The sequence below is a fragment of the Archocentrus centrarchus genome, chromosome 18 (genome assembly GCF_007364275.1).
Source record: "Archocentrus centrarchus isolate MPI-CPG fArcCen1 chromosome 18, fArcCen1, whole genome shotgun sequence".
Lineage (NCBI taxonomy): Eukaryota > Metazoa > Chordata > Actinopteri > Cichliformes > Cichlidae > Archocentrus > Archocentrus centrarchus.
Window position 1 is genome coordinate 6,765,324 of NC_044363.1, and position 144,179 is coordinate 6,909,502.

At 40.2% G+C, this 144,179-nt stretch overlaps 6 protein-coding genes, 1 long non-coding RNA gene and 4 other non-coding genes across 12 annotated transcripts; 3 read left to right on the plus strand and 8 right to left on the minus strand.

Annotated features, from left to right (window-relative positions):
* The first annotated feature begins 5,733 nt into the window (after window positions 1-5,733).
* LOC115796631 (protein FAM111A-like) lies at window positions 5,734-25,952 on the plus strand. Its single transcript, XM_030752994.1, has 4 exons — window positions 5,734-5,796; window positions 5,886-5,945; window positions 24,014-24,656; window positions 24,723-25,952. The coding sequence occupies exons 1-4, from the start codon at window positions 5,734-5,736 to the stop codon at window positions 25,859-25,861; spliced, it is 1,905 nt and encodes a 634-aa protein (XP_030608854.1). The 3' UTR covers window positions 25,862-25,952.
* A 2,987-nt stretch (window positions 25,953-28,939) lies between these two features.
* On the plus strand, window positions 28,940-31,175 carry LOC115796754 (uncharacterized). The gene is made up of 3 exons (XM_030753175.1): window positions 28,940-29,076; window positions 29,634-29,769; window positions 29,995-31,175. The coding sequence occupies exons 1-3, from the start codon at window positions 28,940-28,942 to the stop codon at window positions 30,745-30,747; spliced, it is 1,026 nt and encodes a 341-aa protein (XP_030609035.1). The 3' UTR covers window positions 30,748-31,175.
* Window positions 31,176-31,222: 47 nt separating this feature from the next.
* On the minus strand, window positions 31,223-33,958 carry LOC115796753 (uncharacterized). The gene is made up of 4 exons (XM_030753174.1): window positions 33,757-33,958; window positions 32,794-32,988; window positions 32,629-32,705; window positions 31,223-32,329 (listed from the first exon to the last, which is right to left on the minus strand). Exons 1-4 carry the CDS (start codon window positions 33,784-33,786, stop codon window positions 31,348-31,350), a joined length of 1,284 nt encoding a protein of 427 aa, XP_030609034.1. The 5' UTR covers window positions 33,787-33,958; the 3' UTR covers window positions 31,223-31,347.
* An 8,803-nt stretch (window positions 33,959-42,761) lies between these two features.
* Window positions 42,762-49,234, minus strand: LOC115797467 (protein FAM111A-like). Its single transcript, XM_030754048.1, has 4 exons — window positions 49,149-49,234; window positions 48,099-48,161; window positions 45,822-45,875; window positions 42,762-45,733 (listed from the first exon to the last, which is right to left on the minus strand). The coding sequence occupies exons 2-4, from the start codon at window positions 48,126-48,128 to the stop codon at window positions 43,970-43,972; spliced, it is 1,848 nt and encodes a 615-aa protein (XP_030609908.1). The 5' UTR covers window positions 48,129-48,161; window positions 49,149-49,234; the 3' UTR covers window positions 42,762-43,969.
* Window positions 49,235-49,823: 589 nt separating this feature from the next.
* Window positions 49,824-61,700, minus strand: rnf175 (ring finger protein 175). Its single transcript, XM_030754137.1, has 9 exons — window positions 61,572-61,700; window positions 61,190-61,227; window positions 60,910-61,051; window positions 59,258-59,412; window positions 57,098-57,205; window positions 54,398-54,518; window positions 53,987-54,120; window positions 53,040-53,141; window positions 49,824-52,763 (listed from the first exon to the last, which is right to left on the minus strand). Exons 1-9 carry the CDS (start codon window positions 61,590-61,592, stop codon window positions 52,643-52,645), a joined length of 942 nt encoding a protein of 313 aa, XP_030609997.1. The 5' UTR covers window positions 61,593-61,700; the 3' UTR covers window positions 49,824-52,642.
* Window positions 61,701-62,432: 732 nt separating this feature from the next.
* On the minus strand, window positions 62,433-67,973 carry LOC115797161 (uncharacterized). 2 transcript variants are annotated; one of them, XR_004021391.1, is made up of 8 exons: window positions 67,878-67,973; window positions 66,456-66,520; window positions 66,142-66,248; window positions 65,892-65,962; window positions 65,616-65,686; window positions 63,219-63,289; window positions 62,943-63,010; window positions 62,433-62,736 (listed from the first exon to the last, which is right to left on the minus strand). It is a non-coding gene; the product is annotated as an uncharacterized LOC115797161 (long non-coding RNA). The 2 variants fall into 2 exon arrangements; XR_004021392.1 differs by lacking the exon at window positions 62,943-63,010.
* LOC115797636 (small nucleolar RNA SNORD14) lies at window positions 62,809-62,901 on the minus strand. Its single transcript, XR_004021446.1, has one exon. It is a non-coding gene; the product is annotated as a small nucleolar RNA SNORD14 (small nucleolar RNA).
* On the minus strand, window positions 63,361-63,454 carry LOC115797633 (small nucleolar RNA SNORD14). Its single transcript, XR_004021444.1, has one exon. It is a non-coding gene; the product is annotated as a small nucleolar RNA SNORD14 (small nucleolar RNA).
* LOC115797632 (small nucleolar RNA SNORD14) lies at window positions 65,755-65,848 on the minus strand. The gene has a single exon (XR_004021443.1). It is a non-coding gene; the product is annotated as a small nucleolar RNA SNORD14 (small nucleolar RNA).
* On the minus strand, window positions 66,324-66,417 carry LOC115797634 (small nucleolar RNA SNORD14). Its single transcript, XR_004021445.1, has one exon. It is a non-coding gene; the product is annotated as a small nucleolar RNA SNORD14 (small nucleolar RNA).
* Window positions 67,974-70,170: 2,197 nt separating the features above from the next.
* LOC115797160 (tripartite motif-containing protein 2-like) lies at window positions 70,171-90,890 on the plus strand. The gene is made up of 15 exons (XM_030753657.1): window positions 70,171-70,357; window positions 73,448-73,529; window positions 78,951-79,626; window positions 80,880-81,028; window positions 82,409-82,589; window positions 82,767-83,026; window positions 83,116-83,254; window positions 83,339-83,524; window positions 83,928-84,123; window positions 85,085-85,188; window positions 85,275-85,442; window positions 85,557-85,725; window positions 86,643-86,713; window positions 86,817-86,957; window positions 87,049-90,890. Exons 3-15 carry the CDS (start codon window positions 79,528-79,530, stop codon window positions 87,199-87,201), a joined length of 2,016 nt encoding a protein of 671 aa, XP_030609517.1. The 5' UTR covers window positions 70,171-70,357; window positions 73,448-73,529; window positions 78,951-79,527; the 3' UTR covers window positions 87,202-90,890.
* The last annotated feature ends 53,289 nt before the right edge of the window (window positions 90,891-144,179 follow it).

Here is a 144,179-nt window from a genome sequence, read left to right on the forward strand (position 1 = left end):
TCAGTCGTGTCAGAAAAATGTATTTGTATGTGCATTTTTGTTTCGTATTTTAAATTATTATTTAATCAGGGTGGTCCTGGTGGCAGCAGCAGAGCGAGCATGCAGCAAGAGGGAACTGCACCCTCTCAGGTGAGGTCTTATGTTGGTGTGAAAGGAGTTGATTGAAAAATAAATACAGCTGTAGGTTTATGAGATTCTTTACATTATATAAAATCCAGTGCAAAACACCAAACGCTATAACATCAGTAAAAAAAACGTATACACAAAACCTGGCGGTTTCTTTCTGATAAATGGGAGTTTTTCCTTCCCACTGTTGCCAAATGTTTGCTCATCGGGGTCGTTTTGACTGTAGGGTTTTCCCTGTAACTCTTGTTACAGGGACACTGTCATTGAAAACTGAAACTGTGTGCGCTTCATAAAGGTTGATAATAATGATTGATAAAAAATGCACACAGGATCTGCTTAATATGACTGATCCTGTGTGCAACCCAAAACTTGCAATGAAATATAGGCATGCAAGGAGGATTCAGCATTTCATACACTTTTGTAATCAGGATGCTAAATTAGTGTCTTCAGCAAATAGCCCTGCATGGAACCTGTGAAACCTCAGAAAAACCTTCAGGAAATTTGTATCATAATTTAATACCACTGGCATGCCTTCTGTACGTACTCTTTAATCCATCGATGCCCAAAGAGATCTGCAAGGAATTGAACTTGCATCGTTTGATGTACAAATCTCCCTTTTCAAAAAGTCCAGTTGGTAAAGCTGGCTTGCCTTTTAGCAAGAGAATGTGATTTGGTGTCAAGGACTCAAGATCATTAGGCTCATCTGAGATTTATGTAATGGGACGATCATTCAATATGGCTTCCACCTCACACAGAAAGGTTTGTAATCCTTCATCATCCACCCTTTGTCGATGAAGTACAAAGCTCAGCACCTTCCTGACCATGCAGATAAGCCTTACCCAGATACCACTACGATGTGATGCAGCAGGAGTGTTGAAGCTCCATTTCACTTCAGACTGAAGTAGTACATTTTGAATCCTTCTGTGGTTCAAGACTGATAGAGCTTCTCTTAACTCACGTTCTGCTCCTACAAAGTTTGTTCCATTATCAGATTTAATATGAGACACTTAGCCTCTACTCGCGATAAATCTTTGCAGTACATGAATGCAAGAACTGGTATCCAGTGAATCTGCCATCTTTTGGTTACCAAGCTTTCCTCTATACCATCTACAAATAACACAAGAGGAAATTATTTTTCTGGCAGCAGCATTGGCTCTAATAATCCAGTAACGTTGGCAAAGTCGCAACAGCAAGCGATTTCTTCCACAGTGTCCTAATTGCTCATGAATGTGGCATAAAATCAGAGTGGAAACATGCTGATCTTTATGAAGAATCACTGGGCGTTTCTTATCATCAAGCATGGCTGCTTTATTAAGCCTTCCTCCAACTCTCAAAAATCCATTTACCATTACTGGATCAAGTTTATAAAGATGACTGCCTTTCTTTACTCCTTTTCCTTGTTTCAAAGTAGATATTTCATCCCCAAACCTTTAATTTTGGCAATACTTAATAATGCAGTTTCGCTATCTAAGGATAAACACTAACCATCCAGTGTGGCCCTAAAAGTTTTCATCTTCCTTTGAGTTTCACTCTTTTGTTGAGTTATATCCAGTCCACTACTGGAGACAGAATTCTTTATTTCTCTTCTCTTCTTACTCAAAAACTGGAGAAACTTTTGTATCTGCAGAAAGCAAAAAGCTGCCATCTTAAGCCTTTTCCATAATGAAAAATTGGTTATGAGCTGGTCTGTTGCATTCTGTGAAATTTTAATGACCACTGTATTCACTGCAGTTTCCTTTTTAACCTCTGGGTCATCACTGCTGATAAATGCCAGACAGAGGGCCCTTTGCTCTGCAAGATGACGAGACGATTATTAGGCATTGTAACATCATCCTCTCCGAAAGGTAATCTCAAACAGTACTGTCTGTTGAAGAGTTCAACTGAACCATTCACGATTTTCATAAATTCAAGGTCTACTCTGGGCATTTCAAGTTTTTCCTCTGATGATTTCTCATTGAAGTCATGAATGTATTGCTTCACCAGTAGTTCCTCTATGTAAGCAATGGATATTCGGTTAGCTGTAATAGTGGGGCAGCTGCTCCCCAATTCATTGCATCCTCTTAGTGGTCCATGAATAATCCAGCCCAATAAAGTTTTAATAGCATAAGGTCCTTCACCCTTGCTATGTACCACCTCCCATGGTTACATTACCTTTGAAACATTAGTTCCAATTAAGAGCTCAACCTCAGCATCAATCACCGGAATTTCTACAGAGCTTAAATGTGGCCATGCATTTACTTCTTCCTATCGTGGGATGTTATCATGAGTCACAGGCATCTTACACTGTGTGTACACATCAGACAACTCAAAGTAAATGTCACTATTAAGTGCAGCTACTTCCAGTCCTGAAATGATGTAACTATCTGCAGATTTTTCTCAACTCATTGTTCTCATCAGAATTTTGGCATGTCTACCCTTTACTTGAACTCTCTCATGAGTCGCTCAGTGCAAAATGTAGCTGTATTTCCAGGATCCAAAAATACATAGGTCTTTAAAACTGTATTCAGAGCATGAGCTTTAGGTTTGCCTTGTTGTAAACCAGTTTCTTTGGAGTGTACTTCCATTGCCACTGCAGCATTGTCTTCTCCTATAGGTTGATGGTTGTGGTGAGGCCTTAAGTTCTTAACTTGCATTTCCATTGACACTGCAGCTTTACTGCCTCCTGCAGATGAATGCTCAAACTGCTGCCTTGAGCTTTGTGGAACAGATTCAGCAGCATCGGAACTGAGAAGAGGCTTACGTCTTGCATTTTCCAAATATGAATTCATACCATCTGAATAAGCTCTTGAACTCAGTACATCAGAACCTCTGTACTTAAGCACACTCATTTTTGCAGTTTGAGCAGCAATTTGACTTTGCAACTGGAGTAATTCCTTCCTTTTTCTTATTTGTTCCTCTTGAGCCTCCAGTTCATGTTTTTCTTTAAGAACAGCTGCCTTTGCAACAAGAGCAGCCATTTCAGCCTCTGCTTTAATGCATGCTGATGAGATTGATGATTTCAAAGACCCGTTACTGCAATGACCAGCTGACAAGCATGTTTTACCACCAACATTAGAAATGCTGTCATCAAGTCCAATACTGTCAATACCAGTGGATATACTTGGCAAAACAATAGCCACAGCACCACATTCATTATCATCCTTATTGTCATCATTACCATCTTCTTTGCACTGGTCTTTGACAGATAGCCACTTTTCCATTTTCTGTATCATCTCTTTATTACTGTGCATTTAAACATCAAACTATTCATTTTTTTTTTCAACATTTCATCCTCTGGTATTAATTGTTTCAGTGACTCATGCAATTTCTCTGTTTATGCACTCAGCTTTAAAAATGTCATATTTAAGCCGCACCTCAGACACCTTTTGGCTTGAAAGCATTAGTTGATGAATTTCCTTTGTTAACTTGTAAAGTTTCTTTATCATAAAGTTTCTTTACTTTTGATGTGACATTATTTTTGTTTCCAGTGCTTTAATTGTAAGTTTGGCTGGCCTTTTGCGGAGTTCATTATCCACTTCACTGTGAACAACAGATGCATCTCTTTTGACTTCACTCATTTTAATAACAAATTACTGCCAACTTTATTTAAAGTTGTGACAGGATTTACCAATATCCTTACTGTGAGAAGGCCAATCTGGCCAGTCTGAAAAAGGTTCATGTAATAACCCCCCACCCCCATCCACAGAGGATTTGCAAACTGGTTCTAAAAGCCACAGACCTGTTTGACCAGATACTATCAAGCTTAGTTTGACTGACTGATTTTAATAACAATGTTAGCCTTTTTTTTCAGCTGTCGTTTTGTTCCCACATCTAGCCTGTGACATGCAAAATAAAAAGCCCACTAAAGCGCTGAGTCTCATATGTTTCTTAGTGACTGGTTGATAGAACGTTTTCAGGTGAAAACGGGAGGTGCTGGCACATGCGCACTATGTATTGCAAGTCCTATACATACACCATCAACTTGCAGCCAGTGTTGCAAGTCCGCTTATTATAAGCGACTTTGGGCTTGTTTTTTTCTAGAGTCGCTTGAAAATCTCGTGAGTCGCGGTTCTTTGGGCTTGTTTTTGAACGTAGAGTTGCTTATTTGGACTTGACTTTCTTTCCGAGTGAAACTCCTTGAATATCTCTCGGCGCCCTATAATAAAGCAAAAGACGAGTGGTAGGTAGTTTGTCCCTTCCAAGCCCCCGTTTCCTGTTTGTCGCTCCTGCACAAGTTGACCGGGCGCAGACTCAAACAAACACTCATAACAGCCCAGAGTGAGGAGGCAGCGCAAGAATGAGCTCCAGTAAGCGAGGAAAATATAGAAAAATATATAACAAAGAGTGTGAGAAAGAGAGCACACTTAGAGAATGGATCCGAGCTCAGATGGGAGAGTGGTGCTAAAAGTGGGTTTGCACTATATGCAATGCATAGGGGCGCCGCACAAGAGGGCTGCGCCAAAACGATGCGGCAAAATTATTTCTCTAGTCGCATTTTCTGTATTTAACAGCTGTGCATATGAAATGATCAGTAACAGAGGAACGGCGCTGATTAGGCACCCCTGTGCTCCTTCACCTCCCCTCCTCCTGCCCCCCTCCCCCCTGAAAGTAGCTACGGTCCTAATGGGAGACGTACCAAAGGCATTCCCCAGGTTTTGCAAGTGTGAAATATGTGCTAACCATGCTGATTTAGTTCAGCATGCTAATACAGAGAAGCGCACACACACACAAAACTGTGCACCCTTCTCTTCATGGGTTTTACTGCTCCAAAACACAATGAAACAAAACAAAGAACTATACTACTATAGAGCTATACTGTTTAAAATCGGCCTCAGTTTTACGCAGTGTTGTGGGTTGCCAGTTGGGCTTCTTTTGGGCTTGTTTTCATAGAGCTGGTTGCTTGTTTCTGTCGCGAGATCTGGCAACACTGCTTGCAGCCCGGCAGTGGGAACTAAGTGGCAGGTGAACTGCGGCTGGTTTGATCGCGGCTCTGGATTGACCGCTCTCTTGACCGCGGTCGTTTTCAACGTTTTGCGTTTCCGTATAAACGGCGATCGTTTATCAAACGTTTCTGTCTAAACGCGCTTCCTTTCCATTCATCCACCTGCTTATCCTTTTTCGAAAACGAAAACGAAAAAACTAAACCAGTGGTCACTGATCTACCTCCATTCTCGCATTTTCTATCTTTCTGCTTCTTTCTAGAAGCCAGCAGCTCTCCATCTCAGTGGTTATTTGGAAAACAGGTGAGTAAAAATTGTGCGTGTATAAAGGTGCTTTTGTAAAAGAAAACTGAAAACAAAGAAGTTATTTACTGAAGCTGCAATCAGTCTTGTCTGAATACATATATTGACACGTCACATTCAAGACACTTCTGAGAAACTGGGTGGGGTGAGCCTGTGTTCATGGAAACTCGGCTGTTCCTGCTCTGCCTTTCCAGCAAACACAGACTCATTCAGGCACCTGTTAGAGGATCAGTGACACTGTCCTGGAGATCTAATCTATTCTAATATAAAATGCTGTGAATCCAAAAGTTGCATCTCGCAGTAGCAGTCTATGAAATCAAACTACTGAAGCAGCGTATCAAACACACCACACGCTCTAACTTTATGTTTATGATGTCAGGAAAAAATGGCTCCCAAAAAACAGCAAAAGACAACGGAGGACATCGGGCCCTATCTTGAGAAGAAAAATGTAAGTAACAACCTGGTTAATACTTGAGTGTTCATGTGTCATCATTTGTCATCTGGGTGGTTTCATTTGTATGTGCGTCTTTTTATCAGGACAGTCCTGGTAGCAGCAGCAGAGGGAGCTCACTGCCAGAGGGAGCTTCAACCTCTCAGGTGAGGTTTCATGGCAGTGTGAAATGAACTGATTGAAAAATACATATAACTTTTTAATATAATATGTAGTCCAGTACAAGAATAACACTCACTATGTCATAATTCCTTAGTAATAAACATAAACCTTTTGTTTTGCGGTGTTAAGTTGTACTCAGGAGAGGAGCTCAGTTGCAGATGAGGAGGAAACAGATTCTTAAAATAAGGGAACTTTACAAAACTTAATCGCAGTCACACCAAAGCATCTTTGAAACTCGAGTGGAGCGTCTGAACAGAAACCTCAAATGAATTCCTAAAAAACTGGCATAGAAGGAACTGTTACAGTCTTCTGGGCATTGAGGGTACATGCAGGGTCACCAGGTATATATCACAGAGAAGGAGAGGTGTGTTAGCATCTGTAGTCAAGTTAAGGAAAATCAAGTAGATAAGATAATGTATACAGAACCACAAAGTACAAAATACCGAAGCTTTGAACTTAGCTAAGAAGTGGGTCTGTAGTACAGACTGAACACTTTGGGCCAGCCTTCCTCCTGGCTGCTGTTTATATTTACCAAAGAGGTGCAACTTTGCAACTGAAAAACAAACATTCTTTTTGCAGCTGGCTTTTTTCATATGTATTTGAAGACGTTTCCTTTCTAGGCATGTAATTTTTGGTGGAAATGAGTCACACAAATGTGATTTACAAAGATCTGTGTCTGGCAATTTACATCAACTTGCACTCTATGTAAGGCAAAAAAAAATCTTATTTTTTCAGGATGAGCTTGTAAATAAGTTGATAGTGCTAAACCACATGTGTCAGACTCAGGGAAGTGGTGGCCATCGGGAGGTTCGTGACGTTTCCCGAACGGCTGGTCATTTCCAGGCCGAACCAGCCGGTGATCAGAATTTTTTTTTTTACCAAATTAACCGCAGCAGCGCTCGCGGCCACAGGTGCAGACAGTGATGGTTGGTCGTGAACATATTAAAAGAAAATGGCTTACGTACTGTGAGAAAGAAAACTCACTGTACTGCACAGTATGTTTGGCATTTGCAAAGCCATCAGGAAATGACAGTGCATTTGTTAAAGGTTTAATGAAAGCATGGAAGCATGTACATCAAAGAATTGAAGAACATGAAAGAAACCAAGTACATCGAGATAGTGCAGAAGCATATTTTGTGAAGGCCAACCAAGCAGACATAGCAAGTCTTCTAGGAAGAAAACAAATGTCACTTCATCGTGAACAGGTCAGAAAAAAACGTCAAGTCATGGGCCGTATCATAGATGTGATAAAATTCATTGGAAAGTGTGGCTGCATACACTTGGGAAAAGTGTATGCAGCCATGAAGATTTAATCATGGAAACTTCTTGGAAATTATCCTGCTGTTAAGCAAATTTGATGTTTCTCTTCAAGAGTATGTTAGTGAGTGTATAAAGAAAAGCAAAAGTCTAAATGAAACTGGGACTAAAGTGAGAGGATCCCTCATTACACTGCTCTCTAAAGCATCTGTCAACAAAATAATTAACATCATTAGCCACTTGATTAAAGAGAACATTTGAAGGGAGGTAAGAGACGCAGAAATGTTTTCTGTGCAGATAGATAGCACACAGGATGTTACCGCCACAGACCAGTGTGCTGTTGTCCTCAGGTATGTGACTGACACAGTCCATGAGAAGCTCATCAGTGTTGCTTCATGTGAGTCATCAACAGGAGAGTATTTTGTTTAACTTCTTAAGGAAACTCTGACAAGGGCTAATATTGATATCTGGTACTGTGTTGGTAACTTGACAGATGGAGCAGCAAACATGCAAGGCCAGTACAAGGAGTTCTCCACTCTGCTGTCATCAGAGGCCCCTAACCAAGTGCACATTTTGTGCTCTGCACATGTGCTCAATTTCGTTCTGGGAGACACCACTGGTGTTGTGATAGAGAGTGCTTCCCTTTTCTCCATTGTGAATGACATTTCTAGGGCTGCATAAAACGATTATTTTAGTAATCAAGTATTCTATCAATTATTCCATCGATTAATCGGATAAGAAATACTTTTTTTATTAACAGTTTATCTGCATATTTTAACTTCCGTACTGCAGTTTTTCACTGTGTGAACAAACAGCAGTGGATGGAGCAGCTACAAAGTTCTCTTTTCTTCACCTTCTTCACACTTGCAGATCAGGTGCTTGATGAAGGACCTCCAGCTGTTTCACAGTAAAGATTTTTAATGGTGGTTACTAAAAGAAAAAGCTGCTGTTTTGGACGCTGGAAAAACGTTTCCTTTTGCACTACTTGAGCTCACCGTCTCTGTAACAGCTTCGGCTCTTTGCGCTTGCGCAGTTAAAACCGCTGCCTGCTATGAGTGTTTTGAAAAACTAGTGGCTGCGGGAGCCATGGCGCATGTGTGAGTAATGTTGTAATGCTTTGTATTCACAAGCATTCTCGAAAATACGTTTCTACTGCAGGTCTATATATAGTCACTAATAAGGGATTAAAGTATAAAAAATATTTTGACGGAGCCCCTCGGTCCTGGGGGGCGGGCCTTCCGGTACCGAACCATCGCTAGTACTAATGGCCCGCGCTCGCTAGTCAGCGATAGTTGCCACCCGTCCCGTAAAGAACGGAACCCCGTATGTTACGGAGCCGTATTCCACAGAGTCCCGTAACATACGGGGTTTTTTATTTTACGAGACAGATGGCAACTCTAGCGATGATCCACTCTGTGTTAAAGAAAATCCATCGCAGCGACGGAGAGCTTTTTAGAATCTGTGTGTGTGCGTGCGTGATTCACACTCCAGTCCAGTAGGTGGCGGTAATGCAGTTCTATGTTGGTTTGCCAGCCACCAATAAACCCACAAAAAAGAGTTTAAACGAAGCATCGATAATTTTTTAGAATCGAGTTAATCGATGAATTGTTGCAGCCCTAGACATTTCCATATTTATTAAGGACTCCTACAAGCAAATGAATACGTGTCAAAAAGGGAGTGATGACAGGTGTCACAGACAGCTGGCCCCCATTGGTAAGACAAGGTGGTGGGCCAAGGACCAAGCCCTGAGTAAGATATTTGGCTGTTTTGGTCACCCAGACAATGCCTTGTTTGGTGATTTGATCATCACGTTGGAAAGGATAGTGGAAGATTTGTCAATGAAAGTACAGTGGGTATGGAAAGTATTCCCTTTAAATTGTTCACTCTTTGTTTCATTGCAGCCATTTGCTAAAATCAAAAAGTTAATTTTATTTCTCATTAATGTACACTCAGCACCCCATCTTGACAGAAAAAAACAGAAATGTAGAAATTTTTGAAATGTATTAAAAAAGAAAAACTGAAATATCACATGGTCATAAGTATTGAGACCCTTTGCTGTGATGCTCATATTTAACTCACATGCTGTCCATTTCTTCTGATCCTCCTTGAGATGGTTCTACTCCTTCATTGGAGTCCAGCTGTGTCTAATTAAACTGATTGGACTTGATTAGGAAAGGCACACACCTGTCCATATAAAACCAGCATATAATGTAAAGAAAAACTCAACGATTTTTCCTCCACACCTGTCGGATGTACCTGAGAATTTGCGCCGGCTGCCCAGCGCTCCGCTCCCCAACAAACGACAGAGGAGACGCGGAAAGCGGGGAGGTGTTGCGGTGCTGGCCAAAACTTACCTGAGACTCCTAGGTTTGTCTGTTCTTTACACTCTGGATGGTGGTCTTTGCCGCCTCAAGGCTGCTGGGCTGCCTGTGGATTTCGGGCGTCGTTGGATCAGGCCGATTGTCCCACCTGTCATCCTGGAGACTCACCGTCCTTCGTCTTGGCGCCGGATGCGGGATCGTGGAGGCGGCGTAAACCATGCCAACCTTCGCCTGTTGGAGCAGGTCCCGGCCTCAGCTAACAAGGATCTGGACATCCGAATGGCCCTACTAAATGCTAGATCGTTAGCCAACAAAACTTTCCTTCTGAATGACTATTTCATCGCACAGGAGTTGGATTTTATGTTTGTGACTGAGACGTGGCTTCATGCTGGTGAGTCTGCACCTTTTTCCGAACTTTTACCTCCCAGCTGTTCTTTCTTCAGCTCCCCGCGGATTTCTGGAAAAGGTGGAGGACTTGCTTCAATATTTAAATGCAGTTTTCGCTGTCGTCAGGTCTCAGCAGACCTGTACGCCAGCTTTGAACTGCAGCTGTTGGAGATAAACTCTTCCCCTTCGGTGCTCTGCGCGGTGATTTACCGACCACCGAAGTGCACGAAGGACTTCATCGGTGAGTTTGCTGACTTGCTGACGGGTCTCATACTAAAATATGACCATCTTTTAATTGTTGGTGATTTTAATATTCATGTGTGTTGTGAGAGTGGTCCACTGGTTAAAGAATTTGCCTCGCTTATTGACTCTTTTAACCTAACACAACTCGTGTGTGGTCCCACTCATGAAAAAGGTCACACACTGGATCTGGTGTTGTCTTACGGACTTAGAGTCTGCATCACAGAGATACGTGACTGTGGTATATCGGACCATTTTCCTGTTTTATTTACAGCAGCGGTCCCCAGCGCTGGGATAAATCAAGTATCCTCTGCACGTCGTGTGCGCTTGGTTAACTCTTCATGCGCTGCAGATTTTGCAACTGCTTTTAAAAACTCTGACAAGCAATTTGGACTTTTGCTTGAGCCTGAATACCGAGGACTTCACTAACTCTTTTATATCTGCTTGCACTGCTGTACTGGACTGTATTGCCCCTTTTACAACCAAACGCACCAAACCTTCCTCCCAGCCGTGGCTGGATGAGACAACCCGTGCTCTCAGACGCGAGTGCAGACGCGCTGAGAGAAGGTGGAAAAAGGATAAGCTCCATGTCTCCTTAGAGATCCTGCGTAACTGTTTATTGAAATACCAGAAAGCAGTAAAATATGCAAAGTCTGCTTATTTCTCTAACATTGTTTCAAGTAACAGTCACAGGCCTCATTTTCTTTTTAGTGTTTTTAATTCACTCGCTGATCCTCGCTGTAATGTGAACCAAGCGAAGGTCTGTCCTGCACTGTGCGAAAACTTTAAGAAATTTTTTGTGGAAAAAATTTCTGCCCTCAGGCCTTCATCACCTCAGGCTGAAACAGACTCATCTGCACCTCCTCCCAGCAGAGCTGTCTTTGAGCAGTTTGAGCCTGTAAGACTCTCCACACTAAAGGAGGTGATTCAAAATATGAGACCTGTAAACTCTCCCACAGACTGTGTTCCATCTCGCCTTTTTAGAGAGGCTTTTGATTCAGTGGGACCAACTATCCTCGCTCTAATTAACAGTTCTCTTGCATCTGGTTGTGTTCCAGCTGCCTTTAAACATGCAGTTGTACAGCCTCTAATCAAGAAGAAGAACCTTGACCCTGATGTTCTTTCGAACTACAGACCAATTTCTAAATTACCATTTTTATCCAAGGTCCTTGAAAAAGTTGTTTTTAAGCAACTTCAAGCATTTTTAAGTGGACATGGAATGTGGGAAAAGTTTCAGTCAGGTTTTAGATTGCATCACAGCACAGAGACGGCTCTTTTAAGAGTTTTTAACGATTTGCTTTTAACTGTTGACTCTGGTAGCCCCGCAGTTTTAGTACTTCTAGATCTGTCAGCTGCCTTTGACACTGTGGACCACGAGATCCTTCTGTCCCGCCTAGAACATGAAATTGGCATTAAAGGCACGGTTCTGACTTGGTTCAGATCATATCTTACTGACAGGAGTTTCTCTGTCCATCTAGGAAACTGTTTTTCTACCGCAGCAAAGCTTTCTTGTGGAGTGCCTCAGGGGTCCATTCTGGGTCCAATTCTTTTCTCATTGTATATGTTGCCTCTAGGGTCAATTTTTAGGAAACACAATATTTCTTTTCACTGTTTTGCTGATGACATCCAGGTGTATATGCCCATCAAACTGAACAGCAGAGATCCGTGGGAACCCCTGCTGAACTGTCTAAGTGACATTAAGTCCTGGATGAGAAACAATTTCCTAAATCTTAATGAAAGCAAAACCGAGGTCATATGCTTTGGCAAATTTGACCCCTCAAGCAACTCCTCTGGCACTCCGAGTCATTTGCCTCCACACTGTCGTGATGCTGTAAAAAATCTGGGTGTCATTTTAGATAGCAATTTTAAAATGGAGAAGCAAATAAGTGCTGTTACTAAAATCAGTTTTTACCAACTTAGAGTCATTGCCAAGGTAAAATCTTATCTCCCGCAGCAGGACCTGGAAAAAGTTATTCATGCTTTTATTACTTCCCGCCTGGACTACTGTAATTCCCTGTATTTTGGCATAGATCAATCATTTGTGCGCCGCCTGCAGGTAGTCCAGAATGCGGCAGCTCGTCTTTTAACTGGTATAAAAAAGCATGAACACATTACCCCAGTCCTGTCATCCCTTCACTGGCTCCCTGTCCATTTAAGAATCAATTTTAAGATTTTATTGCTTACTTTTAAAGCCTTAAACGGACTGGCACCTTTGTATCTGTCTGAGCTGCTTCACAGTCACACCCCTGTAAGAGCTTTGAGGTCATCTAACCAGCTGCTCTTACAGAGGCCTAAAACCAGACTAAAACAGAGAGGTGATCGAGCTTTTGCAGCAGCAGCACCAAAGCTATGGAATGATCTACCTCTCCATATCCGCACAGCTCAGACGATACACACATTCAAATCTTTATTAAAAACACATTTTTTTTTCCTCGGCATTTGACTACAGTACTACCTCCTTTTAGACGATTGCTTCATGGTATTTTATGGTATTTGTTTTAAATGTTTTTAGTTGTTTTATGTTATTTGTCTTTTAATGTTTTTCTTTTATTTATTTATTTATTTATTTATGTATATATATATATATATATATATATATTTTTTTTTTTTTTAGTATAGTCCTTGGGGTTATAGTTCTTGTACAGCACTTTGGACAACGTCGTTGTTTTAAATGTGCTTTATAAATAAACGTGACTTGACTTGACTTGACTTCACAGCTCACAGTGCATGTCAGAGCAAATGAGAAACATGAAGTCGAAACAACTGCCCAAGGAGCTCAGGGATTGTGGAATTGTGGCAAGGCACAGATCTGACCAAGGTTACAAAAGGATTTCTGCAGCACTCAAGGTTCCTAAGAGCACAGTGGCCTCCATAATCCTTAAATGGAAGAAGTTTGGGACGACCAGAACTCTTCCTAGACCTGACCGTCCAGCCAAACTGAGCAATCGTGGGAGAAGAGCCTTGGTGAAAGAGGTAAAAAAGAACCCAAAGATCACTGTGGCTGAGCTCCAGAGATGCAGTAGGGAGATGGGAGAAAGTTCCACAAAGTCAACTATCACTGCAGCCCTCCACCAGTCGGGGCTTTATGTCAGAGTGGCCTGACGGAAGCCTCTCCTCAGTGCAAGACATGTAAAAACACATGAAGGACTCCCAGACTATGAGAACTAAGATTCTCTGGTCTGATGAGATGAAGATTGAACTTTTTGGTGTTAATTCTAAGCGGTATGTGTGGAGAACACCATGCACTGCTCATCACCTGCCCAATACAATCCCAACAGTGAAACATGGTGGTGGCAGCATCATGCTATGGGGGTGTTTTTCAGCTGCAGGGACAGGACGACTGGTTACAATTGAAGGAAAGATGAATGCGGCCAAGTACAGAGATATCCTGGAAGAAAACCTCTTCCAGAGTGCTCAGGACCTCAGACTGGGCCAAAGGTTCACTTTCTAACAAGACAATGACCCTAAGCACACAGCAAAAATAACAAAGGAGTGGCTTCAGAACAACTCTGTGACCATTCTTGACTGGCCCAGCCAGAGCCCTGACCTAAACCCATTTGAGCATCTCTGGAGAGACCTGAAAATGGCTGTCCACCAACGTTCACCATCCAACCTGACGGAACTGGAAAAGATCTGCAAGGAAGAATGGCAGAGGATCCCCAAATCCAGGTGTGGAAAACTTGTTGCATCATTCCCAAGAAGACTCATGGCTGTACTAGCTCAAAAGGGTGCTTCTACTCAATACTGAGCAAAGGGTCTGAATACTTATGACCATGTGATATTTCAGTTTTTCTTTTTTAATAAATTTGCAAAAATTCCTACATTTCTGTTTTTTTTCTGTCATGATGGGGTGCTGAGTGTACATTAATGAGAAATAAAATGAACTTTTTTGATTTTAGCAAAAGGCTGCAATGAAACAAAGAGTGAAAAATTTAAATGGGTCTGAATACTTTCTGTACCCACTGTACATGTCAGAGCAAAAGCTAAGGGCTATATTGAATCCCTACTAAAACATGAGACTACGCTTACAGCACAGATATTTGTGTGGATCTTTGAGATCACTTCACCCCTCTCCAGATATCTCCAGAATAGCAACATGGACCAAATCACTGCTCATCAGCTTGTAAGGGGGGGCCTTAGACAGCCTAAAAACATGCACCAGGGACATGGATGGTGTCACTCAAGCAGCAAATGTATTTGCTGAGTGGAGAAACAAGAAGCTGAAGGACAGCGGATCGAAAGAGGTGGTTCACGTGGCTCTACCTGAAAAAAGATTAGAAAGCGGCAAACCAGTCCAGGTGAAGTAGCAGAGGATCAGTACAGGGTAAACGTGCACAACATTATTTTGGACACGTCAATGAAAGCATTCAGACTGGCTTTTTAGCAAATGAAGCCCTTTATTATAATTTTGCATGCCTTGATCCAAGAAACTTTGGTGCAATAAGAGATAGGGGGGTTCCATCTGAATCACTCCAACAGCTCAGTAAGTGCCTCCTTAGGTTTGATGACAGAGCCACACCTGGAAGGCTGAAGGCTATGTTCTGTAGTCTTGCCAACCACTGGGAGAGACTTAAGTTGACCCATTTGGAGTCATACACAGTTGTGACTGCAGAAGAGACAGAAAATGTAGAAGACATAGAGCCAACAAACACCAGTTGCATCTCCTGTAAAAACTGTGCAGTTTGTGTTTATCACATATTCTCCAAAGTCACATTGGACTAGCCTAAGTTCTTGCTAACCCTATCTTTATGTTAAGTGGCCTGTGAGAGTACTTTCTCTACACTCAAGTTTGTGAAAAAACAGACTGAAGACCACACTGACACAGGATCATCTTGAAGCATTTACGCTAATATTGACAGAGAAAGAGACCCTCGTGACTTTAGACAACGATGCAGTCATAGACAGAGTTGCAGTTATGACGGTCTCCTTTTGTTGGGGGTTTCATAACACTTATACTACAAACCCCACAATGCATTGCAACAGCTGCCCCAGGCCAAGACCTGTGCACTAACTAACAGTGGAAAAAAACATCAGTCAGCACTTTTTACAGTGACATATAGTTGCAGTTGCAGTCTTACACGCCTCTCTGCAGCTTCTCTCCTCCTGCCATCCCCCCAAAACCTCATCCCCATAGAGACGGTGCCTGCTCCCAGACCATGCATCCATTTAGAGATGACAAAAAATTGTAACTTCAGATCTTGGCTGAGAATTATCACATATCTATTTATTTTCTTCCCTTCAGTGTCACAGTGATACTCACCTGTGCACCCCATCAGTGATTAGGCACAGCAAACAGAGGAAAAAGGATTCATCACTAATATTTTGATAATTTGTTTTACGTCAAGTTGTCATAAACTGTTTTGGCAATATGCTTATAAATAAAAATCAGAAATTGAGGAAACATTATGGAAACGTCATCTGGCTGCGTAGATCATCTTTTTCCTAGTCCAAAAATGACTCCTCTCCCTATGACTGAACACATTTATCTGAACCTGTGCCTCTAGAGGCCTGTACTGTGAAACAGAATTTGAAGCGTGCAAAGTTCAGGATTAACTCTAAGTTTTCAGGGTCACAAAAGTGGTTCACTTCCCGTTGAGGTTCATCACCATTCATCATTTGTGATAATATATTGCCTTCGATCTTATGCACATGAATTCACTGGTGTTGGATTTAGTGATTAAATTACAAACTACAAAAGCGGGATTAATTCCACAGTTTTATAAACAGCATGGAGATGATGACTTGGCATCAACCTGTAAAAAATCAGAATGTACTATTAAAAGGAAAGAATGGAGAAGAGGAATTTTTACTATGACTCACAACTTCTCATTCCTGTATGCTGCATTATGCATTGTATTGAAACTGTTCATATCTGTCCTTGTAACATGGTTATTTTTTTTCAGAATAAATCAGAATCTGTGAACATGGCTGCAAAAAGAATCAAAGCTGAGGTACGTGGCTAATAGATACTGTATATACTTTTACCAGAATCTGATCAGATGCTTGACAAATTTGTGACAGCTGCCACTGGTCAGTGCGTTATAAGAAGTATTAGCAGTAATATACATACACACATTCATACATAAAATAAAGATAAAAATAAATAAAATACACGTACAAGGATATATAGTACAAGAATATATACGTATGTATGGTGAGCTGGTGAGTTATTGTGTTACCACGGCTAAACTATATCATGTTTTTGTACTAAATGTAGTTTCTGATGGGTTTTTCTTTTTGTTTTTCTGAAGAATCAGAATCAGAATCAGAATCAGAAGGTTTTTATTGCCATATGGGTGAACAGGTTCACAGCATTAGGAAATTGCTGCGGTACTTCGTGCTTACAGAAAAAAAAAAAACAAAAAAAAAACAAAAAACAAAAAACAAAAAAAAAACAAAAAAAACAAAAAAAAAACAAAAAACAAATAAGTATAAAAACTATAAGACAATATACAAGTATACAAATTGCAAATATACAGAGATATTAGAGCTTACAAAATATACAGTGCAGAGACTAATTAAAAGATAGAAGAATGTAGACTATATTCCACTAATATGTACATCAGTGCAGTCAGACAGGTGCATAGACATAGGGTCATCAGCGTTTGTGGAGGGTGGTGGTAACAGTCTTAGGGTAATTGTTCATGAGTCCAACAGCAGAGGGGAAGAAACTGTTCTTATGGCGGGAGGTTCTGGTCCGTATGGACCGTAGCCTCCTGCCTGAGGGGAGAGGGTCAAAAAGTCTGTGCCCAGGGTGAGAGTGGTCGGCTGTGATCCGACCTGCACGCCCCAGTGTCCTGGAGGTGTACAGGTCCTGGAGAGATGGGAGGTTACAGCCAATCACCTTCTCAGCAGAGTGCACAACGCGCTGTAGTCTCTGTTTGTCCCTAGTGGTGGCTCCAGCGTACCACACAGTGATGGAGGAGGTAAGGATGGACTCAATGATGGCAGTATAGAACTGCACCATGGTCCTTGCTGGCAAGTTGAATTTCTTCAACTGCCGCAGGAAGTACATCCTCTGCTGGGCCTTTTTGATGACAGAGGTGATGGTGGGCTCCCACTTGAGGTCCCGGGTGATGGTAGTTCCCAGGAAGCGAAAAGAGTCCACTGTGGTGATGGGGGTGTCAGTCAGGATGATGGAGGGTAGAGGGGCTGTGTGCTTCCTAAAGTCCACTATAATCTCCACTGTCTTCTGGGCGTTCAGTACCAGGTTATTGTGGCTGCACCAGGACACCAGACGTTTGACCTCCATCCTGTAGGCCGACTCGTCCCCGTCTGAGATGAGTCCGATGAGAGTCATGTCGTCTGCAAACTTAATAAGCTTGACAGACTGGTGGTCAGAGGTGCAGCAGTTGGTATACAGGGAGAAGAGCAGAGGAGAGAGGACACAGCCCTGAGGAGTGCCAGTGCTGATGGTCCGGGAGTCTGAGACATTCTTCCCCAGCCTCACGTGCTGCTTCCTGTTCATCAGGAAGTCAATGATCCACCTGCAGATGGGATCTGGCACATTCATCTGGGACAGCTTGTCTTGGAGGAGATCAGGGATGATGGTGTTGAAGGCAGAGCTGAAGTCCACAAACAGGATCCTGGCGTAGGTTCCCTGGGAGTCCAGATGCTGTAGGATGAAGTGCAGAGTCAGGTTGATGGCGTCGTCCACAGACCTGTTGGCTCTGTAGGCAAACTGCAGGGGGTCCAGAAGGGGGGCTGTGAGGGACTTGAGGTGGGACAGCACCAGACGCTCAAATGACTTCATGACCACAGAAGTCAGTGCCACAGGTCTGTAGTCATTTAGTCCAGTGATCCTTGGCTTCTTGGGGACAGGAACAATGGTAGCGGTTTTAAAGCAGACAGGCACGTGGCAAGCCTCCAGTGAGGAGTTGAAGATGTTCGTGAACAATGGGGCAAGCTCGTTAGCACAGTGTCTCAGTGTGGACAAATTCTAGTCACACGAGTGCTTCACTTTCTGAAAAGCCAGTGCTCATGTTAGCAGTGAAATTATGACAAATATAACCAAACAATGAGCCCAGTAGCTCACTTACAAAGTAGCAGCTGATGGTAAAAGGGTTAGTTAGTTAGTCTGCATAAGTTTGTTTCATGTGGTGATGAAGTTCCTGCAGAGGGAATGGGACTGAATGTCTGGGATTTCTCCATCATTTCTTCCTTCACTTTGGCCCTCTCCAGTCTACATGTTTCTGTCTCTGCTAGATGTTTTTTTTTAATCTGGTGGGGACCAAATGTATCCCTCCACCCTGTGATCATTGCAACTTGACATAGTCTGTGGTGCAAGCAAAAACATTTCTCTATCAAATGAAACTGTATTAAAATCTTATGCTTTTCAGTAATAACAAACACATTACATACTCTCCCTAATAATACCATTATACTGAAATGCATTATATCAGTTGTATTGGCCCAGTTCATTTGTATGTGCATCCTTCTGCAGCAGGACAGTCCTGGTGGCAGCAGCAGAGTGAACACAGAGCCAGAGGCAGCTAAAGCCTCTCAGGTGAGCTCCTGGACCATTCCATGTAACAATCAAAGAAATATGAAAAATGTTTTAACCTGATACCCTCAGCAAAATCACCTTTCTTTCTTTGTAAGTTTTTTTTGTCCTTTTAGTCTCTTTAAGTCATACACATTTTTGTTTTTATACTATGGATATTTTCTGAGGTACAGATCCTCACATTTGAAACAGAACTGCCTCCATTGATTGACTGAACATTACAATCCAGCAATACTCAACTTCTTTACTGCTACTGAGCATGATATTTAGAAGTGTACATAAATATATGACTCCTCAGAATTTTTTATTTTTTTTGGGGGGGGGGGGGATTTTTTTTCAATTTTAGCCTTTTTTTCAGAGATCTCGGAGTGGCTTCCCTCTCACAGCAAACTTTAGCAAAAATCTTAGTTATCACTACTTTGTAATTAATATTTAGAGGAAATTGGAAATGCCTGGGTACCCTGTGAGGGTCTAATTCATCAGTAATGATTCTAACCCTATGCCATCAGACTATTCTTTTTTTTTTTTTTTTTAATAAATTGTTCTACAAGGTTTTGACAGTTGCAGGATCAAAATACAATCATTGTAACACACAATTAGATTTTTTTTGTCCAAAAGTGCAATTTTTTGCTATGTTGGGAAGTCAGACTGGACAGAGTACAAGAGAGTACAAGAGACAAAAGACCAAAGTAAAACAGAAAGTAACAGATAACAGACTTGTACATGCAAACTTGACAGATAAAAAGACAAACACGGACACAAGACTAAAGGAACAGAATGGAATAACAACTAACCAACTAGAGCAGGCTGGGAACTAAAGCTACAGAAAACAGCAAAAGCGACATAACCAGAGGTAGCAAAAGTACTGACATTCTGTACTTAAGTAGAAGTACAAGTACTTGTGTTAAAAAATATTTTGGTAAAAGTCAAAGTACTGGTTCAACTTCTTTACTTAAGTAAAAGTAAAAACGTACAGGCTCTAAAATGTACTCAAAGTAAGAAAGTAAAAGTAGTTCTTTGGAGGACGTTTCTACCAACTATTTTTGTGTAAAGCTAACTGAACCTCTTTATATATATTACACGAGAATAGAAAAGTTATTCCAATCTAAATTTTAATTCTAATGAATGCACTCAGCTTGAAACTGTTCTGTAGGACACAAACTGTGAAAGGGAATTTAAACACAGCTCTGTTCTCTGTGTCCTCCATAGTAGAGGGTGGCTGTGCCTCCACCTAAACACCAACATGAGGATACTCAGGGGTTACAGTGGGATTCAGAAGGTGGAGGAACCCTAAGATCAGCTGTAGTGGCTCTGCATGGGGAGAAGAATCACAGCTTTCTATTGTGAGCTCCAGTAAATGATGTTGGTGTGCAGGCTGTGATCAGCTGACCTGCTGCTCTGAGGTTTACTGCTCTGTGTGGATGAAGTGAACTCACAAAGATGTAACCCAGTATTTCACAGCTATCTGAGCTGATCTCCATCCCCTACACTGACAGCATACAGGCTGTAGAAATGTTGGATTCAGTGAATGAATCTCAGCATCAGCAGCTTTGATTCAAACTCATCTCTGCTGCACTGATGTAACGTGTAACTCTGACCATGAACACAGCCTCTGTGCACCAACACCGAGCTTCACTGTAAATACAGTACAGCAAGCTGACCTGTTTATCATGCACTAAACTGCAGTATTTTCATACAATCTTTGAATTACACAAAGTCAGCATACTTGAGTTTATTTTCCAGTCCTTACCTTTAATTCTAGCCTCTCTTCTTCCTCTCCTGTCCTCTTTCTCCATCTCTGAGTGAACTTCTCTCTCTTTGCTCTCCCTGAAATACAGCAGCTCTTCTTTTAGCTAGCAGACACACTGTGTGACAAACTGCACACACTTTGTGTGTTTGCTGATATTTGTTGAGCATTTAGAAACGTTGCATTTACCTGCCACACGTTACTTCCTTCATGCTCGCTCCTCTTCAGTAGCGCTAGCCAAGCTGTTTATGTCCCGCGAGCACAACTTACGGACTCGGTCCAGCCCACTGTAATCCCTGATTATAGCGCTATAAATGATACATTATTTATATGGGTTTGCGTATTTAATCCCTTTGTACGCGATAAGCCCCGGGGATGGAGGATACGCCAGTACGATTGTCTCTTATGTGTTATTATCGTTTGATGTTTGACGGCGCACTGACCGGAAATGCAAACTTCTCTCAGATGTGTTAAAAAGTAACGAGTTTGTTTTGAAAATGTAAGAAGTAGAAAGTACAAATACTTGTGTAAAAATGTAGGGAGTAAAAGTAAAAAGTAGTCAGAAAAATAAATACTCAAGTAAAGTACAGATACCTGAAAAATCTGCTTAAGTACAGTAACGAAGTATTTGTACTTCGTTACTTCCCACCTCTGGACATAACCTAATGGGGAGATTAACCAGGCAGAACTAAAGAAGGAACCAAACAACCAGTGGGAGAGGATACAGAGGGACAAGACAGAGAAACTAAGAACAGAGATGAGACTAGGTTAGACTGGACACAAAGCTGTCAAGCTCTGTGAAAACCTGGACACAAGTGCAGACCATGGTGGTAAAGTTATACAACTCTCCATTGTAAAGCACAGCAGTCTTTAAGGCAGAATTTGTTTGCAACTGTGAAAACGCTGCTTTTTTTTAAAATGGAGGCACTGTCACATGTGCACTGTGGTTCTGGCACCTATATCCACACCGCCAACTTGTGGCCTGGCAATAGGAACTGCAGTGTTTTCAGTGCCATGCGTTTCTGTGTAAACAGAGATCATTTCTGAAATATTTCTGTGTGAACATGCTACTTTTTGGAAACAAAAAGGGCAAAACAACACTGCTTCCACTGGAAATACTCACGTGTAAGTGGGGCCTGAGGCAACAGTCACCACTTGTCTCTCTCTTGTGCTTCTGCAAGTAAGTCAAGTCAAGTCAAATTTATTTCTAAAGCACTTTTTTTTACAGAAACACCTGAGTCAGTAATAGTTAGGAGGTCGTTCAGTAGTTTTAAAAGAGCGGTTTCAGTGCTGTGGTGAATTTTAAATCCAGATTGGTATACTTCAGTAATATTGTTTAGATCTAAAAAAGTCTGGAGCTGAAGAAAAACAATTTTTTTTCCAGGACCTTATAGCAGAAAGGTAGTTTGGAGATTGGTCTGAAATTGGATAAGATTGTAGGGTTGAGATTTGTTTTTTTAAGGACAGGTTCCACTACAGCATGTTTAAAGTTAGCAGGGATGTGACCAGAAATTAGACTACTGTTTATAATAGACAAAACGCTTGTTCCCACAGTATGAAAGACATTTTTTAGTAGTTGAGATGGAACAATATCTAGGGGCAGCTCGTGGGATTCAAGTGGCAAACTATGTAGTTCAATAAAGAGAGGGAAACGGGCTCGAAGTGGTCAAAAATGGCAGAAGTAGATGGGTGAACAAATGAGTCAATGACAGGGGGGATGATATTAGACCTGATATTAGCAACCCTGTCAACAAAGAATCTCAGGAAATTTTCACACATCTCTGTAGACACTACAGAGATGTGTGAATCCTCCTGATGCTCCCTCGCATCAGGAGGATTGAGAGTAGACTTAATAACTTTAAATAAAATATGTGGTCTGTGGTAGTTATTAGACACCATCTCAGAGAAGTATTTTGTTTTTGCTGATTTTACAGCTGTTTGATAGTTTTTCAGGGAATTTTTGAGTGCAATGAAAGACACCTGGAGCTTATCTTTTTTCCATTTTCGTTCAGTGAGCTTCCAGTCTCACCCTCAGTATTTGCTGCTCGTACGCTGAAGAGGGGAGACAACAGTTAAGTTGCCAAGAACACAATAATCCAAGCAATGAGATGGTTTCGAGGAGCCAAGCTTGAGTTACTGCTTGCAGTGCAACAATCTGGTGTTGATTTGCAAGAAGCTCCAGTCTCTTATAGTCAGGCTCTTTATCAGCACAATAGCAAACAGGTGAGAAATTAGGTGCAGGACCACGGGTGCTTGACTAACGGGGCAGAGACCTTTCAAGTACTCCACCTCTGGAACACAAAGCAGAATCTCCATGCACACATACACATTCACACAGACAAAAGAGAAAACAGAGAACAGGAGATGGAGAGAAAAATGGCAGGCTGGCCAGGAGGACCCTGACAAAAGGAACTGACACCATATAATGGGGAACACAGGGGAAGCATGATAAATAAATGAGGGATAGAAAACTTCCAATCAACAACAGAACCTGGATAAATAAGACTAGAAGGGCCTACGAATATAAATACCCAACAAAGAGAAAAATTGATCAAGATACTAAGAACAACGAACTAAGCAGTGACATACACATCACACATAAGAGACCAAACACAAAGACGAGGACTAAACCAGGCATGAGGGAGTCAGGAATACATAGAGACTCAGAGAATACAATTTAAACTGAAACCATGAACAGAACTAGATGAGAGCCCAGAACCTAAGGATATAAAGAAACAAACCAGGAAATATTATAATAAGACAAGCTCAAAAAACCCCTGCTCGACCAGGCTTTCTGTCCAAAAGCTGTCAAGGCAAACCTTTCCTATGTTTACTGCCTGATATGCAAAGCAGTGTCATCACAAAAATGTGATTTGTCAGTTGCAGTGTCTCGGAGCAACACTGATTATGATCTCAACACCAACACAATGATGTCATTTTGATCATGTGGTGTTTTTTTGTGCTCAGTGTGAGTAGTGAGTCTACATAGTAGACTGACATGAAACAGTGAGGTGGTTCAGTAGTTAATGTTTTTCAAGAAGGTCCTGGGTTCAAATCCAACCCCAAGCCCCTGTGTGGAGTTTGGATGTATCCCCCATGCAAACATGCTACTTTGGTTCTCATGTCATTTGTTGACCTGTCTTGACCTCTTACTGGCTTAAAGGAGGAGTTGGTACCCTGGTGCTGACTGGCAGGTGCCAACTGCTCCACATATTCATAATAAGTCAAACATCGATCAACAAAGAATATAGTCTCTGTTATCTTGCATGTGTATGAATGTCGTTTGTTGATGTCCACTGTCCAGAGACATCAGATTATGCAATAACTATGAATTCAGCTTCACTGAGATTCAAATTATTTTGAATTAAAAGAAAAAAAAAATCGGTCAGATCTTTAAACATTAAATGTAATTTAAAAAAAAAACTTTGTAGATTCTGACACTCAGTCCAGTGAAAGAAAAAAAAACCCAAACAAATGAACAAAAAAAAACAAGAATGATAATGGCTTGAAAAAGATTATACATAAAATACATTACATTTAGTTTTTGATACAATGACATCATCTGACCTCTAATTTTCCATCTCTGATTTCTTGCAGGATCCACATAAACATCGGTTTATGGTGGAATTCAGTCCAGGTGATAACTACACCATTAACTGTGATCAACCTCGCACAGTGCTGGAAGCCATAACAGCACTAACTGCATATAAGACGAAGATTAAATGTAAAGATAACAACGTTATCATTAAGATGGGTGCAGGAGATAATGAATCTGTTGTTGCAACACATTTTCCTTGTTCTTGTCTTGGAGATGATGAGGTTCTGACCATATCATGTACAAAAAAAGTGGTAGAAAACGCTAAAGATATTGAAGAAGTACTTCCAAAAGCTTACTATTCTGTCTTCTACATTGAAACAAAGGGAGGGAAAAACCTCACATCAGCACATTTTTTCAAAAACAACAAAGTGGAGAAATTCAAATATGTCTGTGTTTATGGAAAGATAGGGATAACTGTGGAGGAGGCTCTGAAAAGAGATGGTCGCTTCATTGATGACCTCAGGGACTTCGAGCTGATCAACAACATAAATAACTCTAAGACTGAGTGCAAAGACAGGATTGATGATCATGTTGTTGGCAATCAGAAATTCAAGATATGTCGTTCACGTCAAAATGAAACTGAAACAAAAAATGTAACTCAAAAAGCCAACCTTAAGCAACAGAAACAGCAGAAACCTCCAAATGCAAATAATTCCCAAACCACAAGTGAAAATCAGCAGAGCCACCATGACGAGGAGAATCCCCCACATGCATCAACTAATTCACAGCACAAGACAGAAACAAGCTCAGTTTTAGCTGTAGCACAGCAGAAGGGGATCAATGTGAAAAATGCAATGAACAGTGATAACAGAGACGAGATTTATAAAATCCTGCGTAAGCAGTTTCCAGAGCTGAAACAGTGGATGGAGAGTAGATTCTCTGGTAGTTCTTACAAGGATGCACTGAAGCTGAGGAAGGAAAACTTTGGAAAGATCCAACAATCTTTTAGTGAAGTTCACAGAGTGAAGAAGCTGCTAGAACTGGGCAAGTCAGTTTGCAAAATCTGTGTTAAGGCTGTTTCTACGGGAACCGGCTTTGTGCTGTTTGACACTTTCATTCTGACAAACGCACATTTGTTTACTGGTTATTTTGAAGGAAAGAAGCTGCAGCAGGATATAGAAGTGTATGCTATATTTGACTACGAGGAGCAGGAGCCAGAGCCAGAAACAGAAATATTCTCCTTTAGAGCAGAGAATAGATTCATTGACTTTGATGCTGAGCTAGATTATGCAGTTCTGGAGCTCAACCCTGAAGGCTCTCAACCAAACCAGCAAACAGAAGCAAAGAACATAACGGTACCAACAGGGTTGCTCAGCAAGTTTGGTCCACTGCCTCCCAATGGTGAGGCCTGTATCATTGGACACCCAGCAGGGGGAGTGAAACAAATGGATCCTACATGTATCATTGAGACAAAGAATAGAGGGTCAGCTATTGATGAACATTTACTTCAGTACAAAGAGCCTTTAATTATTCAGCTTATCAGTGATTTAATCCGAAAACAAGGTATTGAAAATATACTGATTGGTGGGAGTAAAGCAGGAGTCAGCACCTACCACACTTTCATGTATCACGGTGCCTCTGGTTCTCCTGTGTTTGATGGTCTTGGCAAAGTTTTTGGTTTGCACACAGCAGGATATGTCTATGGATTTACAAAAGCTCGAGAGAGTGTGATTGAGTATGCCCATCCTTTGATTGTAATATTTGAAAAATTTGTGAGTAATTTGAAGGACAGTGGAAATGAGGAGCTGTTAAAAAGAGTTCAGGAGGCAGCTGAGGGAAATGAATTGCTGACAGAGGTGCTCGAGAGAGAGCAGGAAGGGGAGCAGCCAATGGACATCAGTGAATGACAATAGAAGATCCTCCAGAGGCAAAACAATTATGACTTGCTATTAACTCTGCAGGTGCTAAAATCACATTATTTCACACGGTCTTGAAAAAAATGACATTTTTGAACATACTGTAATTTCAAATGATGGAAAGTTTCCATTCTTTCATAAAGACTGTATATATTTAGTTTAATATTTAGCTTTTTTTAATTTAATATAATAATTTTTGGATTGCTAAAGTACATTTGGATACATTTTATTTGTTCATGATTTATTTTAATGTTGGAAAACAATGATAAGGGTTTTTTTTTTTTCTTTGTTTTTTTGTTGTTTGTATTTGCTTGGGTTTATTTTGACAAATAATCACAGAACAGGAAGCTGAATTTTACTCTGAAGTTTGGGGCTGTAAATAAGCAGACTGTTGGGAAATATTTTTATCACCCAATGCTGACATTTAAAGTTATTATTCCTACTTCTGTAACTAAACTGCTTTCTACACTGTAATAAATGCATATTGTGTGTCTAAAAGTAGTAGGAAGATTTGAGGCCTGAATTGCTCTGCTGTGGCCAAGCAGGCACTCTCAGACCATCCTCAGAGCATACTCATCTTCTGCTCTAGCCCTGTGATGAACCTGTTGCTCATTCAAATTCATGCTTAGGGGTCTCAGCTCATAAAACTGCCCTTTTTGGGTTCATGTATAGGACACCAGTCATCCTGTTTGCCCATTTTTCGATTTATACTGGTAATAGGGATAAATCTGTCCAGTGGACCTAGCCATAGGCTACCTTGCCTATGTAGCACAGCCAAAGATTTTGGAAATGCAAATCAAGAAACAAGTCTAGGGGCAAATTGGGCCCCACTTTCTCCCTCATATCTGGTCTGTGTAAGTGTGGGCAGTTGTAAATCCTTCTCCAAGAGTACCGTAGGATGGCCACAAGGAGGTTGTTTCTGACATTTATTGTGATGAATTTTTCTTACTGTCTTGTTGATGTATTAAAGATGCTCCGGGATGTTTGTGCCTTTTCAGATAACGTCAGTAGAATTAATGACAGTTTCTAATGTATGCTTACAAAGTGCAGACTCAGCACAAATCTTAGACAAAGAATGGGGAAAGAGTATAAATACCACGGTTAGAAGAGGAGAGAAGAGAAGATGCAGCCACTGTCTTTGTCCGTGTTGTCCGTTTTTCCAGCAACTACTAAGGCACAACCTCCCGGGAGGGCTTCTTGCTTTTACTTTTTGCTTTTTGTCCTTTGTTTTTTGTGTTTGTATACTTCTAAGTACTAGTAACTTTTTGCAACAGAGCTTGCTCATCGCCATGGATCATTTGGACAGTTTGATTTTATTTAGACTCATACTTAATCCCTGCACGGGCTCTCCTCGGTCGGAGGGAGTGATGAGGAAGCTGGGGCATGATCAACAGGTTCTTTCTTCCTTTCTGTTTCTCTGTGTGTGTAACTCAGTCTTCATATGCTACTGTCTGTCTTTTTAACTATTTGTGTGCTACTAAGATGTCTAATAAACAGCGTCCATCAGAACCTGCTCAACCCTGTGATTTGTTGGTAACTATGGTTTTAATTGGGTTTTAATTTGCTGTCAAAAAGGAACATGGAGACCCCTAAAATGTATCCTACAAGACAGTGATTCATTGACTATTATGTGCTGTTGTGAGTCTTTTAATCTTAAAATGTTTCCTACCATGTATTTGTCAGTCTACTTTTACACTTCCAAAAAGAATTCCCTGCTTGGCGTGGTGAGAATAATGGGAAATTTTGAAAAAATAAATTTGGGTTAAGGGACATTTTCTACTAATGTTTATTTAGCAGATGTATATAATGAACTTTTTTGTTGCTTCTCTTATTATAACAACAGTATTTGAAGAATTCAGATGCAAAACCCTCTATATCCACCAGGACTAGGGATGTGCACAACTTGTCGACTAGCCCTTTAATCTTTGCTATTGTCACTAGTCAGTACCAGATGTACTAGTCGGTTAAACTAATTGTTAACATTTTAATTGGTATGCAGCCATCTGCCACCAGATAATAGCAGCCCGGACATCGTTATAGAATAATGCCATAACTCTGTTAATCTTAACCTGATATTTTTATTAGGTCTATATTGTTAGTTATTTTTGTAGTTTTACAATGTGTCATGCAGTGTAGCGAGCAGGGTGGACCCAAAAGCAGAATGCCAAAACAAGCCTGAATATAGATGATGGTTTATTTGAAGAAAATCCAAAATAAACACAAAACCAGGAGCATCTGTGCAAAAACTTAACAGAGTAACCAGAACAAAACCACACCTCCATGAGGGAGGACGCGACAAAGAAATGCAGACAATAAATACACAGGGAATGATTAGCGATAAATGACACAGCTGGAGAGAACAGGTGGACAAAATCATACTAATGAAAAAACAGGAAACAAAACTCAGCACAACACACAGGGAACACAGGACTGTCAAACTAAAACCGGAAGTAAACAAGACACAAACGCTGACTAAACACAACATGAGGAATAGAATGGGCTAGTTGCACTAGGGCTTGTGACGTACTTCCATTTCGAAACTATGCTGCTGCATCGTTTCCGGTATGTTTGTTTTAATGCTTGTTAGCTGTTGTTGTCTGGTAATTCAGCATGAGTGTACGCAGAAAAGTATTTAAAACGGTACATTTTCAAAGACAGGAGAAGAAATACTCCGAACATTGCTGTGTCCCACTTTGTTCGGCTTCGTCCAAATTTAACGGTGTTTTAAGTTTCCATAGTTTTCCGACTCAGTCCGACTTGAGAAAACGATGGCTGATAAACATACGCCGGGATGATTTCACTCTTACCGCTCACACTAAGGTCTGTAGCAGACACTTTGCCACTGATCAGCTCATAGAGCCAACGACCCCTGATGGTCGAAGAAGACTGATTAAAGGTGCTGTAACAACGCTTTTTGAGTGGAATGGCTTTAAAGTTGAGCCACTGCGGCGTAGTGTTTGGGAGAGAACAGAGCGACCCACTGAACTTGTCCATCTTGAGGAGCAGGAAGAGCAGGGTCTCTCAAATGATCATGACTACTGCTCAGTCCCTGAACCGTCTGCACTGGACATGTCTGCATCAGCTGCAGAAGACCTGTGTAAAGAGGTAGAGGATCTGAGGAAGGAAATACAGGAGCTGCGTGTCCAGCGTGAGTTTGGATTACAGCGGTTTGCTGGCTCCGACACCGACATCAGATTCTATACCAGGTACACCTAAGTTCTGTTCAAGCTAACTGTTTCAAATATACAAATTTCAGCATCACTTAAATCAGTGATTCTCAATCTGTGGGATGCAAACGACCTGGGAGAAAAGTAATGTTAAGTTGAACATAAGATTAATTTTCATGGCATAACTGGGAAATCCCATCAGTATACGGCAGCAGGTACGTTAGCATAGCGGCTAGCGCTATTTTCCACCGTCTTTTGTTTACATAGAGCAGCAATGTCGTTTCGACCTGCAAAGTGGGACATGATGGAAAAGGTTTGAGAACCACTGAGTTAAATTAAAGTGTTTCCTGTCATAATAAAAACACTGTATCTAGACACACACACATATATATCTCATGTAGATGCATTAGTATTTAAGCAATATCCTAACGCTATAGATACAATACAGAACCAAATAGCTTCTTAAACATACTATCTGAAAGTTAAATAGCATACAATTTGAGACACTGGTTTAGTTGTCAAAGCTGACATCATTTTGCTCAGTGTGTGGAGCATTAATTAATGATTGAAATTATGTTTTTCTTTTTTGTGAATAGATTTCCAAGCTATGACCATTTGATGGCATTTTGGTTTTTGATTGAGCCTTGCATTTATAAAATGGTCAGGGTCTCAAGAGCCAAATCAGCTGCCAAGAGGAATGAAGAAGTGGTGACACCTGCACGTTCATCAACAGTAAGTTATGCTGGTACTCAGATCTATGCATTTATATAGGTCTACATCCTAAAGGACTCAGCCTCCCTTACATACACCTGTGTGCTACAGTCCCCCACTGTTTACCCCATGGTATGGTATACATAACCATTAGAAAACATTCAGCCAAAAAAAAAAAAAAAAAAAGCATAATCTTACTAGTTTGTAGCATAAGAAGTAACATTTTCTTTTATTTTAACCTCCCAGAGGCAGCTGCTCCAGCCAATCGATGAGTTCTTTCTTTTTCTCGTCTTCCTGTCGGTTGGTTTGAAGGAGAGGGACCTGGCACATCGATTCAACATACACCAGTCCACAGTGAGCCGTATTATTGCAACATGGACAAGTTTTCTTGCCACTGCACTGGGGTCTCAATGCATCTGGCTTACGCGTGCAGAAGTGCAGGCTTACCTCCCTGAGGAATTTAAAGATTTCCCAGACACCCAGGTCATCCTAGACTGTACAGAGCTGAGATGCCAAACACCATCCTCACCACTACTCCAAAGTGAAATGTACTCCTCATACAAATCCCACTGCACTATGAAAGCCCTGGTTGGCATAGCTCCACATGGTGCAGTGACATTCATCTCTGATCTGTATGGTGGTTCGATTAGTGATAAGGAGCTATTCAAGCAATCAGGCATCGCTGAGAAGTTGACCGAAGACATGGCAGTGATGGTTGATAAGGGCTTTCTAATCAGTGACTGCTGTAAGTGCAAAGTGTACTGTCCACCTTTCCTGTCTAAGCAGAAGCAGATGCCAGCATACCAGGTTAAGGAGACACAGGCCATAGCCAGACTGAGAGTACATGTGGAGCGAGTCATTAGGAGGATAAAACAGAACAAACGTTTTGATGGCATCATCACCTTATCACATGTCTACAACATCAACCAGCTGTTTGCAGTGGCATGTATGCTTTCAAATTACCAGAATACAGCTTTAGTTAAAAAATGGGTTAAGTGAGCCACAAGACACCAGAATGCAATGCAAGGAGCTTATTGTCACCATCCTAAAATTAATTTTATTTTTGCCTAAATCATCAAATTTTTAATATTTGGTTCAGTTTTGTTTTTTGAAAAAAGTTACTTAGGCTATTATTTTAGGAGGGTGACTTTATGGAAATTGGCCTGCAGCTGAAGCCCCTACAGTCAGCTGACAAAATCTGATTACAGAACTTATACTTGGATGTTGATAGTTGAGTTCTAGTTATTGATAGTTCTAATTTTTTGCAGATGTTGAATATTAATACTATATTATGCTACTGTGTTTCTATACATGTTCCAGATTATTTAAAATCTTGTTAGTCTTTTTTTTTTACATCAAACATTTGTCATTTTCTTCACTTGTGTAAGTTTAACTACATCAGTATGGGGTTGTTTGTCTTGAATATAATACAAACTCAGTATCTTAATGTGTTTTAAAAACTCAATCAGTGCCATTTCTAAAATAATTTATTTCACACAAACGTAAACTGTTGAAACAAATTCATAAAATGTTTAAATTGCAAATAAAATGTAACTGTTACACAAGCAAACCTGAAGAATCCTTTTTACCCTTATGTGTTCAGTGTTCATTTTTCAGACACAGGTATCTTGGCATATATGTGTAGAAAAAAAAATGGTCAGCTTTTTCTCTGATTGCTCTTTGCACCTCTGCATCTGTGTATATTCTCTCCACAAGGTAGTCCTCCTGTGCCCACACAACAAAGTCACACCACTGCATCCCGCTGATGAGCAGTTGTCCTTGTACCTGCCAGTAATATGCATGGCTCTTCTTTAGTGCAGGAGAACCAGAGTCTATTTGTACATATTTGCAGTCAATGAAGTTTTGTACATTTGGGCATTTGAACTCAACAAGACCAAACTGGGGGTATTCATTGGGGTCAAATACAACACCATCAGGAGATGCAGCAAGCCAGGGGGCAGTGGGGTGAATGACTAGACCACAGGGTGAGTAGTTTACATTCATTAGCCTACTGTACTCAGTTGCTATTGCTGGCTCCATCTCAGCACCTCTCCTCATGTCTGCTGTTTGCCTTGTTCCCTTCATGATGCGTTCAGCAAGTGACTCTGCAGAGCTCTGGCCTCTGACATGACACACTTCGCGAAACCTAGATGCAGTCACTCTGGGCCTGCGGAGAAGATGCCACTCAGAGCTGGAACTTTGCTCACGTGTAGCTGCTTCTATTTTCTGAACCATTTCCAGAGTTACAGACAAGCTCTTGAGATGTAGGAGCTCCTCTTCTGAGCACACAAACGCACAGTCTAATGGCAAGATGTCGTAACCCTCCAGAGGCAAGTGTGGTGTTGGTGGTGCATCATGGTGTAGTGTGATGTACCGGGATTTCAAAACTGGCTGCTGATATGATAGAACACTGCCCTCCTGCACCAGGCCAAAGGCACTTTCCACAAGGGGCTTATCAGGTCTCATGTTCATCGTGGTCACAAGGGGCCTGTCCTCAATTTTAAATTTTGCATATGCCTCTGTTATTCTGAACATGCAGTGATCTGGTAATGGACCCACCATGCCTCTGTAGAATCCACTCCTAAAGGAAAAACATAATGATAACAATACAAGGGACAAAGTTATTATATTGAAGTAAAAATAAAAAAACTGAAACAGTGCATATATTTGAGACTGGGATGTATGTCTAGATATGTGAATCTCTGAATAACTGTAATAATAATCAGCTGCCTTCTCATATGTAGTGTGCTAAACAACACATATGTAAATCAATGCATATTCTGAACTTATAGAAACTTGCTTCTGGCATATTGTATATGCATGAACAAATACACATATGCATTTGACACATGGGAAACAAAATTTCATAAATCTACTTACCGTACTCCAGTCTGGACCATCCTATTTGGTACCGGCTTAGTGAAGACCATAGAGTTGATGGGTCCTGGCTTCACACCCTAACATAAGACATATTTACTATGGATGGTTCTACTGTCTATATGTAAACATGGACTAATACAAAAACTTTAATGTCATTTAAATTACCATTGTGCGTGGCTTGTGCCATTGCTGTTCAGATTCGGTGCAGCTATGGACAGGAGGGACAACAGGAACTCTGAGTTCTGAGTAGTGCGCTGTTTGGAAGAGCAGTGCCACTGGGTGATTGCACATAACAGTGCCTGCCACACAGGAGCACTGGCTGGATGTCAGCGCCACTGGTGATGAATCCAGAAGCTTAATCTAAGAACAAGAAAGAAAATTAGAAATGTAACATCACTTTCTGGAAAAAGAGCCAGCAAGGAGCATGGTTCAGTGTTATGGTTACTGACCCATGCTCATAAAACAGGCATACCCTCCTGAATGCTTAGTGTTGCCTTCTCTCCCTACTGAAAAAAAATCTGATTAACCATCCTTGATAACTGAAATAGCTTTGCTGTATAGTATTAACTTAATGTAAATTTGTTTCTGATCACCCAAACACACATTGATCAAATGATCTGACCAGTCAAATTATGTGTGATAAAGCAGGGAGATAAAACATTCAAGTTGGTGGGCCTTTAATAATGAACTGAACTGAACCCCATTGAACGGGGTGAACAACATTACACTGCTTCCTGCCTACACTTAATCTGTGTGGTGCCTCACTCTTCCTCATTGACCTGTAGCACCAGGCTCTCACGCTGACCTCGCCTGACAACCTGTCTTTATTGGACACTGAATAAAGTCACACATGCAAGTCCCGTTAGTGTTTCTGCATTACTCACGTTAGTACTTAAGCACATGGCACACAGTAAGATTAGCATTAAATAGCTAACTATTTAACAATAATATAATAGCTAATAGCAAGAGTGACATTAGTTAACAAAACTCCGTCTATAGTTTAGTATAAGACAAAACATTAAGAATGCATGTTGCGAGGTTATGTCGAAAATTACTATTGAATGAACCACATAAAACCTTAGCTAACGTTAGCAAACGTTACTTTGCGGTTCATTGTTGTTTTCTTACCTTCATAGTTGTGTATATATGATGCAGCATATAATTTAAATCCTTTATCCAGTTTGCTGGCTGGGGCTTTCATTGTCCTGCAAATCCGATGAACATCAGTGACATTTAATGTTGGGAGCTCTTGCAAGCATCGGGTGTAGAACGTCGCAATTTTTAACCGGAAGCGGTGGAGCCGCGTCGCGCCGAACACGGAAGCGATTGTGCAACAGGCCCATAGACAAGAGACCAGGAACCAGGGGTGGACAGTAACGAAGTACAAATGCTTTGTTACTGTACTTAAGTAGATTTTTCAGGTATCTGTACTTTACTTGAGTATTTATTTTTCTGACAACTTTTTACTTTTACTCCCTACATTTTTACACAAGTATCTGTACTTTCTACTTCTTACATTTTCAAAACAAGCTCGTTACTTTAGGTTTAATGCGTCTGAGGAACGTTTGCTTTTCCGGTCAGTACGGGAGCCGACTTTTAATTGGGAGCGGTTTTTTTTTTTTTTGGAAGTCGCAACAACAGGGTGGGAAGGAGGGAACAGACACCCCACACAGTAGAGGGAGAGGCTCCTGCAACGCCCGCTCGGAGACCGGAAAGAGCCAGAGGAAGTTGCGCTTTACATAGAGGCTGCACGCTGGAACGGTGAGGAAAATAAATGACAGAAAACGTAGAGGACAAAAGAAAGTGTGTGCAGTTTGTCACACAGTGTGTCTGCTAGCTAAAAGAACAGCTGCTGTATTTTAAGGGAGAGCAAAGAATGAGCGATAACTTCACTCAGATGGAGGAAGATGTAAGAAAGAGGTAAAAACGTCCTCCAAGGAGCTACTTTTACTTTCTTACTTTGAGTAGATTTCAGAGCCTGTACTTTTTTACTTTTGAGTACAGAAGTTGAACCAGTACTTCAACTTTTACCAGAGTAGTTTTCATAGGCGTAGGAACCAGGGGGGACGTGCCCCCCCCCCCCCCCCATATTGTAGACAGGTGCATTTGTCCTACCCAAAAATTACACAGCGGAGGAGAAAAATTTTTAACTCGCGTGCTTTTATTTTGAAGGCGCAACATAGCGTCATGCCACTGCGCTCCCCCCGCCCCCCTCTGAACGGCTCCGAGTGTTTTGGAGCCGGAGACAGCGGCAGGAGTCAGAAACTCTTTGAATGAGGTAAAACAGTCTGTCGGGAATGTTACCATCAATATGGCTGTTTGTCAGTTTACTTTCATACATAGGATAAAGTTTACTTACTGGACAAGAAGTCAATTTGCAATGAATTTCAAATGAAAGTTGGAAAAATCATTTTGGCTCTTCTGCTTAGGCCAATGTTTTTAACCTTTTTTTTTGGCTAAATGCAGGGCTGTAAAGAGGCACACAGCTTGTCTATTAAATGTGAGAGTTATCACTTTTATTTATTTCTTTTGGTTATTATTTTTATTGATATTTATTTTGATTTATTAGATTAGAGTTTCAAACTGCATAGGCATATTTTAATAGCTGTTTTTTAATTTAAGGTTGCATGAAACGTTTTCGACAGTTTCTTGTATGTAATATTGCCGCGCGCCTTGAGCTTTAGGGCTCTCAGCAGGAGGCTTTGGCCAGAACAATAAACTGTAGGGAAACTGCCGTGGACTCTCTGTGTCAGTGCTCCCTCAGCTCCCCCCTCTCCTCAGGTCTAGGGCAGGCTCTCATATGTAAAGGAGGTTTCTGTGAGTCATACAAATGCAAATCAAGTACTCACCAGGGGTCACCAGTACTCACCAGTGGTCTACCCCTCCCAAGTTGTAACCAACATATTTTTATTTCTACAGCAAAAAATTTCAAACAAGACTAATCTCACAAGAAATCATTCTAATTTATAAATTTGAATTATCTAGTTGGAAATATATTTTTGGAAGTTTTCAGCTTTTGTCCCTTTTTCCAATAATGCTGTGAGCTTCTGTCTGTGAGCTTCTGTCTGTGAGCCTTTGTCATGGAGTTTTTTGTGAACCCTGAACTTTAGTGGACTGAGAGAGATAAACAAAGGCTATAACTTGATTTTGGTGACACTACAAGCATTATTTTCATTGAAAAGCATACTCAGTTTTCAGTCTAATTCACTGTAACAAAAAGTCTGTCACACCATCATCCTCTCCTGTGCAGTGGCTTCCCTGCTAGCATTGAACATTCAGACAACATCCCATGAACGCTGCCATAAACGTTCAGTGAATGTTCACATGCATTAATGACATTAAAGACTACCAAGGCAGATGGAATAAGAAAACATATAAACTTTTATTTTACTATACATGGATGTACATAAGAGATATCAGCAAAACCTTCATGAGAAAAATGTAAATGTAAAAGGTAAAAAAAAAATAAAAATAAGGAAAATTTTAATGCAACAGTCACCTTCTCAGTTGTCCTGCTTAAACAGACAGTGGATGTGTGAACAACACATCTTCCAGCTCATAGGGGGTCATTTTGACTGTTGGGTTTTCTCTGTATTATTGTAGGGTCTTTGGCCACAATACAAAGTGCCTTGAGGCGACTGTTTGTTGTGATTTGCTGCTATATAAATAAAATTGAATTCACTTGAAATGAAATGAATTGAAATCCGTGTGGCAGCTTCCTCGCCTGTGATTGGACAATACAGATCACGTGCGGGATCACGCTGAAGGTCTGTAGGACCAATCAGTGCCTTCATTCTCTTCCGTTCAAACTGAATGGCGGTTTTTGTCTACGCTGCTTTCCCGGTACGACAATGGAGGACGTCGTCTATATTTCAACACCCCAGAAGCTCCCGGTGAAAGCGGGCCTCTCTACCGGCCAGCCTCAACCAGCCCCACTGCAGACGAGAAGACGCTGCTGGCTGCAATGAGTGGGTTATCTCCTCAGTTACTCAAGTTTGTACGAGCGCGACTGAAAGACAACATGGCGTCTATTGTGTAGAGACTCGATGCTCTAACAAAGACTCACCTACAGAAGGACTCAAGAGGAAAAGACGGCTGCACGATCCGAAAACTGCGGTGAGACTTGGTCGTTTCTAAAACAAAAATACTAAGAGTGGAGGAATGGTCACAGTAAGCTGACAGACGTATTGTGATTTGGTTTCTTATTTTTATTTCATCTCATAGGAAGCAGTTCGCGGCCTGCACAACTCTGAATCCAATAAAAGCCGGTATGATCCTCTGCAGAGGTAAGAATCAGAAACAAAGCAGCAGTATTCAATGTGTGGAGGAGAGAAGAACTTAAAATGTTTTTACTCTTATTTATTTTCATGTTTTTTTCCACAGACTGTTCGCCTCACAACGCGAGTGGGTTTCTAATGCGTGGACAGTGATATAATTGTGTGTAAGTGTCTATTGGTGTTGTATGTTTGTGTGTGTGTTTTTTTGCCTGAATATTGTTTATGTATGCACTGTGTTTACACTGTGTTTATTTACAATGTACAAAAGTGTTTTTCAGCTTCTTGAAAAACCTACAGACGGTTCGCCGCAGCTTCCGCTATAGTCAGCCTCACGGTCCGGAAAAGGCGGCAGCCATTAAAAATCCTGCTCGGTGTCGTGCAAGAAGGAAGCCGCTAAGACGTATTGGATTGTTTTGTTGGTCTGCTGTATTTGTGTAGTTAGCTTGGAAATGCAGTTTTATTTTTGGAAAATATTACTTATTGTTTTTTTAACTTTCTATAAAATCTGGCTTCTTTTGAACAACCCAAAATGTATATAAAAAGCAGTGGCGGCCGTGCATTTCACACCTAGGCCTTCAGTAGTGATCCACCTGAATCACTCCACCCTCAATAACTATTTTATGGCTATAAAAACATCTTTTTATGCAGAAATGCAGTAGAAAGAGCTGTTGCTTTGCAGATTGAGAGCTCATGTAGCCAGAATAAAAGCATTTACCGAAGAAACAAACCCAAGCTGCACAAGTCTGCTTTTACTGCCGCTACAGCTGCGACACATATAAAAATGCATTGATAACAACCTCATAAAATTATTATTAAGAGAGAAACATTTTAGTCATCGTGACCCCGAAATGAAAGTTCCTGCTTGCCCCCCCCAAAAAAAGCCAATCTAACAGTCTCTTTAAGATTTCCCTATTATTCTTCACCTTTATGTCGTGGAGCTCCGCTTCCCTGCGCACTTGCTCGCTCAGCTGATCCGCTCTGGTGTCCCCGAATGTTTTGCTTGTAAGTGTCCGGCAGTGCTTTGGTGTCTCGTTGCTGCCTCGGTTAGGCAAGTCAAATTTACAAACCCAGTGTGGCTCCAAACACCATGTCGATCAGTGGCAAACAACACGCACTCCCAGCAATACAATTTGCAGTGTTCCTCGGGGCCTGTGAGCCAGTGGTACCGCTCGTAATTAGTGGACTGAAAGTGGTGGACACATCCTTTTCCCGGTTGTGACAGGCTTGCTAGCTTCGGAGTTGCCCGACCTTTCTTAATGATGTCCAGCTTTTCTTGAAAAGTCCATCTTGAAAATGGCTTTGACAATAAATCTGCAACCAAATCCATTTCTTCTCCTCCTTCAGCCATTGTGGGTTGACAAACAGCTATAAAATCAACACAACTATATTTTTGCTTGTGCAGCTGGCTACAGATGCAGTTTGCTAGCTCTGGCTAGTACACTGACTATCCAATCAAAGTGTATGAATATGCTGACATGACCGTACGGCTGCTAGAGGGCCTCGGTGTTGCCAACTCATAATCTGATTGGTTGATCAAACTGTTTGATCGACGATATTTTTGTGCTACAGGGCCCGCAGAACTGATTATGAAGGCCTCCAGGCAGATTTCTTTGACCCTGGCAACAAATGATGGCTGAAATGTGATTGGTTAAATGCTTTAATATGAAAATACACGTCTGGAAACAGCGCGACCACAGGAAAAGCTGTGAAAGGAACCGTACAAACCATTTGGAATAATTTAACAAGTATTGATGGACAAGATATAATTAACACCAGTCTGTGATTCAGATATTTTTTAGGCCAGCAGAGAAGGCCTTGCAGGCCCTGACGGCCCACCACTGCACTGCATCACCTTTTTAATAAAAAGGTGATGCAGTGCAGGTGAAAATAATTAACATTGAATGTTTATAGTTTTAGCAGCTGTAACATTTGGGACCTAAAGATAAAAAATGTATAATCAGTTTAAAGGTGCCTCAAGGGTTAATGACCAAAATCACTGAAGTACTTTTATCAGTGTTAAATGTTTTCAAAGTACTTGTTCATTTGTCTTTTATTCACAGGATGCAGGAGTTGGTACTTTGTCACATAACCATTGTTTTTGGTGACAAAGATGGGCTGATTAATTTTTTTTTTTTGCATTCAGGGTCTTATCTGCTATGTGTACATTCAAAGTCAAGAGACTCAAACTTTAAGTGTAGTTTCCTTATTTTTCACAATATTTCATATAGTTTCATAATGACTTAATGTGTGCTCTGTGTCAACAGCTGCTGGAGGCGAGGACGAGTGTCCTGGCAGTGAAGGAGGTTGCCTTCTGGGACGGTGTCACCACTGACCTCATGTTGGATGAGGAGGATGGCGTCTCAGAGGGCGTGTCGGGCTGGATTAAGACCCCCAAGCTTCCCCAGCCAGGAGCTCAGTGACCTCTGAGCCAAACTGCAAGACAGACTAGAAGCTCACCCTAAATACAACACTGTGCACCATAAGGGGCTCGACACACGGGGAGCGACGTCGCTCGCTCTCCATTCATTTCCTATGGAGCTTGTGCGATGAGGCGACAATCGCTTGCCCTCCTCCAGCTAAGCGACCGGCGACATTCGTGCATGTGAAATTTCGAGCTCGTACACGTAGACGTGCACACGCGACCAGGCGACGCGACACAACAAAGTTGGAAAATGTTCTACTTTTGTCGCTGTCGCGTGGCACTAAACCAATCAGCAAGAGTTTCATTGACTGACCAATGAGCGAAGAGTATGCTACACACTGCAGTCTGCAACCACTTTCAGCAGGAAGGAAAGCATCGTTTTAGCTGTGTTTGACTTTCCTATATTATATGACACTTCACGCAGTGATTATCGAGTTAAACATAAAAGGCAGCCATATGAGAACGTGTTGGTGCAAGACTAACGTTAAACAGACGGATAGAGAGGACTTTTGTGCTAATATAGGATGAACGCGAGGTTGTCTTTTTCTTTTGTAGCGGAGCCTTAACAGCAAGATTTCTGTCAGTTCCAATAAAATCTTCAGACTCCTCATCTTTATTGCCGTGTCTGACATGGACTGCTTTGAAAATGTCTAAATCCCTCCAGTTTCATAACCAATCACATTTCTTGGAGACGAGTGACGTAAGAGCGCGATTCGCAAAGCTGCCGTCGCTATCGCGTCCCGTGTGTTCGGTTTCACCCCAGTGGCGATGCGACCCATTCGTCGCTGTCGTTTGTCGCTCCCCGTGTGTCGAGCCCATAAGTGTTTGTATGCTGGACCATGCTCTGAGAGAAAGCCACCACCACATGGCCCAGAAGTAGCAAAGCATTATATGTCATAATGTTTTTGTTTTCTTTATATATATAGATTATATGATGTGTGTGTGTGTATGTGCATATTGCTTTATAAATAAAACAAAAAAAAAAATTCAAACTTGTGCCTCACAATTTGTTTCTCTTAATTGAATTCCTTTTAGTTGAGGTTATTAGCATGGCATGAATACAACATAACATACAAGGTATATCACAGAAATAATAATTAAAAATAATTTTTATTACTGGGTTATTATTTATTAGGGAGGGGCTTACCCAGGCCTGTCTTTATGAAGGCCAATGGGGGGACAGATCTACCAACCAATCACATGTGAATACTGAACTGTGATGTCATTTTTATCATCCAATGACTGAGAAGCCACGTGGGTCTCTTGCCGCTGCTTCGGCTTGAGGCGCTGCTATTCATATGTAAAGTGGAGTCGTTAACACCTCGCGCCTGCCGGCTCCCCCCGTACCTCTACCCCCCGCTGATTCTAGTGGTACGTAAACGACCATATCCGTCTCAGGCGAACGAATATGCGCTGCCCCGTATGCTGACGAAAGCTGACGATAACTAGGTGCGCCCGCGTCAGTATACGGGGACGGATATGCTTCTTTTCGTGCAGTGGTTGATATTAAAAAGTGAATAATTTGTTCATTACATTATCTGTGAGGATTCTTTAATTTCAGAACGTTGTTTAATTAAACAAGTTGATTTTTTATTTTTTTTGTAAAACTCCATTATCCTCACCACACCACGGAGGCCATTCTTTTTGAAATACATTGTAAGAAGCATTTTAAGACTGAAAGAATCACAACAGCTCACAGCAGTCTTTGGAGAATGAAAAATTAAGCAGATTTACAACATCTTTTTGGCTCGAATTACAATTCCCACTCAATGTAGAAGCAACATTCATCTCATGTTGTTGTTATGCCAACTTCATCTTAATTTCTATTGTTCAATAACCACGCACACACACAAGAACAAGAAACTATTTGATATATCTACTGTCCACTTATTTACAACTAAAAACATCAGAGTGAAAGCTTCCTGTTGTGTAATGACTTGTCAAAAATAAAACCAAGTATAAAAAAACTGTGATCACTGTTTTCCAACATTAAAATAAAACATGAAAAAAAAGTATTCTAATCTACTTTAGCAATACATAAAATCAAGGTAAATGAAACTTAATGGATGCAGTCTTTATGAAAAAATGGAAATTTTCAATCTTTTTAAACAACAGTATGTACAAAAATGTTTTTCAGACTTTGTGGCAGCTTCAGGTTTAGACTCACAGAAGGGAGGAAACTCAAGAGACTTAATGGTGTTGAATGGTGTTGAATGCACTTGACTTCTCAAGTGCATTCAACACCATTCAGCCTGCTCTTCTGGGTGATAAGTTGACAGCGATGCAGGTAGATGTCCCCCTTGTGTCCTGGATTGTTGACTACCTGACTGGCAGACCACAGTATGTACGGCTGCAGCACTGTGTGTCTGACAGAGTAGTTAGCAACACTGGAGCCCCACAAGGGACTGTCCTCTCTCCCTTCCTCTTCACCCTCTACACCACAGACTTCAGCTACTGCTCAGAGACCTGCCATCTTCAAAAGTTTTCTGATGACTCTGCAATAGTTGGATGTATCAGCAGGGGTGATGAGGATGAGTACAGGAGGACAGTGAAGGACTTTGTCACATGGTGCAAGCGGAACCATCTAGAGCTCAACGTGACAAAGACAAAGGAACTGGTGGTGGACTTGAGGAAAGACAAGGCACCGGTGGCCCCTATGTCCATCGGGGGGGTCAGTGTGGACACCGTTGAGGACTACAAATATCTGGGAGTACACATTGACAACAAACTGGACTGGGCTAAGAACACTGATGCCCTATACAGGAAGGGCCAAAGTCGCCTCTATTTTCTGAGACGCCTGAGGTCCTTCAACATCTGCCGGACTATGCTCAGGATCTTCTATGAGTCTGTGGTGGCGAGTGCCATCCTCTATGCTGTTGCATGCTGGGGCAGCAGACTGAGGGTGGCAGACGCCAACAGACTCAATAAACTGATCCACAAAGCCAGTGATGTGGTGGGAGTGGAGCTGGATTCGCTTATGGCAGTGTCGGAGAGGAGGATGCTGTCTAAGCTGCAGGCCATTATGAACAATGGCTCCCACCCACTCTACAACACAGTGATGGGACACAGGAGCACATTCAGTGCAAGACTCATCCCACCAAAATGCACCACAGAGCGCCACAGGAGGTCATTTCTACCTGTGGTCATCAGACTCTATAACTCCTCCCTTAATAGGTGACATTGTGGTTCATCAGTGTCATTCATTTATCAGTATTCAATTGTACATAAAATTGTTTAAATTTCCATATACACTGTACATACACTATATACATTGTACATTGTACATACACTTATACATTGTACAAAAAAGGACTGTGCATATATATATAATGACATCTATTTAAAATTTTTGCACTCACAATTTTCATATGTGTATAGATTTAGATGTGTATATAGTCAAAATATCTCTTTAGTCTTTATACTTTTATGCCTTTAGTGTATGTTATTGTGTTTTAGGTTTACTCGTTTAAATGAAACGGTTGCAGCTGTAACAGTAGTAATTTCCCTTTGGGATCAATAAAGTATTCTGACTGACTGACTAATACAATGCTCCAGGTAGCACTATTGGGGAATTTTTTTATCACCTTTACTGTCACTATTTTTATATTATGTAATAAAAAGTGTAGTAGTAAAACACACACTGAATTAATGAACACTGTATGCTTCTAGATTACTGGGGTGAAGGTAAGGCCTGTTATATCTGATGCTCATATGTGATTGTGGCCTTGGTGAGACACAGGAACATCTCTGTTTCACATGACTCTCGTAACCTCGCGCTGTATTTCAGGAAGTCTTATGACAGGTACACTCCAAAAATGGAGTTCCGCACACCTGCCTGTGTTTGTGTAACATAGATAAGCAGAGATTTTAATAGAAGATCCTTCATCATGACACCTGTCTGAGCTGTTGTAAACCACTGAGATACCCTGCTGATGTTTGTTTCTTTAGCCCACGTGGAACAAGAGTTGGCAGAGCCTCAACAGGTGATTGGTTGGGGTTCAAGTTTCATGGGTTGAGACTTTTTTGTAAATTAGGATGGGTCAAAGGCAAGTGGGCAGTTATCATGTTAAAGATATAAATGTTTGTCACTCTGTTAGTTTTTCTCTTTCTTGTCCTCTCTTTTTTCCTTTTCCTGTTATCTGGATCTTTTTCTGTCTCTGTGTTTCTCTCCTCTCTGTATCTCAGTCTTAGCTATGCTGCTGTCCATATCTTGGTTTTTGTCTGTGTTGTGTGTAACTAATATGTCTAATAAACAGCCTGCACCAGAACCTGCTCATCCCAGTGATTTTTTGGAAACCTTGGATTTAATTGGGTTTGAATTTTCGGCCATAAGGAACACAAATACCCCTAAAAAATATCACAGACACCATAACCAGAAATTATGATAAGTCAAATTCAATTTTCAAATAAAAGAAAGTCAGTAACAATAAATTGTTAATCCTTGAGAATATTACAACACAGCGATATTGTGAGGTTGTACAGACTCACAATATCACTGTGTTGTGGCAGTTCAACAAAAAAAAAAAAGGGTTTCTGTAATTTCTAGTTACTGTGATCACCCTGTCACATGGAGTATAATGATTTTAACACCTGCAAAGTAAACAGCAAGCCATAATTATTTTGCCTCTGGGCAAAGGACCTTCTATTCTGATTCACTGACCTCCATTGGCTGCTCATCTTCCTGCTCTCTCTTGAGCACCTTTGTCAGAAACTCATTTCCCTGAGCTGCCTCCTCAACTCTTTTCAACAGCTTCTCATTTCCACTTGTCTTCAGATTACTCACGAACTTTTCAAATATTATCATCAGAGGATGGGCATACTCGATCACACTCTGTACAGCTTTTGTAAATCTATAGTTAAATCCTGCAGTGTGCAAACCAAAAACTCTGCCAAGTCCATCAAACACAGGAGAGCCAGAGGCACCGTGATACATGCAAGTGTCGTAGGTCACTACTCCTGCATTACTCCCACCAATCAGTATATTTTTAATACCTTGCTTTGTGATGAAATCACTGATAGATTGGATAATTAAAGGCTTTTTGTACTGACGTAAATGTTCATCAATAGCCTGCCCTCTCTTCTCTGTCTCAATGATCCATGTAGGATCCATTTGTTTCACTCCCCCTGCTGGGTGTCCAATGATGCAGGCCTCACCATTGGGAGGCAGTGGACCAAACTTGCTGAGCAGCCCTGGTGGTACCTGTACTTTCTTTGCTTTTCTTTGTTGGTTTGGCTTTGAGCCTGCAGGGTTGAGCTTCAGAACTGCATAATCTAGCTCAGCATCAAAGTCAATGAATCTATTCTCTGCAGTAAAAAAATAGAAATTTGTTTTTGGCAGAGGCTCCTCATAGTTAAATATAGCAAACACTTCAACATCCTGCTGCAGCTCCTTTCCTTCAACATAACCTTTAAACAAATGTGCGTTTGTCAGGATGAAAGTGTCAAACAGCACAAAGCCGGTTCCCATAAAATCATCATTAACACTGATTTTGCAAACTGACTTGCCCAGTTCTAGCAGCTTCCTGACTCTGTGAACTTCACTAAAAGACTTTTGGATCTTTCCAAAGTTTTCCTTCGTCAATGCTTCCTGGTAAGAATCACCAGGGAATCTATTCTCCATCCATTTTTTCAGATCTGGAAACTGCCCACGCAGTAGTTCATAAATCTCTTCTGTGTTATCGCCGCTCTCTGTTTTTTTCACTAATGTTTTCACACTGAGTCCCTCCTGCTCTGCTAAAGCTAAAACCTCTGACCGTGATCTTCTTTTACGTTTCCTTTGGGATTTCTTTGATGGGCTTTCCTGCTGTTTTTCATTGTTTTCTTTTATATTCTTTGGAAGGCGCATCTTGTAATCTCTCAGGTGAAGGTTGTCGACTCTTTGTGTGTGTACAGTAAGGCGTTTTGGATCCCGATTGTCGGACAGCTCAAAGTAGCCGAGGTCATCAATGAAGCGACCGTCTCTTTTCACTGCCTCATCCACAGTCATCCCCTTCTCCCCATAAACACAGACACGCTTGAACTTCTTTACATCACTGTTTTTAAAAAGCTCCTTTCTTTTAGTGTGCAGCCCCCCAACTGTGTCTATGTAGAAGACAGAATAGTGATCCTTTGGATGAATTATTTTGAAATCTTGGACTTTAACTTCCACCTTTTCTTCTTTACACAATATGATCAGACACTCGCCATTCTTGATACAAGAACAAGGAAAGTGTGTTGCAACACTTGACTCCTTGTCTGCTTTACCCAGCTGAATCATAATATTCTCATCTGAACACTTAATCTTCTCATTGCATTTCTCATTTGATTTAATGGCCTTGAGCACTGTGCAGGGCTGACTACAGAGAATGGTGTATTCGTTACGGCTAGCTTGATTGAATTTCACTGTGAATTCATGTGAGTGTCGGCCCTGGAGGAAAGCAGAGTGAGAAAGTTAGAAGTAGTGGTGCTAAATAAGCAAAGTATTTTGTTGATGTAATGTAACACAGTATACTCACAGTCAAATCCACATCACTCTCCTCCTTCACACTAACTGGAGTTGGCATAGCACCCTGCAAAAATGATCAATATTAATATATACAAATAAATATTAAATTATCGATCCATCCATCCATTCATTCTCTTCTCTTATCTGGGGCCGGTTCATGGGGTCAGCACCCTAAGCAGAGAAGCCCAGGCTTCCCTCTCCCCAGCCACCTCCAACAGTTCATCTGGTGGGACCCCAAGGCATTCCCAGGTCAGCTGAGAGATATAATCTCTCCAGTGTGTCCTGGGTCTATCACGGGGCCTCCTCCTCGGGGGACGTGCCTGAACACCTCACTCAGGAAGTGGTCAGTAGGCATCCTAATCAGATGCCTGAGCCACCTCAACTGGCTCCTCTCAATGTGGAGGAGCAGCGGATCTACTCTGAGCCACTCCCAAATGGCCGCGCTCCTCACCTTATCTCTAAGGGAGAGGCCAGCCACCTTTTGAAGGAAACTCATTTCTGCCGCTTGTTTTCACGATGTTATTCTTTCGGTCACTACCCAAAGCTCGTGACCATAGGTGAGGGTAGGAACGTAGATCGATCGGTAAATCGAGAGCTTCACTTTTACACTAAGCTCCCTCTTCACCACGACAGACCAGTGCAGCATCCGCATAACTGCAGAAGCAGCCCCGTTCTGTCTGTCGATCTCTCGCTCCCTTCTCCCGTCACTTGTGAACAAGACCCCGAGATACTTGAACTCCTCCACTTGGGGCAGGAACTTGTCCCTGAGCCGGAGAGGGCACTCCACCCTTTTCTGGCTGAGGACCATGGCCTCAGACTTAGAGGAGCTGATTCTCATGCCGGCCGCTTCACACTCGGCTGCAAACCGTTCCACTGAGAGCTGGAGGCCACCCCCTGATGAAGCCAACAGGACCGCATCATCTGCAAAGAGCAGAGATGAGACTCTGAGGAGACCAAGGAAGAAGCCCTCTGCCACCTGACTACGCCTAGAAATTCTGTCCATAAAAATTATGAACAGAATCGGTGACAAAGGGCAGCCCTGATGGAGTCCAACACCCACAGGAAACGAATCCGACTTATTACCGGCTATACGGACCAAGCTCTCACTGTGGTTGTACAAAGACTGAATGGCCCGCAACAATGAGCCAGACACCCCATACTCCCGCAGGACCTCCCAAAGGATATCCCGAGGGACACGGTCGAATGCCTTCTCCAAGTCCACAAAACACATGTAGACTGGTTGTGCAAACTCCCACGCACGCTCGAATATCCTTGAGAGGATAAAAAGCTGGTCCACCATTCCACGACCAGGACGAAAACCGCATTGTTCCTCCTGAATCCGAGGTTTGACAAACGGACGCACCCTCCTTTCCAGAACCCTGGCATAGACCTTACCGGGGAGGCTGAGGAGTGTGATCCCCCGAAAGTTTGAGCACACCCACCGGTCTCCCTTCTTAAAGATCCAGCCAAACCAGTGGCACTGCCCCAGATCTTCACGTGACGTTGCAGAGGCGTGTCAACCAAGACAGCCCTACAACATCCAGAACCTTCAGGAACTCAGGGTGAATCTCGTCCACCCCAGGGGCCCTGCCACCAAGCAGTTGTTTAACCACCTCAATGACCTCACCCCCGGTGATGGGCAAGTCATCCCCCTCATCGCCAGACTCTGCTTCCACTACAGAAGGCATGCCAGTGGTATTAAATTATGATACAAATTTCCTGAAGGTTTTTCTGAGGTTTCACAGGTTCCATGCAGGGCTATTTGCTGAAGACACTAATTTAGCATCCTGATTACAAAAGTGTATGAAATACTGAATCCTCTTTTTCATTACAAGTTTTGGGTTGCACACAGGGTCAGTCATATCAAGCAGATCCTGTGTGCATTTTTTTTCAATCATTATTATCAACCTTTATGAAGCGCACACATTTTCAGTTTTCATTGACAGTGTCAGAATGGTAATTAGGTTCAATTCAATTTTATTTATATAGCGCCAAATCACAGCAGTCACCTCAAGGCACTTTATATTGTAAGGTAAAGACCCCACAAGAGTTACAGGGAAAACCCTACAGTCAAAACGACCCCGATGAGCAAACATTTGGCAACAGTGGGAAGGAAAAACTCCCTTTTAACAGGAAGAAACCTCCAGGTTTTGTGTATACGTTTTTTTTACTGATGTTATAGCGTTTGGTGTTTTGCACTGGATTTTATATAATGTAAAGAATCTCATAAACCTACAGCTGTATTTATTTTTCAATCAACTCCTTTCACACCAACATAAGACCTCACCTGAGAGGGTGCAGTTCCCTCTTGCTGCATGCTCGCTCTGCTGCTGCTGCCACCAGGACCACCCTGATTAAATAATAATTTAAAATACAAAACAAAAATGCACATACAAATACATTTTTCTGACACGACTGATTGATATCATGATTAGAAACTGTGAAGCATGAGCACTGTATTATTAGCCAAGCCTTTACGTACAGTTTGCCTTGAAAAAAAGTCTCTGCTGTCCCCCTCCCCCAGCGTTTACTTCTTTGGTTTGCAAGGGATTTACTCCTGACATCAGGAACATAAAGGCAGAGTATGTAATGTCTTTGTTCTTATGAGGGGAAACAGAATTGAGGCCCTCTAACAGTTTCATCCCCCAGAAAACACACTTTGGCACGAAGAACCCAGCAGGCTGTTTTTCACTCAAATCCTCCAAGACAAAAAAAAAAAAAGTATTTTAGTGTTTGCTCATAAGTCACTACCGCAGAATAGGCCTTTTTTTGGTTCTGAAAAAGTTCTTACTGGAAACTGAAACTTAGAAACATGACACCTAATTTTTTCTTGTGTTTGGCTTGAATTTATTTTGTAACAAGTGAGTTGTGGCAGCCCATCTTCGTGAGGTTATTTAATCAAATCTGGGATTACCAATGTGAAAAAATAATGATCAGGACACTGGTATCAATGATTTTGTTATTATTAAATAAGACAGCCTGTGCTAATAACTGAAACTCATGACTTCATCCAGGAAATAAATTTCTTAACTCCAGCAGTATCTAGTCATGCAGATGGATTTGGTTTAGAGGGTTTTTTTGAAATGAGCACCCCCCCCCCCCCGGGTGTAACAGGCATGAATCTGTTCTTACACCATTAACAAAAAGCAGTACTTGAATTTCTGTGGCTTATTTCGGATTAACAAATTATCTAAAACATGTTTCTATATAATTAAGCTATCTTTCAAAACTATAATTATGAAAGAAAAAGAACCCATCCTGACCCTACGTGCCCCTCAAACCTTGAGATCTGTTAGAATCAGGATGCCGCGCCTTTCAGAAATTAAAGTTACTTTACCTGTTACAGATGAAAGAAGTTGATTAAATGGCAACAAGTTGAATCCTAAAGAGAAACACTCTTCAGTTCCTCCTCATGGCCCTGAGCAAACAACCTTAAGCTTACATGAGAGCAAAGATTGAACAATGAGTACTTCAGCGATCATAAACCAATAAATGGCGCTTCCTGAGAACGAGTGGCCTTATTCCCAGCAATGCAAGTCTGACTGTTTTGTTGGCTCCCCTCAGCTGTTTTCCATTTGGGCGAGTAGTGAGCAAGAAGTCAGTCTTTCACAAGAGATGGGAGTGATTAAAAACTGGAAAAATGTGATGCGGTGGAGCTTTTTTTTTTTTTTTTTTAAAGAGGCTGCATGCATATATGACATATTTTTGGACTATTTCTAAGCTCACACTATTTAGTGTTGCTCACTGTTGACAGTGGCACTGGGGAACCTGGGAGAAACAGGGAAGGTCTATTTTATTTTTACATTACCAATAAAAAAAAAAAAAAATTTAAAACATGGAAAAAACCAACACATTTACCAGAAAAGGAACAATCTGCCTTAAAATGAACCTTTTGACATATTTCACATTTCAGTGAGTGCACTCACACATGCAACATAACTGACATCATGAAAACACCTGGAAACCATTTATGAAGCCAGCGCCATAAACTTAAGCACCTTTTTATTGTTTTATTTATTTAATACAAAGTAATCAGCAGCAGTTCTGAGAGCAGCTTGATTTGGCAAAGGAAAACTTTCTTCCTGATGCACAAACTGTTAAATGTTTACAGATTATTACTGTAATACAACAAAGACAGTTTTTAACATGAGGGGCCCAGTCCTAAACTGTTCCTTACACATTCCTTTGGCTTTGGAGGTTCCTGCTTGTGCCAAACATGTGAACAAGCCCTGAGGCTGTACAGTCTCTGGCACAGCATTCATACACATCTGCACTAAATGAAAGCACAATCTGTCTTCATTGCTTGTTGCAAATGCAAACCATCTTATTGATTTTACATTTTCTTCCCATGCAGAATTGACTGGTTGTTCTTAAACAGCTCAAACTTGTAAGTGTGTGGAGTTTCCTGTTTTCCACGGCTGCTTGGTAAGCATCAAAAAACTCCAAATGTATGGAGTGAATGTGGGCAGGTAACGGATTAGCACTGGGCCTTTCAATGATCCTTGAAAAGCTGTTCTCCTCATCATGGAGGTTTGGCTGCAGTTAGGCTACCAAAACTCACTCCTAAACACAAATGTGACATGTTGACACCGACTGCTACATTAAGCTGACTTTTTAGCATCAACTTCAGCTTCATATAACTTAAAACATTAAAATGAATTCTTTGCAACAAACGAAGGAGTACATTAAATGTAAACAATTTTGTGTGTACCACAACAATTACGACCGTACTGGGTAACACTGTAATAACTAAAAGGCAACTGAACTTTAATGTTTATGATAATGTTTACTAAATACTTAAAAACTGGTTTGAAAACCAATCTGTGGACATTATCTGAGTCACTGATGTTTAAAAAAATATCAAGAAAGTATGAAGTAATTATTGTTTAAGTAATAACTTTGTAACAGTACTTGGAGCATGACAGATAGCAGGCAAAGTAACGTGGGGCGGGGGGCTGGCTTTAGAGCTGTTGGCCTGTGTTCATGCAGCATCACTCAGTCCATGTTTGAATCCCTGAGCTGAGCGTTTTTCATTTTGTTATCATGGTGCTTTCAAACACACTCCTAAACACAAATATGACATGTTGACACCAACTGCTACATTAGGTTGACTTTTTAGCATCAACTTCAGCTTCATATAACTTAAAACATTAGACATAAAAATAAAACGAGCAAGGAGTGAATCTGACTGAGAAGCTGAGGGCTATCGAGCTGCGGTGGGCTGAATTCATTGATGCTCCTAAACACATTTTACAGTTCGCACTAAAGTCTACAAAATGCATGTGAACCATCCGCGCTGCCAGTGCTAACAAAAACACTTTCAGGTGCCACAAGCTGGGCAACACAGTGGTTAACACTACTGCCTCACAGTTACAATGACCTTGGCCTTTCTGTGTCAAGTTCACATGTTCTCCCCCACAGTCCAAAGACATGCAGTTACTGGGGTTAGCTTAACTGGTCACTCTAAATTGCCCATAAGTGTGAATGGTTGTCTGTCCCTCTCTGTTTTGCCGACCTGTACAGGGTGTACCCTGCCTCTCGCCCTGTGTCAGCTGGGATAGGCTCCAGCCCCCCCCCACGACGTTCAACAGGCCAAGCGAAAAAGATCATTTAATGTGAAAATACTGACTCCAAGAAAGAAAAGTTTGTTTTACAGGTGAAAAACAAATGGAAACACCATCACTGCCCCAAACTGGCCAAAAGCTGCTTGCTATTCAACTTATGCACCATACTTGTTTACCGGTCTCAGGTGGTTATGTTGAACCTGCACCTTCAAGGCTTTGATTAAACGGCAGTATTTGAAGCTTCGGGAATGAAGACGAGCTCTGGTAAACAAATAGATAATAAACAGTAGTTTGTCTGTGCCGCAGCAAATCCTGCTGGACCACATCCTCATCTTTCATGGTCCTGATGATTATTATATGGACATGGTTTAGTTTTCCTTTATTTTTACATAGGGACAACTATGTTAAATAATCCAGGCAACACACCACAGCATTTATAGCCTAAGTTAGTTTGCAATGCCCGTCTGTAGTTGCAGAAAAGAGATCCTGTTCTTCAGATTTTCAGCTGCATAAAAAAATGGCAACTTTGAAAAACGCTCGTTATGATTCAGTTATTGTAAGTCTAAAGCTTTGTGACCTGTTCAAACTTTGAATGCCGTTTCTATGATAAATGCCCGAGAGCTGCAGCGTAGACTTGGGCTTCACAATGCAACATAAAATGCAACATTTTATGAATTTTGTGAAACAACAAATTATCACCAAGTCATACCACACTATTCCTGATCAAGATGAGCATTTAAACAATCAACATTACAAATGGTACACAACGTGCCTCTGTGCCATCTGCACACACAATTACTATTATTATTCACGGTGTCTAAGTGTTACCCAAAGCAGTCCTTTTTTATAAAACAATGTGCAAAGAGCAATGATCCAAACCCAGATTAAGTCTAACGAGGAGCAAAAACACTTTAATAAAACCAGAAGGGAGGAGTGTGCAAATAAAACACTAAATGTAGTAAAGCTCAACAGAAACCGCACGCATGACAGCAACATTTCCAGAATACAAACTAGACTCATCCTCCTAAATACTGGATCTGCGCTCCAATAGTTTTGTCCAGGTTTTGGGGTCGCCTTGAGACTCTGATCGCCTGAGATCACTCTGCAGGAAACCGTGCAGCAATCCCAGTCCGAGAGCACGAAACAAAAGACACTGAAAGCAGCCTGAAACGGCTCCTCATAGTGCCTACTGTGACAGTTTGCTACCACACGTGTCCCGAGCATTACTCAGCTCCAGGCATACTGTACGGCAGTGTCCCTCGAGGCTCTACTCGAGGCCCAGGGAGAAATTAATGCCATGAACAATGCCGATGATGATGGGTTGCCAAGCGACCAAGTATCTGAGCCAATCGAGCAACTGGCCGTACAGGACGTGTGTCTTCTCCCAGCTGCAATTTGAGGAATTATGGACAAAAATCATGTTTTTTCTAGACAAATTTTGGGGTACAATGTACTATACAGAACAGTGGCCTCTAAAAAGTAAAAGCATGTGATGTCAAACATTGTCGTCAATGTTAACACAACAGTTGGTGCTGACTTGAAAATAAGGTTCTTTAAAAATATGAATAAGTTGCTACTTGTGAATTTGTCCATTAATCGAGGTTCTCTTTTTTTTAATTTGATCATCTTTAATTATTAACTGATCAGGAACAGCAAAAGGATACGGGTTGTTCATCATCCTCTTCAAGTCAACCTTCTCATTGCAGTACGGACATGTCTGCTTCTTACCCACGATGCACCAGCCACGGATGCAGAACTCGTGGAATCTGTAGGTTCAGGAGCAAGTTAAGGCAGAAAGATCAACTTGTTTACTGAAGATCATCATCATCATCATCAACTCCTTCTTGGTAACTAAAGCCTCGTTCAACCTGGATTCACCTGCTGGAGTCCCTCCATCCTGAGGGACTCCTAATTGGAGTCACTGTACCTGCCCTCCTAAGAGTGTGTGTTTGTGTTGTTATCTTTTTAAAGCATTTATCAAATATTAATAGCTGTGGTGTTAACAGGCCATCCAAGAATTTTATGCTTCAAGTTAGCTAGCATTAGTGTCAACACTCTACCCTCTGATCATCATCATCTTCTTCAGTTCAAAAAGATTATGGGGACCTCCAAGTCATACTGTTGCTCATGTGACCCAACAATTCACACGATGACATGGTGGGCTAACATCTCTCTGGACCACCTCCAAGGTAACAACCATACTGCTGGTTAAATACCCAGGACGTCCCATCAGCTGTTAGAACTGAAGAAGCCTTTCGGAGGAGAGGTGAAACATCTTCAAGAACCCTAAAGGAAGTCCAGTTTCCTTCAACTCGAGCACTTAAGACGACCACGACCTGAACGACTGAGAGTCTACCCAGGCATACTTCAGGGTCTCTTCTCTCCGTTAGGAACCTTCCTAAGAAAAACCTGACTGTTTAACCACAATCCTGCTCACCTTTAGTGCCAAAAAAAACACGCAACATGACTGCAGTCAAAATGCCTTATTGAGGCTCCAAATGTCAGGAAACAAAATCAGAATGGGTGACATCACAGTCCACTGACTTAAAATGAAATGCTCATTATAAAGATAAAAAGCCTTTGAGCTGTAGGACTCAGAGCTTTAGGATACATGTGTCCACAGGAGAGCTGGTAGGTGTCCTCTATAAATCCTTCCTCCTCCACGTTCACCAGGATTCTCTGACCGCACACCGCACAGATATCGTTGGTTAGGCTCCTGCTGGGCATGCCGCCCTTGTTGTAGTACTGAAAACACACAAATGCAACAGCAGTTGTTACAGTTACAGCTTTTAAAGGATTTTTTATAGCTAGATATACAAACAGTAGTGGAGATTCTGTAGAAATTTTTCAATTATTTACAAAACCATTTGATTGTGTTAGTGTTAGAGGCTAATACTATGTGTACTGTATACATGCACGATTTATTTTAATTGCGCTTTAAAACACTGTTAGGTTTATTCATTCACAAACTAGCTGAAAGCTGCTACCTTGAGCTAAGGGGGGGAAGAAAAAAAAGTTTTACCCCGATTGTAGAAGCCATGTAGTCCGAGCAGATTTCAGCGAAGTCTCTGCCCATGACACCGTAGTAAAGCCCGTAAAACAGCATGATCACACCAACGTCCATCGAGTCCTCTGCCTTGATTCTTAAATAAAGAGAGAAAATGGAAATAACACCGTCAGTACAGCTCATTTTAACTGGAACTGAGAGCTGTTTAAACAGACTTAAGTAACTACCACTTAGTATTCAAAAAGGCACTACATTATACTGCTTATGCAGACATTCTCTATTGGACATTTAAAAAAACTACAAAATGTTAAAGGTGAAAGGTCAGCTATCTGGCAGCTAAATCACCTATAACCTGTTTAAGGTGCTAAGACCACAGTGTAATCAAATCGACCGTATCTGAAACACCTGAACACTTAAGAGTTCAACTTTTTTTCTTTTTTTTGCATTTTTGGCCACAGCGGCTTTTTGTGACAGTCAAGAGAGACAGGAAATGGGGGAAAGATACAGGAGAAGACATACGGGCAAATTGGCGACGGGCCAGGATGCGAACCCGAGGCGCCCGCACCGCAATGCGGCATGTGTATGTGGTCGCCAGCTTCACCACTAAGCCACCCAGGCGCCCTCAGAGTTCAACTTTAATTTAATGAAACCATGCAAAAATTTACTGTCATACTATGAATATTTTCTGGGACAGGCCATCAAAGTACATGGAGTGAAGATTTTGTGGTATTTAATTTGTTTTTTTCCTGCACTTTTAAGTTCTCATAACACAAGTACAGGAGGAACTGCTGGACTCACACATTTAAGACCTGATTTAAAAAAAAAAAACCCAAAAAAAACATCAACTTTATAGTCAGTCGTTTTTCTATAACCATCTGCATGATGTGACGCATCATAGATGCAATGAACTCCACCAATTGAACGGCTAAGATGTAGAAGAACAGAAACAAGCCGTCATAGCCTCGATGTTTAGATCTGTTTTCTTATCATCAAATAGTGCATTTTGGGTAATCTTTGAAGTATCATATCAGCATGTGTGATAGGTGGCTGATCATAAAGCATTCCTTATAAAATGTACGAAATATTTTGCCTCACCTAATTTAAGTCTACACATTTTTTCTTTGACATTTTTATTCATTTTGTACGCAAAATGTAAATTAAAACCCACAAAAATTGCCACAGTCTCCTTTTCACCTTCACTTTGACACCAAGCTCATCGCCTGATTCTTCTGGGGCAAAATCATTTTTCTAATATGGTCGTATTTTAAAACTAGTGAATGTAGCTGTGAAGAGGACAGACAATACTGGTGTTTACCTGCCTGTTCAGCTTGTGATAAATTTATTAGCCCCTGTGACACCTGTGTTCAGTTTATTGTCTTCATCTATTGGCTCATAATCTGCATGCTTGAAACTGATTTTTCAATGTGACCCTGAACTAAACCTTTTCAATATTTACAGTGGCAGAAGTTTTCTTAGTTTTTTTTTTAATAGCTCTTTTTAAAGCATTTTAACTCTGCAGTTTAACCCTCATTAAAGCAGAGTAAAGACCATCAAAGGTCAGATATACAACCCTTTAGCTCCATCTAGGGTTCACTGCTACACTTGACTGGCACTGGCAGCTTTCTGCAATGTTTAGTTCCCAATGTTTCAATTACATGTTATTAAGTTTTACTTCTTCTGGCATCTGTAATGTAGATTTTTTTTAAATTGCTGCTTGCAATAAAATATATTCAAGATTAAATTTTGTCAGTAGCTAAAATTAAAAAGAAGAACAAAAACAAAACTAAAACTGAACATCTGTAAATAATGAAAACTAAACTGAAACTAGCAAATCCAGTCTGGAAATGAAACTTAATGAAATGAAACTTAACGAAATGAAACTTAATGAAATGAAAACAGAAAATACAATAAAAATAAAAACCATAAAGTACTCCAAATAACTCAGACTGAGTGACTGAAGCAGGCTGGATGAAGAAAAACACAGCAGTGTTTTCCCTCCTGCTGCTCTAAAAGCTCTACATTTTGATTTCTGAATGCTTTTTTAAAGACTTTCAGTGATAATGAACCTTGTATAATTAGTGGCTCCATAATGTAGTGTTTACATGTTTGTGGGGTTGTGTCAGGAAGGAAATCCAGTGTAAAAATTTGCCACGAGAAATACATTCGCCTCTATATCGCAGTTCTCTTAATGCGGCTTCAGTGTATCGCAGATTTAAAAAAAAAAAAATATTACTAATTCTGTTTTGCGGAGTTTTCTTTTCATGGGATTTTGCGGTATATAGGTATTTCTGTAACACCCCATAACTATGTGCATCACTTGGACGAAGACATAAGTTACGCCGAGGCCTTTAGCGGAAATCGAAGTTACGCAGAGGGTGAAGATACTGCACCCACCTTCATCAGTACTGCACAGATACATAATTCATCATCTTCATCTTTAAAGTTGTAGTAAGGGAGTGGGAAAGGTTTAGAGGAGGGTGGGAGGGGTTTATAAAGCCTTAAAATATATATAAATTATAAAATAAATATAACACAGCTACTTCGGGGATTTTCACCCATCGCGGGGGTCTCTGGAATGTAACCCCCGCGATGGGTGAGGGATCACTGTATATGGTGCTGCCTGCTGTGAATAAGCGAGCAGCTGAAAGCAGCTTTTAATGCATTTTGTATGATTATGCGAGCTCATTAGGAGCTGAGCTGTCAGCAAGGACTCACCTGAAGAAGACGTTGAAGCCGAACATGGTGAACATGATGGCCAGGTAGCCCAGAACGCCGACCGCATAACTCAGCTTGTAGATCAGCAGAAACCACTTGTAAACCATCCTGGAAATTCAGACACACAGACCACATCCATAAACAATGTTATCCATCAATCCATACTCTTCCGCTTGTCCTTTTTCAGGGTTGTGGGGTTTCTGGAAGAGTGTACGTAGGCTGCCATGACAGACCGCTACTTCCGCTGTTCGGTTTTATACTTCTGGTTACCCAAAGTTACAGCCAGAGTTAATGACAAAATTCGGTTACTTTGTGCTGTAACAGGCGGCTTTATTAGTTGGAACATGAGCTCGGATTCAACTTGTGCTGTTGACGGTTGTCACTACATCAGTCTGTACAATTTTTAAAATTATTTTATTCTGTAAAATTGTTCTTTTTCCCCCAAATTATACTACATCCTATTACTGTATTTTCTCCTTATGTTTTAAGTTTTCCTTTAATGTACAGCCTCTTATTTTTTTAATGTTATTTTATTTATAGTGTGACACTACAGCATACAGCCTACACAAAGCTTAAACAATGCCTGCCTTCATGTAAACACGTAGCAGTTAGCAAGATGACAGCTGCGTGTCTCCTCGATCACAGCCTTCAGCCAGTCCAGTGTTTCTGTTTCAGTGATCTGGACACTCTGATATCCAGATCAGTGATATACCTTCCACAGAATAGCTGCAGCATCACTACATGATTTCCCTAATCAGCCATACAGGAACAACTGACTGTCTCCACCGCTCCACTTTCCCTTAGCAGACCCATGCTAAGTGCTTAGCTTGAACCGATGCTCTTGCTCGGCTCTACAGCTGCTTTAAGGAAAACAGCGTTGCCTTGTTTGTTCAGCATTACTTTATTGCTATTTTAATCTGGTGCTCTTATAATTACGTGATTCCTCGCCATCAACACCTTCGGAAAAAACAAGGTAACTGATAATGTCGATGTAGCGACTTCAGGCCATAATTTCATGTCATTTACACAAGTGACGGTGAGGCCCTGTTACCTCGCTGCTTTTTAAAACATCCTTGCAATGTCTCCACCTCCGATGTGGTAACATTTAGGCCAGATAAAAGAAACTGCAATGTCAAAATGTTAAACTGAACGGCAAGTGTGTAAGCCCGCAACCGTAAACAACAGCGCAAACGGAAGTAAACAACCGGTTTCCGCTATGAATTATGGGTAGTGGCGCGAAGTCAGGAATACTGTGGATAGGGCAAGAGGCAGAGTACATCCTGTACAGGTTGCCAGCCTGTTGCAGGGCTAACAGAAAGACAACCAGTTACACTCACATTCACAGCCATTTACTTTTTATTCATTAAACTTAAATACCTAACACTTAAATACTCATTTATATACACACTCAACTGATTAGCTTAATTTTATAAATGTCTTTTATTTACTTACGTGCTCATCAAAATATGCATTTATTGACTTGTGTAGTTTTTAAAGAACCTATTTATATATTTACTTACTTAGTGTACTTGTTTAATACTAGAACACTAACATGGGTGATTTTCACTGCGTGAAAGTGAGGGTTAAACACTCATTTATTGGCTTGGCTACTTTTTAAATGTTCATTTACACACTTATGAACTCAAAGTATTGATTTAAAATGCCCCAGGCAGATGTTTGCTCTGAAATACAGAGTTTGAAGCTACAGTTTATAAATAAATATTAACTCTCTATGAAAACAAGTGTCTAAAACAGAAAATTCTTCACCCTAAAGCCTGATTTTAAATGCTGTGTTATGCCTGACGTGCATCACTCTCACCTACATGTCGCAGTGATGCAGACCTCAACAAGTGTGATAGGCCTTTGTTAGTGTAAGCAGTATAATGATGGGCAGAGGGCCAGCACTAATCTAACAGGGTGTAACTGTATTTAGGTTACTCACGTTGATAATGCAGTTCTGCTAGTGTGGACTCAAAGTTTTTCCTTGTCAGTAATTAAATCTTCTGGCTGTACTTTCATTAAAAACAACTCCTGTTCAAAATGTATTAGTCCAATGTAAACAGAGCACTACAGCAGGGATTCAACAGAGGATTATACATCAGTCTTTAGTTTGTCTTCCTCTCTAACATCACGGTGGCTTTAAGAGTCGGCTCCTCTCACCTCGGCGTCCTGCAGGACAGCGGCTTGCGTGTAGCTCTGAAGATGACGTAGCTGGTGATGACAGAAAACATCCCCCACATGGACAGAAACCGCCACCAGTACAGTTTGATGGTGAAGTAGAGGGGAACCACCCACATCTGGACCAGAGTCACCAGCTACAGAGTAGACAGTTTAAGACACTCATTAATTTTATACATATTCAGATTCTTTAGCCTGCACATGCAATTCTATTCAATTTTATTTTTATAGCACCTAGTCACAGCAAACAGTTGCCTCAAGGTGCTGTATTATTGTAGGTAAAGACCCTACAATAATACAGAGAAAACCCAACAGTCAAATATATTTGGACGGCCTTTAATAAACATGACAGTGAGTGCAAGTAAAGTCTGTATGTGGAAAACCCTGAGCAGAGGTCCAGACAGAGGCCGAGCTGCTCGTGCTGTGCCTCCACTACAGCCACCTACAAAAATCTGGAGCTTCACATCCAGCCAAAATGACACCAAAGCACAGCGCACACCTACAGCTGTGCCTCCATGTGCACAACACCACTGAGCATGAACAGCTTGGAAATGGGTGTAAAATGACTTAGTCTCTATTGAGCATTACTTTGTATTTGCATGAATAACAATGGCAGCAGACAAAAAAATAAAGAGAACCATCCTGTGCACAAAGATTCACAGCTTTTAACCACAGTTGAGGCCTTCTGTTTTTAGCGGGTTTCACAAAGGAAAATGCTCGAGCGACAGAGGAAACGCTCACGAGGTCAACAATTTTCTTCTGAAGCCTCCTCCTCTCGCTTCTTTCCATCATCAGATCACAGGAAACGTCTAAACTGAAAATCTGACATCGGGCTGCACAGATGTCTCAGATTCTTCTCACAGCATCCAGCTATAAAACGTCCTGATTTATCCAGGATCATCAGCCCACACTGAGCCTCATGACAGCCACTTGTGTCAGAGAGGCAACAATTTAACTGCTCAGTTCATTAATAAACTATTTAAGATATTGTCCAGACTTAAAAATTATGGTCTCTGTGCATCATAATGTTATAGCAGCTGAGACAAAAGGCATCCTGAAGTGCTGTGACTGGCACAATGGTGCAATCAGTCTTTGGCTGAAGGTTCTGCTGCTGAGCACCCTTAATGGGCCTGGAGCAGGTGTGCAGAGCTGCTCAGTACTGACTTTGTTTTATTTAGAATAAAATAAACCCGAACTTGTCTTGTCACCAGGTATCAGGTATGTCGCGCTTTTCTGTTTAGCTTGCACCCCGGCTGTAAATGAGAGCGGACGTCTGTGTGAAAACATTTGTGCTTTTTAACTGTCACCGACCCAATGCACTGTCGTATGTATGCTTTTGCTGGCACAATCAAAGGTTAATACAGGGGTCCAATGAGAAGGTTGTTTAAGTTGATAATAATTGCAGAAGTGGTGAAAACTCAGTGGGCAAAATAAAAAATGGGTGGGCGTAAAAGGTGAACGGGGGTCAAACACTTAATTTACTCATGATTACTAAAAAAGTGCATGAAAAGATTTTGGACTATAAACAAAAAAAGGAAAACAAATGTTTCTAAAGGCCGGAGTTTGGAGGCATGTTAATGGTCAACACATGCATTTAACACCCCCCCCACCTCCATCCCTCTGGCAGCACTCACATTGTAGGAGCGGTGGTGCCTCTGCTTCCACTGCACCAGGACTATCTGAGCCACCACCAGCGTGGCGATGAGGATCAACACCATCTCTGCATGCATGGCCTCATGGCCTCTGTGCTTCATGTGCAGACGCTCATGCTGCACCCTGAGGAGGAGGATTAGGAGGAGGGGGGTGGAGAAGATGCAGTTAAGATTAACTGTAAATTCTGGTGTGTGCGTAAAATAAGCAGCTGTTTGGGGATATAAAGTGTAAAAAAAAAGAAAAAAACGTGGCTGTGCTCACTTCCAGTTTTCTCTGTGTGTCATTTTCAGCAGGTCGTCCTGGAATAAGAGACAGAAATAGCAGCTGTGAGCTTTGTGGGTCTCACTGGGCACTTTAATGTAGGTTAACACAACTTTCTACGCAGAAGCACGAGCTATATGAGCAGATGTGTTAACGATCATGAGTAAAACAACCTAAAACGTAATGTTTCAATAATAAAAAAAAAAAAAAAAAAAAAGGCGTTTCCTGCTGTTAAACATGCCTTTGCTGTGCCACGTCGAAGCAGCCTCAGCCTTCACAGCTCACCTGAACTACGGAGCTAATTAGCCTCAGTTAAGCTTTATTTCCTTCACACACATCGACAGTCTATAAAGAGCTACATTTTGGACCGGAGTTCACTCACCTCGGGATGCACACCCGCCATCGTCTTGGTTTCTGCCCACTTCTAGCGCAAGCTATCCGGCGAGCAGGAGCTAGCTTAGCCCGGTCCGTGCTGACTGCCCCGGGTATGGAAGGCCACGAGTGCCAAAACTTCAAATGCGACTGCATGAGGTACGCCTCCCCGTCTCAATTTTCTTAAAGTTTTAATTATTTCATAAGTGTTATATCAGGTATTATCAGGGCACCTTTATATCAGTTAAAGCTAAAGTAAAATATATATGTAAAAAAAGATAAACCTATGAACAAGGCAGAACATGGTGAGTTTTTGACTCACCCAAGATTTTGCATACACGTGTCCCTTTTCCACACCCCCCCAACAGATGGCATCAGGAGGACTGACAGAAAATTAAAATAACTACATAAGCAGAGAAAACTAGGCTTTTTTCCCCCTTGGATGTATGTAAAGTATGATGCTGTTCTTCTGCAGGACACCAACTTCTAAAGGCCAGCTGAGATATATTCCCTTCCCTTATGTCCTTGGTGTCTCAATTAAGCATTAGTTAAAATTTGTTGTGTTAATACACGTAAATACTTAAGACTGCCTTCTCCAGGCTCCACGTTTTCTTCAGGTCACCCGAATTCCAAGCTACTGGTAAAGATCAAGTTTGAAGAGCTAAATACTCTACTCATTGCAATGCTGTGCATAAAGACTGACCATGTAAAAAGACTTCAATTAAAGGACCTTTGTTGGATCTATAGGATTTACTGAAACCTGAGCCTTTCCCTTTGGAGAAAGCTTGTTAGACCCCACATTTGAATGACATTTTCACCAAGACTGATTTTGCTTTTATAAAAAAAAGGCCAAAGTCACTTGTTTCCACATCTCTTGGAGCTTTATTACTTGAACAAAATGTGCAAAATGATAAACATGAGCCAAACAGCAGCAGCAGGTAGGTTATTAGACAGCATGAACAGAAAACAGATATTTAACAATTCAAATAACTACACCTGTCATTTATGGTCACAAAGCTGTTATTAAACATTTCAGTTCTACATTTTTTGCTTAAAGATGAAGCGCACTCCTTTCCCACACTGACAGATGCTTGTCTAAAGAAGTAAACTTTGAAACTTAAACTTGTGAAACAGCAGATTCATCGTTTGCGGGTCCATCAGTGGCGAAGTTCAGCCTGAAAGTGAGAGGAGATAAAATTAGCTGTGGAAGAGAAGAGCTCACAACCAGAAATCCAATCTTCTAATGTTCGCTCAGACATCCAAGGAAGATTTGAACCATCTTTGGCATTTAAACCTCTGGTGGAAACTACGAATGGCAGGGAAAATCGTCATCACAGCAACAGGGGCTTTAAAAATGTTATAAACAAAACTCCACACGTACCAGCTTCAATGGTTTGATCACACTTGAGAATCCACAGATTTGCCATCCATCAGTGGGAGCAGTCAAGTCTGAGAGAGATCGAGATCGTGTTAGTTCTCAGGAAGATGTTCATGAGCACAGCTACAATTTTCTAATGTTCGCTCAGACATCCAAGGAAGATTTGAACCATCTTTGGCATTTAAACCTCTGGTGGAAACTACGAATGGCAGGGAAAATCGTCATCACAGCGGACAGACTTTTAAAGCTAAATTAAAGCGCATACAAAAAAATACATACCGACTGCAGCTCTGGTGACTCAGCAGGTTCATTGTTGATGGCACGGCAGCAGCTCTACTGAAACGTTCATCCTGAAATAGACATCGAGATAAGGTCAGTTCTCAAAGAAGGCTGTTAATAAGAAAAGTTGAACTTCAAGTATTCGCTCAGACATCCAAGGAAGATTTGAACCATCTTTGGTGTTTAAACCTCTGGTGGAAACTACGAATGGCAGGGAAAAATCGTCATCACAGCGACCTGAATTTTAAAAGCCAAATTAAAATTAGGCTACGTTCACACTGCAGCCTGAAGTGACTCAGATTCAGTTTTTTTTTTGCCCTTACGCGACCTGTATCTGATCTTTTCATGACATTCTGAACAGCACAGATCCCATTTTTTCCAGGCCACTTGGATATGTGGTCCTAAATCTGATACGTATCCGATCTTTTCAAATGCGACCTGTGTCTGTACGGCATTCATCTGACCTGCACATCATTGATACTCTACAAACGTCATTAATCTGCATCCTGCTACGCGGAAGCGAGAAGGAAAAAACTTCAATTAATTGCACGATAACTTTAAAATGAGGTTGACAGGTTTTATTTATCGGCTTTATTGTTTCTTCGTGTCTCTCTCTACCGAAGACACTGGATGGCAAAAGGTTAACTCTGGTGCTCTCCACTGACCCCTCCCTTTCTCATTTCCTTAGTGCAGTGGTTCTCAAATAGTGGGGCGCGCCCCCTTTGGGGGGCGCGGTGCGATACCTGGGGGGGCGCGTGTGACCCTGGGGAACAGGCTTTTTTTTGGGGGGCCGTACTAGTATAAAGTGTAATTGCGCATCCACTACAGTAGGCGGCAGTGGCGCTGTCATTGTTACTTCTGTCACGTTTGCGACAGTGCAACATTTTACGACTTACAAGACAACAGGTTTGCCTTGGTTAGCAGTGTTGAGTCAACAGAAAGCTCCGACTGCGTTCTGCCTATAGCCTCCGTTATTCAACATAACAACCCCCAACATGAAAAAGTTTTTAACAGGGATTAAAAGAAAAGCGGAGAGAGACAAAGATAATGAGACAAAAGAAAGTCACCCGAAAGCTAAGACGAGGAAATACGACGAAGTGTATTTAGCGCTTGGCTTCACTGTCACTACAGTTGGAGAAGAGGAAAGACCGGTGTGTTTGCTGTGTCTAGTTGGTCAAACATGTTTACAGTTTAAACAAGGATTTATTTATTTTTAATTTCAGGCAATGATGCACTTAAAATCTTTTCTGTTGCAGACTTAAAACACGATTTAATAAAGTTATTCTTTGTAAGTTTGACCATATGTCTTTCTTTTTTTCTTTAATGTTAATAAGGATAAAATGTTATGCAGAGATGGATAGTCACAGTGGGGAGTGGGGGGCGCGAATAGTTTTCTTCTTGCTAGGGGGGGCATAACAGAAAATAATTGAGAAGCACTGCCTTAGTGTAAGGGGAGTGAACTATCGTGTCAGGTAGTCAGCCGAGGCGCATCATCTTGTACGTCTGCTAACTCCTCACGGGGCTCTAATGCTGCAAACAAACTATTTGATATTGGGGGAGAAAACCCGAAATGAAATTGGTTTCAAAGTAGAACGTAACAGCAGCCGTGTGGGAGCACTTCGGATTTAAAGCAAATGACCGAGGAGACTACAACCGGTGGGCCGTCTCCATCTTCAAGTTCCTGACAGTCCACCATCACTGGAGCATTAAATTGACAGACCGCGTACAAAAAGGATACTGCGTGCTCACAGACAGCGTAGTTCGCATAATCATTAAAGAGATGCTGCTCTTTAATATTGTTGAAAAGGCGGCATCTTGTTAGTTTGCACTTTTGTTTATAAAACTGGCAGTTTTGTCCATCTTCTCTATTTAAAACTAATGCTTATTATTTTTTGACAGGCAATTTAGTTTACAGACTTAATGATCCATACTGTTTTGGTTGAATGTAGTTTTTATTTCGAGTTTGGTTTTTTGTTGTGTTTAGTTTTTATTCAAGTGCATTTTTTTGGTAACGGAGATTGAGAGTCCATTTTATTTCTGTTTATTTTGTGTTCCAGTGTTAAGTGTTCTTTTAAAATAGTTTTTTGATCTTTGAGGGGATGTACTATCATTACTAGTTTAAAACGGTCTCCAAACAATATTATCGTTTATCACAATAATTTCTGAGACAATTAATCGGCCAGCAAAATTTGTTATCGTGACAGGCCTACGTGTGACGTTATTGCGTCCTCTACTGTGCATGTAAGACACTTTTAGGTTCGTTTGCAGTTCACACACAGATCACATCCAAGTCACATATTTGGAAATGTGAACGACCACGCCAAAAATAAATAAATCAGAAATGGGTCACGTCAGGCTGCAGTGTGAACGTAGAATGATGCATAAAATGACACATACTGTCTGCAACTCTGGTGACTCAGCAGGTTCATTGTTGATGGCACAGCAGCAGCTCCACTGAAACGTTCATCCTGAAATGGAGATCGAGATAAGGTCAGTTCTCAAAGAAGGCTGTTAATAAAAGTTGAACTTCAAGTATTCGCTCAGACATCCAAGGAAGATTTGAACCATCTTTGGTCCGCAGACCTCTGGTGGAAACTACGAATGGCAGGGAAAAATCGTCATCACAGCGACCAGAATTTTAAAGCCAAATTAAGTTAGACTAATGATACATACTGTCTGCAGCTCTGGTGACTCAGCAGGTTCATTGTTGACAGCACAGCAGCATCTCCACTGAAACATCCATCCTGAAATGAGATTGAGATAAGGTCAGCCCCTTACTCAAAATCCTACATCCACCACAGATGTACGTACTTTGAACTTATCTTCAATCTTTTAAGGAGCAAAAATGTACCTTAAGATTGTCACACAACACTCAGTGGGAGACCCCCCAAATACTAGATTATTTTACTGTTGAGGAACTCACCCGACAGTCGTTTTAGTTTAAGAATTCATCCAGTGGTCCATCCTAGAGCACCCTCCAACAAACATCCCCCTCCTCTCATTAAAGCCATTGTGATGACTGATGGGAACCTGTGGAGACACTTTCTGCATTAGAAAGCCAGCTGATTACACAAAGCAGTAGCTGCTAATTAAGGCGTTTTAATAACGCTCAGACATCCAAGGAAGATTTGAACCATCTTTGGTGTTTAAACCTCTGGTGGAAACTACGAATGGCAGGGAAAAATCGTCATCACAGCGCAGGAGAAAGCTTCACGGGAAAATAAATAAAAAGCTTACCTCGCCTGTGCCGAACAGTTAAGTGGCAGCATCCTCGTCACACAGAGCGCTGATGACACGTGAAACTGGAAGGAGAGGAAAACGCTTCATTTATTTGATGCTTCAAGGCAGGAGTGTCAGGCTCACTTTAGCTCACAAGGCCACTGACAGTCTAACTGGGCCTCCAGTGGGTCAGACCAGCACAGCTTATTGCATAACGGCTTATATTTAAGAAGGGGACAGACTAAATGTTTCCTTTTCTTTAAGTGTAAAGCAGCACATCTGAGAACGTTCACCTGGACTGAGATTTTACAAAAGTGAAAGCCATAAATCTGAGTCAGTCACAATTTACACCAACCTTCTATATTTAACACATGTTAGTTATATTACACCCCCCACACACACACACTTAATGAGGTATCCACTTTGAAAGCAGACGTCTTAAAACTAAATCAAAAATCTGTTTCCCACATTCCCCGAGTCTTGCTATTGATACAAGTTACAGATCCCGGCGGGTTTATTAAAAGGGTACAAAAACGTCACATGCAGCACCTTCCGTCCTTCTTGATCTACAGATCCTTTAAATTAGGTTTCAACTCTTACTACAATTTAGCAAAATTCCTGATGACTTATTGGCTCAGGCAGACATTTTACTCAATTTATAACGTTAAGGAAACTTTTGTGCAGGTAAAGTTTCTTTTTATTAGTCTTAACTTGGATTAACTGATTTCACCCCTGCAATAATGTCACAGACAGTCAATTTAAATGATGTGAGTTAACATCCGTTTATTTTAAATGCCTGTATCTGGTTAATCACTGAACATCTCTAAAGCAGGATCTCTGGTTCCAGTTTTATCCCCTGCACATTTTTTTCTAAAGTAACCCAGTTGTAATTTAGAAAAATAAAATCATAACTGAGCTGAGTACAGTTGAAGCATTTTAATGCAAAAGGCCATTTTAGCGGATTTTAGTGCAACACCTCCACCACGTGTTCATCTGAAGGAAACGACTGAAGGCCCCGCTGTAGTAATTTTAAATAAAGTCCGATTTTAAATTAAAATAAATGAGCTCAGACGGAGCTCGGATTTACAGATTTTACTTTTACTAACAAAATCTGAATTTAGAGCGGGTTTTAGAGGCTCTAAAGCCTCTTGGTATGAACACACGGCATTAATTCATCTGCCGCCTCTCTGTGTTCCTAATCCAGCTGTTTAACTGTAATTAACGTGTAAAATAATTTTAATAAACTCTACAGATGTGACGCTACGGCGAAACAACGTGACAGCACGTGAGACTTTAACAAGGATGGCCGCACAATCTGCGGCCATCCGTGAAATTAACGCCTCATCGCTGGAAAATATCAGCGCATAACAGGCCAGAACACGGTAATTAATGAGTTCAGAGTTATATTAGTGGAAAAATAAAGATTAAAGGCATAATTACCCTGAGGGAGAAAGTAGTGGAACCTCCGCCGGTTACAGGATCAAGTGACGGAAGGCTGAGCGTCTCATCCTTTTATCACTACAGGCGGCTGCTGAACGTCTTTGTGGGGCATCACGCCCCCTGCTGGACCGGAGGCTAACTTACGTAAATATTACCACTGTTTTCCAGTCTACCGTGAACTAATGACTGAGAACCACACAGACGTACTACGCCACGTTAGTACCTCCGTTTTGATTTTGTTTATGAATTTATATGAAGATTCAATTATGATTTTAAACAAGGAAATTATTGGAGAGAGAAAGACTAAACCACAGAATTCAGTAACAGAAAAGAGGTAGGTTTTTATAACCGTATTTTGGTTTGCCTTATTTTTTTAGTTTAGTTTCTGTAAACATGGAGTCCCAGTGAAAATAAAAATTTAATTCCAGTTGTTCATTATGCCAGGAAAGTGTTTGGGCACATTTCAAGATGGCTGCAGGGGTGTGAGTCTCTCCGCAATAAAATGGATGTGCTTCATGCCAACGTCAAGTTCCTGGTGGATCATAAAAACATCTTGTCTCCTTGCCTTCACTGAAACGTGGCTGAAAGAGCACGGTCCACCTTCCAACGTGGAGCTGGATGGATTATTTTTTCAGCATCCCTCCAGCTCCACAGTGTCCCTCGTATTTGGAAGGACTCACTGATCCTTCCTGTACCCAAAGTTAAAGCTCCAAGATCACTAAATGACTGCAGACCAGTTGCACTCACTTCACTTGTTATGAAAGCATTTGTAAGGACTGTAAAGGTAGCACTCCTGTCTGTAGTTCAGGCTGATCTGGATCCCTTACAGTTTGCCTATACGTCTGGGGGGGGACGATGCTATTAGCACCTTACTAAATATGATCCTGTCACACCTGGAGGGTGCTAAGACCCTGGTGCCACTGTTATTCATTTAATTGTATCCAGCCTCATATTTTAGCACAGAGATTGAAGACCCATCACATCAGTGTCAGACTGATATGTTGGTTGCTGGACTTCTTAACAAATAGGTCTCATTGTGTGAGGGTCAAAGGTGTTTTATCAGATGCTCTTATATCATCCACTGGATCCCCTCAAGTTTGTTTTATCACCTCTTTTATTTGTTTTATATACAAATGGTTGTTGGAGCCGGCACACAGGGCACCACATACTGAAGGTTGCTGATGACTCTGTTGTCCCCTCTTTGGTGAGCCATGGAGACTCTGACCACGGCCCGGTGGTTGATGATGTCATACAGTGGTGTAAGTCTCCCTTCTTAGATATTAATGTCAGGAAAACGAAGGAGATGATTATAAATTTTGGAAAACATTTCTCCTGTAACCATCAACTGTAACCCTGCCTGCTGGGTTTTCTGAACTCCATCACCATCTCCTTTGTTTTTTCTTTGTTAAGGAAGAAGTCATGGGACCATCAAACTGCTCCACCTCCATTCTGTATGCGGCAGCTTCTGAAATACTCAGACTAGCCCGCCTAACATCAACAACCACACCACATTCAAAGTTACTTAAATCAACTTTCTTCCACAGTCTGATGCTCAGTTTTACCTTGACCATGGTTGGTTGTCTTGACCATGCCTACACGCCTAAATGCACCGAGTTGCTGCCCTGTGATGCTAATCAGATCATTTGCACTGACGAGGTGAACAGTTGCACTTTAACAGGTGGCCAGTGAGTGTAGTTTTTCTCTGGGTGGGAACTTTTATCATAAACGTAAAGTTTGAGATATAAGAGATTCTTTTACAGCAGCAAAGGATTAAATTTTACCAAACCCTTCAACAAAACCTGAAAAGCTTTCTACGTTATCATTGTGATGGTTCCTCGATTAAAGCTGTCAAAGATCAGGTTGCTCAGATTAAATCTGTAGGATTCTGCACTTCCTGTTGGGTTTAAGGCACAGCAGCCAACCAGCAAGTGATAAACTGACAAAATAATAATAATAATAAAAATAACTGTTGAGTGAACAACACAAATTAATGATTTTATCTTTATATAATTTTCATATTTGATTTAAATAACATGTTAAATGTGTTTAATCTAAAATGACTGAGTGGATTAAAGGAAGAGAGAGAGACACTGAGATAAAGAGAGAGAGTCAAACTCCCTCACTCTCACTGAATAACTGATTAACAGAACAGCCAATCACCTCTGGCCTCTTCTCTCCATCTAGCTCCTGATTGGTGGATGTCGAAAAGACGATGTTTGGTGCCCTCCTCCTCTTCCCCCTCTTCATCCCCTCCCTCCTCTGTGTGGTGCTGCTGCAAGCTGCTGGTGTTGCCGTGACGATGATATCCTCCCCCTCCCACACGCGCACGCACGCACACGCACGCACACACACACACACCCGCACACACACACGCACACACACTGAGAGGAGAGGCAGCAAACAAGACGCTCTCATGACGCGATGGGTTCAGGCTGGAAAACGGACAGCCACAGTGATCGGCTGCGTCTGAGGAAAACATGGTGAGTGCTCGCTTTCAATTCCAAGATGAGAGGACAGACAGGCGGATGGAGAGATGGATGGGTGGATGATTGATGGGTGGAGGAATGACAGTAGCAGCAGCTGTAGCATGCTGTGTTTTCCTGAGAGAGAGAGGGAGGGAGGGAAGGATGAGGATGGACAGACTACAGATGGATGAAGGTGGAGGCTGAGTGAATGAACAAACTGGAACAAATTGATCAGCTAAAGCAAATACAAGTGTGTGTGTGTGTGTGTGAGCGTGCGTGCATGCGTGCATGCACTCAGGCCTCTATATGCAGGTTAGCATCCTGAGTGCTAGCAGTAACAGGAGGTACGTCACTTCTGTAAATCGAAACTGGCTGATCTGCTTTCCTTTCTACAGCCATGTAATAACAGACATGCACACACAAATAGGACGGATGGGCTGGATTAGAGAACAGGCAGCAGGGTCAGGGAGCAGCGGGTCAGAGCTTCTTCAATGTGTGAAGTTGCTGTTTCTTGATGGAAAGTCAATCAAGTGACTAAAATAATAAATCTATAAATAAACTGACCACAGAGATGAAGAGAAAAATGCAGAAATGACTGAAAAGCTGGAAGATTGTCTCCAAAAAATGGTATAAATTAGTCAGAAAACATGCACAACATCTACAAGCAAAGAAAAATGAAAAAGACACAAAATCACTGCAAAGAAGCACAAAACTGAAAGCTGAAAGTCATAAAATAACTAAAAAATAACTGAGAAGAAATGTGAAATGATTTTGATGAGACTTACAATGTTTACTTTCTTTGCAAACAAAAACTTCAAAGAAAAACAAAGTGGCTACAAAAGAAGTGCAAAGTCCAAAGACACACTAACAAAGACTAACCACAGAGAAATGTAACTCAATCCAAAATGACAGCAGATGAAGACAAAAAAATTCTACAAGGGCAAAAAAGTACTGAGAAAGAAATAAAACTGAAAAACTCTCAAAATCACTAAAGAGATTCAAAATGAGCTTAAATAAAATGCAAAAACACAGCAAGCACTTCAAATAGAAGCAACAACTTAAAAGAGTTTAAGGAAATATGAAATTAAGAAGACAAGAAACAGCCATGAAAAATGTCAAATGACTACGAAGACATGCAAAAAACAAAAAATAACCATCAAAAAAAAAACTCAAGAAGACATTAAACAGTCAAATTAGCATGAGAACATGCAAAACTACAGCAGCACAACCAATGAGAAAAAAATGCTAAACAAAACTCATGGGTATAAAAACAGAGAAAAGCAACACATACACAAAATGACAAAAAAACATGAAAAAACAACACAAACAAACGCAACCATGAAGAGAAGCAAAATTACAGAGAACCTGAAAAATGAGAAACAAGATATAAGACGACTCTGAGAAGATAACAGTATCACTACAAGGATGCACAAAGAGACACAAAACATCTACAAGCAGAAGATCCAGAACATCAGTGATACTTACAGAGAACTGGAAGCCACTGACGGCAAACAGAGCTTTGCAAACAATCAGGACAAATTGACCCTGTTCACCACTAAATGAAAGTGTCTGAGTTCAGGAGTATTACGACTACATGGTCAGCAGTAACCACGGCCATAAAAAGCATGAAAATATGCGACATTATCATAATGTGGGAGTCAACCAAGAGGACCACACCCTCCATGATCATGATTATGATGATCATGATGATGTTGATCATCATGGATGAAACATTTAGCAACATTAAGAACCTTATGTTCATGACTTGGCAAAGTCATGAACATAATTACATGTGACCCTGACCTGTTTGGCTGAAGACCCTTTAAGTGATCAGTGTGTTCAGGTTTCACTAAAATCTGACCAGTACTGGAGGACGAGCAGTGATTCTCACCAACTGCAAAAAGGATGGATGATGGAGGCCTGAGCTTATCGGTTCTTCAATTCAATTCAGTTTTATTTTTATAGCACCAAATCACAACAGTCACCTCAAGGCACTTTATATTGTAAGGTAAAGACCCTACAATAATTACATAGAAAACCCAACAATCAAAACGACCCCCTATGTGCAAGTACTTGATGACTCCCTTTTAACAAGAAGAAACCTCCAGCAGAACCAGGCTCAGGGAGGGGCAGTCATCTGCTGTGACTGGTTGGGGCTGAGGGGAGAGAGACAAGACAAAAGACATGCTGTGGAAGAGAGCCAGAGATTAATAATAACTAATGATTAAATGCAGAGTGGAGTATAAACAGAGTAAAAGGAGGTGAATGAAAAGAAACACTCAGTGAGTCATGGGAACCCCCCAGCAGCCTCGGCCTATAGCAGCATAAGTAAGGGATGGTTGAGGGTCGCTTGATCAAGCCTAATCTTAAAAATAGAGAGGGTGTCTGTCTCCTGAATCCAAACTGGGAGCTGGTTCCACAGAAGAGGGGCCTGAAAGCTGAAGGCTCTGCCTCCCATTCTACTCTTAAGTATCCTAGGAACCACAAGTAAGCCAGCAGTCTGAGAGCGAAGTGCTCTATTGGGGTGATATGGGACTATGAGGTCTTTGAGATAAGATGGGGCCTGATTATTCAAGACCTTGTAGATGAGGAGAAGGATTTTAAATTCTATTCTAGATTTAACAGGGAGCCAATGAAGAGAAATCTGTAAACTAGACACACACACACACACACACACACACACACACACACACACACACACACACACACACACACACACACACACACACAAAGGTATAAATTAAAATAAAGAAATGCATGAAGTGGAAAAACATTTTAAAAAGTCTCTACAAAGTAAAAAGAAAACAAAATCGCCATAAAAAAGTAATTACAAACTACGAGAGAGAAGGAGAGAGAGAGAGAGAGAGAGGGAGAGACCTGCAGAGTGCTTAAAACAAAAAGAAAAACAGAAACATTCCCACGGGAATATAAAAGGAGACAGATCAGATTACCTGCCTGTGTGTGTGTGTGTGTGTGTGTGTGTGTGTGTGTGTGTGTGTGTGTGTGTGTGTGTGTGTGTGTGTGTGTGTGTGATGCCACGCTGTGGCTTTATTGGCGAGCTATTCAGAAACTGGTTCCACTGGTGCTTTTCTGTCTCGGCTGCAGACAGGATGGCCTTTTTTCCCGTTGAGTTCTGAAGAAATCTCACGATCCTCTGATGGACTCTGGTCTGCTGAGCCAAGATGATGTAAGTCTCTCTCTAATTAAATACGAGTAGTTTGTGAGAACCATAGAATGGTGCTGTTGACCTGGCATTCAGAATCAAATGAAATTCATGTATTACTGTTTCAGGTGTCTACACTGTCTTTTTTTATTTATTTTTGAATGAAACTGCTTTGATTAATAAGGATTTCAAATTGAAATGATGATTTTCCATCATCCATCAAGTTCCTGGTGGAGTATAAAACATCTTGTCTCCTCACCTTCAGTGAGACGTGGCTGAAAGAGCGCGATCCGCCTTCCGAAGTGGAGTTCGGTGGATTTGGCGTTCCCTTTCGTGTTGACAAGAGACCCCACGGTGGGGAAGTCTGGGAAGTCACTTGGTCGGGGTGTGTGTGTCTCTATATCAACAAAAGTTGGTGTAACACTTGTCATCAGAGAGTCCGTGTGTACCTCTGATATTGAACTTTTATCAGTTTCATTATGCCCCTTCTACTTGCTGAGGGAATTTCCACAAATAATTGTAACTGTTGTTGAGTCCGACCACTACAGTGGTTACTTGGTTTCGTCATACACATCGGTCCCGAGGAAACACAAGCCGGAACGAAGGTTAGTCCCGGCTTGGTCATGTGACTTCATTCGGCAGCTCCAGGACCGTTACAGCCTCACAGACTGGGACGTTTTTACAAGTTCTTGCGAAGACTTGGATACACTCACAGAGATGGTGTCTGCCTACATTAAGTTCTGTGAAGTGTTGATTATTCCTCAGAAGTGTATTGTTATTTATCCAAACAATAAGCCATGGGTCACCATATCCAAGGTTCTTTTATCACCTCTTCTATTTGTTTTATATACAAATGGTTGTTGGAGCCGGCACACAGGGCATCACATACTGAAGTTTGCTGATGACTCTGTTGTCCTCTCTTTGGTGAGCCATGGAGACTCTGACCATGGCCCGGTGGTTGATGATGTCATACAGTGGTGTAAGTCTCCCTTCTTAGATATTAATGTCAGTACCTTGGCACCCTGATTGATGATAAACTCATGTTTGAGCCACAGGTTGATGCTGTGTGCAAGAAATCACATCAGAGATTATGTTTTTATTGTAAGCTCTTCAGGTTACTCCCCTCAGGCTGCAGATATGTGGCGCCACGGTCAAGGACCAATAACCATTTGTACAGCTGCTATGATATTTTTGTAGCAGGCTGTAAATATGTTTATTTCTGCTGTAAATTTGGACATTTTAACATGGATGTTTATGGAAATTGACTCACTTTTGGAGCCAGCGTCTTGTGGCCCTTAGATGAACAGCGGTTTTTGGACTTGTGTGTAATTTTTTGAACCCCTGAGACTGTTGATCTTTTAGCATGTTCTATAATTTTAGTGAACTGATAATGAGCATGCCCAAATTAATCTCATTTTACCTATAAATGGTGAGAATGTCGGGCCAGATAAGTTAAAACCATTTTTAGCTCATCTGGCCAAACGACCGATGAGTTCATCCTATGGAAACGTATCAGTCCCACCACAATTCACATGACCTGCTCCTCCTAGAGTAGTGGTCAGATTTTAGAGAAACATGTGGATCCTCACTCTAATTGTGCTCAAGGTCAGGGTCACATTTGTTATTTCACAGCCAATAATCTCTAAATAGTGACGGGCTGTGAACCCAGTGAGCTACTACAGCATTTGTGTTATAGTTTATCTTTACAGGTGTAGTACAACTACTTAAAAATAGCACATTTTATCAAACAAACACATCAAATATTAGTTTGGTGCAGCATCAAAAGCTAATGTTAGCATCTTTGTGAGTAAGAAGTCTTTAAAGTAGCTGTTTCAGACTCAGCTCAGATGGAATTAATAGATTTTTGAGGCATCGTTTCTGAACCGCAGGTTTCTGATTGTTTATTCTTTATGCAAATCTTAGCATATTTGATCTGCTGCAAAAAGGGGGTTACATGATCATTTCTGTTTGTATGTTTGTGTGTTTCTTTGGCCCAAGTGAGAAGTGATCATTTTGGAGATGTCCTGGATCTGGTAAACTTCTCCTTTTCATGGACATTCTCCTCCATCCCCTCCACCCTGCTTGCACTCTTCATTTTATTCCTCTCCTGTTGCTCCATCCATTTTTAATAACTGTACTGCGGGTCCCTGTAGTTAATCAATTTTTATACTGCAGTAAGGCAGAAATAAAATAAATCCTGTACTGCAGCTTATGGTACATTAATTGCCCTTTTAATGCTAAATTGGTTTATAACACCACTGCGTGTTTTATTTATTTTTAAAGAGCGCAAAGTGACTCCTACAGAATAATTTTTACAATGAATCATCCCCAGATAGACATACTGGACTTTTAGTTGCAATATTTGTAAAGTGTCTACATTAATAACCTGCACTCAGGTGAGGGATGTGGTGAAAATATCTCCAGTCAGGACCACAATATTCAAATAAGGTGATTATTTCCCTCTGCAGTAATTTATATTTGCTGGGACCTCCCTGCCCCTCCACATGCATACATGGGAAAACAGAGGCATTGAGAGCAGCAGCGTATAGAACACAGCAGGCAGTGACAACAAATATGACACTGAGTCAGAGGTGGGCTTGCAGATTTGTAGCAACAGCTCCCGTGGACAGGTTAAAGCAGCTTATATAGTGCCCTGTATGAGATTTACCAACTAGCTGCATGGGAGGGTTTGATTTGTGGGTTGATGTAAATCTGAAGAAGATAAAATTGTGTCAGAAGCTTAAAAACAAGCAGGTCAGTAAGAACAAACAGAACTTTGAGCGTCCACAGAGCATGCAGATACATTCAAAGCACTGATGAATGGCCGGAGTTCTTCTTGGTGAATCTGCGGGGAGAGAAAACAAAACACAGAGAAAGGGTTCAATTGTTTCTTGCTCTGTGACAGCTCCAGGCAGCCACCGCACAACACAAGCTCACACAAATACACAAACACAGCAAAATAGAGTCTCAGTGTTGTCCCACAATCCATTGCAGCATTGTATAGCAGTGAATATTTGAATGGACAAGTTGGGAAATGACTGGTTAGAAGAGACATGGTGTGTGTGTGTGTGTGTGTGTGTGTGTGTGTGTGTGTGTGTGTGTGTGTGTGTGTGTGTGTGTGTGTGTGTGTGTGTGTGTGTGTGTGTGACAGACATAAAGTGTGGACTTGTCTGTGTAAGGCTGCTTTCACATCGGCAGAGGTTGTGTCTTTTGAAGAGAACATTTTGGGGGGAGGTGTTAAAACAGGATTATGTTCGAGATCACAGAGAACTCATAATCATAATCCCTCCTCTTTATGAATTATTCATGAGAATATTCCCTGTTATATTTTACACACAGATTTGGGAGTATTTAAACTTTGGGCCAAAAACAGAGACAATGAAAAATAAACCTAGAGAGCAGACACAAAGAGGAGGAGAGCAGTCAGGCTGCTCGTATCTGTGTTTTTCAGACTTAATATAATTTACAGGGAATTACAGAGAAAGAAAAACAGCAAATTACATGGAAAATCAAAGGAAAAATACACACTACTTTTCCTCTAATAAAAGTGATATTATTTACAGTTTTCTCATGTTTTTATTTAAACATATTGTATCATAGTAATACAGTAATTTTACATAATAAAAAGTCATGTTTTTGCAATGCATCTAAGCATGACAGATGCTTAGATGCACTGCACAGCAATTTAACAAAAAAATATTAAATTAATAAAATAAAAAAACAGGATCAGTTACAAACAACAATTAAGGACATAATTATAAACAAAATAACAACATGTGCATTTTTAAATGACAAAAAGTTATTTTAAACAATAAAATAGTATATATTTATATACACACTTAAATATGTGTAATATTATTTAATATTAAATGTTTTTACATGTAAAATTTCCATCCTTGCACATGAAACCCATGCTCATGTTTTCTCCTCCCCACAGACAATGATGCTGCCTCTGTAATGGAGATTTCTCCAGAAATCTGTAACTGCATTGGGGAAAATCATTGGCTGTTTAATGTGTGTGTGTGTTTTTTTTTGTTTTTCGCCAAACGTGGTGCTGTACATTATGGTAAAAAATCTCCACTGTGGTCTTGTCTGTTCAAAGAACGTTGCTTCAGAAGTCTTGTGGTTTGTTCGCTTTGAAAACCGAAGCCATGCTGCTATGTTTTTGGAGAGAAAAAACACATACTTGTTCATACTTGTTCAGTGTTTTTCTAATTGTACTTTCTTGAACTTTAACATCTAACACGCTAACTGAGCTTTGTAGACTCTGAGATGTAGCTTTTGGGGTTTTTTCCAATTTCTTTGAGCATTGCACTATCTGGGACTTCCACTCCTGGGAAGACTGCGGTACTGTGTAAGACACAACTGAATTTTCCAGACCAGGAAACTGCCAAAGCTTTTGTTTTATAGAGATGCTCACACTTCCTGATGATCAGTTAATCATTTGATGAGAAGCTCCTGGGTGCTGCTTACCCTCTTGATTCCTATGGAAGCATTACGGGTCAATTTACTTTTTCACCTAATTGCATAGACTCTCCCAGATGGTACAATCCAAAGTTAAATCTAAGAATCCCATGGACAGATGGCACGATCCACAGATAAGGAGATGACCGCATGTTGTTGCACCACCAAGAAAAGCAAATGTGGAGTAAGATACTAATAAAGAGCTTCTGGAAGCAGTAATGTAGGTCACCAAAATGTCTTCAAAGTGATGAAGAGAGAAGGAGCTAGGTGGGGAGGGTGGTTGTGGTTTCCATGGTAACAGACTGCATGGAAATGGAGGGGGTGGCGTGATGGGGTTTACCAACTAGGAGGAAATACAACAAAAAGTGAAGCAATCATGTCCCCTTTAATCCCAAAAAATGTAGTCTAAATTTAGCTGGCAGTGTGCTGAGAGCAGGAGTGACGGCTCGGTTCATTCACAGCACAAAGTGTTCCAGGTCACAGTTTGTTTTTTGCTTTTTTTAAAAACTCTTTTGAATGGCACAGACATGATGGTGGTGATGAGGCTGGATCAGTGTGGACACCTGAAAATGGGTCTTCAGGTGTGTGTCCTACAGTACATGATAAAAAAATAAATAAAAAAATCACAGTTTGTTGCACTGGAAAATGCAGACAGAACCAAATTTATTATTTATTATTCAATTTATTACTGAATTCTTTAAAATGCCACACTTTAACTAAATGCACATTTTAAATGTATTGTGGACAGAATATTTACAGGTCCATCTAATGACAGCTGGAAGATCAGGTTGAGTCTTTTTAACACTGTGACCAACATTTTAGGTGTAATCTACCTGTAAACCTACTTGATCACACTTAATACTGGGACTGATGACATAGTATGAAGGAATTTAGCAAGAGTTAAGAGCTTAAGTATAAAATCTTTATGTTTATCTGCTTTTCAAACTAATCCTCATCCCTCTCTCTGTCTCGTTTTCCCAGGATACAGTGGAATCTGCCCTCAGCTTGAACCCTCTGTGAATTAAATAAACACCAAGGTCCACTGCTTTTGGCTCAATCTAAAGAGAACTGTCTACCTACTTGATTCACTATAGCTCTATTTGTTTTTGTGCATTGTGGGACAACACATGGAAGCAGAAGGATCTTTTAAATGGGATGTGTACCTAGATGTGGATGCCTGGACCCTCTTTTCACTCAGTGGGAATATAATGGAATAATGGATGCCAAGTTTCATTGACTACAAGCACGCTTGGATTATTACACCCTGAAATTAGAGAAAAACAAAACCTACATCGGTCATTGGGTGTGAAACACTGACATGCTTTTCCTGAGATCCAGCATGTGCCAAGAGTTATCACAAGGAGTTAATATGAAAATTGAATCCTTTTCTGTTGAATACACAATGGAATAAAAGGGTGTTTCCAAAACAGGAGTTTCCAAAACATTACAAAAAGTAAAACTGGAGCATTGTATCCAAACATAAAGCCCCTTCCCCTGGCTGCAGTGTGGAAACAGGGGTGTGTTTGGAGGTTCACCCTCACCAGGCTGGCGCTTGCAGATGGAGGCCCACCAACACTCCCCAGATAGCAGCAGTGAGGAGTGCACCGTCCTGGAGGCTCCACCCGGAAAAAACGCCTGCCCGCAACATGCAGGGAAGGTAAGAATTCAATATACATGTACAGAGTCTGTGGCATATTTATGTCTGGGATGTCTAATAACTAGTTTTTGAAGATACAAAAGATCTAAAGTACCTCATACATGAAAGGAAGCAAAAACTTGTCCTGATATCAGCCAAGAACCAAAATAAGCCAAAAATTTTGAAGGCAGTTTCAGCTGATTAAACTCAAGACTTTCTTGTCCCTTAAGGAACTTTGTCCTTGTTTAGAGTTCCTGCCACACCCATATATTAACCCATGATCTATGACCTAATGACTTGGCCTCTGTGGGCACTTCTTGGGGATTCTGTTGTAGTCAGTGGATGTCTGGGCCAAGATGTTCTGGAAATAATTTTTTTAAGAAAAGCAAATAAAAGATTAATTGTCATCAGATGATAGTCAGATTATATTTTGCCAGATGTGGTGCCAGAAAAACAATTTAATAAATGGAAATAATCTGGCAGATGGGGCACCAGAAAAAAAAAAAAAAACCCCTGAAAAGGATAAGTGGAAGAAAGATGGACTGATGGATGAATTTTACAGTTGTGACTGTATTTTTATAGTCTTTTTGTGTGGAAAACAAAATTCTTTAAAAAAAAACCAAACAAAACGTGTTTATTCACAGGTCATTTTTTTCATATTATTTTACATCAGACCTGTTAATCCATTGTCTGCTTTTTGTAATTTTATTGATTTTTTTTAAATATAAAAAAAAATAAAATATAATTACAGAATAATACAATTCTGTAAAATTTACCAACAAATCCTGTTAAATTACATATTTTTCTTTTTTACAGTAAATACGACTACAACTACTTGCCCCCTGCCTATAGATTCTGCATGTTCATATTCATATGTATGTTTATAATGACTGCCACACAGAAAGACAGAAAAATTATTCCTGCTAAGGAATACAATGTTCTGTAAAAACACAGGTTTATGGGACAGATGTGAGAATTTTAACAATCTTATCATTAAACTGTGACAGAGAAAGTAGAATGAGGTCTATGGCTTGTACAGATGTTATTGAACCCATCTGGTACTGCAAAGTGCAAGACCGAAGCCTGACCCACATGACCTATATGTTGCTTCTATTTAATCCAATTCCTGCCTATTAATGATAAAATAATGGAACTAAACTGAGAACAAACATGCATTTTAAATGTATCTGGGTGCTCATTCAGGTGCATTAGAGGCCAAACATTTTTCTCCATCTCTATCTTCTCTTCCTTCATGTAAACCTCTCTATCTGCAGGTGGCTGACCTGTACTGTTCGGCCTGCAAGTGCGCACTCTGTGAAGACTGTCTGCCGGACCATGCAGAGCATCCTAAGGTGCCCATTAGCCAAGCCCTAGAGCAGCACCGCAACAACCTGCAGGAGAGACTGGGGGCTGTTCAGAGCAGGTATGGGTTGAAACACCTTATACAACATTAATCGATCTTATTCAGTCTATTCAACTAACCCTTATTTTACTCCAATGTACAGTGACACTTAAAGACCCCCCCCTTCCAAAAGAGAAAAGTATTTGATGCTAAATTACTTTTTGTCTTATGAATTGCTGAAGTACGTCAGTGATAAATATCTGCTGAGGTTTATAAGGGATTTATCATTTGCTATATTTTTTATTACTTGCATAAGGCCAGCATGGGGCTCTCTCATCACTAGGGCAGTGCCCATTTGTGGTGAGTGTTTTTCGCTGCAACTTAGACATGTTCCCTAAATGCCTCACAGACAATTCAAACTTGTGAAAAGAATAGAAACCAACTTTTTTCAAATGGTGACAACTGCATATCTAAAGGACCATGCTGCTTTGGCCCATTTGGGCCCAGGACTCTCTCATAAAAGAGATTCTTAATCTCCCAATTTTTCACTTTTTGGCTGAATAAAGGTTTGCAAAAGTGTGAAGAGGATTGAATGAATGGCTCTTGAGAGAAATGAAGAACAGCTAGATGACAGACATGCAGACATTTATTGAATTATTGATAGGATGAGCCCCAGTGTGGGGTTAGGGGAAGGGTTTGGTTAATGTCCGTCCTTTGCCTGTCTGAAACAACCAAATGTGTCTGTGTAAAATTTGACTAAAAAGGTTTGCTGAGTTCTGGTTGGCTGGTATGAGTCAAAAACACACACAACAGTACCAACCAGTGTGAGATGCTTCAAATGTGTGGGGGAAAAAGAAAGTGAAAAGATTTATTAAAATACATAAGGGCTGGCTGTAGAAATGTAAAGATGCTACAAAATATGTATATTTAACATACTTATAGCCATTCATGTGTGGGATTATAGTGAAAATCCAAATTTAAAATGTACTTAAAATATTAAAGGTTCTCACTGTGCAAACATTTTGAAAAAGAGTCATTATCAGGTGTTAACATATAATTCTTGTAGATCCCACAGGTGCAGCTAATTCTAATTAATGCATATATTCATAACATTTGACATATTCAATTAAACTGCAAGTATAATGTAAGGATGCTGCTTATAACTCAATCACCACAATGTCATAAAACGCATGGAACAGCCAATCATGAATAACTAATAACTGACATGGAGTAAATGAGGAGATGACGACATCTGGTGGACAACAAGGAAAATACAGTTTTAGGTTTAAATGATTTATCAGGATGTTAAAGCTTGACAGTAACAATTACATGTTCCCATTAAAAAAGTATAGTTTGCACACATAAACACAGAAAAAATAGTCTTGATGTTTTCGAAATTTTTGGTCATGAAAATCTCAAAGAAGTTTCAGTGACATTTCCCTTTTGTACCTCTCGTTCTAGACTCCCTCAGATTTCAGATGCATTGTCCTTTGTTAAGGAGATCCTCCAGCAGCTGACGAATCAGAGAGCTTCCATTGAAGAGGACATCCAATCGAGCTTCGAGGACCTGCACAAGCAGCTGGATGTTCGAAAGAGTGTACTGCTGATGGAGCTGGAAGTTACATATGGACTCAAGCAGAAAGTAAACAAATGTTTGGCTGCAAGAATTTCAAAAGGTCAAAACAAGATGTTTATTCAACTGTTCCTTTAATTCTGTGGTAAAAGTACAACCTCTCGGGCCACTGGTACTTCTTTAACTTAAGCACATAAAGTGGAACAACAGAACCTTATGAAAGTTGTTTTTTTTTTCTGTCTGCAGGTTCTCCAAGCACAGGTAGACAACCTTGTACGGGGAGAGGGGGACATCACAGCCACTTGTACCCAGGCAGAGGAATCTCTGGCTGGGGAGCCGTGTGTGGCGAGCCTGCAGGTGGAGCGAGAGCTGTGGGAGAAGCTGGGAGAGCTCACTGGTCTTGGTTTGCCATGCCAGCCGGAGGAGAATGACCAACTGGATCTGGTGATGGAGACAGATGGACTGAGGAAGTCTATACACAACCTGGGGACCATTGTCACAACCAGGTGAGACCATGCATAAAGAAAAATGCTCAGGCCTGTGTTTTTGCATTTAATACTATTTCAACAACACTCATCTTTCTTCTCTTCCTAAGTGCGGTGGCAAGCCAGAGTGAAGCCATGGGTGCCGGTCTTGAGCAGTGCGTTGTTGGGCACCCTGCCTCGGTTACCATCGTAACAAGAGACAAGTCGGGAGGAGCGTGCAAGAGTGGAAATGCAATTCTCTCTGCCGAGGTTTGTGTTACGCCCACATGAAACACTATTCTGTGTTCACACTTACATAAAAAAGTGAGAAAAAATTAACACGTGTTCATGCAGGTATTCACCCCAGATGGCAGCATAGTAGATGGTGAGATAGTGGATCACAAGAACGGGACATATGAGTTTGTGTACACGGTGCCAAAGGAGGGCGACTTCTCACTGGCTCTCCGTTTGTATGATCAGCACATCAAAGGAAGTCCGTTCAAACTGACTGTCACCAAAGTTCTAGAGGCCGAAGTAGAGGTAGGTGGAGCCATCTTTTAATATAAATGAATGACAACGGTCCAACCAAAAATGCCAAATTCATATTGTCCTCAACTGTGATGTACAATGACAGCCTGCTCTTATCCCTGGGGTGTCAATCAGTGCCATTTTGACAAAGCCAAAATGTGGACATATCAGCTTATGGCATTGTTGAGAAAGATCTGCCTCTCACAAATCATCATTTTTTAATTACAGTACAGGTGTAAAGGCACAATGATTATGCAACACAATGAAAGCAATTCATTTTGAAACACATTTATTTTTAAATTTGCATCGAACTTGAACAACTAAAATGATGTGGCAAAGGATGTAGGAAGTTTTCCAATTTAAAAAAAGACATTTAAAAACTGTGTAATGCATTTTCTTTTTGCTGGCTCTCCAGGTTTCTCCCTCTACCACAACAGCAACCAACTCAGCAGCCAATGCCACTCCGTCCACTGGTTCCTCAGAGGGGGTGAAGCGACGAGGGAAGTCACCTGGACAGAAGAAGAAGGGCTCAAAGAGGGCCAGCAGTGCCCTTGGCACCCCGCGACGCAAAACTCAAAACCCCATTGAGGATGACCTTATCTTCAGGATCGGTGAGACACTTATCTGGAAGAAAGGTGCAGATAGACCAGGATATTCTGGCACTTTCTTTTTAGACACAATTGAGGTTAATGCTGTAATGTACAAAATTTTCTGAGACACTTGAATGAATTTGGGCTTACTTCTCGCTGTCATATGGGTAATTTTTTGCAACATGGTGGAATTTTGTTTCTGGCTGTTCCAGAGTTTGTTGATTTTTTTCCATGTTACAGTTCGTGGAGGGACTAAGGTACTGATTTAAAAATTTTATGGCTCAGATTCACCAAACCAAGTACTGGTTTTATTATGCTTAGCACTCCTTTATGATGAAACGTGTGTTAGACTAATAATAATTTATGACATTATAGTTAGTCTAGGATTATTCCAGCTTAAACATTTTATAAATGTGTCCTGGAATTGTGAAAATTCTGTTTCTATTTTGGAATAGTCTAAAATAGCTAGAAAAATAAGACAATGGGGGCCTTATGACTGAAAGTATTTTATTAAAGTTAATGGAACAAAAAGGACAGGGTTTGGGGACAGTTAAAATCATCATATGATGGCCTGAGTTTCAAAAACATGTAAAAAAAAAGAAAAAAGCCTACCTGTTCAAACCCACATATCCGACTTTGCTAGGAGCTTGAAGATTAAGGTGAAAAGCCCATTTTTGTCTTGAAAATAATTTTACATTTAGACCTCCAATGGAAAAATTTGAAATGGTCGGTGACTGAACTTAGATACAAGTCTTTGTAATAACTTGAAAAGGACTTTTCAACTTTTACTTTTCACCAACATTTGACATAAGGGAAATACTTCATAAAAACTCTGGTTATCCATGGATATTTGGTGCTTGAGAGTGTAGATCTACTCCATTTAAGCTTCATTTAGTGCCTCAGTTGCAAATGAAAAAAAAATTCTATATCCCTTCATATTACATGTGTAACAGAGTTTCAAATTACATTTTGTACTCTTCAGGAACAAAGGGAAGGAATAAAGGAGAATTCACCAACCTTCAAGGAGTAGCTGCCTCTTCCAATGGCAGGATACTGATTGCTGACAGCAACAATCAGTGCGTTCAGGTATGGTCTGTCCTCAAAAAGCTTAAGGGTTAATTTTAAACCCTAAATTTGTGTTAAAAGCTAAGCAGTGCATTATATACATTCAGATTTTCACCAATGAGGGAGAATTTAAGAGTCGCTTTGGGGTACGAGGACGATCGCCAGGTCAGCTACAGCGCCCAACTGGTGTGGCCGTGCACCCCAGTGGTGACATCATCATCGCCGACTACGACAACAAGTGGGTCAGCATCTTCTCCTGTGAGGGCAAGTTCAAGGTGTGTGTGCTGATATTTCTGGGGTTGATGGGTTATTGTACTTCTTTGCATACAAATCTGATCATCAGTCTGATGTATGCAGCATCCTTATTGGTTGTATTTGCTGTCCACCAGGCAAAACTTGGCTCTGGCAGACTCATGGGACCAAAGGGTGTGTCTGTGGACCAAAATGGTCATGTGATTGTGGTTGACAACAAAGCCTGCACTGTCTTCATCTTCCAACTGACTGGAAAGCTTATTACTAAGTTTGGAAGCCGAGGCAATGGTGACAAGCAGTTTGCAGGTAATGTGTACCAAATTAAACAATAAAGATCAATAAAGAGGACTAGGCAGCTATTTTAAGAGGAAATGTTAAAATAGATGTTCCCATTGAATATATGCCCAGAAAATGGGTATGGAAAAAAGAAAGCTCTTAGCTAAGGTGAAATGCCAGATTATGTATTCACCGAAAGTGCCAGTTGGGCTTTCTCTGAAAGCAGTTAAAATATCAGTTAATGTGAATATAATTACAGCAGCAAAGTAACCACTTTAAAGTTTACTGTCCCTACAAAGACTCATTGAAAAGAATTTGAACATAACTTTGCTTGTCTGAATAATGGTGAAACTGTGGAAAGTGTCAAGGGAAAAAAGTTCCATTCATGTCTAAATGTAGCCAAAAAATATGCTTCCTCCTCAATACCTCTGCAAACTCTTCAGATGCCTGGCTTAAGTGTATCGACCAGATTTAGTCTAGAAAACAACACCGACTGACACTCGGTGCCAGGAGGGTAGAGTGTTGAAGTAGTTAAAATGGCAAACAAAGTGGAAGATCCGAAAGCACTTCAAGTTTTAGCTAAACCTCAGAAATCTAAATGAGGTCTAACCCTAACCCTATGCTATCAGAATGCTAACATAGGCTCCTGAAAGTACTGAAGTGGCAGTTGACAGTGGAATAGTTTGCAAGAACTGAATGCACTTGAAATTGTGTTTAACATTTAAACCTCTAATATCTAAACCACTTCATGACCTTACCCTTAACTGTAACCCTTAATCAATCTGACAGACTATTCACTATAAACTATTCACATTCACAAATGCCAGTTTTGCCTTTCTCCAAAATACTTGTGAAATTAAAGTATTAAATGTGGCTGAAGCAAATTGATAATAGGTTCATTGAGATTTATTCAGATACAATCTTTTTTCCGTTTTTCTGTCCTGAAGGTCCACATTTTGCAGCAGTCAACAAAAACAACGAGATCATTGTGACAGACTTCCACAACCACTCTGTCAAGGTACTCAACATAATGCATTTTTTCATCTTTACTCAGATATTTAGTAATGAGCTCAAGGATGCTTCAAGAGGATTTAAGTCTTCTTCACTATTTCTCTGTTAAGGTTTTCACCCTCGAGGGAGAACTAGTTTTGAAGTTTGGTTCAAATGGTGAAGGAAATGGCCAGTTTAATGCTCCCACTGGTGTAGCTGTGGACATTAATGGGAACATCATTGTAGCTGACTGGGGCAATAGCAGAATACAGGTAAAACGCTGATGTGTAGGGCTTTCACATATAAATGCTACCTATCTTCAAAAATCAATTACATACACTCTCCCTAATCAAATATTTCCAGGTGTTTGATGGCAGTGGCTCCTTCCTGTCCTATATCAACACATCAGCAGACCCTCTTTACGGACCCCAAGGTCTAGCTCTGACATCAGACGGACATGTTGTAGTGGCTGACTCTGGCAATCATTGCTTTAAAGTCTACCGCTACCTACAATGATGGAGGCTTTGATGATGATGGGGGATGGTGACGTGGAGGCACAAGAGAGGTGGATGACAAAGCTGTGGTTGAATTCAGGAGATATAGTGAGCAATGTCAAATACTGTGAATTCCTGCATGAGCCTCTACTGCTGCCTGTAAATCTGGAAGAAGTGATAAATACAGTAGAAGAGATGAAAAAGCCAATGAAAACGTGCTGAGTTGCCACAATTATATTAGCAGAACCCATGCAGGAATAACCTAATTTGGATATTTTTGGTGTCTCTGATCAGGTAAGATCATCAAAAAAAAAAAAAATGGACAGCAACAAGACAAGTCTGAAGAGGGCTTAAGACAGGCACGCATAAGGTGGAATGGCAAATTTGCTGCCCTCATCCAAACATTGCAAAATGGGATACAGGTGTGATGCATGGAAAGACAAAAGTTATGCAACTCTACCATCAAGTCTACCATCATAAAAATGGAGCAATGAGGAAGGATTTAAATAACAAAAGGAAAAAAAAAAAAACTCAATCTGCTACAAGTCACATGATGAAAATTTCTTCAAAAACAACTACATCTACAATGTGGTCAACAAGGCATAAAGGGAGCAAAGGCATAAATATGGACATAGAGGAAATTATGTGTGAAAGTGGAGTGAAACATTGAAAGTTTTCTAATGTTCTGCCTTCTCATGTTGTATGTAATAGACAAAAATAATGCCTAATGAGCTAAAAGAGATCTATGTCTTTCAATTCCTCTACATAATTAGAGACCTCCACAGTTTAATTCTATGACTTGGAAGCAAGCGTTAGCTGCCAGTTCTTAAAGCTAGCCAGGGAGCTCTTAAGCAAAGCGCTCAACTTAAAGTTGGCCCAGCGGGAGAGAACTGCAATTGTGCTGGAGCATTCAAACATGTTAATTTGTACATATGGTGAAAGAGAAATGCCTGGTAGTGAAAGTTCTAAATTTCTAAGACATAGACCACTTTTAGCCCATTGAGCATCGTTTGTACATTAGGATCGTTTGAATATGGAATGTTTATTTTGATCCCATATAATAGTATTCTTTACAAATCTTAGGTAATAGATTCATTATTAGAAATGATTGCTTGACTCTAACTCTGACTGTCTGAATTATTGATTGATTGGGTTGATTTGACAAGCAGCATTATGTGTCTATGCTTGGTTTGAGTGTTCATATATTTTTCCTGATAAATCTGTTGCAATGGTGAAAAAGTATAAATCTATCCTATATATTTGTGAGAATACCTTTAATAATATCGCATAAGCTGGTAATCACCATATTTGGAATCAGTAACAGCGGCCGCTTTTCCATTGCAGGAACATTTACAGCCCTTCTAGCCATTCTGTTTCCATTGCATTGTAGGATCAACCGAATTTATGATGTGACAAACAAGTTTTACTACATGTAGGACTATTACTTAATTTACAATGCTCTAAAATAACTTAAGCTAGCAGAACTGCTGATGTGAGATCAAGAACAACAACAACAACAATTTACGTCTGCTGTGCCTAACAGTTTTCTCTTTACTAGTATTCCCTACAACTTTTCACTATTTCCTGCAGTGGAAATGGCCTATATTCACGTACTTCTCTTTGCTTGCCACCATGGCAGCAAAATATCAGTTGTAGGGGGAGGCAATTCTAGAATGTTTCAATCTGGTCTTCAAGTCCGACATCATTTCCGGGTCCAAATGCGCCTAAATAAACAGCAATGACAGAACCATCGACTGTTTACTATTAAAGAAGATTGTAACATACCTTATCAACTGCAGCCATTTCCTCTTCTCTTTCTCATCGGTATCACAGCTGAGTGTGTTTTATTTGAGTCGGATCAGTTAAAACAACCAGAGACACAGCATTGCGGCATACTGATCACGTGACAGTTTGGACCTGGAAATGGAATTGTACGTCATCACTTAACAACCGGATTCATTCTTCCCCATAGACAGGGATTCTAGAATGCTTTAAGAATTCTGCAAAAGTGTTGCCCGCTTGTACAATTCCACATATTCTGTCAAAAGAAGAGAATACCTCAGTGTTCAAGAAGCATGCCTCTGTTATTATGTGATTGTTGACATCAAACATACCAGGCTTCTACTGTAAGCTCCCATTTTACAAACCGAATTCACAAAACAATTTACAGTGACGTTAGTAAAGTACAGTTAAAGTAATGTTAAATTGCAAAGCATTTACCATTTACATTTGGAAAAAGTGCTATGTGACAGTAATAATGATAATTCATAGCATTTACATAAACATAGGCAAGATAGGAATTTAAGTTACTTCCATCACCACTGAGTTGGGCAGACTTAACATGCACTATTAATATACTGAAAACATCTTTGTTGATTGTGGTAACCTAAGTGGTATCCCATCAATTACTTACACAACATTTCATCTTTACTGAAACTGGAACTGGGAAACTCTTCACTATGTTCACAGTTGGTCAGAGATTTTCTAAGTTATATATTTTATTACTTCTATTTATTGCTTATTTATTTTTCATTTATCTAATTAGTTTTTTTAGTCTTGCCATTTGATTGTGTTCCACTATGTGCATTGAACTTCATAAGTGCCCGTGCAATTTCTTCTTTTTATACATTTCATTCTTTAGGCTGTATTGTAATAGGATTGTGAGTGGAACTGCTCTGAATGTTTTGTCAAGTTTCCTTTATTTATTATCTTTTGTTAAATTAAAATATCAAGCTAGTCAGCTAGCAAAAACAGCTCATCAGCACCTCATTTCAGGGTCAGCATCACTTTTAACTCAAATCTAATAAGTTAGTTTAAAAAAAAACCCAGTACAGTACAGTACAATGACCAACCTTATAAAACCATTAGCTTTTGAATGCTAATACTGTTGATTTTGTACATAACTGATTACAAGCTAACTTAATAGTCTTGATTTGTTTGTAGCCATCAGTTTTGATGTTGAATGTTGAATCATTTTACAGATAGCAAAGACAAAATCATTTTTAATAATGAGACAACTGCATGTTCAATAAAATAACACAATACGGTAAACACCGTAAACTGCAAAAAAATTCATGTAATTTCCACATTTGTGCAGATTGTCAGTCTTCAAGGATCTGGTAAGACTATATTTTTTTTTTTCCCCACAGTGCTGCTTAGTATCAGATTTTGCTCATCAACTTGAAATAAGATTTTTGGATTTGCTGGTACATTTGATTGTTTCAAAGAAATCAGGCTGTGTTTCCTAATGTAACCTGGCCTTTGTTTACTGGATATTGAGCCTTAATGTTGGTATTACGCATGAATGTTGTTTAAACTGATAGAATTGCCTTCTCAGTAACTTTGATTTGTTTTTAGAAAAAATATAGTAAACAGGATTTAATTACAATTTCGGAGATAAATTGTTAATCTGTAGACTACACACCATTAGAGGGGAATTTTGTTCAGCAAGAAGAAAAAAAAAAAGCCATTCGATATATGTGCAAATGTGGCTCTTGTGTGTATGGGTTTTCAGCAGAAACTGCAACAGCACTGTGTACTGCACTGTTCTTTTTTTTTTTTTTAAATCCACATAGAAGACAGCCTTTAAAATACTGATCAGTTTCATACAGTGTCACTTTCCAGCTCTTTCTCGCTCTGTATTTACTGTCTGCCATGTCTGTTCACTGTTATGGGCTATGTCTTAATATTCACATACACTCAACGCTGAAAATAAAGCATTGATTTCTAAACAGCAATAGTTTGGGTTTGTAAAAATTCTGTGTATTAAAAGACCTCAGCACATTTTGAACACTGGGTTTTCCAACTGGCATACTTGGAGAGTCACAGCAAAGGTCACATACGTTAGAAAAGTGTACCAATACCAATATATCTCTATACTAATTGCAGTCTTATAATTTAAAATTGTATGTCTTTTTGTTGAACAACTGCAAACTGTTTATGTATATACCCTCCAAATATTGTATTATTTTTACCTCATTTTCTTTAGATATCAACCAAACATTGACATATACAAGAAGTAGCAGTACATTGAATTACCTTGGGTGTGGGTCTTATTTGATGATTTTAGCTGGTTACTTAGTTCTCAGGAAAGAATTTTACACCACAGTACTATTTAAAATATAAATATGCATATGTTACTCTAAAATGTATAATGAATCGTTTAGAATAAGTGCTCATCAAATGTATGGATTTTTCACTCTGGGGTCTATCGTGAGAAGCATTGATGACATGGGCGAAGACTATCTTCTTGAACTGTTTATTTCAATTCAGATTATAAAGTAGGTTCTCTATAATAATACAGTATTGAGATAAAATTGAAATTACATTGTGTGCCAACATAATCACATCCTACCATGTATAGCTAAATTATCATTTTGCTGCCTTACAACTTATATAATAAATCATATATAGAAACACATATAAAGGACAAACAAGCACTGTATAAACAACTGCATGGCAAGCAGCCATTATTTTTGAGACATATTCTTTTGGAAAACAAATCATTTATTCAAGTGACAAGTGATGCACCCAGGTTGTACAATCTCTTTGTTTTGTGTGCAGCTGATAAAATAGTGCTTCAAATTTTAGGCTTTTCTTCCCCAAGAATTAGAGTTAGAATTTCCTCTGCTGCACTTTCAGTCATTTATAAAATAGGCCTTCTTTATTTCCAGAATCATATGAAAACACTCTTTGTATCATTGGGAAAGCTTTTGTATACTTTGCCAATGTATTAATAATGTAAGAACACAAAGGGAAAAAGAAGGAAATAAAAAAAATGTTGCAAGGCTAGATTAAAATCCTTTAAGTGTACATTAAACCACCAGTTAAGACTTACTGGCCAATGCCTTTAGATTCTTGATTCTTTTGGTTCTACTTCTGAATATTAAGTCTGGTAGGAGTCTTGACTTGCTCCTGTGTTATGATAGTAATTAAACCGAAACTGTTCAAAATATTTTATCATACTATAGTTTTTTAAAACCATGCTAAACTACTATACTATACTACTATAGTTTACTCTGGTGTACGCAAATCTAATTTTTGTCTTCACTTCTTAACAACACGAGAGTTTTCCAGCCCTATGCAGATACAGCAGAGGTGAGACGAAACAGCTGGGCAGGTTAAACCAAACCAGACATATTGACGCCAAACACGCGGCAGTACTGCTCAGCAGATGTGAACTCGCGAGAGCACTTGTTACAAGCACTCCAACAAACCATAGCCACACAGTACAGGTTATAGCTGTGATGGTGTAGAAAGCTCTCAGCTTTGATTGGTCAACCGTCTCCTTTCCCCCCCCTCCTTCCCCTGGCCTTGGGCGAATCAGAACACACAGAACAGAGAGGCTGCAGAAAGATATGATGATTATGGAGAAAGCCAAAACAGCGTACAATGGGGCATTTGTGTAGTTAAGAGGTAATAAAATTGCAACACCTGTCAGTCCGATGCTCAGCACCCAAACACAGCCAATGGTGATGTTCCTGATCCTGACCCCACGGGCACTTCTTAGACCCAGGTAGGTAATGGGGTGAACAACAGCCAGATAACGCTCTACACAGGTCAGGACATGAAAAAATATCTCTCCATAGTAAGCTATTCCAAAAGCCTGTGATCCTATGGCTATGCTCAGTGAGTCATTGTATATGCCATAAAAGATGAGGATGCACGCTAAGCCCCAGATCAGCTGTATGACAGCCATGTGGTAGGTGAAAATGTCAGAGTGGCTTGCTGCTTTAAAGGAACGTTGCTGCTGCCATCTTTGATGACCCACATAAAGGACGAAGGCAGAGAGAGGGAGGATGAAGATGAATTTCAGTGCACAGAAGGAAATGGTCATTGATGTATTTATAGAACAGACATATTCCAGAAGATAGTTGGAGGTGGAGTTAAGTGACATATCTGCTGTATGTTGTAGATCTGAGGAGAAAAATAAATTAGAGGGACAGATAGGAGAAGAGAAAGATTGAGAGTCCACAGTTATAATTCATCTTATCAAGAACATTTATTTTAAGAAATCCCTTAAAATATCAGTCATTCATTTATGAACACAATTTTTACTACTAGAACAAAAGTAGGGAATTGTTGACAGTGGAAAAATTATATCCAGAAAGTAAAAGCCTGACTCGGTGTGTTGCTCATGCATCATATTATCAGTCTGGTGGAGTTTAAAAATGTAGAAGTGATCATTTGTATATCATCTAAAATATCATCTGTGGGTTTGTCCACACTGAAAAAAAAAAAAAATCAGAGCAAATTTATACCCCTGATATTCAAAAATGCTTGCAACTCTATATGAATGTAAACATACAACATATAACAAACATGTAACATACAAAACACATTGTTTCTTTTCATTGACATGACGTTATTCTATAATCCCAGTCAATGCTCTAACATTCACCTAATCAACAAAAAAGAGTGTATTGTGATTTATTTAATTAAAAATGAAATAATCTCTAAATTTCATCAAGAGTGGGTTAGTGCTCACATCTGTAATAATGCCACAATGCTGTAAATTTATTGTGGCAAATGGGAACAAATCAAAATTATGTTTTTACAGTAAAGTTAAAAAGAATAAATGTTTATTCTCTTTCTTTACATAAAATTACGTAGTTGACAGAAACACTGGTCTTGCTTGAGCTACATAACGATCTAGAGCAAACATTTGAACAAATTAAACAGAAACATCTTTCAAAATAATCATTGAATTATCATCACACTGTTGATATGGATCATCTAACATATTAAACTTTTTATTTTATCTCATGGTCTTTTCATAAAGAAGAAGAAAAAAGATTTGTGACTTATTCAAAAAAAGCAATGCATAAAATATTTGTGCAGAAGATAACATTTATATAAAAAATGCATACTTGCACCTGTCACACAGATTAAAGTAAGATGTAATCTGTATCCACTGTGTTCGCATCAGAAGAAAGCTCATTACATGAAACTTAATGTTTAGAAAATTTTTTTAAAAAGTGAATTCAAGATTCATCTGAGATTGAAGTGTTTTCATCGTAGTGGCATCAGTTTAAAAGGATAAGGAAATAAGAGCACCCACCTTGTTGCTAGAGTTCCTCTTGCTGGCGTCTCCAAACTGACTGCCTGCTGTTAAGTCTAAATATGCACTGGTGATTCTGTCTGTGTTCAGGTTGCTCCCAGTTTATAAAGCAGCAGGACTTTGTGAGGTTTTTGCATGAATCAGTAGGTGGTAGCACTTATTGAAAATTACAGCAGCAAATTATACTTCAGCATAACAGTGCAGTATTGCATAGGACATATGTATTTTCTAACCCTATGGAGACTTTATGTAGTAAAATTATTTTCACCTCATGTTGGAAACCAAAATTAAATGGGAGTTTGTGTGATTGTTTTGATTCAGTTTTAATAGGTGACAAAACAAAAAAACATGTGCAGAATAGGATTGTCAAGGATGTGTTAAAAGTTAGTGATATATGGTCAGAGATTTTTAGTGTCTATGCTTCATTCTATCAAGCCAACACATCTCACAGTATTCAAATGACTTGTAAAAAAAGATGAGTGTTCATTCAAATTAAGCAGTGTCATGTAGACTGCGTGTACACAGATCACAGAGCAGTTTGTGATCTCATTTATGTGTGTGATAATTTAAGGATGTATGATTTTAGCTGCTATGAACAGAGTTAGTGCCATATTTAATCAGTTAAATTGGTCAATCATAATGCTAAAAGAATGGAACTGACTCTGATACATGTTGCAGTAAGAGAGAAAAACCCACAATGGTCACTGAAATAACTAGAAACTGACAAAAGTAATAATGGATAAAGATGTACTTAAAATGATTGAATGAAAATCAGACATTGATTTTGAGTTGTGGGTCAACAGAATTATTAAAACAAAATAATACAAAGCAAAACAAACAGATCCATACATCAGACATTAATTTAGTAGTGTTTTACTGTTGAGATAATTATATATCCCATGATGGTGATGTTGAAGATCAAAAATTATTGTGGAAAATGAAAAATATAAAATTTCATTCCTGAAAATGAAAACAAATTTTAAAAAGTATGACAAAAATAAGGCTATTTAAGGAGTGCTAGATTTAAACCCATCCCTACGTACTTGAACCACAACTTAATTTTCATAGCATGAGGGTAAAATGTTGCATGGCATCATGTTCCAAAGTTTTTGCACCAAGAATTAACAATTAACTAACTAACTAACTAACTAAAATATAGAAAAATGAAAAAGAGTGAATAAGTAAATCTTTAGGATGACCCAACTAATACACTGACACAAATCCATGGTAAAAAACTGACCTGAACTAGCACCATAAAATACTTTTACTGTTCAAGCCCATTCTTTCTAGATAAATGGAGAAAGAATGGCAATTTTGCATCCTGATTGTCCCAATGTATTCCAATGGAAAATCTGATATTTCTGTAATACACATATTATTCGCTTCAATGGAACTGTTCATTGAACACGAACATTCATTCAAAAGCCCTTTATGATGTTTCATTCCAGAAGGGCATGGCCCTGATGCCATGGCAAGCTTGGATTCCTGACCATGACATTTTAATTGCCTCTCGTTCTCATATATATTATCCCATTGCCCTCAAACTTCACAAGTGTGATAAGGGTCCGCCCCTGAAGACATCAACATGATCTTACTGAATGACAGTCGCAGCGTTCCTGGGAACAGTAACTGTCAGTATATACATTTTACGGTACAGCTTCAAGGTCCTTGAGCTGAGCCATCTCAAATGTGCTCACTAAACCTATGAGGCTGTCACGAGGTGTGACCTCAGCTCCAGGGCAAATTTCCATGTCTCACCACGAAGCACAAAATTGCTGTAAGTGAAAGGCACATTGTCCAATCTGCATGCAACATCACTGGTTTGATCAGCGCTCCACCCTGAATACACTGATATGCCTATTGTCCCTGACTGTTAAAGAACCACCTATTGGCAACACAAAATGTTTTATACTTTGATTTACTGCTGATCCTGGGTTCACTGCATCCACCTTAAAAGTGGTCTGTATAAACTTCAAATGTTGATGATACTTCACAGTCAGTGTTGTGGCTTTTCATTTAATGATGGCCCCTTCTAGCATGCTGATTAACCATAAAACACAAAGTGCTTGTATAGGGCCTGGGAAAGTTTAAATACTCATGAAATTTGGCACACACTTCCATCCTGATGAAGGCTTTCATGGTTTATGGATCTCATCATAGAATATGGCAAAATAGTGCCACAGCACCACCTACCTACACCTACCTACACCTACTACATCATTACCACAAGAGCAATAAAACCTAGCTTGGCAAAAAATAAAAAAACAAACAAAAAAACAAAAACAAAAAACAAATAAAAAGAAAGTGAACAAGACAATAAAAAAGAGGAAGGCAAAGAAGCAGCATTTCTGTAATGTAGTCCAGAGTAGCAGAGGTGATAAAGCTATCAGCCATCTACCCAAGCCCAAACTCCCTATAATACACAATAAAAAATATGTTAACATTAAATGGTAGTGACCGGAATAAAAGCCAGACAATGGCAGGCCCGAATTGCCTGATTTGAAGGAAAGAACGCCAGCTACAACCAGAGATCTATGACAGGAAGGCTTCTGAAAAAAACAAACAAACAAAAAAAGTCACCAAACAGTCAAACATGCAACAATGCAACAGATATTCCCTCTGCTACAATTACAACATAGTGAGAACTCACTTTCACTCAATTTGGCAATGCTGATTATCATCAATAGACATGCTATTCTTTGATTAAAAAAATAAATTAATGAACCATGAAACATTAATTACATTTTAATTAAAAACATGTAATTGATCACATTTACAAATTTACAAATCAAATTTAGAGCATTATACAGAGAAATTCAGTTTAAAACATATCAAATTGAAATGAAGACTATGGCTACGTTCACACTACAGTCTGAAGTGACCCAAATCCAATTTTTTCGCCCTCATGCGACCTGTATCCGAACTTTTCATGTCAGTCTGAACAATACAGATCGGATTTTTTCACATGCGACTCAGGCCACTTGGTTATGTGGTCCTAAATCCAATACGTATCCGATCTTTTCAAATGCGACCTGAGTGTGTACGGCCAGGTCGCATTCATCCGACCTGCACGTCATTGATACTCGACAAACGTCACTATTCTGCGTCCCGTTACACAGATGCGGGAAGGAAAACGTGTGACTTCCGCAAACATTGAGCGCGCTCGCTACATGTGGTGTTATCGCGTTCTCTACTGCGCATGCAGGACACTTTCAGGTTCATCTGCTGTTCACACACAGATCACATCCAAGTTGCATATATTTGGAAATGTGAAGGACTGCGCAAAAAAAAAAAATTGGATTTCACAAAAAATTGGAATTGGGTCACTTCAGGCTGCAGTAGCACCTTTAAAACAACAAAGTTGATCGATCACCTTTATTTTAATCTAGTTTTTAGGCTTCTGTGAGAGCAGTTGGTTAGATGACCTCAAAGCTTCTAGGTGCAAAGAATTAGATTTATGGGGTCTGATGCCCATCTAGGTTTCTGTCATTTCTCAGAGGATACACATTGCTTTGGTCAAAAATGATATCATTTGCAGATAAGGGAAGTTATGTATTGTGTTTATCTTCTCTATCCTTGTATGTTCTCGTCTTTGTTTTTTGAGAGTTTATTCATTTTTACTTCTTTGCTGTGTAGATAGGATTACTGAGGCCCCACCCTGGAGCCAGGCCTGGGGAGGGAGCACATCTATTGGCCAGGCATTAGCCTGTCGTGCCCAACTGGGTGCAGGCCATGGGCCCACCCTTCTGTAGGCCCACCGGCTGCAGAAAGGGGTTGCAGAGTTCGGGTGTGTAAGAATAGATAAGCGTTTAACTGTTTTTCTATGTATCACAATGTGTTCATCATAAACATACACATGACAATCAGACTGTAAGCACAAAACATACTTGTACATAAATGAACCCTCCAGCGAGAGAAGCAGGTAGCGCCTGTTTCCTGACGTCACACATACACACCCCCACACACTCACGTGATGCTAAAAATAAAAGAGCTGGCAGGAAGAAGGAAGGCAGACTCTCACTCAGGCTCATACATGCGTGTTTGGCTGACGGAGACTCTCCCTGCAGGTAAAAGATCACTACGGGTTTCTGTGTCTTCCTTTATTTAATGGTGGTCTGAACCTAACAGGGTGCATTGTGTGTCAGGTGGTGGGCAAAGGTGGAGGCCCTTGTGGACTAATTCCCCACTATCAAGACTGGCAAATAAAATAATTTTAAAATGGATCCTAAAACGAACAGGCAGCCAGTGAAGTGAAGATAAAACAGGTGAAATATGCTCATGTTTGCAGGCACCAGTTAAAAGACACCCAGCAGCATTCTGCACCAGTTGAAGGCAAGCAATCGTGGACCTGCTAAACCCTGTACAAAGTACATTACAGTAATCCAGCGGTAACAAAGGTGTGGATTACTGTTTCAAAGTCTCACCTTAGGAGAATTGGCGTTATTTTGGCCAGTTGCCTCAGGTGAAAAAACTTTATCCGACTACAGCCTTAATGCTGCTATCAACCTTGATGTCAGGATCTATTTTGACTCCTAAGTTTGTGATTGTTGGCTTGAGATACTGTGCCACAGAGCCCAGATCTACCAAAGGGGTCACAGAATTGTTACTAAAAACCATCACCTATGTTTTTTCTCATTGAACCTTAAGAATATTAGAGCCAAAGATACCTCAATGTCACCCGAGCATTTAAGAAATTGTGCCACTGAGTAAGAGTCCTTCTTTTTAAGGGGTACATATATCTGGCTGTTATCTGCATAGTAGTGGAAAGAAATACCATATTTTCTAAGTATGGGGCCCAACGGTAATAGAGAGAGAACAGGAGTGGCACTAGAACCAAGCCCTGGGGTACCCCACACACAAGTGGGGCAGTGGAGGACACAAATTCACCAAGACCTAAGTGCTGATTCAGTGCTGTGCAGGGGTTTAAAACCAGATTGGAAAACTTCAACAATTTTGTACTCATTTAAAAAGGTCATTAGCTGACTGTAAACTACTTTCTTGAGGATTTTTGATTAAAAAAAAAAGGGAAGACTATAAATAGGTCTAATGTTAGCCAAAACTGTGGGATCCAGACCAGTTTTTTTTTTTTGTTTGTTTGTTTTTTTAATCAGAGGCTGTACAACAGCATGTTTAAAATTTACAAGGACCACTCCTGAGGACAGTCTGCTGTTTATAATATTAAGCACAGCTGGCCCAACAGTGGAAAAATTTCTTTAAAAATACAGGGAGGGATAATGTTTTTGGAGAACCTGAAAGCTTCAAGTGACCAACATCTCCTGTAGAAATTCCAGTGTTACAGGTTTAAAAGTGCCCAAAACAGCAGAACAGGGGAAAGAGACTGAGGGGTCATCCGGAAGGAGGAGAAATAAGAGCCCTTGTAGTGGTGACCTTATCGATGAAGGATTGCAAAAATCTTTCACAGACATCAGAAGAGACTTCATTACAGTCAGATTCAATTCTTGCTCCAGCCTCTGACGGGGACGGTCGCATTCTATCTCTCTCCCTGCCCTCCCTATCTTTCCTGCTTGCTGCTTGCTGTGAGAGCGTCTCTTGCACACTGTTCGAATAAGAATAAGATTGAGAGCAATATGGATTTGGCAAACTGGGCCTTCAAGACCATCGATCGAATTTTTTCCACTATGAGATCTGGGAAAGGGGAGCCTGCGTGTCCGAGTGGAACAGACCCGGTTGGATACGTCATCGACTCTTGGAGCTCGTGGAGACCTGTGTGCTTCTCGGCCCTAGAGGTGGAAGACGTGGAAGACGCTTACATATTTGGCTATCTGGTAGCGGTATCTTTTCTGTTTGGGCTTGGAGGATACCTGATTTACCGTGAAATCAAGAAAACCTGGACGGCAGTTCGACATCTGCAGAGGCTGCCGACCCAGGTGGATGGGCTGACCAGAATGGTACAGACTCAGACTCAAAGCCTGATGAACCTGAGCCGTAGACTTGGGGAGTAGCAGGTGAGAGGGGTTCGATCTGGAGATAAGGTACGGTTCTGCTCAGTGAGGACGGTAACTAATGAATTTGGATTATTGGATTTATTGAATGGTTTCCCAGTGAGACTGAAGGCTGTTGAAAAAACAAGCAGCCTGTTCCAAAACAACATCTGCATTATCAGAATTCGGCTCCCTAGCCGGCCTTGGCTGGCAATCATATCTCTCCAGAACTATGTGTGAAGGCCGCTATCCCCCTCAGCCCTCTCTGTGATTTGTGAAGCTGGATCTGGTGTACCAAGGCTGCTGATGAACTTCCATCACTATCAGCAAACTGTTTGCCTGGGAGCTGGCATCTGGGCTCCACAATGCCCCCACCCTCTCGTCTCCGTCTGCGTCCCCTCCTGACCCTGACCCTACCCACCATACTGCTATCCCGGCTTTATATGTGCAATATGCTTTTTGCTGAGGTGTTTTTTGGAACCTCGTAAGGTGTTCTTTATGAACACAGTATGAGATGATTTTTTGAACCTAACTATCCCAATGTATCTCTTTCTGTCTCTCTGCTAAAGGTAGCGCCGTTGAGAAACGGTTGCATGACCTCAGACATCTGTCCCCCCCCCCCCCCTGTCTGTGTTATGTTTTTGTTTTGGATAGATGTTCTGTTAACTGCAATTTCCCCATTTGTGGGACTAATAAAGGCATTCTTGATTCTTGATTCTTGAGACTGTGGTGGATTTAGAACACTAGTGATGGTTTTAAACAATGAGGCTTGTGACAATTAGAGATAACAATAGTTGAGAAATATTTAGTTCCAGCCTCTTTTACAGTTGACTGACAGTGACGCCAACAGCCTTAGAATTTGACAGAACACCTGCAATCTGTCTTTTTGCTCCACTTCCACTCAGCTCTGTGGCACTCACATCTGACTGAGTGCATTGTGTCATTTGGCCAAGGCTCATGTGAGCTTTTGACCCCCTAATTTTTAATGGAGCCACAGTGTTAATAGTGTTTTGGCAGGTGTTATGAAACCATAAACTCATCTCCTCTGTATTATCACTTACATAGTCAACAATGACACAGTTCTGTTTGAAAATGGTGGAGAACTGAATGGCTGTAGAAGGGCTCATAATCCGGCATCTGCGAGCAACAGGCCGAGGTTTCACTACAGTACAGACCACAGAGTTCCCAAACAGAACAGGCATATGGTCAGAAAAAAAAAACTGCCTCACAGATCTCCAGTTTAAGAACAGGCAGACCATGTGTTAAAACAAGATCTAGGGTGTGTCCACGTTCCTGAGTGGCACCAGATATGGACTGCACCAGGTTAAAAAAGTCAATTGGAGTTAAAAAGTCCTTTGCAGGCCAATAGACCAGGGCGCACAGCACTGTGTGAGAGCAACCCAATTCAAATAAGAGCAGTTCAGTGCTGATAAAGGAGGACCATCTAAATAATCATCTAACATTTTCAGTAAATGAAACAGGAATTTCTTTCAAACTAATCACTGATCACCACAACAGTGTTGATATGGATCGTCTAATATATGAAACTTTTTTATTTTATCTTATGGTCTTTTCAAAAAGAGGAAGTAAAGATTTGTGAACCAGTCACAAAAAACACAAAAACATTTATAAAAACATATAAAATAAATTTGTTTATAATAAACAGATAACATTTATAAAAATTATACTAATACATAGTCACGCCTTTAACACAAATTAAAGTAAGATGTAATCTGTCTCTGCTGCCATTAGAAAAAAACAAGTTCATTACATGAAACTTAATGTTTAGAAAAATTAAAAAAAAGAGTTTACAAGATTCATCTGAGACTGAAGTGCTTTCATCTTAGTGGCATCGGTTTAAAAGGTTAAAGAAATATTAAGAGCACCCACCTTGTTCGTAGAGTTACACTTGTTTGTGTTTCTAAACGGACTGCAGGCTGTTCACTCTAAATGTGCACCAATGCTTCTGCCTGTGTTCACGTTGCTCAGCAGCAGGACTTTATGACCTTTTTGCATGTATCAGTAGGTGGTACTTACTGTAAATGACAGCATTTGGATAAGAGTGCAGTATTGCTGAGGACATATGTATTTTCTAACCACTATGGAGACTGAATACAGCAAAATTATTGTCACCTCATGCAGGAAACCAAAACTAAATGGGAGTTTGTGTAATTGGTTTGGTCAGTTGGGGATGTGTAAAAAACGTATTTATAGTCAGAGATTTTTGGTGTCTATGCTTCATTCAATCAATCAGTTACATCTGACAGTATTCAAATGGGCTGTAAACAAAGACAGGTGTTCATTCAAATTAAGCAGTGTCATGTAGACTGTATGTACATAGATCACAGAGCAATTTGGGATCTCATCTATGTGTGAGATGATTTATAAATCTAGCTGCCATTAGCAGAGTAAGTGTCATATTTAATAAGGGATGATTGACAATTTTCAACATTTTCCAAAGCGTACTCTTTTTCATGACATTTAATTTCACCTGGTTCTTTGGTATTGTAATGTAATAGGAGTATTAAAAACCACAGAACCTCACAAGAGACATAACAGAAAAAAAAACATGGGAGGAAAAAAAAAAGAGAGATGTACTTTTGCGAGATCTCACAAAACTTTTTAATTTTAGGCCATGTGCTTCCGTGTTAATCTTGATACGGCCGTGTCCGTCAGGATGTTGAAAGGATCAGCGAGAAATTGCCAGCAAAAGTCAGCTTTAATTTATAATTCAGCGGTTACTGTTGGCCGTAACTGTGCTCAGCGGTTTACTGTGTACCATTTCCATTTTTGGAACAATGCTTCCACTTCTTGTTGAATTTATCTCCGGTGGCTTTGGCTGCTTTCCATACTGGCTGTGCTGCACTTGCAGCTTGTTCCTGTCTAACATTCTCAGTAGAGTCATTTTGTGAATGGCCTATTTTAAAAAATTCACTGAGGCCTTTGAACTGATCCGCCAGACCGGAGGCCGGCATTTTGCTGTTGAATCAATGATATATCCCATGATATTGAGGTTCAGTATTTTATAGAAAAAAGTAACTGAAAAAAAACAAAAGACTTTTCAATGTTGAAAATTAAAAAAAAGATTTGTGTTCCCTGCACACACACATACACACAAACACTAAAGTGCAACTCAAACCAAAAAAATACATGAATGTCCACCGCACACAGAAGCAGGTACCACCACTAAAGGCACCCAGTCACCTCTACTTATGTTCAAAATATAACACCCATCAAATACAAATAGGTGTGGTTGACCCTGCCACAATGCTGAAATGGCTGCTACCCTTCATACTGTGACCATTGGCCACCAAACAGTCAATTAACAATACAACAATGCAGCAGATACTCCTTCTGCCACACTTACAACATCACTCGATTTGGTAACACTGATTATCATTTCCAAAGACATGATACCATTGGGTTTTTTTTTTATTAAAAAAAAAAGAGCAATTTAATGAACCATGAAACATTTAATTACATTTTAATTAAAACTATGTAATTGATCACATTTACAAATCAAATTTACAGCATTATACATAAAAAATCAATTTAAAATATATCAAATTGAAATGAAGACTGTGTTGTATTTATTGCCACTTAAATGTTTGAAAACACTTCAAATATGGGACAACGGTCAAGGTCAAGTTTTTTTATATAGCACATTTAAAACAACAAAATACAATAAATAAGCTAAAATAAATAAATAAGATAGAACAAATGTAAAAAAAAAGAAGAAGCAATTGTTACACTGTAGCCAAATGCCAAGGAGAGGAAATGTGTTTTTATCTATCCATTCATTGTCTTCCCTGTTCAGGGTCACAGGGGGGCTGGAGCCTAACCCTATGTCAGCTGTAGCCTATCCCAGCTGACATAGGACAGGTCGCCAGTCTGTCGAAAGGCCAACACAGAGAGATAGACAGCCATTAATTTAGAGTAGAGTACAGTAACTGCATATCTTTGGACTGTGGGAGGAAACCCACGCATACACGGGCAGAACATGCAAACTCCGAGCCAAGGTTGGATCAGATCCAGGCCTTCAAAACAGGAAATTTGCACAAAACACAAATTAAAACACAATAAAAAACAATAAAAAACAAAAATTAATAAATGAAATAGAACAAATTAAAAGAAAATGCAGTCATTTAACAGGACGTTACACTGTAGCCAAATGCCAAGGAGAGGAGATGCCTTTTAGTAAAGATTTAAATCTATGTATCATCTGAGCTGTGCAGATATGGAGAAGTAGATTATCCCACAGTTTAAGTGCTGCTGCTCTGTCACCTTTGTTTTAATCTAGTTTTAGGCTTCTGAGCAATTGGTTACGTGACCTCAAAGCTCTTTTAGGTGCAAAGAAGTAGATTTACTTATTCTTAGAACCATCTAGGTTTCTGTCATTTCTCAGAGGATACACATTGCTTTGGTCAATAATGATATCATTTGCAGAAAAGGTAAGTTATTTATTGTGTTTATCTTCTCTATTTTTGTATGTTCTCATCTTTATTTTTTGGGAGTTTATTCATTTTTGCCTCTTTGCTGTGTAGTAAACCTTTTTCATAGTAAAAAAAGAAAATATCACAGCAAAGCTTTACAGGAATCATACTGTATGTCATATCACGTCACAGCCAAACTCTCATTTGTTTACTTACTCTTAAAAAAATCTTGTGAGGCCAGGTTTCACTTATGCTTATCTCAATTGTATCATTTTATGTAATTACACAAAAAAAGGTGTGATGTAGGCCTCCGGGCCATTATAGATACAGACAGGAGACACCAGTTGCAAGATCAAGACACTGTGTTAAAGTGACTGATATATCTTTTGAAGCTAGCCTCATATTTGTTCTCATGATTGTGGAGAGGCCTTTAATTTAATTTGTTACAGCATTTCATTACAAGAATAATTCATTTCATCAATAAGTGTCCACATTAAACATACAAATATATTCATTTCAGTTTTATTTAAGTAGTGCCAAATCACAACAAACAGTCGCCTCAGACACCATTTGAATACAGCATTCAAATCTACTGGTCACTCAGCCTGAACATCACCTGTTTCTGCAGTGTTTGTGTGTGTAAAATGTGTGTGTGTATGAAATTGTTGGCTGTTTATTCTTTTCTGCTTAGTACAGTGGGGTTTGGTATTTTCAAGACAGGCATACTTTTTAGAATTATGCTTGGATAACACAAGATGAATAAAATGTTACCTAAGAATTTTATATATGTTTTTATTCCTTAATGAAGTGAAGCTCAGAATTAAGGAATACACAAATGCTAATGCAAAATACACCGAACCTCTTTAATATTCCAGAAATTTTTGAGAATCACCATGAAAATTTTATATTTACCTAAGAACAAATATACAATCATTCAACAGCCTCCTAACACCCAAATAGTTGAACACACACTATATTACCAAAATAATTCACTCATCCATCCAGATTCTTGAATTTGGGTGCCCCAATCACTTCCATGGCCACAGGGGTGTAAAATCAAGCACCTAGGCATGAAGACTGCCTCTACAAATGAGTTGCTCTCAGGGGCTCAGTGAATTCCAACATGGAACTATCATTAGTTCAATCATGAACTAAATTGTCCAGTCAACTGTTGGTATTATAACAAAGTGAAATACATTTGGGAATGACAGCAACTCAGTCAACTGAGTAGAACTGGTAGGACATCTAAAATGACATAGCAGGGTCAATGGATGTGGAGGAGTATAGTGCGCAGAAGTCATTAATCGCTACAGACCTCGAAATGCCACGTGGTCATCATACCTCAAGAACAGAGCTTCATGGAACTGTTTTCCATGGCCGAGCAGTCGCATCCAAGCCTTACATCACCAACTGCAATGCAAAGCTTTGGATGTAGTGGTGAACAAAGGCAAAGAACTCTTTATCATGAGAATCATACAATAATACTTTGTCTAAGAAAGCAATCGCCACTCCTCCGTGAATTGCCAGTTCAACAATGAATCACCAATTCATCTGTGAATTTCCACTCCTCTGTGAATCACCACTACTTCGTGAATCTCCGTCTCACCATGGTGGAGGGGTTTGTGTGTTCTAGTGAGCCCAGGAGCCATATTATCCAGGGCCTTGTCCCCCTGGTAGGGTCTCCCATGGCAATTGGTCCTGGGTGAAGAGCCACAAAAAGAGTGTTTCCAAGACTCCTATGAAGAGTCATCAAGGGAACTGTTTGTTCTGCCTGGGATAGGGTTACAGGAGCACCATCCTGGAGCCAGGCCAGGGGAGGGAGAGCATCTGGTGGCTGGGCATTAGCCTGATGAGGAGACATGAGTCTGCCCTCATGTAGGCCCACCACCCACAGGAGGCGTTGTAGGGGTTGGGTGCATTGTGTGTTGGGCAGTGGCCAAGGACAGAGACCCTGGCAGACCGAGCCCCAGATGTAAAGACTGGCTATTGGGTCATGAAATGTCATCGCTCTGGTGGGGAAGGAGCTTTAGCTAGTGTGTGAGGTTGAGAGATACAGGCTAGATATAGTCAGGCTCACCTCAACGCATAACCTGGGCTCTGGAACCAGTCTCCTGGATAGGGGCTGGACTCTGTTATAGTGAGAACTGGAGGGGTGTGATTGGGAGGAACAGCCAGCCTGTTCTGGAGCCGAATGGTGTTTTTTATTGGTCTTCTGTGCAAACTTCATTTTGTCCATAATAAACACCATGTTCGAACAGGATGTTTATAAGTGCATGTGACACCAGGACACCCTAGGTCACAGGTCGATGAACAGTTTTGTAATCGTATCATCAGATCTGCGGCCATATGTTCTGGACACTCAGGTGAAAAGAGGAATTTAGCTGTCAACTAATCACCCCCTGGTGGTGAGTTGAATCAGGTGGGGGGAGGGTGTTGGACAGACCTGGCACACCTAAATGTATTTTGAAGGTGCACTGGGAATGCTTGGCAGAGGCCACAGTCTGCGAGACCTTCAACTCTCACTTCCAGCAGAACTTCGACAACATTCCGAGGGAAACTGAAAAAGTTGAGTCCATATGGATCATGTTCCACACCTCCACTGTTGTGTATGTGGCTACAAAGTTGTTGTTGCCTGTCATAGTGGTAGTCCCTGAACCAGGAGGCAAGGCCTGCAGAATGTGGCTCGGACGGTGGTCGAAGTAAAAATTTGGGTGTTGGAAGAGTTTGGCGGAGGTCAAGGAAAATGACTTTCAGCCATGCTTGAAGCGATTCTGCCAATCCGTCAGGTAACTCAGGAGGGGAAAGCGGTACTCTACTCAAACGAGTGCAGTTGAGAGTGCTGCTGACTTCAACTGAGGCTATAGTCAGGTGGTGGAAGGAATATTTTGAGGACCTCCTCAAGTCCACTGACAAGCCTTCTGTGGAAGAAGAAGAGCTTGGGGGTGAGGTCACTGAGGTGGTTAAAAAAGTCCTTGGTGGCAGGGCCCCTGGGATGGACGAGAGGCGGCCTGAGTTCCTGAGTTCTCTGGATGTTATAGGGCTGTCTCGGTTGACACACCTTTGCAACATCACATGGAGATCTGGGCTGGTGCCACTAGATTGGCAGACCAGAGTGGTGGTAGCCATCTTTAAGAAGAGAGACCGGAGGGTGTGCTCCAGCTATCGGGGGATCACACTCATCAACCTCCCTTGTATGGTCTATGCCAGGGTGCTGGAAAGGAGGGTACATACACTGGTCAAACCTCAGATTCAAGAGGAACACTCTTTCACCCTGGTCCAACGCTGGTCCAGCTCTTCATCATCGTGATGATTTTCGAGTGTGTGTAGGAGTTTGCCCATCCAGTCTACACGTGGAGAAGGCTTTCAAACATGTCCCACATCATATCCTGTGAAGAGTGCTGTAGGAGTATGGAGTGTTTAGCCCATTGTTGTGAGCCATTTAGTCACTGTCACTGACACTGCACCTGTCTATCATGGGAGGGAGCTGAGCGTGAAAGCAAAGCTGCTGATTTACCGATCAATCTACGTCCTACCCTCATCTTTGGTCATGAGATTTGGGTAGTGACCGAAAAAATGGGATTTGAAATACAAGTGACAGAAATGATCTTTCTCTGAAAGGTGGCTGGCCTCTCTTTTAGAGATAGGGTGAGGAGTGCAGCCATTCAGGAGGGGCTCAAAGTAGAGCCACTGCTCCTCCACATCGAAAGGAGCCAGTTGAGGTGGTTCGGGTATCTGACCAGGATGCCTCCTGGGCGCCTCTCAGGTGAGGTGTTCCAGGCATGTCCTACTGGAAGGACGCCCTAGGGCAGATCCAAGACATGCTGGAGAGATTATATCTCTCACCTAGCCTGGGAACACCTTATGGTCCCCCTGGATCAGGTGGAGGAGGTGACTGGGGAAAGGGAGGTCTGGGCTTCTTTCTTAGGCTGCTGTTCCCACTACCTGGCTCCAAATAAGTGGAAAAAACACGGATGGATGGATAAGTTAAGTTAAACAAAAGAAAGAAAATGTTTCAAAGCCAGATAAAATCATTTACATGTTGACTTGCTGTTGATGTTGGGTGAGCTTAAAGTGGTACATTAAACCACCAGTTAAGACTTTTTGGCCAATGGCTTTAGTTTCTTGATTTTTTGGGGGGTCTATTTCTGAATCTAAGTGTGACTGGAGTCTTGACTTGCTCCTGTGTTATGATAGTAATAAAACTGAAGCCATTCAAAATATTTGAGCACGCTATAGTTTTTTTTAAACCATGCTAAACTACTATAGTTTACTCTGGTGTACTCAAATCCTATTCTTGTCTTCACTTCTTGATATAACAGTAACATGAGAGTTTTCCAGCCCTATGCAGATACAGCAGAGGTAAGACAAAACAGCTGGGCAGGTTTAACCAAACCAGACATATTGACACCAAACACTTGACAGTGCTGCTCAGCAGAAGTGACTTCTTAAGAGCATTTGTTACAAGCACTCCAACAAACCAAAGCCACACAGTGCAGGTTATAGCTGTGATGGTGTAGAATGCTCTTAGCTTTGATTGGTCACCCCCCCCCCCCCCCCCCCCCCCCTCCTTCCCCTGGCCTTGGGCGAATCAGAACACACAGAACAGAGAGGCTGCAGAAGGAAATAATGATTATGGAGAAAGCCAAAACAGAGAACAGTGGGGCAGTTGTGTAGTTTGGAGGTAACGGAATTGTAACGCTAATCATTCCAATGCTCAGCACCCAAACACAGGTGATGGTGATGTTTCTGATCCTGACCCCACGGGCATTTCTTAGACCCAAGTATATAATGGGGTGAACAACAGCCAGATAACGCTCTACACAGGTCAGTACATGAAAAAATACCTGTCCATAGTAAGCCATTACAGAAGCCTGTAATCCTACAGTCGCAGTCATTGAGTCATTAATGTATGTGCCACAATAGTTGAGGATGCACGCTAAGCTCCAGATCAGCTCAATGACAGCCATGTGGTAGGTGAAGATGTCAGAGTGGCTTGCTGCTTTAAAGGAACATTGCTGCTGCCATCTTTGATGACCCACATAAAGGACGAAGGCACAGAGAGGGAGGAGGAGGATGACTTTGAATGCACAGGAGGAAATGAACATGGTTGTATTTATGGAGCAGACATAGTCCAGAAGATAGTCGGAGGTAGAGTTAAGTGACATATCTGCTGTACATTGTAGATCTGAGGAGAAAAAGCAATTAGAGGGACAGATCGGAGAAGAGAAAGATTGAGAGTCCACAGTTATAATTCATCTTATCAAGAACATTTACTTTAAGGCAATCAAAGTATCAGTCATTAAAGTGTGAATGAAATTTTACTCCTAGAACAAGGTAGGGAATTGTTGACATTGGAAAAACTTATATCTCTTTTTTTGACATTACATAATTCTATAATCACAGTCAATGCTTTTAGATTCACCTAATCAAAAAAGTATCCTGGTATTGGTATTACTCTGTTTCAGTACAGATGCATTAAGGGAGCAGCTATGAGTTTCACACAGACTGTACTGTGATCTGCTTAAATATTATCTGCTTAATTATTAAAAACGAACTTTTCACTAAATTTCATCAAGAGTGGGTTATTGCTCAAATCTGCAGTAATGTCATATCTTTACGAGGCAGGTGGGAAAAAATCAAAATGAAGCCTTTTAAAGGTTTAAAGGTAAAGTTAAAAATAATAAAGCAAAAATACATTATTTCCAATTTTTTTTTTCATAAAATTAAGTAGTTGACAGAAACCCTGGTCTTATTTTATCTACATAACCATCTAGAGCAAACATTTGAATAAATCAAACAGAAATTTCTTTCAAAAAATCACTGAATTATCACCAGAACAATGTTGAAATGGACCATATTAACATTTTTATTTTATCTTGTGGTATTTTCAAAAGCAACACAAAAACATTTGGGTAAAGATAACATTTTGAAAATTAATGTAATGCATAATCACGCCTTTAACACAGATTAAAGTAAGATAGAATCTATATCCACTGTCTGTGCTGCCATCAGAAGAAAAAAAGTTCATTATATGAAACTTTAAAAAAAAAGAAAAAAAAGAAAAGAGCTTACAAGATTCATCTGAGATTGAAATGTTTTCATCTTAGTGGCATCGGTTTAAAAGTATAAGGAAATATTAAGAGCATCCACCTTGTTGGTAGAGGTCCTCTAGTTTGTGTCTCCAAACTGAGTGCCCGGTGTTCACTCTAAATGTGCACTGATGCTTCTGCCTGTGTTCAGGTTGTTCATACAGCAGCAGGACTTTATGGACTTTTTGCATGAATCAGTAGGTGGTACTTATTGTAAATGACAGCAGCAAATTATACTTCAGCATATGGACAAGAGTGCAGTACTGCAGACGACATATGTATTTTCTAACCCTAATGGAGACTTCATGCCGCAAAATTATTGTCTCTTCTTCAGGAACCCAAATCTAAATTGGAGTGTATGTAATTGGTTTTGATTTAGTTTATATATGTGACAAACAAAACAAAACAAAACAAAAAATGCAGTTTTGGATTCTCAAAAGTTAGTAATATATATTCAGAGATTTTTGGTGTCTATGCTTCATTCATCAATCCATCACATCTGCCAGTATTCAAATGGGCTGTAAACAAACACAGGTGTTCATTCAAATTAAGCAGTGTCATGCAGACTTTATTTACATAGATCATGGAGCAGTTTGGGGATGTCATTTATGTGCCTGATGATTTATAAATCGTGCTGTCATTAGCAGAGTTAGTGTCATATTCATAAGTTAAATTTGTCAATCATAATACTAAAGCACAAAGTTGTCCCTGATTCATGTTGCAGTAAGAAAGAAAAACCCACAATGGTCACTGAAATAACTTGAAACTGACAAAAGTAATAATAATAAATAAATTTACTAAAATAAACTAATCAGACATTGATTTTGAGTTGTGGGTCAACAGAATTATTAACAATATGTAATGGCCAGCGAAAAGCTCAGAAGAAGGAACAAGAAAACAGACTCGGTAGCCAAGTGTCACAACAACGTCGAAAGGTTTATTTACAAAAGGCAAACAGCTGAACATGCAAGGTCTCTGCGGAGCGAGTGCAGGATTTGTCACAGGCGACGTTCACGACAAGCATGGGTCACCGGGAAGTAAGTCTAAAAGAGGGAAATAACGATTAGTGAGCCTGACAGGAATAAGTGGTCTTAAGTAACAGTAGGAGAAGGAGATGAGTGGAATAGCTTACTAGAATGCTTGATAAGTATAGTCCCAGGGAGGGGAGGTGAGTAATGCGGGCGCAGTGGTCCGGGAGGACAGGCAGGCTGGGAGGATCATAAAGCGTCGTCCGCGGTCATGTAGGTTAACAAACACTCCGGCGAGGACTGGAGGATTCAGCAGGTCTTAAAAGCAGAGAAAAATCACTGATGGATGGGCATCCAGTGCGACAACCAACTGAGGACAGCCTCCTGCTCCGCCCAGCCACAGACAGCCCAGCCTACAGAGAGGAAAAGGACACACAGAGCCACACCACTCACCCCGCACCCTGACACAATAATAATAATATAACTAATAAATGCACATTTTAAAGTTTTCTTCAGTGAATTATCAGAAAACAGATCGAGGGCATCAATGCTTGCTTCCATTGCTCTGCATCAGACATTAAGTTGCTGATTTGTTTGCTGTTGAAATGATGATCTATAGAACATTTATTACATTTAATTAAATACTTATAACTGTTAGTTTTAAAAAGTTTACTTTAGTTTGCAAATAGCAAACTGAAATAAAACTGTGTTGGTATTGATTGCCAAATGTAGTAAAATGTTTGACACAATTCAATATGGAACAAAGTTTAAAGTCAAGTTTATTATATAGCACGTTTAAATTACAAAGTTTATGAAAGTCCTGCACATCAAAGTATGTAACACTAAGAACTACACTTAAATCAGAAAATTTGCACAAAACACATGAATAATTAAAATAAATAAAATGAAACAAATAAAAAGAAATGCAGTCATCTGACGTGATTTTTTACTGTAGCCAAATGCAAGGAGAGGAGATGTAAAGATTTGAATCTGTGTATTGTCTGAGCTGTGCAGATATGGAGAGGTAGACTATCCCATCGTTCGGTGCTGCCTGCTTGTATTTTCTCGTCTTTCTTTTTTGAGAGTTTATTCATTTTTACTTTATTTACTGTAGTAAATCTTTTTCATAGTAAAAAAGAAAATATAACAGCAAAGCTTTAGAGGATCATGCATGTTGTATCACGTCACAGCCAAACTCTCATTTGTTTACTTACTCTTAGAAAAAATCTTGTGAGACCAGGTTTCGCTTATGCTTATCTCAGTTTAATCATTTTGTGTATTTACACAAAAAAGGTGTGATGTGGCCTCCGGGCCATTATAGATACAGACAGGAGACACCAGTTGCAAGATCATGACACGTGTGTTAAAGTGACGATATATCTTTTGAAGCTGGCCTCATATTTGTTCTCACGATTGTGGAGAAGCCTTAAATTTAATTTATTTGAACATTTCATTACAAGAATTCTTCATTTCTCATTGGTGCAGTGTGTACCAAATGTTTGAACTATTTTGTGCCTTAGTCAAAGCTAAGGCCATTAGGCCTTTTTCTGAGACCAATGGAGTCTCAGATAAGGCCTTTATCTCCAGAATCATATGATAATACTCTGTGTATCATTTGGAAAGCTTTGTATACTTTGACATTGCATAACTCCTTTGAAGCGCCACTCCTCTGTAAATCACACCTATCATGGTGGAGGGGTTGTGTGTCCCAGTGATCATAGGAGCTATATTGTCCACATGCTTGTCCCCCTGGTAGGGTGAGAGGCCAGGCAAAAGTGATTCCAAAGACTGCTATGGAAGAGTCATCAAGAGGACTGTTACCCTTGATTACCAGGCCCCACTCTGCAGGCCTGGGGAGGGAGCTTGAGGGAGAGTCTGGTGGCCAGGCATTAGCCTGAAGAGGAGACATGGGTTTTGTGGACTTGGAGAACGCTTTTGAACGTGTCCCTCTGGGTATCCTGTAGGGGGACCTGCAGGAGTATGGGGTGTGTGGCTCATTGTTGTGGGCTATTCATTCCCTGACACTGATGCTACATCGATCTGTAGTAGTATTGCGGGAGCTTACAATGGTACGTTAAACCACCAGTTAAGACTTTTGGCCAATGGCTTTAGTTTCTTGATTTTTGGGGGGTTCTACTTCTCTGTGACTGGAGTCTTGACTTGCTCCTGTGTATGATAGTAATAAAACTGAAACAGTTTGAAATATTTTAGCACACTATAATTAAAAAAAAAAATACCATGGTAAACTATTATAGTTTACTCTGGTGTACTCAAATCCTATTCTTGTCTTCACTTCTTGATATAACAGTAACATGGGAGTTTTCCAGCCCTATGCAGATACAGCAGAGGTAAGACAAAAGAGCTGGGCAGGTTAACCAAACCAGAGCTCTTGACACCAAACACTTGACAGTGCTGCTCAGCAGAAGTGACTTCTCAAGAGCAATTGTTACAAGCACTCCAACAAACCAAAGCCACACAGTACAGGTTATAGCTGTGATGGTGTAGAATGCTCTTAGCTTTGATTGGTCAACTGTCTCCTTTTCCCCACTTCCTTTCCCTGGCCTTGGGCGAATCAGAACACACAGAACAGAGAGGCTGCAGAAGGAAATAATGATTATGGAGAAAGCCAAAACAGAGAACAATGGGGCAGTTGTGTAGTTTGGAGGTAATACAATTGCAACAGCTATCAGTCCAATGCTCAGCACCCAACACAGCCGATGGTGATGTTCCTGATCCTGACCCAACGGGCACTCTTCTTAGACCCAAGTAGGTATGGGGTGAACAACAGCCAGATAACGTTCTACACAGGTCAGGACATGAAAAAGTACCTGACAATAGTAAGCCATTACAGGAAGCCTCTGATCCTACTGTCACAGTCATTGAGTCATTAATGAATGTGCCACAATAGATGAGGATGCAACGCTAAGCACCAGATCAGCTCTATGACAGCCATGTGGTAGGTGAAGATGTCAGAGTGGCTTGCTGCTTTAAAGGAACGTTGCTGCTGCTGCCATCTTGATGACCCACATAAAGGACGAAGGCACAGAGAGGGAGGATGAGGATGAATTTTCAATGCACAGAAGGAAATGGTCATTGATGTATTTATAGAACAGACATATTCCAGAAGATAGTTGGAGGTGGAGTTGAGTGACATATCTGCTGTATGTTGTAGATCTGAGGAGAAAAATAAATTAGAGGGACAGATAAGAGAAGAGAAAGATTGAGAGTTATAATTCATCTTATCAAGAACATTTACTTTAAGACATCCCTTAAAATATCAGTCATTCATTTGTGAACACAATTTTTACTACTAGAACAAAAGTAGGGAATTGTTGACAGTGGAAAAATTAGAACCAGAAAGTAAAGCCTGACTCGGTGTGTGTTGCTCATGCATCATATATCAGGATGGTGGAGTTTTAAAAATGGTAGAAGTGATCATTTGTATATCATCTAAAATATCATCTGTGGGTTTGTCCACACTGAAAAAAAAAAAAAAAAAAAATCAGAGCAAATTATACCCCTGATATTCAAAAATGCCTGCAACTCTATATGAATGTAAACATACAACATATAACAAACATGTAACATACAAACACATTATGTTTATTTTCGTTGACATGACGTTATTCTATAATCCCAGTCAATGCTCTAAGATTCACCTAATCAACAAAATGAGTGTATTGTAATTTATCTAATTAAAAATGAAATAATCTCTAAATTTCATCAAGAGTGGGTTAGTGCTCACATCTGTAATAATGCCACAATGCTGTAAATTTATTGTGGCAAATGGGAACAAATCAAAATGATGTTTTTTACAGTAAAGTTAAAAAGAATAAATGTTATTCTCTTTCTTTACATAAATTACGTAGTTGATAGAAACACTGGTCTTGCTTGATCTACATAACGATCTAGAGCAAACATTTGAACAAATTAAACAGAAACATCTTTCAAAATAATCATTGAATTATCATCACACTGTTGATATGGATCATCTAACATATTAAACTTTTTATTTATCTCATGGTCTTTTCATAAAGAAGAAGAAAAAAGATTTGTGACTTCTTTACAAAAGCAATGCATAAAATATTTGTGCAGCAGATAACATTTATATAAAAATGCATACTTGCACCTGTCACACAGATTAAAGTAAGATGTAATCGGTATCCACTGTGTTCGCATCAGAAGAAAGCTCATTACATGAAACTTAATGTTTAGAAATTTTTTTAAAAGTGAATTCAAGATTCATCTGAGATTGAAGTGTTTTCATCGTAGTGGCATCAGTTTAAAAGGATAAGGAAATAAGAGCACCCACCTTGTTGCTAGAGTTCCTCTTGCTGGCGTCTCCAAACTGACTGCCTGCTGTTAAGTCTAAATATGCACTGGTGATTCTGTCTGTGTTCAGGTTGCTCCCAGCTTATAAAGCAGCAGGACTTTGTGAGGTTTTTGCATGAATCAGTAGGTGGTAGCACTTATTGAAAATTACAGCAGCAAATTATACTTCAGCATAACAGTGCAGTATTGCATAGGACATATGTATTTTCTAACCCTATGGAGACTTTATGTAGCAAAATTATTTTCACCTCATGTTGGAAACCAAAATTAAACGGGAGTTTGTGTGAGTGTTTTGATTCAGTTTTAATAGGTGACAAAACAAAAAACATGTGCAGAATAGGATTGTCAAGAATGTGTTAAAAGTTAGTGATATATGGTCAGAGATTTTTAGTGTCTATGCTTCATTCTATCAAGCCAACACATCTGACAGTATTCAAATGACTTGTAAACAAAGACGAGTGTTCATTCAAATTAAGCAGTGTCATGTAGACTGCGTGTACACAGATCACAGAGCAGTTTGTGATCTCATTTATGTGTGTGATAATTTAAGGATGTATGATTTTAGCTGCTATTAACAGAGTTAGTGCCATATTTAATCAGTTAAATTGGTCAATCATAATGCTAAAAGCACAGAGTTGACCCTGATACATTTTGCAGTAAGAAAGAAAAAACCACAATGGTCACTGAAATAACTTGAAACTGACAAAAGTAATAATGAATAAAGTTGTACTTAAAATGATGAATGAAAATCAGACATTGATTTGAGTTGTGGGTCACAGAATTATTAAAACAAAACAAAACAAAACAAATAGATCCATATATCAGACATTAATTTGGTAGTGTTGAGATAATAATATATCCCATGATGGAGATGTTGAAGTTGTTAAAAATTATTGTGGAAAATGAAAAAATAAATGTCATTCCTGAAAATGAAAACAAATAAAAAACAGAATGACAAAAATAAGGTTATTTAAGGAGTGCTAGATTTAAACCCACCCCTACGTACTTGAACCACAACTTAATTTTCATAGCATGAGGGTAAAATGTTGCATGGCATCATGCTCCAAAGTTTTTGCACCAAGATTAACAATTAACTAACTAACTAAAATATAGAAAAATGAAAAAAAATGAATAAGTAAATCTTTAGGATGACCCAACTAATACATTGACACAAATCCATGGTAAAAAACTGACCCGAACTAGTGCCATAAAATAGTTTTACTGTTCAAGCCCATTCTTTCTAGATAAATGGAGAAAGAATGGCAATTTTGAATCTTGATTGTCCCAATGTATTCCAATGGAAAATCTGATATTTCTGTAATACACATATTATTCACTTCATTGGAACTGTTCATTAAACACAAACATTCATTCAAAAGCCCTTTATGATGTTTCATTCATTTCCATGTCTCACCACGAAGCATAAAATTGCTGTAAGTGAAAGGCACATTGTCCAATCCGCATGCAACATCACTGGTTTGATCAGCGCTCCACCCTGAATACACTGATATGCCTATTGTCCCTGACTGTTAAAGAACCACCTATTGGCAACACAAAATGTTTTATACTTTGATTTACTGCTGATCCTGGGTTCACTGCATCCACCTTAAAAGTGGCCTGTATAAACTTCAAATGTTGATGATACTTCACAGTTAGAGTTGTGACATTTCATTTAATGATGGCCCCTTCTGGTATGCTGATTAACCATGAAACACAAGGTGCTTGTATAGGGCCTGGGAAAGCTCAAATCCTCATGAAATTTGGCACACACATCCGTCGTGTTGAAGGCTTTCATGGTTTATGGATCTCATCATAGAATATGGCAAAATAGTCCCACAGCACCACCCACTACACCTACTACATCATTATCACAAGAGCAATAAAACCTAGCTTGGCAAAAAATAAAAAAATAAAAAGAAAGTGAACAAGACAATAAAAAAGAGGAAGGCAGAGAAGCAGAACTTCTGTAATGTAGTCCGGAGCAACAGTGGCGATAAAGCTATCGGCCATCTAACCAAGCCCGAACTCCCTATATTATACAATAAAAAATAGTTAAATTATAAATTATTAAATTATTAAATTATAGTGACCGGAATAAAAGCCAGACAATGGCAGGCCAAAGTTGCATACCAATCACACGGCAATTGACTGATTTGAAGGAAAGAATGCCAGCTACAATCAGAGATCTATGACAGGAAGGTTTTCTGAAAAAAACACACTAAAAAGAATCCACCAACACTTAATGTAGCAGCTATGGAAGACAAGTGAATGGAAACCCAAATGCATGGGCCACAGGACGAGGTCAATGAGGGCAAAGCTCATATGGCTGCTACCCTTTATACTGTGACCTCATAACACCATTGGTCACCAAACAGTCAATTAACAATGCAAGAGATATTCCCTCTGCTACAATTACAACATGGTGAGAACTCACTTTAACTCAATTTGGCAACAGTGATTATCATCAATAGACATGCTACTATTGGGGCTTTTTTTTAATTTAAAAAAAGCAAAACAATTTAATGAACCGTGAAACATTTAATTACATTTAATTAAAACATGTCATTTATCACATTTACAAATTTATAAATCAAATTTACAGCATTATACATAAAATTAAATTTAAAATATATCAAATTGAAATGAAGACTGTGTTGTATAGCACCTTTAAAATAACAAAGTTGACCAAAGTGCTACATTTTAAAGTATATAGCCCTAAGAACTACACTTAAATCAGAAAATTTGCACAAAACACAACATTAAAAGACAATAAATAAACTAAGCTAAATACATAAAACAGAACAAATGAAAAGAAAATAGTCATTACACTGTAGCCAAATTCAAGGAGAGGAGATGTGTTTTAGTAAAGATTTAATTCTGTGTATTGTCTGAGCTGTGCAGATATGGAGAGGTAGATCATCCCATCTTTTATGTGCTGCTTCTTGATCACCTTTATTTTAATCTATTTTTAGGCTTCTGTGAGAGCAGTTGGTTAGATGACCTCAAAGCTCCTACAGGTGCAAGAATTAGATTTATGGGTCTGATGCCCATCTAGGTTTCTATCATTTCTCAGAGGATACACATGGCTTTGGTCAAAAATGATATCATTTGCAGATAAGGGAAGTTATTTGTTGTGTTTATCTTCTCTATCCTTGTATGTTCTCATCTTTGTTTTTTGAGAGTTTATTCATTTTTACTTTCTTGCTGTGTAGATAGGATTACTGAGGCCCCACCCTGGAGCCAGGCCTGGGGAGGGAGCGCATCTGTTGGCCAGGCATTAGCCTGTGGTGCCCAACTGGGTGCAGGCCATGGGCCCACCCATATGTAGGCTCACCAGCTGCAGAAGGGGTTGCAGAGTTCATGTGCATTGTGTGTCAGGTGGTGGGAAAGGGTGGAGGCCCGTGTGGACCAATTCCGAACATCAAGACTGGCATTGGGACAGGGAATGTCACCTCTCTGGTGGGGACGGAGGTTGTATGAGGCTGAGAGATAGATAAGCCGCATTTCATATGGAACGACTCGACTCGGGTCGACTTAGTCAACACAACTCGGCACAGTTGTGTGTGTTTCCGTTGCAAATGAGGCCCACCACAGTGTGGTGGTCTACTGCAGCGCGGGCAGTAGTCTCATGATGTATCTCGTATGCGGCTCAAAACACAACAGAACAATGGATGAGATGGAGGCAAGCTAACAGCTAATGCCAGTTTAATATTATCATCATGCATAAGTACCCCCATACAATGTTTTAATTGAGGAAGGTTATCATTAAGTATAACCCCATACCGCCGAACATGTCATAATTGCCGTATTTCAAGAGCCGCCATTCGCGGACTTGCGTCAACCATAATAAAAACACAGTAATACCCTATGTTGATTGTGAAATGCAGTTTCTCAGCTTTCAGGAACCGTTTACATTTTTCCGATAGGACAAATGGTCGTGTTATTAACGATCGCCCGGCAGTATAGGGTTACAATATGTATGCTGTGTGGCGTTTCAGATGGCTCTCACATTGCAAAACTACCGCTGCAAACTGTCGGTCTGGGAATTCAACCGGTGCTTTGCGTGCCTTCAGTTTCTTGCTGTGGGGTTTTAAAAATGGCACGCTTGATTCTGGTGAAGGAGTCGCTTTCATGACTCCACTAGTGACCACACTCCCTGGCCAATCAGTGGCATGCTGTCCTCCGCGTCGCATTTTTGTATCGCCTGGGATTGCTCATAACTTTGGGTGAGTGGGTACTAAAAAGTACCTGCAAACTTGTACCAGTTTCTAATGGAAATGCTGTCAAACTGCGGCGAGTTGCGGCGACCCACGCTGAGTAGTCCCTTATGGAAACGCGGCTATATAATCTAGTATTCAGGGGCGCCCAAACTTGGCCCACGGGCCGCTTCTGGCCCTGCCCCCTACTTCTGGTCCACAAAATGAGGTTAAAAAGTAACATACAATTTGGCCCTTTAAGTTACTTTTTGAAGGAGGAGTTTGATGAGGCCATGGATAAAGACTTGTGGACAGGTGAGTCCTGGCAAACTGTCAGGTGACTGAAGAGGGGAAAGTGGTGCACTACTCAACCCGCTCTATAGTTTGGTTGGACGACTGCTGGAAGGAACACTTTGAGGACAGGGTGTCTGTCCAAATCGTTGTGGGCCATTCAGTCACTGTACAACCACAGCGAGAGCTTTGTCCATATTGCTGGCAATAACTCATTTCCTGTGGGTGTTGTACTTTGTCAGGGCTTCCCTTTGTCACCGAGTCTGTGGATAAATTTTATGGACATAATTTCTAGACATAGCCAAGTGGTGGAAGGCTCCCGCCTTGGTGGCCTCAGAATCTCATCTCTGCTTTTTGCGGATGATGCAGTCCTGTTGCCTTCATCAGGTGGTGGCCTTCCGCTTACCGTTGAATGGTTCGCATCTGAGTGTGAATTGGGTGGCATGAGAATTAACACCTCTAAATCAGAGGCCATAGCCCTCAACTGGAAAAGGTTGGAGTTCTCCCTCCAGCTGAGGGACAAGGTGGAGGAGTTTATGTATCTCTGGGTCGTGTTCACGAGTCATGGGAGAAAGGAGCGGAAGATTGACAGATGGATTGGGTTGGCATCTGCAGTGATGCGGACACTGCTGTCTGTTGTGGAAAAGAGGGAGCTGAGTTTGAAAGTAAAGCTGCTGATTTACCAGTCAGTCTAAGTCCCTACCCTCAGCTATGGTCATGAGCTTTGAGTAATGACCAAAGGAATGAGATCAGGAATACAAGCGGCAGAAAGCTCCCTTAGAGATAGAGTGAGGAGTGCAGGCATTTGGAAGGGGCTCAAAATAGAGCTGCTGCTCCTCCACATTGAAAAGAATCCAGTTGAGGTGGTTCGAGCGTCTGACTAGGATGTCTCCTGGGCACCTCTCTGGTGAAGTGTTCCGGGTATGTCCTACTGGGAGGGGGGCCGCAGGGCAGACCCAGGACACGATGGAGAGATTATCTGAGCTGGCCTGAGAACGTCTTGGCGACCCCCTAGATCAGTGTTTTTCAACCTTTTTTGAGCCAAGTTACATTTTTTTCATTGAAAAACTCACGGGGCACACCACCAGCCAAAAATGTTAAAAAATGATACTCTGTAGCCTATATTAACAGTATAGTCATTCTTATCAAAGTGTCTTGAATAGGAATCAAATAAACCAGCTGTTCGGCTAGTAGGGGCAGGTAATGGTGCTTCAGCGGCAATCGCCCGGCAGTATAGGGTTATAAAAATTCTAATGGAAATGCCGTCAAATCACAGCGAGTCAAGTTGATCCACTGCGAGTCGTTCGTATGGAAAGCGGCTAAATTCTCTTGTCTCTATGTAACAATGCAATTCGCTACCTGCTGCTATCTAGTCTAGTGATATGGAAGAGTATTACATGATTATGCTCCCAGTAACTACTGAAGCACAGACACTCATGGCATATTAGGTGAAATTGGATAATTTCCCACGGCACACCTGACGATCTCCCACGGCACACTAGGGTGCCGCGGCACACTGGTTGAAAAACACTGCCTAGATGAGCTTGAGGAGGTGGCTAGGGACAGGAAGGTCTGGGCTTCTCTGCTTAGGATGGATGGATAACTTAAGAAAAAAAAAAGAAAAGAAAGAAAATGTTTCAAGGCTAGATAAAAGCCTTTAAGTGTTGAATTGCAACAACTTAATGTCGGGTAAGCTTACAATGGTACATTAACCATCAGTTAAGACTTATTGGCCATTGCCTTTAGTTTCTTGTTGCTTTCGAGTCTACTTATGAATGTTGTCTGGTTGGAGTCTTGACTTGCTCCTGTGTTATGGTAGCAATAAACTGAAACTATTCAAAATATTTTAGCGCACTAAAGTTTTTATACCATGCTAAACTATAGGCTCTGTTGTACTCCAATCCAATTCTTGTCTTCACTTCTTGATATAACAATAACATGAGAGTTTTCCAGCCCTATGCAGATACAGCAGAGGTAAGACAAAACAACTGGGCAGCTTAAACCAAATCAGACATATGACACAAACACTCAGCAGTGCTACTCAGCATAAGTGACTTCTCAAGAGCATTTGTTACAAGCACTCAACAAACCAAAGCCACACAGTACAGGTTATAGCTGTGATGGTGTAGAAAGCTTTTAGCTTTGATTGGTCAACTGTCTCGTTTCCCCACCTCCTTTCCCTGGCCTTGGGCGAATCAGAACACACAGAACAGAGAGGCTGCAGTAAGATATAATGATTATGGAGAAAGCCAAAACAGAAAACAATGGGGCAGTTGTGTAGTTAAGAGGTAAGAAAATTCAGTTAAGAGGTAAGAAAACTTGGTTGCTGAGCATCAGTCTGATGCTCAGCAACCAAACATGTTATGATGGTTCTTTTAGACCCAAGTAGGTAATGGGGTGAACAACAGCCAGATAATGCTCTACACACGTCAGAACATGAAAAAATACCTGACAATAGTAAGCCATTACAGAAGCCTGTGATCCTGCTGTCACAGTCATTGAGTCATTAGTGTACATACCATAATAGATGGGGATGCACTCCAAGACCCAGATCAGCTCTATGACAGCCATGTGGCAGGTGAAGATGTCAGAGTGGTTTTCTGCTTTAAAGGAACGTTGCTGCTGCCATCTTTGATGACCCACATATGGGACAAGGCACAGAGAGGGAGGATGAGGATGACTTTCATTGCACACAAGGAAATGATCATTGATGTATTCATAGAACAGACATATTCCAGAAGATAGTTGGAGGTGGAGTTGAGTGACATATCTACTGTATGTTGTAGATCTGAGGAGAAAAAGAAATTACACAGTTACACATAGGAGAAGAGAGAGATTGAGAGTCCACAGTTATAATTCATTTAATCAAAAACATTTACTTTAAGACAGCCCTTAAATATCAGTCCTTAAAGTGTGAATGAAATTTTACTACTAGAACAAAAGTAGGGAATTGCTGACTGGAAAAATTATACCCACAAAGCAAAAGCATGACTCAGTGTGTTGCTCATGCATCATATTATCAGGCTGCTGGAGTTTAAAATGTAGAACTGATCATTTTTCTATCATCTAAAATATAATCTGTGGATTTGTCCGTACTGACAAAATAATCAGAGCAAACTTATATCCATGATGTTAGAAAAATGCTTACAACTCTATTTGAACCTAAATATGTTTAACATACAAAACACATTATATCTCTTTTCGTTGACATGATATGATCTTAGATTTACTTAATCAACAAAAAAGTATCTTGCTATTGGCAATGCTCTTTTTCAGTACAGTTGCAAGAAGGGAACAGCTATGAATTTCAGACAGACTGTACTGTGATCTGCTTAATTATCAAAATGATTTGATTTCGTTAAATTTAATCAAGAGTGAGTTAGTGCTCAAATCTGTAATAATGTCATAATTTTATTGTGGCAAGTGGGAACAAATCAAAATGAGGCCATTTAGAGTAAAGTTAAAGTTAAAAAGAATAAAGCAAAAATAAATTTACTTTATTTCTAAATCATTTTTTCTTTCCATAAAATTAAGTATTTGACATAAACACTAGTCTTACTTGATCTACATATCCAATATCAATGCAATCCAATCCAAACCAGCTTTATTTATAAAGCATTTTAAAATCACCCAAGGGTCCAAAGTACTGTACAGTAAAACAAGAATATACATAAAACAACACAATACAATGCATCAAAATACCAAAGAAATGTATAATATATGCAAAGAACACAAAATATTTAAAAAAAAAATTAAGATAGGCAGATCATTCCAGAGATTTGTTGCTGCCACAGCAAAAGCCCTGTCCCTTCTGAGCTTGAAAATAGTTTTCTGCACCATCAAAAGCAGCAGCTCAGAGAGATAAGGTGGGGCAAGTCCATTTAGAAATATAAAAGCAAATAAAAGAATTTAAAATGGATCCTAAAACGAACAGGCAGCCAGTGAAGTGAAAATAAAACAGGTGAAATATGCTCATGTTTACAGGCACCAGTTAAAAGCCACCCAGCAGCATTCTGCTCCAGTTGAAGGCGAGCAATTGTAGACCCGCTAAACCCTGTACAAAGTGCATTACAGTAATCCAGCCGGGTGTTAATATAAGTGTGGATTACTGTTTCAAAGTCTTGCCTTAGGAGAATTGGCGTTATTTTGGCCAGGTTCTTCAGGTGGAAAAAAGCTTGATCTGACTACAGCCTTAATGCTGCTATCAACCTTGATGTCAGGATGTATTTTGACTCCTATGTTTGTGATTGCTGGCTTGAGATACTGTGCCAGAGAGCCCAGATCTACCAAAGGGGTCACAGAATTGTTACCAAAAACCATCACCTATGGTTTTTCTCATTGAACCTTAAGAATATTAGAGCCAAAGATACCTCAATGTCACCTAAGCATTTAAGAAATTGTGCCACTGAGTAGGAGTTCTTCTTTTTAAGGGGTACATATATCTGGCTGTCATCTACATTGCAGTGGAAAGAAATACCATATTTTCTAAGTATGGGGCCCAGCGGTAATAGATAGCGAGAGAACAGGAGTGGCACTAGAACCAAGCCCTGGGGTACCCCACACACAAGTGGGGCAGTGGAGGACACAAATTCACCAAGACCAAAGTGCTGATTCAGTGCTGTGAAAGGGGTTTAAAACCAGATTGGAAAACTTCAAAATTTTGTACTCATTTAAAAAGGTCATTAGCTTACTGTAAATTACTTTCTTGAGGATTTTTGATAATTATCAATGCTGATAAAGAAGGACCATCTAAATAATCATCTAACATTTTCAGTAAATAAAACAGGAATTTCTTTCAAAATAATCACTGATCACCAGAAGACTGTTGATATGATCATCTAATATATGAAACTTTTTTATTTTATCTTATGGTCTTTTCAAAAAGAGGAAGTAAAAAAGATTTGTGAACTAGTCACAAAAAACATAAAATGTTTATAAAAACATATAATAAAATAAATTTGTTTAAATTTGTTTGTAATAAACAATAATATTTAAAAAAATTATACTAATGTATAGTCACGCCTTTACCACAAATTAAAGTAAGATGTCGTCTTTATCCATTGTCTGTGCTGCCATTAGAATAAACAAGTTCATTAAATGTAACTTAATGTTAGGTTTGGCATACTTTTTAGAATTATGCTTGGATAAGACAAGACGAATAAAATGTTAACTAAGAATTTTATATATTTTTTTATTCCTTAATGAAGTGAAGCTCAGAATGAAGGACTACACGAATGTTAATGCAAAATACACCCAACCTGTTTAATATTCTAGAAATTTTTGAGAATAACCATGAAAATTTACCAAAGAACAAATGTACAATCATTCAACAACCTCCTAACACCCAAACAGTTGAACACACACTATAGTACCAAAAGTATTCACTCATCCATCCAAATCCTTGAATTCGGGTGCCCCAATCACTTCCATGGCCACGGGGGTGTAAAATCAAGCACCTAGGCATGAAGACTGCATCCACAAATGAGTTGCTCTCAGGGGCTCAGTGAATTCCAACATGGAACTATCATTAGTTCAATCATGAACTAAATTGTCCACAGTCAACTGTTGGTATTGGTATATAACAATGTGAAAGCATTTGGGAATGACAGCCACTCAGTCATGAACTGGTAGGAGATCTAAAACGACATAGCAGGGTCAAGAGGACTATAGTGCGCAGAAGTCATTAATCGCTACAGACCTTGAAATGTCATGTGGTCATCGTACCTCAAGAACAGTGCATTGAGAGTTCATGGAACTGGTTTCCATGGCCCAGCAGCTGCATCCAAACCTTACATCACCAACCGCAATGCAAAGCTTTCGATGTAGTGGTGAACAAATGCAAAAGAACTCTTTAACACAAGAATCATACAATAATACTTTGTCTAAGAAAGCAATCGCCACTCCTCCGTGAATTGCCAGTTCAACAATGAATCACCAATTCATCTGTGAATTTCCACTCCTCTGTGAATCACCACTACTTCGTGAATCTCCGTCTCACCATGGTGGAGGGGTTTGTGTGTCCTAGTGAGCCCAGGAGCCATATTATCCAGAGGCTTGTCCCCCTGGTAGGGTCTCCCATGACAAATTGGTCCTGGGTGAAGAGCCATACAAAGAGTGTTTCCAAAGACTTCTATGGCGGAGTCATCAAGGGACCTGTTTGTTCTGCCTGGGATAGGGTTATAGGGGCACCATCCTGGAGCCAGGCCAGGGGAGGGAGAGCATCTGGTGGCTGGGCATTAGCCCGATGAGGAGACACATGGGTCTGCCCTCATGTAGGCCCACCACCCACAGGAGGCGTTGTAGGGGTTGGGTGCACTGTGTGTTGGGCAGTGGCCAAGGACACAGGCCCTGGAAGACCGAGCCCCAGCTGTAAAGCCTGGCTATTGGGTCATGAAATGTCACCGCTCTGGTGAGGAAGGAGCCTTAGCTAGTGCATGAGGTTGAGAGATACAGGCTAGATATAGTCAGGCTCACCTCAACGCATAACCTGGGCTCTGGAACCACTCTCCTGGAGAGGGGCTGGACTCTGTTATAGTGAGATCTGGAGGGGCGTGATTGGAAGAACAGCCAGCCTGTTCTGGAGCCGAATGGTATTTTTTATTGGTCTTCTGTGCAAAATTCATTTTGTCCATAATGAACACCATGTTCGAATAGGATGTTTATAAGTGCACGTGACACCAGGACACCCTAGGTCACAGGTCAATGACCAGGTTTGTAATCGTATCATCAGATCTGCAGCCATATGTTCTGGATACTCAGGTGAAAAGAGGAATTTAGCTGTTAACTAATCACCAAAAATTTGGGTGTTGGAAGAGTTCGGGGAGTCCAAGGAAAATGACTTTCAGACATGCTTAAAGTGATTCTGTCAATCCGTCAGGTAACTTAGGAGGGGAAAGCGGTACTCTACTCAAACAAGTGCAGTTGAGAGTGCTGCTGACTTCAACTGAGGCTATAGTCAGGTGGTGGAAGGAATATTTTGAGGACCTCCTCAAGCCCACTGACAAACCTTCTGTAGAAGAAGCAGAGTTGGAGGGTGAGGTCACTGAGGTGGTTAAACAAGTCCTTGGTGGCAGGGCCCCTGGGATGGACAAGAGGCGGCCTGAATTCCTGAATTCTCTGGATGTTATAGGGCTGTCTCGGTTGACACACCTCTGCAACATCACGTGGAGATCTGGGGAGGTGCCACTAGATTGGCAGACCAGAGTGGTGGTAGCCATCTTTAATAAGAGAGATCAGAGGGTGTGCTCCAGCTATCGGAGGATCATACTCATCAGCCTCCCTTGTACGGTCTATGCCAGGGTGCTGGAAAGGATGGTACATACATTGGACAAACCTCAGATTCAAGAGGAACACTCGGTTTTCACCCTGGTCCAACGCTGGTCCTCATCATCGTGATGATTTTCGAGTGTGTGTAGGAGTTTGCCCATCCAGTCTACACATGGAGAAGGCTTTTAAACATGTCCCACATCATATCCTGTGGGGGGGGTGCTGTAGGAGTATGGGGTGTTTAGCCCATTGTTGTGAGCCATTTAGTCCCTGTCACTGACACTGCACTTGTCTGTCATGGGAGGGAGCTGAGTATGAAAGCAAAGCTGCCGATTTACCGGTCAATCTACGTCCTACCCTCATCTTTGGTCAAGAAACTAGGGTAGTGACCGAAAGAATGGGATTGGAAATACAAGTGACAGAAATGATCTTTCTCCAAAAGGTGGCTGGCCTCTCTCTTAGAGATAGGGTGAGGAGTGCAGCCATTCAGGAGGGGCTCAAAGTAGCGCCACTGCTCCTCCACATCGAAAGGAGCCAGTTGAGGTGGTTCGGGTATCTGACTATGGAGGCCTCCTGGGCGCCTCTCAGGTGAGGTGTTCCAGGCAGATTATAGCTATATAGCTAGCTTGGGAACACCTTATGGTCCCCCTGGATCAGGTGGAGGAGGTGACTGGAGAAAGGGAGGTCTGGGCTTCTTTCTTAGGCTGCTGTTCCCCCTACCCGGCCCCAGATAAGTGGAAAAAAGATGGATGGATGGATGGATGGATGGATAACTTAAATTAAAAAAGAGAGAAAATGTTTCAAGGCTAAAAAAATCATTTAAGTATTGACTTGCAACAGCTTGATGTTGGGTAAGCATACAGTGGTAAATTAAACTGCCAGTTAAAACTTTTTGGCCAATGGCTTTAGTTTCTTGATTCTTTTGGGTCTACTTCTGAATCTAAGTGTGACTGGAGTCTTCACTTGCTCCTGTGTTATGATAGTAATTAAACTGAAACTGTTCAAAATATTTAAGCACGCTTTAGTTTTTTTTAAACCATGCTAAACTACTATAGTTTACTCTGGTGTACTCAAATCCTATTCTTGTCTTCACTTCTTGATATAACAGTAACATGAGAGTTTTCCAGCCCTATGCAGATACAGCAGAGGTAAGACAAAACAGCTGGGCAGGTTAAACCAAACCAGACATACTGACACCAAACACTTGAGAGTGCTGCTCAGCAGAAGTGACTTCTCAAGAGCATTGGTTACAAACACTCCAACAAACCAAAGCCACACAGTACAGGTTATAGCTGTGATGGTGTAGAAAGCTCTTAGCTTTGATTGGTCAACTGTCTCCTTTTCCCCACTTCCTTTCCCTGGCCTTGGGCGAATCAGAACACACAGAACAGAGAGGCTGCAGAAGGAAATAATGATTATGGAGAAAGCCAAAACAGAGAACAGTGGGGCAGTTGTGTAGTTTGGAGGTACAGAATTGTAACACCAATCAGTCCAATGCTGAGCACCCAAACACAGCCGATGGTGATGTTCCTGATCCTGACCCCACGGGCATTTCTTAGACCCAAGTATATAATGGGATGAACAACAGCCAGATAACGCTCTACACAGGTCAGTACATGAAAAAATACCTGTCCATAGTAAGCCATTACAGAAGCCTGTAATCCTACAGTCGCAGTCATTGAGTCATTAATGTATGTGCCACAAAAGTTGAGGATGCACGCTAAGCTCCAGATCAGCTCAATGACAGCCATGTGGTAGGTGAAGATGTCAGAGTGGCTTGCTGCTTTAAAGGAACGTTGCTGCTGCCATCTTTGATGACCCACATAAAGGACGAAGGCACAGAGAGGGAGGAGGAGGATGACTTTGAATGCACAGGAGGAAATTAATATGGTTGTATTTATGGAGCAGACATAGTCCAGAAGATAGTCGGAGGTGGAGTTAAGTGACATATTTGCTGTACGTTGTAGATCTGAGGAGAAAAAGCAATTAGAGGGACAGATCGGAGAAGAGAGAGATTGAGAGTCCACAGTTATAATTCATCTTATCAAGAACATTTACTTTAAGGCAATCAAAGTATCAGTCATTAAAGTGTGAATGAAATTTTTACTCCTAGAACAAGGTAGGGAATTGTTGACATTGGAAAAACTTATATCTCTTTTTTTTGACATTACATAATTCTATAATCACAGTCAATGCTCTTAGATTCACCTAATCAAAAAAGTATCCTGGTATTGGTATTACTCTGTTTCAGTACAGATGCAAAAAGGGAGCAGCTATGAGTTTCACACAGACTGTACTGTGATCTGCTTAAATATTATCTGCTTAATTATTAAAAATGAACTTTTCACAAAATTTTATCAAGAGTGGGTTATTGCTCAAATCTGCAGTAATGTCATATCTTTATGAGGCAGGTGGGAAAAAATCAAAGTGAGGCCTTTTAAAGGTTTTAAAGGTAAAGTTAAAAAGGATAAAGCAAAAATACATTATTTCCAATTTTTTTTTCATAAATTAAGCAGTTGACAGAAACCCTGGTCTTATTTTATCTACATAACCATCTAGAGCAAACATTTGAATAAATCAAACAGAAATTTATTTCAAAAAAAATCACTGAATTATCACCAGAACAATGCTGAAATGGACCATATTAACATTTTTATTTTATCTTGTATTTTCAAAAAGCAACACAAAAACATTTGGGTAACAGATAACATTTTAAAAATTAATGTAATGCATAGTCACGCCTTTAACACAGATTAAAGTAAGATGTAATCTGTATCCATTGTCTGTGCTGCCATCAGAAGAACAAGTTCATTACATGAAGCTTTTTTTTTTTTTTTTTTAAATAGAGCTTACAAAATTTATCTGAGATTGAAATGTTTTCATCTTAGTGGCATCGGTTTAAAAGTATAAGGAAATATTAAGAGCATCCACCTTGTTGGTAGAGGTCCTCTAGTTTGTGTCTCCAAACTGAGTGCCCGGTCTTCTCTCTAAATGTGCACTGATGCTTCTGCCTGTGTTCAGGTTGTTCATACAGCAGCAGGACTTTATGGACTTTTTGCATGAATCAGTAGGTGGTACTTATTGTAAATGACAGCAGCAAATTATACTTCAGCATATGGACAAGAGTGCAGTACTGCAGACGACATATGTATTTTCTAACCCTAATGGAGACTTCATGCCGCAAAATTATTGTCTCTTCATTCAGGAACCCAAATCTAAATTGGAGTGTATGTAATTGGTTTTGATTTAGTTTATATATGTGACAAAACAAAACGAAACAAAAAATGCAGTTTTGGATTCTCAAAAGTTAGTAATATATATTCAGAGATTTTTGGTGTCTGTGCTTCATTCAATCAATCCATCACATCTGCCAGTATTCAAATGGGCTGTAAACAAACACAGGTGTTCATTCAAATTAAGCAGTGTCATGCAGACTTTATTTACATAGATCATGGAGCAGTTTGGGATGTCATTTATGTGCGTGATGATTTATAAATCGTGCTGTCATTAGCAGAGTTAGTGTCATATTTAATAAGTCAAATAAATCATAATACTAAAAGCACAAAGTTGTCCCTGATTCATGTTGCAGTAAGAAAGAAAAACCCACAATGGTCACTGAAATAACTTGAAACTGACAAAAGTAATAATAAATAAATAAATTTACTAAAAATAAACTAATCAGACATTGATTTTGAGTTGTGGGTCAACAGAATTATTAACAATAATAATAAAATAACTAATAAACGCACATTTTAAAGTTTTCTTCAGTGAATTATCAGAAAACAGATCGAGGGCATCAATGCTTGCTTCCATTGCTCTGCATCAGACATTAAGTTGCTGATGTTTTGCTGTTGAAATCATGAGATATATATGAAACATTTAATTATATTTTAATTAAATACTTATAACTATTTAGTTTTAAAAAGTTTACTTTAGTTTACAAAATAGCAAACTGAAAATAAAACTGTGTTGCATTGATTGCCTACTAAATGTTTGACAACAATTCAAATATGGAACAAAGGTGAAAGTCAAGTTTATTTATATAGCACGTTTAAATTAAAAAAGTTTATGAAAGTCCTGCACATCAAAGTATGTAACACTAAGAACTACACTTAAATCAGAAAATTTGCACAAAACACAACATTAAAACACAATAAATAAATTAAAAATAAATAAAATGAAACAAATAAAAAGAAAATGCAGTCGTCTAACATGATTTTACACTGTAGCCAAATGCCAAGGAGAGGAGATGTAAAGATTTGAATTTGTGTATTGTCTGACTTGTGCAGATATGGAGAGGTAGATTATCCCATCGTTTCGGTGGTGCTGCTTGTATGTTCTCGTTTTTCTTTTTTGAGAGTTTATTCATTTTTACTTCTTTGCTGTGTAGAAGCAGCTCTGTAGTAAATCTTTTTCATAGTAAAAAGGAAAATATAACAGCAAAGCTTCAGAGGAATCATACTGCATGTCATATCACATCACAGCCAAACTCTCATTTGTTTACTTACTCTTAGAAAAATCTTGTGAGACCAGGTTTCGCTTATGCTTATCTCAGTTTTATCATTTTGTGTATTTACACAAAAAAGGTGTGATGTAGGCCTCCGGGCCATTATAGATACAGACAGGAGACGCCAGTTGCAAGATAATGACACTGTGTTAAAGTGACTGATATATCTTTTGAAGCTGACTGATATATCTTTTGAAGCTGGCTTCATATTTGTTCTCACGATTGTGGAGAGGACTTAAATTTAATTTATTAGAACATTTCATTACAAGAATTGTTCATTTCATCAATAAGTGTCCACATTACACATACAAATCAATTCACTTCAGTTTGATTTAAATAGCACCAAATCACAACAAACAGTCACCTCAGACACCATTTGAATACAGCATTCAAATCTACTGGTCACTCAGCCTGAACATCACCTGTTTCTGCTGTATTTGTGTGTGTAATGCTATCTTTCTGAGGACTAATTTAAACCATCATAGTGAGGACCTAGTGCTGAAATTTTGGCTGTTTCTTATTGTCGGCTGTGTACAGTGGGGTTTGGTATTTTCGAGACAGGCGTACTTTTTAGAATGATGTTCAGATATGATGAGATGAATAAAATGTTAACTGAGAATTTTATATATATTTTTATTCCTTCGTGAAATGAAGCTCAGAATGAAAGAATGCACAAATGCAAATGCAAAATACACCCAACCTCTTTAATATTCTAGAAATTTTTAAGAATTCACCATGAAACATTAACAACAATCTAAGAACTAATGTTCAGTCATTCAAAAACCTCATAACACCCTGGCAAACACCCAAACAGTTGAACACGCACTGTATTACTGAAAGTATTTACTCTATCATTCAAATCCTTGAATTCAGGTGCCCCAATCACTTCCATGGCCACAGGTGTATAAAATCAAGCACCTAGGCATGCAGACTCCTTTTACAAATGGGTCCATCTCAGGAGCTCAGTGAATTCCAGCATTGTACTGTCACAGGATGACACCAATGCAACAAGTCAAGTCATGAAATTTCCTTGTTACTAAATTGTCAACTCAGCCACAAAGAGGTAGGCCATGTAAAATGACATAGGAGATTCAATGGATGTGGAGGAGCATAGTGCACAGAGGTTGCTAGACCTCAAAACTTCATGTGGTCTTCAAATTAGTGCAAGAACAGTGTATAGAGAGCTTCATGGAATGGGTTTCCATCGTCGAGCAGCTGCATCTAACATTGCCAAAAGCGATGCAAAGCTTTGGATGCAGTGATGACCCAATGTAGAACTATTTTGTGCCCTTAGTCAAAGCTAAGGCCATTAGGCCTTTTTTTGAGACCAATGGAGTCTCAGAATAAGGCCTTTATCTCCAGAATCATATGATAATACTCTGTGTATCATTTGGAAAGCTTTTGTATACTTTGACATTGCATAACTCCTTGAATCGCCACTCCTCTGTGAATCAATTCAATTCAATTCAATTCAATTCAATTTTATTTATATAGCGCCAAATCACAACAAACTGTCGCCTCAAGGCGCTTTGTATTGTGGGTAAAGACCCTACAATAATACAGAGAAAACCCAACAGTCAAAACGACCCCCTATGAGCAAGCACTTGGCGACAGTGGAAAGGAAAAACTCCCTTTTAACAGGAAGAAACCTCCAGCAGAACCAGGCTCAGGGAGGGGCAGTCATCTGCCGCGACCGGTTGGGCTGAGGGGAGAGAAAAGACATGCTGTGGAAGAGAGCCAGAGATTAATATCAATTAATGATTAAATGCAGAGTGGAGTATAAACAAAGTAAATAAGGTGAATGAGAAACAGTGCATTATGTGAACCCCCCAGCAGACTAGGCCTATAGCAGCATAACTAAGGGATGGTTCAGGGTCACCTGATCCAGCCCTAACTATAAGCTTTATCATAAAGGAAAGTTTTAAGCCTAATCTTAAAAATACAGAGGGTGTCTGTCTCCCGAATCCAAGCTGGAAGCTGGTTCCACAGAAGAGGCGCCTGAAAGCTGAAGGCTCTGCCTCCCATTCTACTCTCAAGTATCCTAGGAACCACAAGTAAGCCAGCAGTCTGAGAGCGAAGTGCTCTGTTGGGGTGATATGGTACTATGAGGTCTTTGAGATAAGATGGTGCCTGATTATTCAAGACCTTGTATGTGAGGAGAAGAATTTTAAATTCTATTCTAGATTTAACAGGGATCCAATGAAGAGAAGCCAATGTGGGAGAAATATGCTCTCTCTTTCTAGTCCCTGTCAGTACTCTAGCTGCAGCATTTTGGATCAGCTGAAGGCTTTTCAGGAAGCTTTTAGGACAGCCTGATAATAATGAATTACAATAATCCAGCCTAGAAGTAATAAATGCATGAATGAGCTTTTCAGCATCACTCTGAGAAAGGATGTTTCTAATTTTAGAAATATTGCGCAAATGCAAAAAAGCGGTCCTACATATTTGTTTAATATGTGCATTGAAGGACATATCCTGGTCAAAAATGACTCCAAGATTTCTCACAGTGTTACTGGAGGCCAAAGTAATGCCATCCAGAGTAAGTATCTGGTTAGACACCATGTTTCTAAGATTTGTGGGGCCGAGAACAAGAATTTCAGTTTTATCTGAATTTAGAAGCAGGAAATTAGAGGTCATCCAGGCCTAATATCTTTAAGACATTCCTGCAGTTTAACTAATTGATGTGTGTCATCTGGCTTCATTGATAGGTAAAGCTGAGTATCATCTGCATAACAATGAAAATTGATGCAGTGCTTTCTAATAATACTGCCTAAGGGAAGCATGTATAATGTAAATAAAATTGGTCCTAGCACAGAACCCTGTGGAACTCCATAATTAACCTTAGTGTATGAAGAAGACTCCCCATTTACATGAACAAATTGGAGTCTATGAGATAAATATGATTCAAACCACTGCAGTGCAGTACCTTTAATACCTATAGCAAGCTCTAATCTCTGTAATAAAATGTTATGGTCAACAGTATCAAAAGCTGCACTGAGGTCCAACAGGACAAGAACAGAGATGAGTCCACTGTCAGAGGCTGTAAGAAGATCATTTGTAACCTTCACTAATGCTGTTTCTGTACTGTGATGAATTCTGAAACCTGACTGAAACTCTTCAAATAAACCGTTCCTCTGCAGATGATCAGTTAGCTGTTTTACAACTACTCTTTCAAGAATCTTTGAGAGAAAAGGAAGGTTGGAGATTGGCCTATAATTAGCTAAGACAGCTGGGTCAAGTGATGGCTTTTTAAGCAGAGGTTTAATTACAGCCACCTTGAAGGTCTGAGGTACATAGCCAACTAATAAAGACTGATTGATCATTTTTAAGATTGAAGCATCAATAATTGGAAAGACTTCTTTGAACAGTCTAGTAGGAATGGGATCTAATAAACATGTTGCTGGTTTGGAGGAAGTAACTATTGAAGTTAACTCTGAAAGATCAACTGGAGCAAAAGAGTCTAAACAAATACCAGCAGTGCTGAAAGCAGCCGAACATAAAGAATAATCTTTGAGATGGTTATGAATAATTTTTTCTCTAATGTCTAAAATTTTATTTGTAAAGAAATCCATGAAGTCACTACTAGTTAACATGAAAGGAATACTCGGCTCTACAGAGCTCTGACTCTTTGTCAGCCTGGCTACAGTGCTGAAAAGAAACCTGGGGTTGTTCTTATTTTCTTCAATTAATGATGAATAGTAAGATGTCCTAGCTTTAAGGAGGGCTTTTTTATAGAGGAACAAACTCTTTTTCCAGGCTAAATGAGCATCTTCTAATTTAGTGAGACGCCATTCCCTCTCCAGCTTTCGGGTTATCTGCTTTAAGCTGTGCATTTGTGAATTATACCACGGAGTCAGGCACTTCTGATTTGAAGCTTTCCTTTTCAGAGGAGCCACAGTATCCAAAGTAATACGCAGTGAGGATGTAAAACTATTGACGAGATAATCGACCTCACTGGGAGCAGAGTTTAGGTAGCTGCTCTGCACTGTGTTGGCACATGGCACTGAAGAGCATAACAATGAAGGAATTAGATCCTTAAACTTAGTTACAGCACTTTCAGAAAGACTTCTACTGTAATAAAACTTATTCCCCACTGCTGTGTAATCCATTAAAGTAAATGTAAATGTTACTAAGAAATGATCAGACAGGAGGGGGCTTTCAGGGAATACTGTTAAGTCTTCAGTTTCTATGCCATATGTCAGGACAAGATCCAGAGTATGATTAAAGTGGTGGGTGGGCTCCTTTACATTTTGAGAGAAGCCATTTGAATCTAACAATAGATTAAATGCAGTGTTGAGGCTGTCATTCTCAGCATCTACATGGATAATCACCACCTTATTATGGTGGAGGGGTTTGTGTGTCCCAGTGATCATAGGAACTATATTGTCCACAGGCTTGTCCCCGTGGTAGGGTGAGAGGCCAGGCAAAAAGTGATTCCAAAGACTGCTACGGAAGAGTCATCAAGAGACTGTTTACCCTTGATTACCAGGGCCCCACTCTGCAGGCTTGGGGAGGGAGCTTGAGGGAGAGTCTGGTGGCCAGGCATTATACTGAAGAGGAGACATGGGCCTGCCCTCCTTTAGGCCCACCACCCACAGGAGGTGTTGTAAGGGTTGGGTGCACTGTGTGTCGAGCAGAGGCCAAGGGCAGAAGCCCTGGTCGACCGATCCCTGGGCCAACTGATCCCTGGCTGTCAAAACTAGCTATTGGGACATGATATGGGGAATGAACCTGAGCTAGTGCGTGAGGTTGAGAGATACCAGCTTGATATAGTCAGGCTCACCTCAATGCATGGTCTTTGCTCTAGACTGTGACTGGGAGGAACAGCCAGCCTGTTCTGAACCTGAATGTGTTCATAGCCACCACTGGACTTCTGTGTAAATCACTATTTGTCCATAACGAACACCATGTTTGAACATAAGCATGTCTATAGGTGCACATGATACCAAAATACCCTAGGTTCCATCGTGAGGATATTCAACTGTGCGTGGGAATTTCCCCATCCAGTCAACACGTGTCCCTCTGGGTATCCTGTAGGGGGACCTGCAGGAGTATGGGGTGTGTGGCTCATTGTTGTGGGCAATTCATTCCCTGACACTGACGCTACATCAATCTGTAGAAGTATTGCGGGAGGTTACAATGGTACGTTAAACCACCAGTTAAGACTTTTTGGCCAATGGCTTTAGTTTCTTGATTCTTTTAGGTCTACTTCTGAATCTAAGTGTGACTGGAGTCTTGACTTGCTCCTGTGTTATGATAGTAATTAAACTGAAATATTTTAGCAAGCTATAGTTTTTTTTAAAAACCATGTTAAACTACTATAGTTTACTCTGGTGTACTCAAATCCTATTCTTGTCTTCACTTCTTGATATAACAGTAACATGAGAGTTTTCCAGCCCTATGCAGATACAGCAGAGGTAAGACAAAAGAGCTGGGCAGGTTTAACCAAACCAGAGCTCTTGACACCAAACACTTGACAGTGCTGCTCAGCAGAAGTGACTTCTCAAGAGCAATTGCTACAAGCACTCCAACAAACAATAGCCACACAGTACAGGTTATAGCTGTGATGGTGTAGAATGCTCTTAGCTTTGATTGGTCAACTGTCTCCTTTTCCCCACTTCCTTTCCCTGGCCTTGGGCGAATCAGAACACACAGAACAGAGAGGCTGCAGAAGGAAATAATGATTATGGAGAAAGCCAAAACAGAGAACAATGGGGCAGTTGTGTAGCTAGTAGGTAATACAATTGTAACACCTATCAGTCCAATGCTCAGCACCCAAACACAGCCGATGGTGATGTTCCTGATCCTGACCCAACGGGCACTTCTTAGACCCAAGTAGGTAATAGGGTGAACAACAGCCAGATAACGTTCTACACACATCAGGACATGAAAAAATACCTGTCCATAGTAAGTTATTCCAGAAGTCTTTAATCCTACTGTCAGAGTCATTGAGTCATTAATGAATGTGCCACAGTAGATGAGGATGCACGCTAAGCTCCAGATCAGCTCTATGACAGCCATGTGGTAGGTGAAGATGTCAGAGTGGCTTGCTGCTTTAAAGGAACGTTGCTGCTGCCATCTTTGATGACCCACATAAAGGACGAAGGCACAGAGAGGGAGGATGAAGATGAATTTCAATGCACAGAAGGAAATGGTCATTGATGTATTTATAGAACAGACATATTCCAGAAGATAGTTGGAGGTGGAGTTGAATGACATATTTGCTGTATGTTGTAGATCTGAGGAGAAAAATAAATTAGAGGGACAGATAGGAGAAGAGAAAGATTGAGAGTCCACAGTTATAATTCATCTTATCAAGAACATTTGTTTTAAGACATCCCTTAAAATATCAGTCATTCATTTGTGAACACAATTTTTACTACAAAAACAAAACTTGGGAATTGTTGACAGTGGAAAAATTATATCCAGAAAGCAAAAGCATGACTCAGTGTGTTGCTCTTGCATCATATTATCAGTTTGGTGGTGTTTAAAAATGTAGAAGTGATAATTTTTCTATCATCTAAAATATCATCTGTAGATTTGTCTACACTGAAAATAATAATGAGACATTGATATTAGAAGATGCTTTCAACTCTGAATATATATATGTTTAACACACAAAACAAATCTGGCTATTGGTATTGCTCTGTTTCAGTACAGCTGCAAGAGGGAGCAGCTATGAGTTTCAGACAGACTGTACTGTCATCTAATTAATTATTATAAATGAATTGATTTACCTCAAATCTGTAATAATGTCATAACTTTATTGTGGCAAGTGGGAACAAATCACAATGAGGCTTTCCAGATTATTGTTAAAAAGAATAAACCAAAAACCAGTTTATTTTATTTCTGAATAATTTTTTCATTCCATAAAATTAAGTAGTTGACAGAAACACTGGTCTTACTTGATCTACAAACTTTCTGACTCTGGGGCCACAGTGACTTACTGAAATTTGACAGATCGGCCGGGCCAGCACCAGATGCATACATATCAAACATAAACATAAAAAAGGCATTACAGTGTTAATATTTACATTTACTTTTAGTGGGCACAGTGTTGTTTTTGCCAGTGCATCAAAGTGTGGTGTTAGTTTTGTTGTAGCAACTCTCAGAATCCTTGACATCAGTCAGAACTATGATATTTGATTTTATTTTGGCAATTCTGTACCGATATTCGATGGGCCGGAATAAAATGACCAATGGGCTAGATGTGCCCCACGGGCCGTAGTTTGCCCACCCCAGATCTAGAGCAAACATTTGAACAAATCAAACAGAACTTTCTTTCAAAATAATCACTGAATTCTCACCAGAACACTGTTGATATGGACCATCTAACATATTAAACTTTTAATTTTATCTGATAGTTTTTTCAAAAAGAGGAAGAAAAAAGATTTTTGACTTATTCACAAAAAAAGCAACACAAAAACATTTGTGCAGGAGATAAGATTTACAGAAATTAAATTAGTGCATAGTCACGCCTTTAATACAGATTAAAGTCAGATGTAATCTGTATCCATTGTCTGCCATCAGAAGAAACAAGTTCATTACATTAAAGTTTTTTAAAAAAGACCTTACAAGAGTCATCTGAGATTGAAGTGCATAAGGAAATATTAAGCGCACCCACCTTGTTGGTAGAGTTCCTCTAGTTTGTGTCTCCAAACTGACTGCAGGCTGTTCACTCTAAATGTGCACTGATGCTTCTGCTTGTGTTCAGGTTACTCACACAGCAGCAGGACTTTATGAACTTTTTGCATGAATCAGTAGGTGGTACTTATTGCAAATGACAGCAGCAAATTATACTTCAGTATTTGGATAAGAGTGCAGTATTACAGAGGACATATGTATTTTGTAACCACTATGGAGACTTTATACAGCAAAATTATTGTCACCTCATGCAGGAACCCAAAACTGAATGGGAGTGTGTGTAATTGGTTTTGATTCAGTTTCAGATCATCAAGGATGTGTAAAAAGTTAATGAGGTATAGTAAGTGGTTTTTGGTGTCTGTGCTTCATTCAATCAATCCATCACATCTACCAGTACTCAAATAGGCTGTAAACAAACACAGGAGTTCATTCAAATTAAGCAGTGTCATTTTGACTGTAAGTACATAGATCATGGAGCAGTTTTTTCCACTTGCAGCTCAGTTACATTTAAGAACCAAAGCTACAGGCTGGCACTGACAACACATCGGCAACTATCTAAACAACTGAATAAATGCTATGCTGAAAAACTTAGTAACCTAAAACCTTCCCTCTCCAAAAGGCGTTGCTGAATAGCAGGGAAAATTGTGAATTCAGGTCCCTTTATTTTATTCATTTATAGACTAGAGCTACTACCGAGTAGCACTGCAGTACTTGCCCTGGTAAATACAGATAAACTAGTTAAAAACATCTGTTTTGGGGCACCAGGGTGACTCAGCGGTTGAGCGGGCGACCACATATGCCGCATGGAAATGCGGAAGTCGAAGGTTTGAGTCCCAACCTAGTCGCCATTTACTGTGTCTTCCCCCATCTCTCCTCCCACCTTCCTGTCTCCCTCCACTGCAAAGCTATAAAAAAAAAGCCAAAAAATAAAAAAACCATCTCTTTTGATCTACAATATTTAAGAAACAAAAAAGCAAAACTCTACTTTTGTGCTGCTTGTAAGTGCTTATATATTAATAGATAACCATTTTACTCTCTTATCATTCATCTAAATGTGAAAACATGCAGTTTATTTCTTTTTTTCACTCAGCACAAATTCATCAATTGTTTCTTAATAAAAAGCTATTTTTTTCTGTGTAGATACAGCAGAGGTAACACCAAACCGCTCGGAAGGTTAAGCCAGTCTACACTTGTTTTAACCACACACTTGACAGGGGTACTCAATAAAGGGGAACTGTTCACTGTAACAAAAGCAAGCAGCCCAACGAACCACAACCAGAGCACGGATGATATAACTGTGAGGGTGTAGAAGGCTCTCTGCTTTGATTGGTCAAGCCGCTTCTTTTCTCTGTCTCCTTCCCCTGGCCCCTGGCTAATCAGAACACAGAGAACAGCGAGGCTGCAGAAAGATATGATGATTATGGACAAAACCAAAATACACAACACTTGTATGGTGGCGTTTTTATGCATAAACAGAACTTCAACTCCCATCAGTCCAATGCTCAACACCCAAGCACAGCCAATGCTGATGTTCCTGATCTTGACCCAACGGGCATTTCTTAGACCTAGGTAGGTGACGGGGTGAACAACAGCCAGGTAACGCTCTACACAGGTCAGGAGGTGGAAAAATATCCTCCCATAGAAATTCATATAACGAGCATATACTCCAAGACTTTGCAGTGCTGAGTTATTAGAGTACATGGCACCAAGACCACAGATGCCCCCGAAGACCCAGATCAGCTCCATAGCAGCCATGTGGTAGGTGAAGATGTCAGAGTGACTTGCTGTTTTAAAGGAGCGCTGCCGCCGCCATTGTTTGTGACCCAGGTAGAGGACGAGGGTGGAGAGAGGGAGGAGGACAACAAGTCTGATTAAACTGTTGGTGAGTCTTATGTAACTGTTAATTGGGTACATGTTGCAATCCATAATGCTGGAGGTGGATGAGGAGTTGACTGTCATATCTGCTGTATATTGTAGTTGTGCTGAGAAAAAAAAATGAATAAGATACACAAATAAGGAGACAGAAGTAAAGGGGAAAGAGAGAGATTGACATACAGTTAGATTTTATGTTGCTATGTTATTTTGATGCAATCTCACAAATTTTCATTGTGATGTAAAATGACAGTAACTGGTTCCTTTAGGATTTTTTTCCCACTGCCCAAACTTTAGAATGTTTGGCTTTTTGTTAACATACACAAATATGTTATGTTATCATAATATATTTGTTAACAATAAATGCATATTAAAATCAAACAATGAAAATTAAGAACAGTTACAAAATGCATTTATAGCTTGTAAATGAAGGCATGTTATGCTTGTTATTTGCATACATTTACCTTTGTGATTATTGAAGCTTTTTAAAAAAAAAGTGCTTAAGGAAATATTAAGAGCACCCACCTTGTTGGTTGAGTTCTGACTGACTGCAGGCTGTTCACTCTAAATGTGCACTGATGCTTCTGCTTGTGTTCAGGTTACTCACACAGCAGCAGGACTTTATGGACTTTTTGCATGAATCAGGAGGTGGTACTTATTGTAAATGACAGCAGCAAATTATACTTCAGTATTTGGATAAGAGTGCAGTATTCCAAAGGATATATGTATTTTCTAACCACTATAGAGACTTTATACAGCAAAATTACTGTCACCTCATGCAGGAACCCAAAATTAAATTGAAGTGTGTATAATTGGTTTTGATTTAGTTTCAGATCATCAAGGATAGTAATGATGAGTTAATGATGTATAGTCAGAGATTTTTGGTGTCTGTGCTTCATTCAATCAATCCATCACATCTGCCAGTATTCAAATAGGCTGTAAACAAACACAGGTGTTCATTCAAATTAAGCAGTGTACTGTAAGTACATAGATCATGGAGCAGTCTGGGATTTCATTTATGTGCCTGATGATTTATAAATTTTGCTGCCATTAACAGAGTTAGTGTCATATTCAATAAGTTAAATTGGTCAATCATAATACTAAAAGCACAAAGTTGTCCCTGATTCATGTTGCAGTAAGAAAGAAAAACCCACAATGTTCACTGAAATAACTTGAAACTGACAAAAGTAGTAATAAATAACTACATTTACTGAAAATTAACTTATGAAAATCAGCCACTGATTTTGAGTTGTGGTTCAACATGCACATTGAAATAAAATATGAAAAAAAATGAGGCTACATTCACACTGCAGCCTGAATGGACCCAATTCCAATTTTTTTTGCGTGGTCGTTCACATTTCCAAATATGTGCGACTTGGATGTGATCCGTGTCTGAACAGCAGATGAACCAAAAAGTGTCCTGCGTGTGCAGTAGATGACGATAAATCACATGTAGTGAGCGTGCTCAATGTTTGTGGAAGTCACTCATGTTTTCCTTCCCGTGTGTGCGTAACGGGATGCAGAATAGTGACGTTTGTCGAGTATCAATGACGTGCAGGTCAGATAAATGCGACCTGGCCGTACAGACACAGGTTGCATTTGAAAAGATCGGATATGTATCGGATTTAGGACCAAATATCCAAGTGGCCTGGGTCTCATTTGAAAAAATCGGATTTGTGTTGTATAGGCTGGCATGAAAAGATCAGATACAGGTCGCATGATGGCAAAAAAATCAGATTTGGGTCACTTCAGGCTGCAGTGTGAACATAGCCTAAGTCAACAACCTCTGTAGATGACCCAACTAATACAGCCACACAAATACATGGCAACAAACTGACTTAAACTAGCTCCTTTAAAATGCTATTACTGTTCAAGCTCTTGTCTCCTCACATCAGGCATTTTTTGAAAATGTGTTCATTTGAAAACAGTCAAACATGCTCTCCTTCAAAAACACAATCTTATAGGTCATTGTTGCAAACACGTTTTTGTGACCCATACCTACGTTTTAAAATAAAATTAAGCAACCTCTAGTGGTAGAAACAGTTTGTGAAACACATACACAACCACACACACAATATTATTGTATCATGAAAAGTGGAAAGTCGCTCTGGTTGTATGCCAGAAAAACACTACACAGCCAGAAATTTGCATAATAGGTCAGCTTAGATGTTCATATTTAAAATATAATAACTGAAAGTTTCCCAAACTCTGACAACTTATCATAAGAAAACAAAATGAAAGGTGATAAATTGATTCACTGCAGATAAAAAACAAAACAAAACAAAAAAAAACAATTTGTTTCAAGGCTTGATTACATGCTTGCAGTGTGGACTTGCATGTTTGAACCCAGCCAAGCATGCAACCATTATTTAACCATTAACCAATCATGACATCATTACT

Bases quoted from the DNA above. Each gene is read 5' to 3' on its own strand.
- LOC115796631 (XM_030752994.1), top strand. From the start codon at position 5,734: ATGGCTCCCAAAAAACAGCAAAAGACAACGGAGGACATCGGGCCCTAT. The intron at 5,946-24,013 runs GTGAGGTTTCAT...GATTTCTTGCAG, and splicing joins AGGGAGCTTCAACCTCTCAG to GATCCACATAAACATCGGTT. The intron at 24,657-24,722 runs ATGCAAATAATT...AGAATCCCCCAC, and splicing joins GAAACAGCAGAAACCTCCAA to ATGCATCAACTAATTCACAG.
- LOC115796754 (XM_030753175.1), top strand. From the start codon at position 28,940: ATGTCTGCATCAGCTGCAGAAGACCTGTGTAAAGAGGTAGAGGATCTG. The intron at 29,077-29,633 runs GTACACCTAAGT...TTTTGTGAATAG, and splicing joins GACATCAGATTCTATACCAG to ATTTCCAAGCTATGACCATT. The intron at 29,770-29,994 runs GTAAGTTATGCT...TTAACCTCCCAG, and splicing joins CACCTGCACGTTCATCAACA to AGGCAGCTGCTCCAGCCAAT.
- LOC115796753 (XM_030753174.1), bottom strand. From the start codon at position 33,786: ATGCTGCATCATATATACACAACTATGAAG. The intron at 32,989-33,756 runs GTAAGAAAACAA...TCTTGTTCTTAG, and splicing joins ATATATACACAACTATGAAG to ATTAAGCTTCTGGATTCATC. The intron at 32,330-32,628 runs GTAAGTAGATTT...TTTTTCCTTTAG, and splicing joins ATGGTCCAGACTGGAGTACG to GAGTGGATTCTACAGAGGCA.
- LOC115797467 (XM_030754048.1), bottom strand. From the start codon at position 48,128: ATGCAGCAAGAGGGAACTGCACCCTCTCAG. The intron at 45,876-48,098 runs GTGAGGTCTTAT...TCATTTTTGCAG, and splicing joins AGGGAACTGCACCCTCTCAG to GGTGCTATGCCAACTCCAGT. The intron at 45,734-45,821 runs GTGAGTATACTG...GCTTTCCTCCAG, and splicing joins AGAGTGATGTGGATTTGACT to GGCCGACACTCACATGAATT.
- rnf175 (XM_030754137.1), bottom strand. From the start codon at position 61,592: ATGGCGGGTGTGCATCCCGAG. The intron at 61,228-61,571 runs GTGAGTGAACTC...CTCTTATTCCAG, and splicing joins TGGCGGGTGTGCATCCCGAG to GACGACCTGCTGAAAATGAC. The intron at 59,413-60,909 runs GTGAGTGCTGCC...TCTACTCTGTAG, and splicing joins GGCACCACCGCTCCTACAAT to CTGGTGACTCTGGTCCAGAT.
- LOC115797160 (XM_030753657.1), top strand. From the start codon at position 79,528: ATGGAGGCCCACCAACACTCCCCAGATAGCAGCAGTGAGGAGTGCACC. The intron at 79,627-80,879 runs GTAAGAATTCAA...CTCTATCTGCAG, and splicing joins GCCCGCAACATGCAGGGAAG to GTGGCTGACCTGTACTGTTC. The intron at 83,255-83,338 runs GTTTGTGTTACG...GTGTTCATGCAG, and splicing joins ATGCAATTCTCTCTGCCGAG to GTATTCACCCCAGATGGCAG.